At 38.6% G+C, this 120,863-nt stretch overlaps 6 protein-coding genes and 1 long non-coding RNA gene across 7 annotated transcripts in view; 1 reads left to right on the top strand and 6 right to left on the bottom strand.

The window, feature by feature from the left end:
- Positions 1–3,862: 3,862 nt before the first annotated feature.
- LOC121403081 (fibronectin type III domain-containing protein 7-like) lies at positions 3,863–7,574 on the bottom strand. The gene is made up of 4 exons (XM_041590619.1): positions 7,495–7,574; positions 5,723–6,010; positions 4,749–4,973; positions 3,863–4,076 (listed from the first exon to the last, which is right to left on the bottom strand). The coding sequence occupies exons 1-4, from the start codon at positions 7,505–7,507 to the stop codon at positions 4,051–4,053; spliced, it is 552 nt and encodes a 183-aa protein (XP_041446553.1). The 5' UTR covers positions 7,508–7,574; the 3' UTR covers positions 3,863–4,050.
- Positions 7,575–8,931: 1,357 nt separating this feature from the next.
- Positions 8,932–9,969, bottom strand: LOC121403082. The gene is made up of 3 exons (XR_005967038.1): positions 9,881–9,969; positions 9,190–9,444; positions 8,932–9,022 (listed from the first exon to the last, which is right to left on the bottom strand). It is a non-coding gene; the product is annotated as an uncharacterized LOC121403082 (long non-coding RNA).
- Positions 9,970–10,555: 586 nt separating this feature from the next.
- On the bottom strand, positions 10,556–17,616 carry LOC108714447 (fibronectin type III domain-containing protein 7-like). Its single transcript, XM_018258706.2, has 8 exons — positions 17,382–17,616; positions 16,996–17,256; positions 16,565–16,825; positions 14,249–14,509; positions 13,253–13,513; positions 12,324–12,584; positions 11,400–11,660; positions 10,556–10,824 (listed from the first exon to the last, which is right to left on the bottom strand). Exons 1-8 carry the CDS (start codon positions 17,614–17,616, stop codon positions 10,556–10,558), a joined length of 2,070 nt encoding a protein of 689 aa, XP_018114195.2.
- LOC108713550 (fibronectin type III domain-containing protein 7-like) lies at positions 17,501–37,466 on the bottom strand. Its single transcript, XM_041590618.1, has 12 exons — positions 37,209–37,466; positions 36,143–36,403; positions 35,239–35,499; positions 26,277–26,537; positions 25,925–26,185; positions 25,200–25,460; positions 22,549–22,809; positions 21,989–22,249; positions 20,759–21,019; positions 19,874–20,134; positions 18,983–19,245; positions 17,501–17,642 (listed from the first exon to the last, which is right to left on the bottom strand). Exons 1-12 carry the CDS (start codon positions 37,294–37,296, stop codon positions 17,619–17,621), a joined length of 2,724 nt encoding a protein of 907 aa, XP_041446552.1. The 5' UTR covers positions 37,297–37,466; the 3' UTR covers positions 17,501–17,618.
- Positions 37,467–50,672: 13,206 nt separating this feature from the next.
- LOC121403157 (fibronectin type III domain-containing protein 7-like) lies at positions 50,673–70,949 on the bottom strand. Its single transcript, XM_041591056.1, has 10 exons — positions 70,790–70,949; positions 68,781–69,050; positions 64,959–65,219; positions 64,383–64,643; positions 61,123–61,386; positions 59,540–59,800; positions 57,349–57,612; positions 56,788–57,039; positions 54,520–54,780; positions 50,673–50,941 (listed from the first exon to the last, which is right to left on the bottom strand). The coding sequence occupies exons 1-10, from the start codon at positions 70,947–70,949 to the stop codon at positions 50,673–50,675; spliced, it is 2,523 nt and encodes an 840-aa protein (XP_041446990.1).
- Positions 70,950–91,206: 20,257 nt separating this feature from the next.
- On the bottom strand, positions 91,207–110,964 carry fndc7.L (fibronectin type III domain containing 7 L homeolog). Its single transcript, XM_018258705.2, has 14 exons — positions 107,747–110,964; positions 104,683–104,698; positions 102,850–103,107; positions 102,390–102,644; positions 101,744–102,004; positions 101,260–101,517; positions 99,793–100,047; positions 97,222–97,479; positions 95,561–95,815; positions 94,936–95,190; positions 93,703–93,966; positions 93,303–93,332; positions 93,097–93,147; positions 91,207–91,680 (listed from the first exon to the last, which is right to left on the bottom strand). Exons 1-13 carry the CDS (start codon positions 107,807–107,809, stop codon positions 93,116–93,118), a joined length of 2,460 nt encoding a protein of 819 aa, XP_018114194.1. The 5' UTR covers positions 107,810–110,964; the 3' UTR covers positions 91,207–91,680; positions 93,097–93,115.
- Positions 110,965–111,167: 203 nt separating this feature from the next.
- The window catches only part of stxbp3.L (syntaxin binding protein 3 L homeolog), a 28,926-nt gene continuing 19,230 nt past the window's right edge, over positions 111,168–120,863 (top strand). The window contains 6 exon segments of the mRNA NM_001096618.1: positions 111,168–111,238; positions 115,454–115,503; positions 116,953–117,034; positions 118,421–118,497; positions 120,102–120,180; positions 120,342–120,442. Coding sequence (NP_001090087.1) covers positions 111,193–111,238; positions 115,454–115,503; positions 116,953–117,034; positions 118,421–118,497; positions 120,102–120,180; positions 120,342–120,442 — 435 coding nt within the window. The 5' untranslated portion in view covers positions 111,168–111,192.

Genomic DNA, 120,863 nt, shown 5'->3' with positions numbered 1-120,863 from the left:
TTTTTTAGAAGCGTATTAATCTATGGATGGAAGAGTTCACCATTTGATAAATATGCTTCTTCTAAAAATTCCATGGCAATAAATAGAAAGTATGTGTCTAAAACAACATGATCCAAAATCTTTATGTATGATATAAGAATATGGGGCCCATTTATCATGCCATGTAAAATAATTTCTTCCAAATAAAATGTAAAAAGCAGTGTAAATCAACTGGCATACACACAAAGCTGTGTCTTTCACTTTACGATGCCCAAATGCCATCTTTCTATTATTTGAATGGCTCACTAAAAAAATAAATGTTCCAATTTCTGGCAGAAGTCATTTTGGTAGAAGCCCATGTCCTTTTTCTCTGTAATAAAAAAAAAAAAAACAGTACATTGTACTTGATGCTAACTAAGCTGCATGAATCGATATTAGTGGGAAAACAATCCTATTTGATTTATTTAAAGGAGAAGGAAAGGCTAAAATTAAGTAAGCTTTATCAGAAAGGTCTATATAAATACACCAGTAATCCCTCAAATTAATGCTGCTCCGAGTCCTCAGTCAAAACAAACAGCATTTCTTTCCTTTTATTGTGTACACATGGGCTTCTGTATCAGACTTCCTGGTTTCAGGCAGGGCTTGAGCATGCTCAGTTTGCTCCTCTCTCCCTCCCTCCTCCCATCCCTGCTGTAATCTGAGCTCAGAGCTGTAAGTGAGCAGGGAGAGACTCAGGCAGGAAGTGATGTCACACCAAGCTTATATGGCAGCTTCTATTCTAGATAAACAGAGACAGTGTCTAGAGCTGTTTACTCAGGTATGGTAAAGCATTCTGTAGAATAAATATAGTGTTTTAGCTCACACTTTTGTGGCTAATCTGTTGGCAATAAACTGTCTTGGAGCTTTCCTTCTCCTTTAATGTTTAAATGACTTTTAGCAGAGTTAAGGTGCAAATCTAAATTATGGAAAGATCCCTTATCCAGAAAACCCCAGGTCCTAGGCATAGATCGGATACCAGTATTTTAAGTGGCTGCTTTTTACACTGGAATTTTATGCAGAGCCATCTGATCACCTAAAATCACTAAACAGCTGACTAATATGTTCTGCAGCAGTGCTTGGCATTCAGACAGCGGATGGTCGTGGTTTTGATTCCTGTGGGCGTTTTTTTCACTGCTTGTGGTACAGTTCTTATTGCGAAAATCTCAAATGTTTGTATGTGACGAAGATCTGGTAATGCTTCCTGGTATGTTTGCAAAAAATTGCAATAGAAATATTCAGAAATGTCAAGGCTTTGCTGTTGGTCAAGTTTGTTTCTTTAAAAATGCTGCAAAGGAGCTTTTTTTTTTTCCATGAGCAGTGGCTTAAAGGAGAAGGAAAGGTTAAAACTAAGTAAGCCTTATCAGAAAGGTCCATCTAAATATACCAGTAAACCCCCAAAGTAATGTTGCTCTGAGTCCTCTGTCTACTGTAATCTGAGCCCAGAGCAGGGAGAGACTCAGGCAGGAAGTGATGTCACACCACATTAATACTGCAGCTGCTATCCTAAACAAACAGTTTCTAGAGCTTTTTACTCAGGTATGGTAAAACATTCTACAGAATAAATATAACATTCTAGCTTGCACTATTGCAGCTAATCTATTGGCAATAAAATGCTTCTGTAGCTTTCCTTCTCCTTTATATTTGCTTCTAAATGAAACCACTGTTACAGTAACTTGGAAAAAGACTAGGGATGCACCGAATCCACTTTTGGATTTGGTCAAACCTCCAATCCTATGCAAAAGATTCGGCTGAATACCGAACCAAATCCTAATTTGCATATGCAAATTAGGGCAGGGAAGGGGAAAACATTTTTTTACTTCTTTTGTGACAAAAAGTTGCATGATTTCCCGCAAATCGGATTAGATTTGGCCAAATCCTGCTGAAAAAATCCCGAACCTGGATTTGGTGCATCCCTAGAAAAGACTAAAGAAAACATGATCTTGTGAAGATCAACCAGGTATATTCTGGAAGGCACAAGAGAAAGGAACAGTTGTAGTAACAAGGTTTCTATTATGTAGGTTACATGGGAGGATAAGGGAATGTGATCTTGACAGAACTGGGATCAGGTAAGGGACGGCTGGGAGATGTAACCTAATTCCTTTAGTATTTATGAACCTGTTGGCACTTCTGAATGATTTGCTTTCATTTTCTAATGATCTCTGGTCAAAACAACTTCAGCTGCCCTGGAGGAATGTGACATCTGTGTTAGTAAATCAGCCACACAAATTGGAATCTGATGCTGGTTTCTTTTTGTTTCAAATATCTGATTTGATTTTCACATATAACAATAGAAATCAATATGACAGCAAATATTATGCAGACTAAGAAGACCTGCTGCAATTATTACAACGGCATGTTCTTCTCAAAAATGTATAACATACAGACACAAATTAAAATGAACTTTCTTCGTGCTGGTGACACACATTCTCTTCCCACCAAACTCTAGGAAATGATGGATTTAGTGACTAAGTGATCTGTACTGGCATGAACTGGAATATTATTTGAATAGACCAGCTGACAAAAAGGACACAGCCTAAAGTATACAACACGCATATATAGTTTGCATCACCTAATGTTAATAAATCCTTAGTGTTATTTGTTCTGCTTGGCGGCAGCAGCAGAGCAACAGCGATGGTATTTCAGGCAGGCTAAAGCTTCTGCATGTAAACATCTTTAATATTGGCAAACAAGCAGATTTGATGGGCCAAATATGACTTAAAGGGGTTGTCCACCTTCCAAACACTTTTTTCAGTTCAGTTGTTTTCAGTTTGTTCCCCAAGACTTTTCAATTACTTTCCATTATTTATTTTTTACTGTACGGTGACACATAGAAAGTAGTTGGAGAAAGTTATTTCTGGTGATCTATCTGAAAACAACTAGTTGTTTATAAAGGTGAACAACCACGGTAACATCAAAAAGAAATTTGTGTTTTAAAGTAATTACAATATAATGGAGTGTTGCCCATTTACCGGATACCCTGGGCCAGTGCCCTATCGGCAGAAAACGGCACCACGGACACTTGCGTCTTCATGCGGCTGTACATGCGCAGTAGAGGGAAAAGCCAAATGTTGACAAAAACGTTGGCTATTTAACTCTGCTGTGCACAGTAGGCCTCTGGGGAAATTTGAAGAAAGAAGTAGGAAGAGGATCTCAGTTGTGATCGCTGAAAAGGACCCCTGGATCACCAGCTCGACTGTATCTGGTAAGTAATTTCAGTCGCTGGGTGGGGGGGAGCTATGAGTGTTGTGATTTTCATTCTCCTTTAATTAGAATCCTATAGCACGTCTGCTAATTACAGTTGGTTGGTACAGGTATGATTACCTTGTGGGTCAGGTCCATGTCTTCTGCCCACCATTGAATTCATCACTGCCATGTTTCAGGGACGATTTTGGTAAAGACATTGACCCAAAGTTTTATCCACTTAACCCCGCTGAGACTTGTGTTGATCTCTTAAGGTGGCCATACACGGGCAGATTAAAGCGGACTATATCGGTCCTTTAAACCAATTTGGCATCTTATCTGCCCAAAATAGGCCAAATTGCTGATTCTTTTCCGCCTACGCTCCAGGACCGTATGGGCTAGTTGATGCGGTCCTGCCGAACTTTCTGTCCAGGGCCAAGCGGTCGGAATCGGCCAGCCATTAGTGGGCATATCGGGTTAAGATCCGCTCGTTTGGCAACCTTGCCAAACGAGCGGATCTTAGTTTATGGCCTTCTTAACTCTAGATAGTATGTGGGTTCGGTTAGGGGCACTTGATCATTGTTATAGTGCCCATTAATTGTTTTAAGGATCGCTCCCTTGCACTGCTGGAAAGTGTATGTACATGTAAGTTCATCAAACAGTATTTATAGCAAATGGATTTATTTAATGACTAGTTTGAGGTATTGGAAAGAAATCCATATATAAAAATACATATTGGCTTTATCTGTAATCCAAGACAAGAACTGCAGCATCCTCTGTTGTCAGCCGACATTGCCAAATGATTGATGCCTACGAGCAGCCGATGTCCGTCTCGGTACAGTATAGCACCAGTTATGGAGTGCTGCTTCTATTATAGTCTGTAAGGGAAAATAAGAAAAACAAGTTATTTCTTCGTCAAATATTTTGTAATATGATGCTATGGCTTTTCTGTGCTAAAAGTATAAGGTTGATCATTTTTTTTTTTTAATTTTTCAAATTAAGGTCAGTGACCCACATTTGAAAGCTGGAAAGAGAAGGCAAATGTAAAAACTAAAAAAAAAATCATTAAAACCAATTGAAAAGGTGCTTAGAATTGTCAATTTTATAACATACTAAAAGCAGCATATCAACCAACAAGCCTGGATATATAAACAGCAGGTATAAATGTCTGATAAATAACAATTTTATACGTTATAGCTCTGTATATAGATGGTTGGCAGGTAAAGACTGGATTTCATATGATGGAACTGCTGTAGGGTGTAACAATTAATAATAGCTGAATGTGCTACAGGATGAATATATTGCGAGTAGAGATATTGCAGCTCTGCTGTTTTCTGGCAGTTGAGCATTTAGTGAGTATTTACCTTCAGTGATAGTATAATGGCACTGTGGAACACCTATCCTGTAATCTCATTGGTGTTCTCATGTGATGAAAATGGAATGAGTATCAGCCATTCACAGACAGTTTTTTTTTAATTTCAGTTGCTGCTTGGTGAAGTCAGCATATATAATTTATTCTCAATGTGCTTTTTGCCTTATCGTGCACTTACCAGAAAGGATGGATGGATTGCTCTCTCCCGACGGATTCACTGCAATAACCAGAAGGTCTGTTTCTGTGAAGGGAATGTCACAAGCCAAGCTGGTTGTTTCACAGAGTGTGGCATTAGCAGCTGCATTCAGTACTTTGTACTTCTCTGCATTCACTGACTCCAACCAGGAAATCCTCATTGTGGCACCAGATACCTCTGGCACATTCACTTGGGGAGAACATGGTGCTAAAAGAAACAAGGGGATCGATACAGAAGTCAAGCACTGCCATCATGTGAAAACAATTTGTCTGGGACCAGATGCAAACTAGAACAGAACCTGCATCTACCCTGCATTTATTTTATTGTGAACTTCATGTGACCAAATAGAACTGAGAGCTCAACCAACCACTCACGAGAGAGAGAATCAATTTGCCAGCTCATTAATCACTGGAATAGAAGGCTTTATTTATTTATTTATACATATACTAAGTGCACTACATTTAGCAGCAAGAATTGCAATAATTAGCTGTTCTTGGGGAGGCCAGGAGTAGTGGTGGAAAGGGGAAAGCTCAGCATGAAAGTCACAGTGAGATTTGGGGAGAGGCCTCTTCAAGCTCTCCATACCTGAAAGCCCAACTAGAAGGTCAGTTGGGGTGAAATTTGGCTTGAAAATATTTGCAGTCATACATATTCTTTGAACTGTATTCATTATGAATCAATTTTTTCTTCTATCAGTAACCGTGTTACTAAGAGGCACTTTGTCCTAAGGTTGGACCTCAAAGAGGGGCTTGAAAAAGTCAAACAATCACTACTATAGATGGGATATACTGTATTGAACACAGAAATTGGGATTGTGATAGGTCCACTTTTAAATACAGAATTTCATATTCAGGAAAGAACAATCACTCGATTTACCTTGTGTTTTTGATCATTTAAGAAAACAATTATATTCTAAATATTATATTATAATTCTACTCTATTATATGTGAACATACCTGTAAATCCTTGTACGGGAAGACTGGGGTAGCTCTCTCCAGCTCCGTTCCGTGCCACAACAGTAGCATTAAAAGATGAACTGCAGGGCACGGGAATATAAAATTCCATGTAGGGTGTCCAATAGGATTCAAGTGTAAACAAGGAGTCTGGGTTATTTTTAATTCCACCCTGAACAGTGGCCATATATTCAGTGCCACAGTGGCTACTTGCCCAGGACACTTTGACTTCCTGCGGCTTTACACTCGCATGGTAGATTGAAGTGGTAATGTTATCAGGTGGGCAGGGAACTGTGGGAATAAACACAGACCTGTGACCCATATTACATTTCCCATTATGTACATGTTTTTGTGTATAGTGTGTGTGTTGAACTAAAACCAACCAAACTTTCTCATGGGTGTCTAAGCAAATGGCTGTCTTCTGTTTGGCCTGCAAGAAAATTGAGCAGAATTCTAAGGAAAACTTGTATCACTGGATTTAAAAAAAAGTTCTATTAACTAGAAAATGTGGAAAATCCAATGTTTGTCCTGAGGAAGACTTCCTTGTGTGACTTCGAAATGATGGCCAATAAACAGAATATATTTTTCAACAACTTTCATTTTTTCTTGTTTATTGAGATGGTCCAAGTAAAATTTTTAATTAGCCCTCATAAATCACAGGGAGTTAATTTTAGCAATTGCTTCAGCACAGTTACCAGTAGCAACAAGTCAACAAATAGTGTTGATCAGCCTACTACAGGTATGGGATCCATTATCCAGAAAGCTCCAAATTATAGAATGCCCACCTCCCATAGACTCCATTTTAATCAAATTCACATTTTTCAAAATGATTTCCTTTTTCTCTGTAATAATTAAACTAATTTTACTTATTGGTGGTAAAACACTCCTTTGGGGTTTATTTATTGCTTAGCTGATTTTTTTGTAGAAAATCCAAATTACGGAAAGATCTCTAACCCGGAAAACACCAGGTCCTGAGCATTCTGGATAACAGGTCCCATACCTGTACAAGTTATTAAGGAATGATCTGACTAGTGATGGGCGAATTTGGGCCGTTTCACTTCGCCGAAAAATTAGCAAATTTCACGCGAGACGGCAAAAAATTTGTGAAACGGCGACGACATCTAATTTTTTAAGCTGTCGTCCATTTTTTATTTTTCGGGGCGGTTTCGTGAATTTATTTGCCGGCGGCGAATCGCGGGAATTCACCACGAATTCCCGCCTGGCGAATTAATTAATCGCCCATCACTAGATCTGACTGATGGCTGTGGGTAACTGCACTGCTACCAAAATCCCTATCTGAATCCCTACCATCCTAACTTGACACAAAGATAGAGGAGCTTCGTCATTGCCATAAGCAGACAATAATGTGTTTTGTTACAAAACCTAGCGTTATAAGAAGTAACCTGCTATAATGTAAAATGTAAAAAAAGTCATGGAATCTAATGCCTAAGTTATGTTTTGTGATAAAACTACACGTGTGTCTCCAAATGGCAGTGTCTGATATTATAAATCATGGATGGGGACGCCCCACATGTAGGTCGTATTTATGGATGTTATTTAGATAAATCAGCACTTTTTATATTTTGTGTCAAGATGGGGATTTGAGACAAAGAATAAAAGATATTCATACTGAGTGCCTGAATTTCCCCTCTTTTCCCTTGTGGTTCTAGTGTTTCACTTCATTCAAAGAGGCAGAGCACCACCATATATGTGGGTATGCATAGTATAACTTGTGGCAATTACGATTATACAAAACAAAATAGCTATAAAACTACCTGTATGTAGCATGACAGTGGGGCTGTGTCCGCTATTGCACTGGTCATTCAATGCTATCACAGTGGCGTTATAATTCTCCCCACATATTAGGTCTTTGATATCACAACTTTGATCTGTAGTGTTGCAGGTCATTATCCTTCCACTGCTGTCAGTTAAGCTTGATTCATAACTTTTTGCCCCAAGGGTGACACCCCAAGAAAGTGTGGCAGAATCCAAAGCGCAATTGAAATTCACGTCCAGAATCTGTGGAACACATGGGCCTGCAGCCGACAAATACAATGTTAAAAAGGATGGAGCAATAAATGCAGATATAAGACCTCTAAATATCAGATATTGAGGACTTTTTATGGATTTGATATTCAATATAGCAATTCTGAGTGGTAGTCATTTTGTATATTGTTTGGAGTAGTGATCCCCAACCAGTGGCTCATGAGCAACATGTTATGCACCAACCCCTTGCATGTTGCTCCCAGTGGCCTCAAAGCGGTGCTTATTTTTGAATTTAAGGCTTGGAGGCAAGTTTTGGTTGCATAAAACCAGTTGTAATACAAAACAGAGCCTCCTATAAGCTGCCAGTCCACATAGGGGCAACTAAATAGCCATTTAAAGCTCTTATCTGGCACCCATGGAACTTTTTTCGCACTTGTGTTGCTCCCCAAAACTTTTTTTTTATTTGAATGTGACTCATGTATAAAAAGTTTGGGAACCCCTGGTTTAGAGCCACAAATCTATGAATGTTCTCAGGGAACTGATAATGGTCTGACCCATGAGTGCACTGTTGCTCTCCAACCCCTTGGATGTTGCTCCCAGTGGCCTCAAAGCAGGCGCTTATTTTTGAATTCCAGGCTTGGAGACAAGTTTTGCTGCATAAAAACCAAGTGTGCTGCCAGACTCTCCTGTAGGCTGCCAGTTCACATAGGGGCTACCAAACAGCCAATCACAGCCCTTATTTGACATCCCCATGGACTTTCTTATGCTTGTGTTGCTCACCAGCTCTATTTACAATTTAAATATGGCTTACAAGTAAAAAAGGTTGGGGACCCCTGGTGTAGATCCAGTCGATTATCCTACTGTATATGAATGGAGGGGCAATTTGGAGTGTTTCGCAGCCTGCCTAGCTGGGAATTAAATGGACAGCAAAATGCCATGAATCATTCCATGTGCCAGTGCCCTAAAGCTTCATATTGAGTCAACTAGGTGTCCGGGATCAGGGGGGGGGTTAAGCCATAGGAAAATCTAATTTGTGACTTGAAGTGAGAATCTTACCAGTCTTCAACTGAGCAGGGACACTGGACTCATTAGAACACTGTTCATTAACTGCCGTGACAGTGACATTGTAAATATGGCCGCACTTCATGCCGCTGACATCACAAGCACTTAGTGTGGTGCTACAGGAATGCTCCTCTCCATTTGGGCCACTAATGTTTGAGATGTATCTTTGTGCTCCAGCAGCGGAGTCCCAGCTCACAGATGCAGTGCTGTTATCACAGTTTATTATGGCTGCCACAATCTCTGGCCTGCAGGGACCTATTAATACAGACTATGTGGTTATTTACATTCATGAAAAACAACAACAGTGTAATAAAAAAAGGAAGAAGTAATATGACGAACCTGCACTAGTCATATTAACACTGGCCACTAATCATTGGGTTTTATAAGGAAAAAAAAAGTTATTTGTATAGACATTAACTCACCACTATGGAACTTCAGGGCTAAGCTCTCAGTGCTGCACCGGTCATGTATAGCGGTGACTGTGACATTGTATGTTTGACCACATTCTGGCAGTTCAGCATTGCAGGTTAATTCTTCTGTACTGCATGAATGTTCCCCACTAGGCCCTACAACTGTCGCTGTGTAATTGAAAGCTCCCTCCGTTGGACCCCATGAGATATCTGCTGTATTCATTCCACATACCACTACAGCGGTCACGTTGGATGGAACACAAGGAGCTACAAATGAAAAGAAAGAAGGACTGTATAAATAAATGATCTGTAGATGAAATGATCTGGAGTTGAAAAGTAGAAAGGACAGGAACAGCGTTGGACTGGGATGCCAGGGGCCCACCAGAAAACGCTAGACCATGGACCCACTTTCCAAAAAATTATTGCTCCTCTCCTCACTCAACCTCTTTATTCTCCTAGTCTTTTTAATATCTACTTACTATATTCTTCCATTATTACACATTTTTTCCCATAAAGAAATAGGGAATGACCATGAAAAATGCCAAATGGTTAGAAGCAAGAGGGGCCACTGACACCTGGGCCCACTGGGAGTTTTCCTGGTATCCCGGTGGGCCAGTCCGACACTGGACAGGAATACAGTTCACGGCTCCTGTTCCTTCCCAAAGTTATCTGTTATTTAAAAAACGACACCCATTTAATTTACCTGTGTAAAATGGGACGGGTCTGGCTGTACTGTTGCACCTGGAATTGGATGCTGTGAGTGTTATGCTGTAGGGCTGTCCGCACTCCAAGCCATCGATGTTACAGGTTCTGTTTTGAGTGATGCACTCACTTGTCCACTCGTTCACTCCAGTCACCTCTGCATAATACATATCAGCTCCGGCAACTGCATCCCACCACAATGACTCCATTTTGGTCCCACACAGGGGATCTATCCTTATGCCAGTAGGAATACATGGAGCTGGAATATCAATTCAATATAATATTAATTGAACAAACATCCTTCAACCCTTTGCTTATCTATGAGATTATTACGATTAATGTCAGAAACTTTGTGGTTACCACAAAGGCAAAAATGACCCCCTTCTTTTCTCTTTATGAAAGTCTTCTATTTACTGTGCAATGCCACATTTTATTTATTATTCACATAATGAAATTATACCTCGTCCTCAGTGGTTTCCAGAATGAAATAATCAGTTACCCCAACTATGCAAAAAAACAGACTAACCAACTAAGACTAAGGCCTCGTATTTTTCTGTGGTCATGGAACTCCTTGGTGATATCCTTGTATTTTAGAATGGTCACAGTTTCTACTATATAATACATAAGATATATTATTAAATGGTACTCAGTGATGTAAGTAATATACCTTTATGTATTACCTACCAGTTTCTATGCTTATAGCCTTGCTTGTGGGCCCAGTGCACTGGCTCGTAGAAGCAGATACAGTAGCTGAGTATATCTGTCCACATGGCAAGTTTAGGAAAACACATTTCTTCTCTGTTGAATTGCAAGTCTGAGTAAGGCCATCATGTCCGGTCAGATAGCACTGGAAAGAATGTGCATTGTCCATCTGCTCCCAGGACAGAGATATAGAGTTTGCGACACAGCCCACCTCTGCTTGGAGACCATCAGGAGCACAGGGAGCTGGGAAGGAAACGCAGCATTTAAAACATAACAAACTTTAGAAACATTACAGATACAGAAGGAATTACACTTTACTATGATAAAATAAGCTCATAATACTCTTTTGCAATTGGTAGGAGTTGACTCAAGAATTGAATACCAAAGATACGACCACTTAGTTTCCATAATCTGCGTTTTTTTATTTGTAATACTCGTCATGTAAAAACTGGGGAATACATATTTTAAAGGGATTGTTCACGTTTTAATTAATTTTAAGTATGATGTCGAGAGTGATATTCTGAGACAATTTGCAATTGGTTTTCATTTTTTATTATTTGTGGTTTTTGAGTTCACGTTTTATCCAGCAGCTCTCCAGGTGCAGTGACCCCCATTTGAAAGCTTGAAGAAGTCAGAAGAAAAATGCAAATACTTGAAAACTATAGAAAATAAATAATGAAGACCAGCTGAACAGTTGCTTAGAATTGGACATTCTATAACATGCTAAAAGATAACTTAAAAGTGAACCACCCCTTTAAGGCAGTCTCTACTAACTACAAACAACAGGCAGCATTTTAGGTTGTACTTCAGCATCATACCTGTAATAAGCTGTACGACAGTGCTGCTCTCCCCAACACATTGTTCATTAAATGCTCTCACGCTGACATTGTATGTAGAACCACAGTGCAGAGCAGGGATCCTACATGTAGTTGACTCTGTGTCACAAGTGAAGTCTTTCCCATCTGGCCCTCTTGCCAGTGCTGTGTAATTCAGAGCCCCTGGGGTTTTGCTCCAAGTGAGAACTGCACTGCTGTCTTCACAGTCAGTTATGGCAGTGAAATTCTGAGGTACACATGGTCCTATGAAATATAAGTGGGCCAGTAAAGCAATATATAATATTCACTTACATGTGTCTAAAAAAGTTATTTTTTACACATTTACCAAATCGCATTCATAGAATGCAATACCTATATAAAATGTATATTTATATTCAATTTTGATCTCAGTTTAATTTACATTTACAGGGCACATCTGTGGGTTCCAGCATTGCCACTCCTTATGCCATAGCATTAATGCTACACAGCTTTACCCATGCATCTTATACTATGTCTGCTGTCACATAGATGAGATACATTGATGATGTGTTCCAAGTGTGAAGGGACGACATTGGGATACTTGAAAAATTTGTGTCTGATCTAAAATCAGCAAATCCACTGTTGATTTATAATAAGGAAATAACTGCATATTTGGATGTTAAAGTGAATAAGAACCCTTTTCAAATTAAGTGCTCATTTTTATTCAAAGAGTACTGATAAGAAATAATTTCCTACATTTTTGGAACTGATATCGGTACCATCAAAATGAAGTCCAAATTTATATAAAATCTCAATAATTATTTGTAAACCAGGTCAACCTCTAGACATTTTGGGGGCCTAAAAAATAATTTGCTGTGGAGCCCAATAATATCTAGTTATGTCGCGGATGGTAATTTTTCCCTAAAAGTTGAAATGCACTGCACTTACCTGTATATACTGCAATGGCTTCACTGGACTTACTGCTACACGAATGTCCCACTGCAAGAACAGTAGCGTTATATTCTAAGCCACAGGAAAGCTGGGTAATATTACATGATGTGCCGACTTCTTGACATTCATACTCTTCTCCATGTGGTCCAGTTACTAAGCCAATGTAATTAACAGCTCCCTCAGCTGCTGCCCAAGACATGATAGTTGTGTTTGTCTCGCAGCTGACCTTCGACTGGATGTGGCTGGGCACACAGGGCACTGCACAAAGCAACATAAAATGCACTCATATCAGCCAGGTGGCCAATGTTCATGTTTTAATATCTTCATTTACCAGTTGAAATAAAATGTTAACCTTACATGCAGTAAGTAAGTCACCCTTTATTTATCCCGTTATTAATATATAGAGCCTAAACCAGTAGCATGAGTAGAATCCCATATGCTCATTGAAGAACCCCCATCTGATCACCACTATTTTCTTCATTCTTCACTAGTTAGCCGACTATTTCATATAGGTACGATGCCTATCTAGATCACTGTCATGGCTTCCTACACCCTTCCACAACTTAAATGGTGCCTATGTGCAAAAAGCGCAACATATCAGGAACCTGTTAGCTAAAGCTTTAAAGTTAATTTTTTTTTCCCCATTCTGTGTAGCTGAAAATCTGCTTTTCGGTTTAAACGTGTCCTGAACTAGTCTGGGTACTCCAGTTTCTTTCCATGCTCCAAAAATATACAGGCAGGTTAATTGGCTCCTAATAAAAAAAATCACCATAGTGTGTGAATGTGATAGGGATCTTAGATTGTAAGCTTTACAGGGGCAGGGACTGATGTGAATGACAAATAATCTCTGTGCTGTGGAATATTATATAAATAAAGGATAATAATACTATAGTTAGCTAATGTGTCCATTAATATGTTTCTCTCACCTGAGAGTAATTCTGTTGGAAGACTGGGGATGCCTTGACACTCATAATTAAAAGCGCTCACTGTCACAGTGTATGCTTCTCCACACTGAAGGCTGCTGACTTCACATCCCAGCTTGGTGCTGTTGCATGTGAGCTCCACTGCTCTAGATGATGTCAATGTGGACAAATACCGCAGGGCTCCGGGAGTTTCATGCCAGGTAACACTAGCCACAGAGCTGCTGCAAATCATTTGTGCACTTACATTCTTAGGTTGGCACGGCACTAAAAACAAGCAAGTGATGCAGTTAAATGTATTTCTTGAATGGTTTCTCTTTAGGGGTATCTTTCTGCATCTCCCTTGCTAATAAATTGTTCCAGGTCTGACTCCTTTAATTTCTTCTCTACTTTGCTTCTCTCTGGCACTTATTCTCAGATGAGTATTGTCAGCAGTGTAGCCAATCTCACTTTTCTAGGGGAGCACATTGTCTGCACCCAAACTTCCCAGCACTGTGCTTGCCTCTGTGGCCATGGCCTTGGCTAAGAATTAACTTTATTTATTTATTGCCACAGTGCAAGCTGGGAAGTTTGCCTTATATCATGATGTAGCTAATCCCACACCTATGGTGCTCATTTTTAAAATTTTGAGGTTTTAGAATTATTTTGTTATACTTAAGTTTATTCTTCAAACAATTAGGTAACCATGTATTTGGCAGAATGAATGCCCAAGCAATAAAAAGAAGAACAAAGATATTACAGAACTTGTGTCTGCAACATATGAAGGTTTTAATGGAAGGTTAACTTCCTGTTTAAATCAATATTATAGGCTTATATGTTACAGATACTGTATAATGATGAAATTCAGATGCTTGGCTTTAGATGAGAAGCCAAGGTTTGGTAACTATAGTCACTAATGATATAATAATGATACAAACTGGTGATGTTACAATGAGACTGGTTGGATTCACTAACTATCATGAAGGGTCTATGTTAAATATTTCATTTAAGGTAAGTACTTACCTGTCTGAAAACTAATGTGCTGGCTGGAGACACTGCTGCATGTGTTTCCCACTGCAACAATAGTGGCATTGTACTCCGCACCGCAGGACAGCCATGGAAAAGTACACGCTCTGTTCAATGAATGGCAGATGAACTGTTGCCCCTGTGGCCCAGATATTGTTGCAGTATAGTTCACAGCTCCTGGCGTTGGAGCCCAAGACACATTTACTGCATTAGATTCACAGCTTATGTCAGCCAACCCTTGGGTGGGTACACAGGGCACTGCAAGGATCAAAGCAAATAGTAAATATTATCTTTAATGTTTCAGTCCCATTATAAATTATAGTTTTCATTTATAAAAATATAAAAAACTAATTGGAAAAGAGGAAAGTGGTTAATAAAAAAAAGCCTTAGAAATATGAAAACCAAACAAATGGTCTTAGAATTTCCTGGGACATCAACTGGCCAGAAATAAAAACCACAGTACCTGACTGAATGGTTTAATGTGCAACAGACTAAACTAAACTAAGCAAATAATAGAACCTCCATCTGAAATGACTAAACACAAGGACAGGGCCAGAACACATAAATAAATGGAAGCATCAAAGTGCTTGGGATAATTTAATGAAACAATATGCTTTAATAATGTGATCTGGCAGCATTGTTACTCAGCATATTATAGAGCAGGGGTGTCCAAAAGGTAGATCGGGATCGGGTAGACCTTTAGCTGGTAACCAGTAGATCTCAAGACACTGTCAACAGACAGCTTGTCTAAATCACCCTCCTATTTCATGCTTTTCATTCAGATATTTATTATGTTAAGCCTTTTTAAAGTAGAACTCAACCCCCCCACTAATAAAAATCCCTACCCACGTACCCAGTACCTTACATTGTCCCCCTCCCTGCTCTCCCCCTGCATAGGTGATAATGTCTAATAGTGCCCCAATCCTTGACTTGACTATAAGTTCAGAGTGCGGAGCTCTTTGGTGCCATCTTCTGGATCTTCGGATTTCTCTGGGAAGTGAACGATGTTTCGGTGCATGTGCAGTTGAAGCAGTCTTCAGGTTCGTAGCAACTGCGCATGCGCCAAAAGTGATGGAAATTGATAAAGGGAAGTAAGAGAACCCCAAGAAGAGCTAGAAGGTGGTGCCCATGAGCTCCGCTGCACTTACTCTGCACTAAAAGGCGAGTATAGCATTAGGGGCACTTACAGGTGTTATATATGCTATATGCTATGCGGGGGGAGAGCAAGGATGGGGGACTAAGTAGGGTACTGGGTTGGGGTTTTTATTTGTGTGGGGTTGAGTTTGCCTTTAAATATAGCAATATAAATTCTCTTATAAATCAATAAAATATTTAAGTAATATTTTCCATGGAACAGAATGCTAAACAGTGATATTATGGATGTAGATCATAATGGGACAACATCACTAAAAGTAGACCTTGCATTAGTAAACTATGGGCACTCCTGTTATAGAGCATTGCACTCTAAGGTCACAAGAGTCAAGGGTGCTTTGAAAGCTGCCTCCTAGATGGGATTATAAGTAATGAGACATTTTATGGGGATAACAGTGATCTCTTTTAAAATAAAGACAACTGGCTCTTGGGGGCTGATGCTTTATAATATATATAATACACATACACTAGATTTTTTTCATTTTATGAGAAGAATGCAGGTTTTCAAAGAAAGGGGACTAAGCCTTGGAATAAAGTTATTAAATCAAGAACAAAAACACTACAATTTCAATTGTAATAAGACTGAAGTATAATTCTTTCAACACTTAAGAGGAACAAACCATATTTTAATGATTCTACTTGTTAAATAGCTTTGCAGTTCAAGTGTGTGATTGATATTAATTATCCTTACACCAAAATGTGCCTGATAGGGGATTTTCATGCTGAAAATGCTTTTTTTTTCTTTTTGGCAGCAAATAAATAACAGAATTTGTCCATATAAAATAAAATATAAAACTAGACACTTTGACTATGACTGTAAATAGCAAGTGTGTGTAATTGAAACATGATTTACATGTAAATCGCAGTTTATTTAACAAAAATAACAAAAATTAAGGGCACATGCCTATAATAACAATAATAACAATACGAAGTCAGGGATTGGCCCCCAAACCTAACGTAATTCTTAGAAAAAGTCATAGAGTTTCTTCAGCCTAATTCCCTTGGCCCCAAAGACCACCATTTTTCATTTGCAACTCTGTTTTCCCCAGTACATGGAAGGCACACCGTTCAGTAAGTAGGACAGTAGTTGCCTTGCAGTGTCAGATGAAAAATAACATCATTCAGGCACCTAAGTGTGAATTCAAAGTACCTGTTGCTCACCTGATTCAAGTTCTATTGGAGAGCTGGATACACTCTGACATAATTCATTAAAAGCGGTTACAGTTACAGCGTAAATCTGTCCACACTGCAGGTTTTTCACCTGACAGCCAAGTTCAGTGCTGTTACACTTCAGTTTCTCTCCTCCAGATGCCTTTAATGTTGCTGAGTATCTCAGGGCTCCTGGGGCAATATCCCAACTCACAGAGGCAGCAAAAGAAGTGCAGTCTATTTTAGCAGTCACATTCTGCGGCTGACATGGAACTGTAATGATAAACACACATGCACAGTTTAATATCCATGCAATTAGTGGGTATGCAAACATATGGGAGAATTCATAAATATAGGCGCAACCCATTGTAAGATTCCACCAGAGAATGTAACAATAAAACTGTATACAAATATAGATAGCCCAAAGGCAGATGTTCTCTTACCAGTAATAACTGTAGTAGGGAGACTTTCTAGGCTTCTGCACTGATTGTTGATGCCTGAGACGGTTGCGGTGTATACCTGCCCACAATGGAAATCTGTAATATTGCAAGTCATGTCGTTGGTCTCACAGGTGAGTGTCTCCACATTTGGAGCAGTGACATTGGAGATATATCTTGCTGCTCCTAGTGTTCTGCCCCAAGACAATGATGCTGTGTTGGTATCACAACTGAACTGTGGGGGTTGCTGCTCAGGGACACAGGGAGCTGAAATATCAATTCATTAGCATTGATTATTATAAGTATATATTTATAAGAAGAATGATTTTTTTTCTGAAAAAAAAAACTTTGATTTAATGTGTGTGTGGGGAAGCATGTCTCATATACTGTACCTGTAGGAAAGGTCACTGTTGAGGTGACGTTGTTGTTGCAATTTACACCGAAGGTTTCCACAGTCATAGTGTATATCTGCCCACATTTTATCCCATCGATGATACAGCTTGTTTCTCTTGTGCTGCAGTTCACAATTTCTATGCCTTGTGTGCTGACAGTAGCTGTGTACCCTAATGCTCCAAGGGCTGCTTTCCAGGAGAGCTCTGCCTTGTCATCATTGCACTTATATTGCATATTTAGGTCTGTCGTTCTACATGGAACTGGGATAGAATGTATTGGTACATACAGAGGTTTTTATTAGGAAATGAGTAAATGTCTTGTATATGTAATCATGGTGGCATCAATTTAACAATTTTAAAGGGAACATAAGTTTTCTAATGTCTTGCTGCTTTTAAATGTTCATAACAACAGATATTCCTTCGGTTACAACTGGTCATCTAAAATAAAATCTAAACGTTATGCTATTAGAACTGTTTGTTAGGATTATTCATTTACGTATTAAATGCATTAAATACTAATAAAAATTTTATTTTGCCCTACACATGTGCCCACTGTCTAGGTAAGTTGCCATGAGTCAGGAAATGTAGGGGGGAGGAAGGGGAGCCCCAAAAATTTTTCGATCTTTTTCAGCCTATCACCCGTCATGTAGAAAACACGCCAGCGTTTTTTGGGACTTAGAAAAAATTTTGACTTTTTTTGAAACAATCCCTATCTACTCTATTGCGCTTCGCCAGGTCTGAGGTGGCGAAGGAAGTCTAGCGTAAAAGGTAGCGTTTGCTACACTGCGCAAGTTAGTGAATTTGCGTAGTTTCGTCGCTACCGAAGATTCGCCTGGCGTAAGGTTGCGAAGTAACACTAGCAAAACTACGCCAGCGATCGTTAGTGAATTTGCACAGTAGCGAAAATGGCCAACGCTAGCGAATTAACGCTAGCATTCGGCGCTTCGCGCTTTAGTGAATTTGCCCCAGAGACTGAAGCAGATTCATAGGTAATGTACTTGCATCAAATATTTTACAAGAGCCTAAATATCATCAAACTGCAGTTTGACGATATTTGAGTAGTTTGGTATTTTCTAGAGATGTTCTACTATTAAACCCATACACTTGGCTTTATTTTATCTTTATTTTTCTTTGCCTATTTAGCAAAACACAAAGCTATGATTAATTCAGTTGAGAGAGCAAGAAAAAAATACCCATTATTTATTGACTTCAAAAGTCACAGTTTTGATTTAATGACCCCCATTTATACATTTCTTGGGGAAACTTCCTCTGGACCAATACTCAGCCTAATGACTCTCCCCCCCCATTAAGTTGTGGTTCCAGAGCACCAGGTTCAACATCTTTCTTTTTGACTATAGATTCTTTTATTGTTGTATCATGAATTTGTTATAGATTAAAGATAGTTAACTTGTGGCTTATATCATAGTATTATGCTGAGCAGAACCCTAGATTCTGAAGCTGTTTTAAGTAAGGCCACACTAGTTTTACAGTAGGCCCATCTGCAGTGATTCACTATGTGGTTAGTAAAGGTTGTTGGTTTGTGTCTACCCTAATGTTTTTTTTTTTAAACAATGCCAGTCATAATACAGATATATACTTACCAGTATGAAATATAGCCACGGCACTTTCATCACTGCTACATGTGTGTGTCCCACAGCAACAACCAAAGAATTGTATTCCAAACCACAGGAAAGCTGTGGGAAACTGCATGATGTGTTGGCTGTTTGACAATGATACTTCTCTGTAAGTGGCCCAGTGACTGTTACAGTGTAATTCACAGCTCCTTTAGCTACAGCCCATTGCACAGTGGCTATGTTAGATTCACAGCTGACCTCAGGATGAACTTCACTGGGCACACAAGGGACTGTGTGTGTGAAAAGAAATATAATTGTTAGAAAATGATGCAGTAATATCACAAGGGATCAATCAATGTGTAAAGATATTGGAGGAACAAATCTCTGCAATTGTGAAAAACTCAGGCTTGTGTATATTGGATTTTAAGAGAAATATGAGGTGTCAAATGTGAATTCCTCGCTATCATTATTTTTGAACATTATAGGGCTCATTTACAATCGCCAACTGCCATATGAAAAGTGCAATTTTGGGGGCAAGTCATCATGTTTTTACGCACAATAAAATTTTCCCAAAATTCCAGCATAGCTGCGGCCGCTTGGGGAGTTGTGTCCATTGTGTTAAAACGTGTACAACTGCACTTGTGTTTTGGTGGGGATGTCGTCATTTCAGGGGTTTAATGTCAAAAGTATGTCTGTTCATGATTCTTAATAAACAAGTGCACCGTGTTTAATGTATTGTTCCTCTGCTCTGTTGGAACCCTGGACTTGAGGTGGAGTCAAGCTGCTTAGTTTAAGGGCCTTCCGGACCATTGCAGTAACTTTGTCCTATATGACTTTGACCTATCCAGAGACCTAGGCCTATAATTTCAGTAGCATTTCAAAAAAGTAAAACTTTTTGTGGATCTTTTGTCAACTCACCAGAATGCAAATCTACTGGAAAACTGGGTGTGCTTGCACAATAATCATTAAATGCCATCACTGTCACAGTGTACACCTGCCCACACTGCAAGCCATTGATCTCGCAGGTCAGATCAGTGCTATTACACATGAGCTCCGTCCCTTCTGATGTCCTCAATGTGGATGTATAGTGCAGAGCTCCAGGGGCTGAATCCCAGCTTATATGGGCCACAGACCTTGAGCAATCAATGTGTGCAGTAACATTTTGTGGCTGGCAGGGCACTAAAATCAATATAAAACATATATATTGATATTGTGGCTTAAGGAACATCCTAATGTTATACAACTTCTCTTGAAAAGGCAATTGTTGAAAATTATAGAACCTCTAGGCTGAGGTCAGATAGATAGATAGATAGATAGATAGTGATGATAGATAGAAAGATAGATAATAAGAGAGATTCAGAGACAAATACAGATTATAGTTCTGGTTTGTACTATTGGTATAACTGGTAAATAAAAACATATTCATTTTAACATTTCAATTTGTGTTTGTTTTTGGTTATAATGTAATCTAAAAATGTGCCATCAACTCAATGGATATAAAGGACTTCAGAAATTTTGCCCTTTTTTTCATCATCGTTTTTTCATCAATTAATTTGCATTAATTATTTCAGTCACTGCCCTTGCAGAGCTTGCAATCTTTCACCTAAACCACAGTCACAAACACTTTGTGAAAACCACAAAAACACAGGCAGAACATCTAAATTCAATATACACTTAGGTTATAAAAAACATATACAAACTGTATATACATATGATATGGTAATTTAATAAAAGTCTGTGATGTTGAAAACAATCACATTTCTTTATATGCTAGTGTATAAAGCCATACATAGATCAGCCTACCTGTTGTCAGATTAGCAGGTGCACTCAGTGGGCTGCTGCATTTAGCATTGATGGCTGAAACAGTTACTCTGTATATACGACCACACATTAGTCCATTAATACTGCACTCTTGGTTTTCTGTAGAACAGAAATGTGTCTTTTCCTCATGGGCAGTAACACTGCAGTTGTAGCTGTCTGCACCTAAGGATTTTGTCCAAGACAATGTTGCTACATTTGTCCCACATGTTATTTGGGGTGGATTTTGCACAGGGACACATGGAGCTGAAAAAAAAGCAATACATCGTAATTTGAAACCACAATTTCTACATGTTTTACCTTCATCTATCAGTTTCCTCACAGATTAGTTCTTTTTATTGGTTGACTGTGACGGTAACTATTGGTATAAAAACAATGTGACTGAATGTAATGCTACTAAAGCATGAGAACTCTGCTGTGCACCAAGATCATTATGGTAATATTGTCAGTATTTCCCCAGGGGTTCTACTGGTTGGAATATAATTGAAACGTTTAGGAAGGGGATATATAATCCTCTGTCGTCAGTGCTCTTTTTACTGTTGTTTTTAAGATTCATGCTTTGTGAGACATTCTGTGGTAATAAAGAGTATTTGGAGCTTCAAACCAAGATTGTTGAAAACAATTTCGGAAAAACTCATTTGTGTCTGTGCTTGGTGTCTCTGCTTATTTGGCAAGGTCACAAGCAAAGCCAATACGACCACCTATGTACTGGGCTATACTTGGCTGATCCAGTTGTTTGGCCCTTTGTTACCTATTGGAAAATAATGGAGGCCTTGACCTTACTGGATTTTCAAACCTGCCTGATAGATATCTGCCTGATTTTAGGCCAGATATCTGTTGGAGAGGGTCCATACATAGCAGATAAGTTGCTTATTTGGAATTACATGTATGACCAGCTTTAGTTTGGTAAAATAATATATATTTGGTTAAGGTACATTTGCTTTGTAATCATAATCATAATGTGCAGTGGCAAAAGTTGCCTTATTTCATTCAATCTAACTTTCACGACACTGAAATTGAATCACGCTTCTAGATTGTACTCTCATCTGCTTATGTGTTATAGGTGGATGTATGTTCAACAACTTTGGTCACAGCCAAATCAGCCACAAACAAATCTGAACATGCCTCAAATTCAGTGCAAGTAAATGGGGATGTTATTGATAATAATGATAATGATCTGTATCCATTATTTTTATTTATTAAAACAGCACTTGCCTGTCTTCAGTTCCACTGGAGAACTTGGCTGGCTGCTGGAGTTTTCATTGGCTGCTATTACAACAACAGAATATGTAGTCCCACATTTTAAGCCAATGAAGTCACAGGAAGTGCTTGTTGAATTGCAAGTATGAAAGTCTTCAGCTGTCCCATTTGCTATTGCTTTGTAATTCTCAGCCCCCGGGCTGCTGTCCCATGAAACGAGTCCAGTGTTAGAAACACAGTCAATCTCAGCAATCACATTTAATAGGGTACAAGGGCCTGAAAAATATTTAAAAAAATTGAAGGTAGTCTTAATTATGAATAAAAAAGTCACTTTATTTAATAAGTTGATTAAAGAGAGTCATGTTATATTCATTATTTCATTATAACACTCTAATAACATTCCAGTGTATTTTCTATAATGAATGCTGCCCAAGTTTTGCCAGAAGTATTTCCGCCGGGCGACTAATCTCCCCGAATCTGCCTGTATGCCCTGACCCTTAGACTGGCAAACTTCCATTATAAAGATAGAGCATCCACTTTTTTTTATCTCAGTTTGCATTTTTTTTTGTACTTACCACTTATAACCTTGACAGGATTACTCAAAGGCCCAACACATTGGCTATTAGCAGCAGATACGGTTGCAGATAATTCCAGTCCACAAGGTAGTCCAGTAATGTTACAGGTTGGCAGCGTGTTAGAGCAAGTTTTAATCCAATTATCTGGTCCAGTTAAATAAGATGTAAAACTCTGAGCACTGACCACTTCATCCCATGAAAGAGTTACAGTGTTTAAAGCAGAGTCTGTCACTGCAATAACATTTTCTGGGGCACATGGAGCTGAAAAGGTGCAGAATATTTAGATGTCGTTATACCACACACAATTGTAGGTGTTTACAAAGCAAGATATTCAATTGGCATAGAGTAAGATGCATCTTAAGCAGTATGGCAGAAATTACAAGCTTCTATAATTAACATGAATACTGTATTGAGCTATGTTGGTCATACATGAGCCACATCTATCTGGCAATTTGATTATTTTGACCTTATTGGCTCAAGATTGCCTTCTATGGAAAGTGAACAGACATGATCTATGGGGGTTTTTAATGTCCTGACCATGTGTGACAAAAGCAAACAAACTTTGCAAAATATAAACCTACTTGTATATTGTTTAGGGTTACAAAACACAAACATAGAAATGAAAACTGAAAATAATGTTGGAATACCATCAAAAAGTCCTATTAGGTACTAAAAGAAACACATAAACATACAGTTATATGAAAAAGTTTGAGAACCCCTCTTAATTCTTTGAAGTTTTGTTTATCATTGGCTGAGCTTTCAAAGTAGCAGCTTCCTTTTAATATATAACATGCCTTATGGAAACACTAGTATTTCAGCAGTGACATAAATTAACAGATTAACAGAAAATATGCAATATGCATCATAACAAAATTAGACAGGTGCATAAATCTGGGCACCCCAACAGAGATATTACATCAATACTTAGTTGAGCCTCCTTTTGCAAATGTAACAGCCTCTAGACGCCTCCTATAGCCTTTGATGAGTGTCTGGATTCTGGATGGCGGTATTTTTGACCATTCATCCATACAAAATCTCTCCAGTTCAGTTCAATTTGATGACTGCCAAGCTTGGACAGCCTGCTTTAAATCATCCCATAGATTTTTGATGATATTCAAGTTGGGGGACTGTGACGGCCATTCCAGAATATTGTACTTCTCCCTCTGCATAAATGTCTTTGCAGGTTTTTAAGTGTGTTTAGGGTCATTGTCTTGATGGATATCCAACCCCTGCGTAACTTCAACTTTGTGACTGATGCCTGAACATTATCCTGAAGAATCTGTTGATATTGGGTTGAATTTATCCGACCCTCGACTTTAACAAGGGCCCCAGTCCCTGAACTAGCCACACAGCCCCATAGCATGATGGAACCTCCACCAAATTTGACAGTAGGTAGCAGATGTTTTTCTTGGAATGCAGTGTTCTTCTTCCGCCATGCAAATCGCTTTTTGTTATGACCAAATAACTAAATTTGTGTCTCATCAGTCCAAAGCACTTTGGTCCAAAATTACTGTGACTTGTCTAAATGAGCTTTTGCATACAACAAGCGACTCTTATTCTGGCGTGAGTGAAGAAAGTGTTTCTTTCTCATCACCCTGTCATACAGATTGTAGAACGATGTACAGATACACCATCTGCAGCAAGATGTTCTTTGGTTAGTTTGTCTGTTAGGTTGTCTGTAACCATTCTCACAATACTCCGCGTACGCCACTGCTGTATTTTTCTTGGCCTGCCAGACCTGGGGTTTACAGCAACTGTGCCTGTGGCCTTCCATTTCCTTATTCCATATTTTAATGATTCTACTTGTTAAATAGCTTTGCAGTTCAAGTGTGTGATTGATATTATCCTTACACCAAAATGTGCCCGATTGGGGATTTTCATGCTGAAAATGCTTTTTTTTTTTTTTTAACAAGTCTTTTTGCCAGCAAATAAATAACAGAATTTGTCCATATAAAATAAAATATAAAACTAGACACTTTGACTATGACTGTAAATAGCAAGTGTGTGCAATTGAAGCATGTTTTACATGTAAATCGCAGTTTATTTAACAAAAATAACAAATATTAAAGACACGTGCCTATTGTCTGAAATTATAAAACTACTTATACTGAAGACATAAACCATAGTCAATATCATACACTCACCAGACCATATTAGTAAGGAAAGTGTTGATTCCTACACTTCTGTGCATTTCCCACTGAAGTCGATGAGAGTCGTGTGTTTCTATGCTAGTGGACCAAATGTTACATGTCACATTAACCTTTAGACTCTTCTCCTGTTTATCCTATTAATCTCTTGTTGGGGCAACACAGTAACAGTCATGATATAAGCCTTAGCCTGCTGGTAATGTTCCAATAACAAAATACAACGGAAGTGTGGCCAAAACATAAAGAGCGGATTCATAACAATAATAACAATACGAAGTCAGGGCTTGGCCTCCAAACCAAACGTAATTCTTAGAAAAAGTCATAGAGTTTCTTCAGCCTAATTCCCTTGGCCCCAAAGACCACCATTTTTAATTTGCAACTCTGTTTTCCCCAGTACATGGAAGGCACACAGTTCAGTAAGTAGGACAGTTGCCTTGCAGTGTCAGATGAAAAATAACATCATTCAGGCACCTAAGTGTGAATTCAAAAGTACCTGTTGCTCACCTGATTCAAGTTCTATTGGAGAGCTGGATACACTCTGACATAATTCATTAAAAGCGGTTACAGTTACAGCGTAAATCTGTCCACACTGCAGGTTTTTCACCTGACAGCCAAGTTCAGTGCTGTTACACATCAGTTTCTCTCCTCCAGATGCCTTTAATGTTGCTGAGTATCTCAGGGCTCCTGGGGCAATATCCCAACTCACAGAGGCAGCAAAAGAAGTGCAGTCTATTTTAGCAGTCACATTCTGCGGCTGACATGGAACTGTAATGATAAACACACATGCACAGTTTAATGTCCATGCAATTAGTGGGTATGCAAACATATGGGAGAATTCATAAATATAGGCACAACCCACTGTAAGATTCCACCAGAGAATGTAACAATAAAACTATAAATAAATATAGATAGCCCAAGGGCAGATGTTCTCTTACCAGTAACAATAAAGAAGAGGATGCGATGCTGTGTTGAAATGGTGTGCTACAAAGCACCTCCAAAATTTTTATTTGTGCGGAATGTGGCCCAATTTGGGCCACATTCCGCACAAATAAAAATTTTGGAGGTGCTTTGTAGCACACCATTTCAACACAGCATCGCATCCTCTTCTTTATTGCTAATTGGATACATCACGCAGGGTCACGTGACTGGAGGAGACGCCGAGCTGTTAAGTTATTACACATTGTATCCAAGTTCCGTGAGTGTATACAGTTTCCTTATTTTGCTCTTACCAGTAACGACTGTAGTAGGGAGACTTTGTAGGCTTCTGCACTGAGTGTTGATGCCTGAGACGGTTGCAGTGTATACCTGCCCACAATGAAAATCTGTAATATTGCAAGTCATGTCGTTGGTCTCACAGGTGAGTGTCTCCACATTTGGAGCAGTGACATTGGAGATATATCTTGCTGCTCCTAGTGTTCTGCCCCAAGACAATGATGCAGTGTTGGTATCACAACTGAACTGTGGGGGTTGCTGCTCAGGGACACAGGGAGCTGAAATATCAATTCATTAGCATTGATTATTAAAAGTATATGTTTATAAGAAGAATGATTTTTTTTTTGAAAAAAAAAAACTTTACTATACCTGTAGGAAAGGTCACTGTTGAGGTGACGTTGTTGTTGCAATTTACACCGAAGGTTTCCACAGTCATAGTGTATATCTGCCCACATTTTATCCCATCGATGATACAGCTTGTTTCTCTTGTGCTGCAGTTCACAATTTCTATGCCTTGTGTGCTGACAGTAGCTGTGTACCCTAATGCTCCAAGGGCTGCTTTCCAGGAGAGCTCCGCCTTGTCATCATTGCACTTATATTGCATATTTAGGTCTGTCGTTCTACATGGAACTGGGATAGAATGTAACAGTAGATACAGAGGTTGTTATTAGGAAATGAGTAAAATGTCTTGTATATGTAATCGTGGTGGCAGCAATTTAACAATTTTAAAGGGAACATAAAGTTTTCTAATGTCTTGCTGATTTGAAATGCTCATAACAACAGATGTTCCTTCGGTTACAAATGGTCATCTAAAATAAAATCTAAACGTTATGCTATTAGAACTGTTTGTTAGGATTATCCATTTACATATTAAATGCATTAAATACTGACCAGTCTGAATTGTTGCAGTGGCACTGGGATGGCTGCTACATGTAAATCCATTTGCAGAGACAGTGGCGTTGTACTCCAAACCACAGGAGAGGTTGGAAAAGCTACACATTGTGTTCACCTCTTGGCAGACATGTGTATCTCCAGCAGAACCAGTTACTACTGCAGTGTAATTCAGGGCTCCACGGGATGAATTCCAAATCACAGTTACTAAATTAGAATCACAGTTGACGGGGGTGTGGCTTAAACACCGTCTAAGATGGCAGCTTAACTTGGGAGCTCCGCTCCCCCTCAGCCCCTAAAGCAAGAAACGAGCAATAATAAGCAGCAAACGGACATACCGAGCACGGAACTCTCACCGTGGAAGGGTAGGGCAGCCATGGTGTGCCTCACGGGGTGAAACGGAACTCGGTGTAGCCATCCTCGGGGACTGGCCCAGGCCCCACGTGAATGCGCTGTGCCCGCGTGTGTGATCTTGGCGCTCCAGCCCTCCCGCCCTGCAGCCGAAATAGCATTACCGCCTGAGACGGGAGCTGCAGCCCCGAATGATACGGAACCGAAGTGCCAGATACAAATACCTCGCAGCGCACTACATGAACCCGTAGGTAAGCGGTCACGTGACCCCATCTTCCCTGCACCTAGAACTCACAGTGCGGTGCTGGTATGCACTAGGACAGGCCTCACGCGACGCTGACCCTTCCCATATAGGTGGTACCTGAACCCACAAGCCGCACAGTCCTGGGCAGTGGCGCTTTATTCAGCCTCACAGATCCCTTGGGGGATAAGAAGCCTATACAGCGCCGTTGCTCCACCTACATAGGCCTCACTGCAACGACTGTGGCGCAGCTCATAAGGCCTTGTCTGATACCATACAGCCTGAGTGCCTGGATTCGGGTTCAGCTTTCAACACATATTGATACCTCATAAATGCCTTACTGTACTTTCTGATGAGATTTCTGTCCTGCAGCTCCAATGAGCAGCTCTAGACCTTCATATTGCATACACAGTACTACTCCAATGCTCGCATTCCCAGCTGCAATTTCAGAGAGTGATGTGTGGCATAGATTGTTCAGTGACATTTGATACAAACTAGGCCTCCCAAGGAAAGAACTGACAAGGTTCTTTGGACTTTACCGCTCACGATACTGAACCACTTTGAAGGTACCCTTTGGAGCTACATCACCAGGGCGGGAACACGTGAGATAATTTCTCAGGAGATTTCTAACCATCTGACGACAAATAGACTCTTTCCCTAGTTGTTCCTGACTGTGCAGGGGATTGCCCTGCTATCTACTACACATACTTACAGAGGGGAATAGGCTGTACCCATCCTTCTATAGTCTGTTTTTGCACCATACTCTACAATGACGGAAGGCAAGGGCAGAGCGAGCTCTGCTGAACCAGGTGCGGACTTCTTTAAAAGCAGATCTGCGGCTAAAAAGCAGCTTACGGGTTCCCAAGGTGCAGATTCATCAGATCAGGAATCATCCAGTGCCCCTTGCACAAAAAAAGATATTCAAGACCTGAAACAGTTTCTGTGTGGGTTTAAAGAGGATATCCAAACGGAGCTTAGAAACTCCCTGGCAGAGATCACCGCTGAACTTTCCTCTGTGGATCAAAAGCTTCGGACAGTCACTCAAGACCAAGGAGATATCCAAGAGAGACTCAGCAATTCAGAAGCCCAGATTCAAGACTTGCAACTGCAGCTAAAAGAGCTTCAAGACTCACAAGAAGATCTCGAAAATCGTTCCAGACGGAACAATCTACGCATTCGAAGTGTTCCGGAAACCGTGCCACTGGAGTCTTTTCTGAAAAGGTATTTTAAACAACTGTTGCCGAACATGCAAGGGAGTGCCCACAGAGCACTCAGAGCGAGACCGAAGAACGATGCACCCCCTAGAGATATCATCATACGCTTCCACTACTTCCGTACAAAAGAAGCGATTCTGAATGCAGCTCGTGAAAACCCGATAGAAGTTGATGGCATCAAACCTCAAATCTACGCTGATCTTGCTCCATCTACTTTACAGAAGAGGAGAGAGCTGAAACCACTCACGGAGGCTTTGTGTTTAAAAGGCATCCCTTACAAGTGGGGTTTCCCCTTTAAACTCATTTACACCTGTAACAATGTTACTTATACTATGAGAGATCCAGCAGACCTCGCAGAGGCTCTTACACACCTGGAAGACCAACAAGGGGCGACTGCGGATGTGGAGCAATAGCTATCTTCCCCCGGATTAACATTAGATATAGAATCACAGTTGGGATGAACGACAGACTGATCTTGACTTTTACCCTGTGCAGCCCCTTCGATGCTCAGGATTGTCTATCCGGCTCTATACTTGGCCACAAGACCCTCAAGCAAGAATTTCAAGTGTTTAGGTATAATGCTGTCTGGGAGAGAATGAGGTAACAACCATTTATCCAGGGATGAGACCCAATCGCCAGATCAGATCCTCTAAATCCAGATGGCAGCCTACAGGTGCCTCATTTCAATGGATCGGGACTAATCCAACAGCTGAGATGGGCACGGACTTTTCTGACCTCCGATCCCTGTAGTACTCTTGGAACACAGATGGGAGGTACCAACTACAAGATCGGTCTGCGAGATTCTCAAGAAAGGGCTCTATCTGCTCTTTAATGACATTATCTGAGGAGAAATTGACTGTAATCCTTCCGCCCGGAGATAAAATCCAGGTGCCTGGCAAGATTTTCTGACCCCAGATGAGAGCTCTTCAGGTTTTTCATTTAAATCGTTTGTGTTCATTACTTGTTTAAATTTCTTTGTCTTACATAGTTTATTTGATGCATAGTTGAATGATTATGTGTTTGATTAGTTTGCATACATCAGGGGCTGGGGGGAGGGCATACCCAATTGATAACTCACTAGCCTCACTCCTACTTTGGGTAATCCCAGTGGATACAACCTACTTTGTACCCCGATAGTGGACCCCAGCAGGCCCGGACTGGCAATCTGTGGGTTCTGGCAAATGCCAGAGGGGCTGCTGTATGGTTCCATAGAAAGTTACCATATAGTGGGCTGGTAGGAGGCTGTGTGGGCTGGTAGGGGGCTGTTTGGGCCTCTGTGTACTTGGAATGGCAGGGCCTATTTTGACTCCCAGTCCAGGCCTGGACCCCAGATACCCTGGTATCCTGTTTGCCCAGGGCACCCTCCCCTCTCTAAGTTGAAACTTCCCCAGTTTTCCCCTTACCAACATACAATGGCAGAGGAGCCAACCAAGAACCATGGCGGAGTCCCTGAACAAAATCTCCCGTTCAACCTGAAAGTGATAACTCACAATGTTAGAGGGCTTAACTCCCCAAACAAAAGGAAGATGGCGCTGACTGATTATACTAAAATGAGAGCGGGCGTGGTCCTACTGCAAGAGACTCATTTTTCACGCACTTCATTTCCGAAATACATGAGTAAAGCATATCCGACTTGCTATTTATCCAGCGGAGACATGAAATCGAAAGGGGTGCCTATTCTTATCCACAGACACGTGAAATTCCAATTACAAAGAAAATTCATAGATCAGGAGGGTCGCTATGTTATAGTTACTGGCCTGCTACAAAACCAGATAGTCACGATAGCCTCAGTTTACGCGCCAAATACAAGAAAGGCGAAGTTTTTTTCGACATTTTTTGAGAAATTAGCGGATGCAAAAGAGGGCAGATTGATAGTTGGGGGAGACTTCAATACGATTTTGCATAACAATTTGGACAGAACCAGAGATACTCTGACGGCAAAACAACCCCTAGAACTCTCATCGGATACCAAACGTCTAACAAAACATCTGAGAAACTTGGCTATGGTGGACATATGGAGGGAAAGGCATCCCCTTGATAGAGACTATACCTACTTCTCCTCAGTACACAACTCGTATTCACGTATTGATTTCTTATTCACCAATTCGACACAGGTCGCTGCGGCGGGGAGAGCTGTCATACATGATATCACATGGTCGGACCATGGGATGGTAGAGGCTGTCTTCGATCGGTGGGATGCCATACGAGGTAGAGGTACCTGGAAACTAAATGATTCACTGCTTATAGATCAAGAGACTTGCGCAACCGTGAGAAAAACCCTGACGGATTACTTCGAAGAAAACGACCCCATGGACACCTCTTTAGCCGTTAGATGGGATGCCCACAAAGCAGTGGTGAGGGGGACTCTGATGACCATAGCCTCAAGGGCAAAAAAAGATTGACTCAAGAAGGTCTCTTCCATAACAGAGGAGTTACACAGCTTGTCAATACAGCACAAAGTAAATCCCACTCCAGCAACTCTACAAAGAATTAACATACTGAGATCGGAGCTGACGCAACTCCTGGCGGACAAGGCAGCATTTGCCTTAAACAGAACTAAACAGAAATACTTTGAATATGCCAATAAACCTCACACCATGCTGGCTCGCAAATTAAGAGACTACACTGCAACACATGCCATTCACGCCATGCGGGACTCAAAGGGTCATATTACGAGAGACACGCTCAAGATAGCAGAGTTGTTCTGCAAATTTTACGCAGAGCTGTATTCAGATGATAAAGCCCCCTTGGCAACGCAATCCAGGCAGTCCTCCTTTTTATCAGACTGGACCAAAACTTCCCTCTCACCTACGCATCAAGAACAACTACAGGCCCCCATTACACAAGAAGAAATTCAAGAAGCGATCAAAAACGCCAAATCGGGCAAATCTCCAGGCCCTGATGGTTACTCGGCCAGATATTATAAACAATTTGCGGACGTCCTGTCTCCTCAACTGGTCACGCTCTACCAATCTTTCCTAGACGGTTGTCCCCCTACACCTCACATGCAGGCAGCAACTATCTGTATGATCCACAAAGAGGGAAAAGACCCACTAAACTGCGAAAGTTATCACCCAATATCCTTGATAAATGTAGACATGAAACTGTTTGCAAAAATCCTGGCCGTCAGACTAGCCTCTCATCTACCCTTGCTAGTACACCCTGATCAAGTGGGATTTATCCCAGGCAGGCAAGCAGGAGACAATGTCAGGAAAGCTATTACCTTAACCTATCTAGCACAGAAACAATCAACCTCCACTATGATGCTGTCACTGGATGCTCAGAAGGCTTTCGATAGGCTGAACTGGAAATATATGATGTCAATATTAGAGGAGATACACTTGCCACTTCCCTTCCTGCGTGGTGTACAACAGCTCTACAATGCCCCGTCGGCCAGAGTCACGATGATGGGACATCTCTCGGAGGAGATCAGAATACGAGGGGGAACGAGACAAGGTTGCCCACTCTCCCCTCTCCTGTTTGCCCTCTCATTGGAGCCCCTAGCCAACGCCATCAGAAACCATTCGCAAATTACGGGCATCAGGGTCGGTGAGACGGATCATAAAATTAGTTTATATGCTGATGACATTCTTCTTACCTTAAGCTCACCACAAACCTCGTTACCACATCTGAACGTTCTGTTAGATCAATTTTGCCTCATCTCTGGGTTCAAGATTAATCACTCCAAATCGCAAGCAATCTCAATAAAAATGAATCATATGGAGAAGAAACTATTACAGCTCAATTTTGATTTTCATTGGCGAGAACGGGCAATCAAATATCTCGGGATACATCTGACTGCCGAATATGACCTCCTGTATTACAACAACTATGCTCCACTGCTGACCTCCTTGAAATCAAGCTTACAAACTTGGAGCAAATATGGACTTTCTTGGTTTGGCCGTATTTCAGCGGTAAAGATGACACTTCTCCCCAGGATATTATATCTATTTCGGGTTCTCCCAGTATACTTTTCGGAAACGGCAGCTAACTCACTGCAAAAGGCCATCACAAATTTTGTCTGGGATAATAAACGACCTAGAATACAACTGGACATAATGACAAAGCCAAAAAATCTAGGAGGTATAGGGGTGCCACACATATTCCGATACTATATGGCAGCGAGATCCATATCTGAAATAGTATCAATGCATAGAACTCCTATCATGCCGTCGTTGGAAATTGAAAACACGAGCCTGACCCCTATGACATTGGATCAGTTTATATGGATACCGGGTAAAGATAGGGACATCCCTACCCACCTTCCCCCCACAACGACACATTCATTACAAGTCTGGGATAAATATAGAGACAAACTACATTTATCTTCACGCAACTCGTTATTCTGCACATTCTTGAGAAATAAAAAATTCCTCCCAGGGTTAGAAACTAAGGATTTTCTCCCCTGGATAGATAACAAAGCACATCTTTGCTCAACTTTAGTAACAGGGCGAGAGATACGTACCTTTCCAGACCTTAAAGACAATCACCAAATTTCAAACAGCCAGTTTTTTAGATACTTACAGATACGTCATTTTGTACCACAAACCTTCTTCCAGAGCAACACACCGGCCCCCACTCGATTCGAACTTCTGTGCAACAACTCAGATCAGACTGTTCACTTGATATCAATAATATACGACAGGCTCGCGGAAGACAATACCACTTTAGTGCAACCGTATATGAATAAGTGGGAGGGTGATCTACAAGCGTCAATTGACAAGGAACAGTGGCAAACAATTTGGGATAAGGCTGGTAAAACGTCGGTGTGCACCATAGTACTGGAGAAGGCCTATAAATTGATATTCAGATGGTACTGCACTCCCTCGAAGCTGGCCCACCTCTCCAGTAACAGCCTTCCCTCACTATGTTTTGGAGGATGCGGTGAGCGGGGTACATTTTACCACATGTGGTGGACCTGCAAGATTGTTCGAGATTTTTGGGAAATGGTGGCTCACACTTTATCTGCCATTTTTAAACTTTCCATAAAACCTGACCCCTTATCATTCCTTTTGGGTCTACCTCTCACAGCACTGAAGACCTCAGACTCTAATAAGCTAGCGACACATGTACTCACAGCAGCGAAGACATTGAGAGCCGCCAAGTGGAAGAGCACCTATTTACCAAACCAACAGGCCCTTATTTCCAAAGTGCAATGGATAAGAAATATGGAATCCATTAGAGCATACTTGCAAGGTACAGAATACAAAAATGCATTGCTATGGCTCCCCTGGGCTGAATTTGAGACAACCCGATCAGACTCAAATTGATTCAATGGTTTGGCTCCTCTGCTCTCACCCTCTGACCTCCCTCCCTCACTCTCTCCCCCCTTTCTTCCCCGCACTATTATCTCTTTTGTTCACCTTTCTCTTCCCCTCTTGGACCTACACGAAGCATTGTTAGTGGCAGGGGCGATCCTGGCCCCTCCGCCACCTGAGGCAGCAGCAGTTGCTGCTGCCCCCCCTCCCCTGTAAATTCGCTCTTAAAATACCAGGAGCAGCATTTTTGTTGCCCCTGGTACCTAGTGGGGCGCTGCCGCCTGAGGCGACAGCCTCAACTCGCCTCATTGGCGAAGCACCCCTGGTTAGTGGATTGGCCAATACTTGCCTCATACTACAGGTTGAGCACATGAAGACGGCACTAATAAAGTCAAATATACGCTTCTATGTTCAATACAAAGGTTTATTGATAACACACAGTAATGTTTATAACAATGCCTGCAAATTTCACTGTGCCAATCTAAGATAATGTATCTGCACCACTTATACATGTGCTATTGTTATGTTTATAAGGATTTCTTTTTCTTCTATGAAAATAAAATTTTCAAATAAAAAAAGAAAAGAGACAGTACTTGAAAATAAACGTTGCCGTTGCACAAAAAAAAAAAAAAAAAAAAAAAAAGAATCACAGTTGACACCTGCTTGTACTGCACTTGTGACACAGGGCACTGTATAGAAAAGGAATTGTACATATTAAATCCTCTGCACCACACATTGACTGAAGCAGATTCATAGGTAATGTACTTGCATCAAATATTTTACAAGAGCCTAAATATCATCAAACTGCAGTTTGACGATATTTAAGCAGTTTGGTATTTCCTAAAGCGAGAGATGTTCTACTATTAAACCCATACACTTGGCTTTATTTTATCTTTATTTTTCTTTGACTATTTCGCAAAACACAAAGCTATGATTAATTCAGTTGAGAGAGCAAGAAAAAAATACCCATTATTTATTGACTTCAAAAGTCACAGATTTGATTTAATAACCCCCTTTTATACATTTCTTGGGGAACCTTCCTCTGGACTAATGCTCAGCCTAATGACTCTCCCCCCCGCATTAAGTTGTGGTTCCACAGCACCAGGTTCAACATCTTTCTTTTTGACTATAGATTATTTTATTGTTGTATCATGAATTTGTTATAGATTAAAGATAGTTAACTTGTGGCTTATATCATAGTATTATGCTGAGCAGAACTCTAGATTCTGAAGCTGTTTTAAGTAAGGCCACACTAGTTTTACAGTAGGCCCATGTGCAGTGATTCACTATGTGGTTAGTAAAGGTTGTTGGTTTGTGTCTACCCTAATGTTTTTTTTTTTAAAACAATGCCAGTCATAATACAGATATATACTTACCAGTATGAAATATAGCCACGGCACTTTCATCACTGCTACATGTGTGTCCCACAGCAACAACCAAAGCATTGTATTCCAAACCACAGGAAAGCTGTGGGAAACCGCATGATGTGTTGGCTGTTTGACAATGATACTTCTCTGTAAGTGGCCCAGTGACTGTTACAGTGTAATTCACAGCTCCTTTGGCTACAGCCCATTGCACAGTGGCTATGTTAGATTCACAGCTGACCTCAGGATGAACTTCACTGGGCACACAAGGGACTGTGTGTGTGAAAGGAAATATAATTGTTAAAAAACAATGCAGTAATATCACAAGGGATCAATCAATGTGTAAAGATATTGAAGGAACAAATCTCTGCAATTGTGAAAAACTCAGGCTTGTGTATATTGGATTTTAAGAGAAATATGAGGTGTCAAATGTGAATTCCTCGCTATCATTATTTTTGAACATTATAGGGCTCATTTACAATAGCCAACTGCAGTATGAAAAGTGCAATTTTCTGGGCAAGTCACCATGTTTTTACGCACAATTAAATTTTCCCATAATTCCAGCATAGTTGCGGCCGCTTGGGGAGTTGTGCTTGGCGCAGTTGTGTTCATTGTGTTAAAACGTGTACAACTGCACTTGTGTTTTGGTGGGGATGTCGTCAATTCAGGGGTTTAATGTCAAAAGTATGTCTGTTCATGATTCTTAATAAACAAGTGCACCGTGTTTAATGTATTGTTCCTCTGCTCTGTTGGAACCCTGGACTTGAGGTGGAGTCAAGCTGCTTAGTTTAAGGGCCTTCCGGACCATTGCAGTAACTTTGTCCTATATGACTTTGACCTATCCAGAGACCTAGGCCTATAATTTCAGTAGCATTTCAAAAAAGTAGAACTTTTTGTGGAACTTTTGTTAACTCACCAGAATGCAAATCTACTGGAAAACTGGGTGTGCTTGCACAATAATCATTAAATGCCATCACTGTCACAGTGTACACCTGCCCACACTGCAAGCCATTGATCTCGCAGGTCAGATCAGTGCTATTACACATGAGCTCCGTCCCTTCTGATGTCCTCAATGTGGATGTATAGTGCAGAGCTCCAGGGGCTGAATCCCAGCTTATATGGGCCACAGACCTTGAGCAATCAATGTGTGCAGTAACATTTTGTGGCTGGCAGGGCACTAAAATCAATATAAAACATATATATTCATATTGTAGCTTAAGGAACATCCTAATGTTATACAATTTCTCTTGAAAATTTTTGAAAATTATAGAACCTCTAGGAAGAGGTCAGATAGATAAATAGATAGATAGATAGATAGATAGATAGATAGATAGATAGATAGATAGATAGATGATAGACGGATAGACGGATAGACAGATAGACAGATAGACAGATAGACAGATAGACAGATAGACAGATAGACGGACGGACGGACGGACGGACGGACAGACAGACAGACAGACAGATAGATAGATAGATAGATATTTGATAGATAGATATAGTTCTGGTTTGTACTATTGGTATAACTGGTAAATAAAAACATATTCATTTTAACATTTCAATTTGTGTTTGTTTTTGGTTATAATGTAATCTAAAAATGTGTCATCAACTCAATGGATATAAGGACTTCAGAAAGTTTGCCCTTTTTTTCATCATCGTTATCATTATTATCATCCTTTGTACAGTACCAACATAACTACAGCACTGAACATAATAATTAATTTGCATTAATTATTTCAGTCACTGCCCTTGCAGAGCTTGCAATCTTTCACCTAAACCACAGTCACAAACACTTTGTGAAAACCACAAAAACACAGGCAGAACATCTAAATTCAATATACACTTAGGTTATAAAATAACATAGGGAGAACATACAAACTTTATATACATATGATATGGTAATTTAATAAAAGTCTGTGATGTTGAAAACAATCACATTTCTTTATATGCTAGTGTAGAAAGCCATACATAGATCAGCCTACCTGTTGTCAGATTAGCAGGTGCACTCAGTGGGCTGCTGCATTTAGCATTGATGGCTGAAACAGTTACTCTGTATATACGACCACACATTAGTCCATTAATACTGCACTCTTGGTTTTCTGTAGAACAGAAATGTGTCTTTTCCTCATGGGCAGTAACACTGCAGTTGTAGCTGTCTGCACCTAAGGATTTTGTCCAAGACAATGTTGCTACATTTGTCCCACATGTTATTTGGGGTGGATTTTGCACAGGGACACATGGAGCTGAAAAAAAAGCAATACATTGTAATTTAACGGAAACCACAATTTCTACATGTTTTACCTTCATCTATCAGTTTCCTCACAGATTAGTTCTTTTTATTGGTTGACTGTGACGGTAACTATTGGTATAAAAACAATGTGACTGGATGTAATGCTACTAAAGCATGAGAACTCTGCTGTGCACCAAGATCATTATGGTAATATTGTCAGTATTTCCCCAGGGGTTCTACTGGTTGGAATATAATTGAAACGTTTAGGAAGGGGATATATAATCCTCTGTCGTCAGTGCTCTTTTTACTGTTGTTTTTAAGATGTATGCTTTGTGAGACATTCTGTGGTAATAAAGAGTATTTGGAGCTTCAAACCAAGATTTTTGAAAACAATTTCTGAAAAACTAATTTGTGTCTGTGCTTGGTGTCTCTGCTTATTTGGCAAGGTCACAAGCAAAGCCAATACGACCACCTATGTACTGGGCTATACTTGGCTGATCCAGTTGTTTGGCCCTTTGTTACCTATTGGAAAATAATGGAGGCCTTGACCTTACAGGATTTGCAAACCTGCCTGATAGATATCTGCCTAATTTTAGGCCAGATATCTGTTGGAGAGGGTCCATACATAGCTGATAAGTTGCTTATTTGGAATTACATGTATGACCAGCTTTAGTTTGGTAATATAATATATATTTGGTTAAGGTACATTTTCTTTGTAATCATAATCATAATGTGCAGTGGCAAAAGTTGCCTTATTTCATTCAATCTAACTTTCACGACACTGAAATTGAATCACGCTTCTAGATTGTACTCTCATCTGCTTATGTGTTATAGGTGGATGTATGTTCAACAACTTTGGTCACAGCCAAATCAGCCACAACCAAATCTCAAATTCAGTGCAAGTAAATGGAGATGTTATTGATAGATTGGATTTTAGTACTTTAACAACAAAGGTCAGGTGAAAGTCGACAGAAAGACTGAGCAGTATTGAGCAATAATTGAACAAAGTAATAAAATTAGTATTTAAAGTTAAATGATTGTCAGAAAATAATGATAATGATCTGTATCCATTATTTTTATTTATTAAAACAGCACTTGCCTGTCTTCAGTTCCACTGGAGAACTTGGCTGGCTGCTGGAGTTTTTATTGGCTGCTATTACAACAACAGAATATGTAGTCCCACATTTTAAGCCAATGAAATCACAGGATGTGCTTGTTGAATTGCAAGTATGAAAGTCTTCAGCTGTCCCATTTGCTATTGCTTTGTAATTCTCAGCCCCCGGGCTGCTGTCCCATGAAACGAGTCCAGTGTTAGAAACACAGTCAATCTCAGCAATCACATTTAATAGGGTACAAGGGCCTGAAGAATATTAAAAAAATGAAAGGTAGTCTTAATTATGAATAAAAAAGTGACTTTATTTAATAACTTGATTAAAGAGAAATAGTCATGTTACATTCATTATTTCATTATAACACTCTACTAACATTCCAGTGTATTTTCTATAATGAATGCTGCCCAAGTTTTGCCAGAACTACTAGTGCCAACATTTCCCTACCAAGAAAATTGGCAGGTAAATAGTTGGAGCTGCAACTATTTGCATCTGCTGAATGCAGATCTTCATGCCTTTATCAATATGCTGCAGCAGGTGTTCAAAACTTTTTTGCATAGCAGTTTAAAAAAAAAAGCAGATAACTAGCAGATTCCAGTTACTTACCTCATACCTTGGTCAGTTCCTCAAAAAAAAAAAAATCACCAGCACTTTTTGCTATGCACAATGCCGCCATTTGATTTGGTCCTACCATATGATCCCTGCCCCAATTTTGAGCATAGGGCATATGTCCAGTAAAGAAATCTCAGAAAAACTCCTGTACTGTGCATGCACATGTCCAAGCACCACAGAGATGACCAGGGGGGCAGCATTCAGCAAACAGTACCTCGCTAATATGGGGAAGAAGAGCGCCAGCCTCAGTGTAGGAGGTAAGAGACTAAATTCACTGGGGTGCCTTTTAGCTTTCCTTCTCCTTTAAGATATGTAATAATAAATAAAATAAAAGTAAAATAATGCTGATGCCTCATGATCAATTTGATTTCTGGTTGCCAAGGTCCTATTTTATGAGATGTAAATTAATATTTATTTATTTTCTTTTTTATTATTCTGTTATTAATTTTTTAATGATATATGGAATGTGCACACATTCAAGCAATGATTTGTAAAAGCCAATGTGCAAGTAGACTTGTAAACACATATGCCTGCCTTACCTATACAGAGTACAAAGGTTAAATGTACAAAAACATGAATAAAATACTGGAATTTGTATCTTACCAGTTCGGAACTCATGAAGATCACTGTTGTTGCTGCAAAGAGGGCCGATGGCTGTTACAGACATGTTGTAGTGTTGACCACACCGGAGCCCTTGCATTGAACAGCTTGTGTTAGATGTGCTGCATACATGTTTTTCTCCATTAACTCCTGCTACTTGGGTAGTATAATTCAGAGCTCCAGGGGTCAGCCCCCATGATAAAATCACCTGATTAATGGAGACCTGGTCTACTAAATTAACTGGAGTGCAGGGTGCTAAAACACACACACAAAAAAACATTATTTAGTAACTCACCATCCCACAATCTGTTTGAAGAATGCTGATTAAAACTGATTATGGCTATGCACTTACATGATGGGAACTCAATTGCATGACTTGGTTGACTGCTACAAATGCCATTCTCAGCAAAGACAATAACAGAATACACTTCTCCACAGTGAAGCTTTGGCACTCGACAAGACAAATCCTCACTGCTGCAGTGATAACGCTGCCCCCCGGCTCCTAACACTGTCGACGTGTAATTTACTGATCCATTTGATTGATCCCAGAATATATCAACTGAGTTCTCTGTGCATTCAACAGATGTGTAAACATTGAGTGGCATGCAGGGCGCTGTGGATTAGAATGAAACATTAAGCTTAGTTGTAAATACTCATAGGGCACATTTAGGAATGGACCAATGATGAATTTTGGTGTATTTTTGTCAAGAATAATAATTCTCAGCTGCAGTTTACTAAAAGACAAATACAACAAGTTTTGGTGAATTAACTTCACATTGGCAAACATTCTCTTTGCACTGGCAAAAATCTACATCTTTTTGCCAAGCAAAATTTCTCCATTGAATGTTTGGCAATTTAATAAGAGCACAAGAATGAATTTTCACCAAGAGAAATTTCCCCACATTTAGGTTCAGGGCACACAGGCAGATTCGGGGAGAACTTCGCACAACTTCAGAAAACGAATCGCTCCGAGGGCCATCCCACCAGCAATTTACATTTTAGCCAGCGGGAGGGCAGTTCGGGGAGATTAGCTGCCCCGAAGAAGAGGAGATTTGTCACCGGGCGACTAATCTCCTCGACTCTGCCTGTATGCCCTGACCCTTAGACTGGCAAACTTCCATTATACAGATAGAGCATTCACTTTTTTTCATCTCATTTTGCATTTTTTTGTACTTACCACTTATAACCTTGACAGGATTACTCAAAGGCCCAACACATTGGCTATTAGCAGCAGATACGGTTGCAGATAATTCCAGTCCACAAGGTAGGCCAGTAATGTTACAGGCTGGCAGCGTGTTAGAGCAAGTTTTAATCCAATTATCTGGTCCAGTTAAATAAGATGTAAAACTCTGAGCACTGACCACTTCATCCCATGAAAGAGTTACAGTGTTTAAAGCACAGTCTGTCACTGCAATAACATTTTCTGGGGCACATGGAGCTGAAAAGGTGCAGAATATTTAGATGTCGTTATACCACACACAATTGTAGGTGTTTACAAAGCAAGATATTCAATTGGCATAGAGTAAGACGCATCTTAAGCAGTATGGCAGAAATTACAAGCTTCTATAATTAAAATGAATACTGTATTGAGCTATGTTGGTCATACATGAGCCACATCTATCTGGCAATTTGATTATTTTGACCTTATTGGCTCAAGATTGCCTTCTATGGAAAGTGAACAGACATGATCTATGGGGTTTTGTTAATGTCATGACCATGTGTGACAAAAGCAAACAAACTTTGCAAAATATAAACCTACTTGTATATTGTTTAGGGTTACAAAACACATACATAGAAATTATGTTGGAATACCATCAAAAAGTCATATTAGGTACTCAAAGAAACACATATACATACAGTTATATGAAAAAGTTTGGGAACCCCTCTTAATTCTTTGGAGTTTTGTTTATAATTGGCTGAGCTTTCAAAGTAGCAACTTCCTTTTAATATATAACATGCCTTATGGAAACAGTAGTATTTCAGCAGTGACATAAAGTTTATTGGATTAGCAGAAAATATGCATTATGCATCATAACAAAATTAGACAGGTGCATAAATTTGGGCACCCCAACAGAGATATTACATCAATACTTAGTTGAGCCTCCTTTTGCAAATGTAACAGCCCCTAGACGCCTCCTATAGCCTTTGATGAGTGTCTGGATTCTGGATGGCGGTATTTTTGACCATTCATCCATACAAAATCTCTCCAGTTCAGTTCAATTTGATGGCTACCAAGCTTGGACAGCCTGCTTTAAATCATCCCATAGATTTTCGATGATATTCAAGTTGGGGGACTGGGACCATTCCAGAATTTTGCAGATTTTGAAGTGTGTTTAGGGTCATTGTCTTGTTGGAATATCCAACCCCTGCTTAACTTAAACTTTGTGACTGATGCCTGAACATTACCCTGAAGAATTTGTTGATATTGGGTTGATTTCATCCGACCCTCCCAAGGGCCCAAGTCCCTGAACTAGCCACACAGCCCCACAGCATGATGGAATCTCCACCAAATTTGACAGTAGGTAGTAGGTGTTTTTTTTGTAATGCGGTGTTCTTCTTCCGCCATGCAAAGCGCTTTTTGTTATGACCAAATAACTAAATTTTTGCCTCATCAGTCCAAAGCACTTTGTTCCAAAATGACTGTGGCTTGTCTAAAGGAGCTTTTGCATACAACAAGCAACTCTTATTGTGGCGCGAGTGAAGAAAGGGCTTCTTTCTCATCACTCTGTCATACAGATTGTAGAATGATGTACAGATACACCATCTGCAGCAAGATGTTCTTGCAGGTCTTTGAAGGTGATCTTTGGGTTGTCTGTAACCATTCTCACAATAATCTGCATACGCCACTCCTGTATCTTTCTTGGCCTGCCAGACCTGGGGTTTACAGCAACTGTGCCTGTGGCCTTCCATTTCCTTATTACATTCCTTACAGTTGAAACTGACAGTTTAATCCTCTGATATAGCTTTTTATAGCCTTCCCCTAATCCATGATACTGAACAATCTTTGTTTTGTTGCTTTGAGGATCCCATGCTGTCACTCTTCAGAGGAGAGTCAAACAGAAGCACAACTTGCAATTGGCCACCTTAAATACCTTTTCTCATGATTGGACACACCTGCCTATGAAGTTCAAGGCTTAACAAGCCTTTTGGTGTTGCCAGTAATCAGTATTGAGAATTTACATGCATTCGAATTAGCAAAATTACATTACCCACATTTTTGCACAGCCAGTTTTTCACATTTGATTTTATTTCATACAACTGAATACTGCTTCACTAAAAATCTTTGTTCAGAAAACACCCCAGTACTTAGTTCCTGGGAAATGAAAGACATACCACTGCTGTCTTTTTTGTTGAAAGTGGAGTAAATTATTATGCAGGCTGAGAGGTGTTCCCACACTTTTTCATCTGACTTTATGTAGCCATGAAAATATTTAATGTAAAATGGTTAATTTGTGACAGATAAAAGTATTCTGCCAAATTAATTATCAGGTAGAAAGCAAAACACCAGTTTGTTTAAAGTGCCATAATACAGTATATGGGTCAAGATATCCAATGCATCTCTTATTCAAAAAGTGACCCTTACAAGAGTATATAATAACTATACCTGTGACAATATGAACAACTTCGCTGTTTTCACCTTTACATTGGGCATTGAAAGCTGTTACAGTAACATTATACGTGGAACCACAAGTTAGAGCAGAGATGTTGCAAGTTGTGGAGTCGGCTTGGCAAGTCTGATGCTCTCCATTTGGCCCTGTTACCACTGAGGTATAATTCCTAGCTCCAGGTGCTGTGCTCCAAGATAGAAGTGCACTGTTTGTAAGGGGGTTAAAGGGTTAACACCGAGTAATGCAAGGGTAGGAAGGGGTTAACACTGTCACCATGGAAACCCAACTTGATCCAAGGATTGAAGTCCACACTCTTGATGATAAAACAAACTTGAACTGTTTATTTGGACACACTTTCTTTCATCAGATGACTCTTCCACACATCAGGGCATACAGTTATACAATCCACGGCAATGATACACTTCTCCTTTACTGGCTAAGCCGACACTCCAAACACACAAAGGTTTTTCCCCCGAAACCTTCCGAAGGACATCCCTTTCCAGGGTTACTCACCACCTCCCTGCTTCAGCCGGGCTGACACCACGCCAGTGCACCACTGACCTTTCAGGGTAGGACTTTTCTTGTGACACCTTCCGGTCCTACCAGTCCGGCATACGACCTATGCCCCTCTGGCCTACTCCGGATAGGACTTTTCTTTTCCCCCTCCTTCAGGATGTCCTTTTTCCTATAACTTCCACTTGCACCCTCACTGGCTTAGCCTTGGCACATATGCCACTACCTCCTCGTTGGGGTCTTAACTACCCATGCTAAATAGTCCTGACTATCTGAAATACCTAGTATTTCACACTTGTGCCCTCTCTCTATCTAAATCCAAATGCATGTGAACAAACCTTTGGGTGTGTCTCCCCTTTAAATACCTTCTTCAATTAAACACTACCCTAACACTCACTGTGCATGTGCTATTCTCACTACTGTACATGTGCTTTCCCTCTGTTACCCAGCATGGAACCTTTATCATCCATTTACATGACAACACTGCCATCTTGTGGTACATTTTACACATTACAGTCTTCCAACACATTTAACACTTTCAAACACTTAAACATTACTTTAACATTTTTACAGCACTCACATTCACTTTAAACATACAATACACATTTTCATGCACACAAACCAATCACCTACTTACACTCGACACTTTTTAAATCAAGCACGTCCTCGTGCACACAACCAATCACACATGAAAATGAAAACAGACACAAAAGTTTGCATTTGCTTAAATAACTTTTTTAGTAACACAATTTGGAAACCTTATTACCTTCATAAGGTCGTTTAAAATTATGATTTGCATAAAACCGCCAAAAGGCACATATTAACTGTAAAGAAGTTCACGGTTGACCCCGACTGGGTAACCACTTCAACCTAAAGGGTATGATGCATCCTCCAACTGGATGCGGAACAAGTTCCAAACATAAAGTCTGAATGGATTACCCCGACTGGGCACTCCTCCTCCAGGAATTTAACAGTTCTGTTCAAAACAGTAAACGCACATAACAACAGTGCAAACAAACAGTCTTCACAGGTTCACCCCTCAGATCATACGGGTGAACCACATTTTGGTATGGGCAAAAGAAGTATAATACCCAGGGTGGGGCTTCTCCACTTTGCTCCCATCTTCCATGGACACATCGATACTGAGATGGCTCTCAGGGGCCCGCTTGGAAATACTTCTGACGTAGTGCCGTAAAACAGTGCGGCCTTGCCACCACGTGGGAACTGCATCATCAAATGCTGAGTTGGCCAACTTCCTCGTTGTACTATCAGGATGCACCAAACTGTGTTCGGTCAATTTCAAGGATGATAATATGTCCTGACGCACCCAACTATCCAGGTTGGCTTCCACCTCCATATACACGGCCTCTGGGGCATACGGCATATAGTATCCCCAGCGCTTGCTTACCTCCAAGTTAATCTTGCGCTGTACCTTGGAGATGGCCCGGAACTCCTTCTGGGCTGCTTTACCAGGGAGTACCCAAAAGGTTGACTCATCGTGTATCTTCATATAATGGGCCGACCGCTGAAACTTGTTGGGTACGTCCTCATTGGGTACTACCAGACTACTGGACGACACCGACTCTTCCTCCGCCTCGGTTTGCGGCTCCTCTCCCGACACAGGACCCTCAGGTAGGCTCACCTCCGGTATAGGTGTGGGCCCGGGTGTGGGCGGCGCCTCTGGATACTCGGCCTCCCAATCCTCCACCCATGGTGCCTTTTCGGATTCCTGGCTCTTTGGCTTTAACCAGGAATCCACCCTCTGGATGGCGTCGTGAATTTCCGGCGGGACAGTGATCTCATACCGCCCACCTCTAGCGGTACGGGTAGCGGCAGCACGATGTCCTCTGCTCACCGAATATTCGCTAGCGGGTACCACTTCCGTCTTAACGGGGTCCACAACTGCGGTGTCAGCCACAATGACACTGGACGGAGCCGGTTCCGTGGTTCCGACTGCAACCACCCGGTCCGCTTCCACGGGCTGCACTGGGGCCTCCATCTGGGGATCTTTAACCACTGCCTCTGGCTGCTGTAGTTCCCACCGGGTAAGCCTCCGGTCAATCTCCCGAACCGCCTCAGTCAACTGGGTCCGAATATACACTGGCCCGGTGAAGTAGTCTCTCACACACACGGGGCAGTGTCCCGTCGCTTGCACCCGGGTCCACTCCGCCTCTTCCCCGCAACTACCACACATGGGGACTAACTGCATGGTACCGCTGCAGGAAGCTTTCTGGGCAAATATGCCTGTCCAGACATACCGCCGCCCGGTGTCGACAAACTCTTGTTCGGCCATATTGTACGATATCTCGCACTCTCTCACTTGACGGCTGCACGAGTCTCTGTACCGCACCCAGTGGTTTGTGCGCATCAAAGATGGCCGTCGCTCCTTTCCTGTTTGAATGGCGCGAACTGGATCTCACTCCTCTGCCCACTTCCTGCCTGGCAAGTACCGTTACTTGATCTATGCTCTTCCGGTCACATCAATTGTAGCCAGCCAAATAAGGGAACAGCGCAATACACAGTCTCAAAACATACATCCAGGTCTTCACAGGGGTTTCCCAAAGCACATACTCTTCCTCACCCTGCTCGCAGCGCCAAATTATGTAAGGGGGTTAAAGGGTTAACACCGAGTAATGCAAGGGTAGGAAGGGGTTAACACTGTCACCATGGAAACCCAACTTGATCCAAGGATTGAAGTCCACACTCTTGATGATAAAACAAACTTGAACTGTTTATTTGGACACACTTTCTTTCATCAGATGACTCTTCCACACATCAGGGCATACAGTTATACAATCCACGGCAATGATACACTTCTCCTTTACTGGCTAAGCCGACACTCCAAACACACAAAGGTTTTTCCCCCGAAACCTTCCGAAGGACATCCCTTTCCAGGGTTACTCACCACCTCCCTGCTTCAGCCGGGCTGACACCACGCCAGTGCACCACTGACCTTTCAGGGTAGGACTTTTCTTGTGACACCTTCCGGTCCTACCAGTCCGGCATACGACCTATGCCCCTCTGGCCTACTCCGGATAGGACTTTTCTTTTCCCCCTCCTTCAGGATGTCCTTTTTCCTATAACTTCCACTTGCACCCTCACTGGCTTAGCCTTGGCACATATGCCACTACCTCCTCGTTGGGGTCTTAACTACCCATGCTAAATAGTCCTGACTATCTGAAATACCTAGTATTTCACACTTGTGCCCTCTCTCTATCTAAATCCAAATGCATGTGAACAAACCTTTGGGTGTGTCTCCCCTTTAAATACATTCTTCAATTAAACACTACCCTAACACTCACTGTGCATGTGCTATTCTCACTACTGTACATGTGCTTTCCCTCTGTTACCCAGCATGGAACCTTTATCATCCATTTACATGACAACACTGCCATCTTGTGGTACATTTTACACATTACAGTCTTCCAACACATTTAACACTTTCAAACACTTAAACATTACTTTAACATTTTTACAGCACTCACATTCACTTTAAACATACAATACACATTTTCATGCACACAAACCAATCACCTACTTACATGTTGTCCTGGCAGTTTATTGTTGGGGTGACATTCTTTGGAATGCAGGGGGCTGTAAAATAAAGGAATGGGAATTGCATTGGTTTGGAACACTAATATTAATTAATATAGAAAAATTACCCAGTATTTCCAGTTCTAATTAAGACATTGTAAATATATATAAGCAATACCATAATCTCCAAATATATTTACAATGATTACTGCTTATAAAATGAGTATTCAAATAAATGGAAATAAATTGATTTATATATTTAAAATATATAATAATTTTCCATATCGGCTGATGGAATTATATTTCATTCGACTTCTTTCCAGTTATAGGATTCTGCTATGTAAATTAGCAATTATCTATGGTTCTTATATAAACCACTAAACTGATACTACAGGTATTGGGCCTGTTATGCAGAATGCTCGTGATCTGGGGTTTTCTGGATAAAGGATCTTTCTGTAATTTGGATCTTCATACAAAAAGTCTACTAGAAAATCATGTAAACATTAAATAAACCCAATAGCCTGGTTTTGCTTCCATTAAGCATTGATTATATCTTAGTTGGGATCAAGTACAAGGTACTGTTTTAATATTACAGAAAAACGTGGTTTATTTGATTATAATGGAGTCTATGGGAGATGGCCTTTCCGCAAGCATTCTGGATAATTGGTTTCCAGGTAACCATATGCTTTTGGTAATTTTTTCATACTCTCAGTTTTCTTGAAGAAACAAATCATCAGGCTGCTGTGTTCTAATATAAAACCAAAGGAGTGATGTGCTGGCCGGCCCCATACCAGTGGACCCGCCGGTCGGGCAGGTTCGGGCTGACCTCGCACCCCCCTTTCCAACCTTACAAATGCAGGCTTTCGACTTCTGGGTGGAACTTTAATAAATGCGTGCCTGCTCACCCAGCCCCATTGTGACATCATGGGTGGGGAGGCGGGGGTCTATAAAAGGAACCCGGAAGTCGGGCAGATACAGGTAAAGGGAGGGCAAGTGGCGGGCGGGTACAGGTTGGGAAAAACGCGAGCCGCGCATCACTACAAAGGACTATTGATATGTGGACTTATGTTTGTCAAGACAGAGATAGAGGTAGAAGTAGTATTCTTTCACTCCTGTTACTAGCCATCATAGCTGGTAAAACACCAGACTGGTAGAGAAAGAAATGTGGGTATCACCAAAATACAAAATGTACACCTTGCTTTTACATAATCCCTTAGATTTATATTTAGAATAAATGCAGTTTTAGCGTTTCCTCAAGAGTGTCCCTATGAATATCCTTTAGTTACCCATCTTTAATATAATGTACCTGTTGGGAATTGGTTGGGTGAGATGGCTTTACTGCTGCATGTAATGCCGAAGGTTTCCACAGCCATTGTGTATCTCTGCCCGCACTTTATACCACTAACTACACAGCTTGTGCCTGTTGTGTTGCACTGCAGAGTCGTCCCATCCTGTGTACTGACAGAAGCTGTATACATTATTGCTCCAGGAGTTGATGCCCAACTGAGTTCTGTTGTGTCCTTATTGCACTCATACCACATATTTAATTCAGTAGCTGCACAGGGTACTGCAAAATAGTAATACGTGGACTTTTAGAATAATAATTTAAGATCATTGCTGTTTTTATTACTGAAAGCATATATTATTTAAATTATATGCTGAGCATGGAGCATAAATATTACACCTATTCTCAACCATTGTAGCGCAATGAATGTCAAGTTCCATACAGTTCTTTCCTCCGACTTAGTGCTCCCCGTTCATAGTTTATACTATAGAGCTACAATCTTACTTCTGGCCTCGCAATCCATAGCAACATATCAGTTGCATTTACTTGAAAACGAGGTTGATAGACCTGGGCAAATTTTGTGCTCTTTATGATATTATCTTTTAAAGGAGAACTAAACCCTAAATATGACTGAAAAAATGCCATACTTTAAATAATAACCTTATTGCACCATCCTAAAATTTCAGCTTGTCAATAGCAGCAATGATCCAGGACTTCAAACTTGTCACAGGGGGTTACCATCTTGGAAAGTGTCTGCGAGACTTACATACTCAGTGGGTTGAGAAGCTAAACTTAGGGGTTGTCGCAAATTATCAAGCAGAAAATTAGGTTTGCCTGTAATATAAGCTGATGCTACAGGGCTGATTAAATTCCGATGCTATTTGCACTGGTTTCTGTGCTGCCATGTAGTAATCACCTGTATTAATTACAAATCAACCCTATATTACAACATTTGTATTCTATGCGTACTGTATATTTTGAGTTGGTCCCTAAACTCAGTAAGTGACAGCACAGAGCATGTGCAGTGAATCAGCAGAAAAGAAGATGGGGAGCTACTGGGGCATCTTTGTAGACACCGATCCTTTCTGCTAAAGGGCTGTGGTTGCCTTGGGCTGGTACAGAAGCCCAAAACATAATGTGCAACATGTCTAGCTACTTCTCCAGTTAGGCTTTAGTTCTCCTTTAAATGCTCAGATAGAAGTCCATGAAAGTCATACATGAGAGGCATGTTTCATTACATATGTTTTCATAGGCCGCATTCACTTATTAAGGTGCAGTGAGTAAAGTGCATTATCAAGAGTAATTGCCATTTTTCCCACAATACACTGTTTCCCCAGAACTTCACCAAATGGATGTGTGAATCAAATATTTGAAATATTGTATCAAATATTTCAAAGTCTGTCTGGTGTCATTGCCAGTTTTCGGTGTGTGAGTGACAACTGCACCCAATTCTTCAAGCACAAGTGTGCTGCACCAGGGAACACTGGAACTATTGCCTGGTCAGGAGGTGGGGGTACCTCCAGGTTTTCCCTGCATCAATAGGCACAGTAGTGCTGAATTTGGAAAGGAAGGCAAGAAGGACTGATCAACTTTCAAGAATAACTGAGCATTATTAGGTAATATGTTTTGTTTTACTTTAGATTTTTTTTACTTACTCTAATAACAGCTTAGGTGTATTCTCCATTATCAAATCGATAATTATCATTCTTCTAGGACACCTAACTCTCTAAGCTGTATAAGTTTGTGTTATAGTCCTTCAATGGACCAATGTTATATTTTGCTTGTTTTTGTAAAACCCAAAAAAACTTTTAAAACAAAAAGAAGGTCTGAGTGGCGCCAAGTGCAACTACAGGGATATGTGAGGAGTGCATTTTGACACAAATACCTTTAATGAAAGTGGATTTGGGGAATATAGCAAGTTGTCCACTGCGCTTAAATGAATCCTCATATCTCTATCACTTACCAGATTGAAATGGCAAGGGTGATCTGGCTTCACTGTTGCATGTGTCTCCCACAGCAAAAATGGTAGCATTGTACTCCAAACCACAGGATAGTGCTGGGAAATTACACGAAAGATTTGCTGTTTGGCACAAATGCTCTTCATTCTGAGGACCAATCACCGTTGCTGAGTAACTGACAGCACCGTTAGTTGCGCCCCAAGACAGAGTTGCTGAATCAGACTCGCAGTTGACCTGTGTCTGCACATTACTAGGGACACACGGTACTGTGCAGATAAAAATAAATAATGATTATTACCATCAATGATGAAATAATGTTTGACACAATAATGATTTGATTTTCTTTGAGTGCGCTGCAAACAGTAGTTACCCTACATGATTTACATTTAAAGTGGTGTCTAGTTATTTGGGAGAACATACTTTATAAAAGGGACTTGTTAATAAGGGAAGTGAGTAGTCTTATTTTATATGGTCTCTGCATTTGGCAGTAACACCTGAGCTTTTCCTCCATATTTCTTTTTTTTTTTTCCCTCATCACATGAACAGGTCTGTATACTAACCCCATGGATTCCCTAGAACAGGGATCCCCAACCTTTACAACCCGTGAGCAACATTCAGAAGTAAAAGGAGTTGGGGAGCAACAGTATCATGAAAAATGTTGATGGAGTGTCAAATAAGGGCTGTGATTGGCCATTTAGTAGCCCCTGTGTGGATTGTCAACCTACATTGAGGCTCTGTTTGGCAGTACACCTGTTTTTAATGCAATAAAACTTGCCTCCAAGCCAGGAATATAAAAAAAACACCTGCTTTGAGGTCACTGGGAGCGACATCCAAGGGGTTGGACAGCAACATGTTGCTCACGACCTACTGTTTGGGGATCACTGCCCTAGAATATCACTAACTAAAAGTTGTGTTGAAGACCTTAATACTACATTGTGTATGAACACTATGGTAAATCATTTCAGATAATAGTAGATATTTTTTCATTTTGGCATGCGGTCATTCCTCTTAGACTGAAACTGTACCCATTGCAATGTTGTTTTGTTACAGCACATGTTTTCTTTTATTCTAATCACAATGATTCTACTTGTATACAATAATTCCAATCAGCCCCATTCAGCCTGTCCATCTCACCTGAGTGTAGCTGTGCCGGAGCACTAGGTGTGCTATCACACTGCAGATTCTGCAGTGTGATACTGTTACTAACTATGGCAGCTTCTTCTTACTATACATTTCAATATACATTTAGAGGGCCATTACAGAGTATGATTCTGGCAGAAATTCCTAGGCTACACCTATAAATGGCCCACCTAGAGCTTTTATATGTATGGAATTCACACCAAATGGGAAGCTTAGTAATTAGACAAACAACAAAGCATTATAAATAGGTATTTTTTAATTATACACCAAATACAGTACCTTATCCGGAAACCCATTATCCAGTAAGATCCCAATTTACGGAAAGGTCGTCTCCTACAGACTCAATTTTATGTAAATAACCCAAATTTTTAAAAATTAATTAATTTTCTCTGTAATAATAAAACAGTACTGTGTACTTGATCCAAACTAAGATATAATTAATCCTTATATGAAACAAAACCGGCCTATTCGGGTTTATTTAATATTAAAATGTTTTTCTAGTAAACAAAGTATGAAGATCCAAATTACTTAATTATGTGAAAACCCTAGGTCTGAATAACAGGTCCCATACCTGTATTACACTTTTTTAATGTAAAAATTCTTGAATTGATGTGAAATTGGTACATTTATGCAAATACATGAGTTATTTGTTACACAAGGTGGTCTAAATTGATAGAAACAATATTTGATCTTTTCATGGATGAAATAAAGTTACAGAGATAGTCCTTACCAGTTGTAAAGGAGTATGGAGGACTTGCAGGGCTACTGCACTGAGCATTCAAAGCTGTTACTGTCACATTATATTCTTGTCCACACTGCAGACTGCTGATAATACAACCTGTGTCTGATGTCTCACAGGAAAACAGTTGTCCCAGAGATGCAGTAACATTGGAAACATAATTATTTGCGCCTAGTGTTGTGGCCCAAGATAAAGAGACTTCATTATTACAGTTGAGTTGTGGAGGGTCTTGCACAGGAACACAGGGAGCTGGAAAAGTAAGAGACCATGTTATAGATTTCCTCCCCGTATTGGCAAAACTGTGTCAGACAGACCTGATTACTTTATTAACTACTGTATATTAACTATATGTATCCCCATCACAGCATATTACAGAACCCAACAGCCAGTTAATTAAAATATGAAACAGAATGGATATCATTTTGATGAAAATATCTTCTCACTGATTGCTTTTAAATACACCATAATTCTATTGTGTAAATTTACCTTTATTCACATAATTCCGGCCTATATTCCAGATGATTTAGACAAGACAATGTTAAGACAAAACATAAACCCAATCCTTAACCATAAAGCTGAACATAGTCAGATGATGAAGTCATTTGAAGAGAGTTACTCAGAGTGATTTTCTGTTTGTTAGGTATACAGAGTGGCCAGACCCCATACAATAGAGTTATTGATGGCAATGTTGTATAAAGCAACCAACATGGCATACGTAAATGGTAAAAATAATCTTTCCTTGCTAGAAAACCCAATTGGTCAACATTGGGCTATTTTATGTACTATTAACTTTAACCATGTAAAAGACTTTCATAATCGTATGTGCTGTATCTGCTAGTATGACCTATCATACAACTTACTCTCCTTAGCATGTAAGAAAGTATTTTGCTTTATATATATATATATATATCCCTTTTATAAAATGTATAATTAAACCATAGAATTCTTAATGAATCAGATGAAAATTGAGCATAGGACTGGCCAGATATGGGATGACTTTGACGTAGTTGGCCAGCTTAAATATATTGCAATATATGGACAAACAATCCCTGTTTTGTTTAAAGGGTAAGGCATTTTTTAGTAGCAGTATGCACAAAATGTCTCTGTCTTAAATATATTGATAATGGGTTGAGTGCAGAGGAATCTTGTATTTGTCTATATATATATATATATATATATATATATATATATATATATATATATATATATAATGTTCAAAGTGGACCAGCACACCAAATCTTCAATCAAAAAAAGGTTTATTTCAACATCACTCAAGTGTCCAACGTTTCGGCCCACATTAGGGCCTTTATCAAGGATGTGGGCCGAAACGTTGGACACTTGAGTGATGTTGAAATAAACCTTTTTTTGATTGAAGATTTGGTGTGCTGGTCCACTTTGAACATTGTATACTCTGATTGACCAAGCACCCACTTTCGACCAACAAGGAAGGAGTGCAGGTACTTTGTGAATATCTATATATATTGTAAAATATATGGATATTATAAGTTACCGAGGAGTTTCATGACCATATACAGGTCATGGAACTTCGAGGTAACTTCTAATATCCTCATATTTTGCATCTGGGGTACTTTATTTATTATAATACACAAGTTTAAGTGAGTCATGTGACAGAAATTACATCAGAACTCACTGTTTATAACTGATGACATCAGAACTCACAGTTTATAAGGTTTTAATTTACAAGATATTCATGGCTTTTGTGTATTATATATATATATATAGTTCATAGAATGGACGGCACTCCGCTTCTGAACATCTGGTATAGTTTCAGGAAGAACCAGAAACACAGGGTTATTTATAATAACGAAAAATGTGTATTTGATAAGGCATTCATAGCCATACCAAAACTATATATATTCATGAAGATTTGTGACTACATGGTTCTGAGAGTAAATACAACAACAGCAGTGCTGAAATTGATAACAAATAAACCTGCAAACTTACCAGTTACAATTAGAAAAGGAATGCTGGGCCCACTCAGGGACTTTTCATTGGCTGCTTCTACAGTCACCTGATAGGAGTGGCCACACTCTAGGCCAACAATGACACAGGAAGTGCTTGTTGAGTTGCAAAAATATGTTTGTCCATTTGTTCCTTCTGCCTTAGTGGTGTAATTATTAGCACCAAGGCTACTGTTCCATGATATGGTTGCAACATTATTTGCACAATCCAAGTTTGTAACAACATTCTGAGGGACACAAGGAGCTGCAAAAAGTCCAAAGTATATTTTAGATTTAAGTCTAGAAAAATATTAGGCTCTGACACAATAGTGATTTCATTAAGGTGCCATATAAAATGCTAAAAATCATTGTGGAAAACTTCTTGTTTGGAAAGCAATCCCAATACCTACAAAGGTTTAGCTACATTTTTAGGGCAAGTTTGCTTCCTATCGTTTGCAAGCGGAAGTGACCTACAGCCGGTACTGTGAAGCTTCAGACTTGACTTGAGAATAACCATGAACATATTTTTGGGTGGGAAGACAATTTAAGGTCTTAAGGTGGCCATACACGGGCCGATAAAAGCTGCCGACAGACCAAGTCGGCAGCTTATTGGCCCGTGTATGGGGGCCCCCGACGGGCTTCCCCGATCGAGATCTGGCCGAAAGTCGGCCAGATCTCGATCGGATGGGGTTAAAAATCCCGTCGGATCGCGGCCGCATCTGTTCGTTGATGCGGTCCCGCGATCCGACCGCCCGTTTGGCGAACGCTAGGATCCGATCGTTGGGCCCTAGGGCCCACGATCGGATCAGCCCGATATTGCCCACCTCAAGGTGGGCATATCGGAGGGAGATCCGCTCGTTTGGCGACATCGCCAAACGAGCGGATCTATCCGTGTATGGCCACCTTTAGGCTACTCATAGAATTTCTTACAAAATGTCTCATGAATAGAGGTAGGGCAGGCAATTAATTTAAATTTCCATTCTGAGCTTCTAGATGTCACTGCATACTAGTTATGTGTGGGCTGACCCGAAGCCAGTGGTTCAGGCTGACTTCCGCAAAAAGTTTGCGGGCAGCAAGCAGGCTAAACTTTAGGCTGTATCCACCCAGCTCACAACCTTCTAGTGCCCTATTTCAGCCTGGACACACTTCCTTTTATATACTCGCACCAGCATGACCGCCCCCTTCTGTGACATCACATTAGGGCGGTGGCAGGTATATAAAAAGGATCATGCATCAGGTTAGGGTCAGGTGCAGTTCGAGTTTTTCTCGACCCGCACATCACTACTGCCCACCTCTCATTCACCCTCCCTTCTGACTGTCTAATTTTGTAGTAAGTGCATGGGCATGTTCAATAAGTTCCCTATTCTGTCACATAAACAAGATTTTGTGATGATACAATCAGCTGCCTGCTGTGATTGTATAATTCCAACACTGAAGGAAACACGATTTGAAAAACAGAATAGAATTATTTGGTATAATTTCTTAAGGTGACAGGTCTCCTTTAATATACTGTGAACAAGTGATCAAAGGAAAAGGTGAAAAGGCAAAAACTTTTGCCTTTAATTTCACCCAAGAAGGAGATGTAAGCAGGCCCGGACTGGCAATCTGTGGGTTCTGGCAAATGCCAGAGGGGCTGCTATAAGGTGTGATAGAAAATCAGTATTTAGTGGACTGGTGGGGCTGTTTTGGGCCTCTGTGTGGGCTGAGTGGGCCTCTGTGTACCTGAAATGCCAGGGCCTAATTTAATTCTCAGTCTGGACCTGGATGTAAACTATAGAGAAGGGGAGTGGGCATCGGGAGGAGGGGGGCCCCTGGTGTTTGGAAGTGGGGTCCTTGTTGTTGCAGCCATGCTGGGCCCCCAATACCCCATTTTGATGCTGGATGTAAAGATTAATAAACAATTCATTCACAATCTACAAACATACTTATATAAATAGAGGTTGCCCAAACAAATCAAATAAAATATGAGGCCTATGGACAACTTATTACACCACGACCCTAGCTCAAGAAACTAAAACTGGACCAGCTATAGATTAATGAAAAAAACTAATCTCTTGGTTTATGATTACTAATGACTTATAATAGAAGTGTATGGGGAAATTTGGGGGTGAATAAAAAAGTTCTTGTTTTGTGCTGATAATACCAATAAATAAAAGTTTATAAAAACATGTATTTCTATATTCCTTCTGAAGTTTCCATTAAAAATGTAGTAAGAACAACACATACAATTTGAGGAGTATAGCAGAATTGTCTGTAAAATGGTTAGCCTTACCTGTTTGAAACCGATGAGTATCACTCACATTGCTGCACTGCTGACCAAAAGCTGTCACTAACATACTATACTGGTGGCCACAAAGGAGATCAGTCATTGAACACGATGTATTTAAAGTGTGGCAAATATGCTTCTCTAAACCACCACCTGCTACCTCTGTTGTGTAATTCAAAGCTCCAGGCACACTATTCCAGGTAAGAACCACAAAATCAGGGGCAACAGTATCAGTTAGTAGTTTAGGAGAACATGGTACTGGAAACAGAAAAAAAGATATATTAATACTACTACTAATAATAAACTACTCTTTTTTTAGAAAGAAACAGAGCAGAGAGGTTTCCCTTTGATGAATAATATGTTGCTAATGCTCACCCTGGAAAATATTTACTAAACTGAAGAAGCTCTAGAATGCACCACACAGATATAAGCAAAAGTTTCAACTTATGCCTTTTTTATTTGATACAGTAGATATACATAAAAAGATGATAAATGTCACCTAGATGAATAGATACAATGTAGATGCATAGATAGATGGATAGGTAGATCGGGCTGTATAGGGTGTACCTGGATCTGTATATATTTTGCTTGAAATACTCTGACAGTTGTCGCTCACAGCTGTGACTGTGACTTCATAAATTGTTCCACACTCAATGGCTTCAGTAACACAGACTTCTGATGTTGACTGGCAGGCACGGTGTTGTCCATCAGCACTCTGCATCAGAACTAAATACATTTCTATACCGAAAGCTTGGTTTTTAGACCAGGTCATCTGCATGCTGTTGTTATAGCAGATACTATTGGCTTGTATCTCTGTAGGTTTACAAGGGGCTGAAAGCAGATCACAAATTGTATTTTTTACACCATTACTGAAGTTGTACATACAATATGGATCATTTTGCCAAAGATAATCAATAATATTAATATCAGAGACTAACATAGAGACTTGAAAAGAGACTGCACTGGAGCCATCAATCATTATTTACTCTTCCTTTAGAAGAAGACATCCTACAATGCCTATCCCTGCCAATATGTATGAATTTGATTAAATGTCTATTTCACTATATGTTGCAGTGATATACTGGCAGCCTCCAATGATCCAAAACAGTGGCATACTGTATATGAAGGAAACAAGCTTGCACAACAAAGATCATTAAAGTTAATTGTCTAATCTCAGTATCAGAGTCTGTTCCTCCATTTTTCATTAATTACACAATATTTTAATTGCATTTGTCTTCCAAGCTATTTTTCTCCAAGCTATTACAGAAAAATAGAGATCCTCCACTCAAAAAAATGTTTGTTTTGCATAATGAAAGAAATTTAATGCGAAGAAACTTTCCAATAAATTGCTTAAAATTACTTTTTGTAAATGTAGTTGCAATTTTAAAATAGTATTTGAAGTGAATTTGTGGGAATTTTTAAAAAAATTCGAAATTTGAAGTATTTTTTTGGATGCATCGAATAGGATACTATGACTTTGAATTTACTTCGACTTCCATTCGAAGGAAAATCGTTTCAATATTCGACCATTCGATAATCGAAGTACTGTCTCTTTAAAAAAACTTCGACTTCAATAGTTCGCCAAATTAAACCTGCCGAAGTGCTATGTTAGCCTATAGGGACCTTCTAATGCATTTTTCTACGTTTTTTTGTAGTCGAAGTAAAATCGTTCAATCGATCGCTGAAATCGTTCGATTCGAACGATTTAATAGTTTGATCGAACTATTTTACTTCGACCCCAAATGGTCAAATTCGGTAAAAAAAACTTCGACTTCGATATTCGAACTCGAAGTATAGCCATGGTCGAATTTCAAATTATATTTCACTTCTAAAATTCGACCTTTGATAAATCTGCCCCTAAAAGTATTCTGTTCCTCCAGGTCTGTCATTTGTTACCAACATTGTTCCAGGTGTCAGAGTTCAGAGTGCAAAGGAGTGTTGGACATAGACAGCTTTTAATGGCAATTACATTTACAAATAACTTGAAAATTGAGAATTTTGAGAATTTTTAATGACTATATTTAGATTTTTTTTATTTTTTTATACTGCCATATTTGGTAAAATACAGGCATGCCTTTTTAATCCCATATATACTGTTAAAAAAAAGCCTTATTGTGTTTGAGTACAGTTATTGAACCACATTGTAGATAGTAGCAGAGCAGAGGTATTTGAAGCAGTGTTGGCAATGTCTTCTGCCTGATTCCAAGTACTTGGAGCAAATTGGAGGCTTACTGATGCTTTGCAGTAACAGTTTGCCATGACCTTACTTCCACACACCGCTTCCAACCCTCTGCATCTTTTTATCAAAATCACCAATGTCTATATTCTCTAAGAGTAATTATGCTAGTTCCAGGCTGGCATACTATTAATATGGAACCATCCCTACATTAAATAATAAGTTGACAGATCCAAATTGCCAGATTCACAATTCTGAACTTATCTAATTGTTTGTGTTTTGTATTTTTTTTTTTAAAAAACTGACATGACTCTTAATCCCATTGCATATATTTTCCATATAATCAATATGGTGCACAGAACAATGTATTATTTTCTGATAATCCATTAAATAATGTCCTTTTTTTTTTTTTGCATTTTTTTTACAGTTGGTTCAACCTACTGGTCATTCAGTCATATCTTTGTTAAACCATGTAGTTAAGTAAACATTTCATAGCATAAAAGTAATTATAAACTAAAAAAAGAATGTACCACATTGCTCTGTACTGTGGGGAGAAGCAAGGCAGCGATGCAGGAAACATACCTGTATAAGACGGAGCAGTCCATTTAGACACAGATGTACACTGACCATTATCTGCCTTCACAGATACAGAAAAATTCTGTCCACAACTGAGATCATGAAATTCACAATAACTTCCCTGGGTGGTGCAGCTGTTAAAACCAATGCCCTTTTCTTCTATGGTTGCAGTGTATGTTGTATTGACAGAGTCATCTGACCATTTAACCAGGACCGTGTTCTGAATGCAGTCAAGTTCAGAAGAAACACTGTTTGGAATACAGGGGACTAAGGGGCACAAATAAATGTTTGTCATCAGTATTTCTGAATTCCATCAATACTGCTCAACAATGTATTCTCATGTTGTATTCATTTACCCTCTAAATATACACTACCCCTGACAGTATTTTAGTGTACAGTAGTTGATGTTTCCACCTGTACTCCATAAGCTTTTATAAACCATTTCACTGTCTATAAAGGTTTACATTCTTCCAAATCATGTATGTAGTAGAGGTTAAAGCTTCTTAGACAAGATACCAGTAACTTCATTGTTTCCATTATAGGTCAATGACAATATGGTTACAATTCATTATTTGGTTTTAGAGAGAAATAACAGATTATTTCTTGACACAAGTGTCTCATTGTATTGCTCCAAGCTATAAAAACTATTGCTTTCACAATCAGTGTATTTTACTAAATGCACTTTACTAGAATACAAAGTGCCAGAAAAAACAGTAGTTCTGTTTTATATTTCAACATTTGGCTTGGGACCCAAAAGGCTAATTAAACACTAGCTCAGAAAATTACAGCATTTATAAAGTATTGCCTGAGGAAGGGTTGTGTGTGTAGTGTGAGTTATTCCTGCCCAGAGCTTATTCATGGGGTTAGAATATACTGTATGTCTTATGTTAAAAAATCATTGAAGAACTTCTGATGTCATTCATTGCTCAACAACAATTGTGCTACAGTTCAACCTTTTCTGACCCTACCTCTAACTATTGCAAGAGCTTATCTAAGAAAACGGAGCTGGATTTAGGCTAGACGGCCAAGAATAGGTTACAATTCTTTTTCAGGTGTCTAGAATAATGCACCCACCACAATCAGAACAAATATGGGTGAAATAGCAAGTTCCAATTTGTACACAAGATGTGTATGTAGTAGAAGAGAAAGCATGCAGGCAGGACACACAAGTATACACATGCACCCTTTCATTCTGTGCGACACAGGTTTTTAAACAATAAGACCTTATATAGGCATTACATGGACAGGCAACCATGATTATAAAGGTTGGAATTAGGTATAAGGATATTGTTGTTCCAGCACATGCTGTGCCTTGACCTTGTGCCTCTACATTATGAACTTAAAGGTGAAGCAATCTGCAAATTTGCTCATGGTGACACTATAGATTAGCTCAAGTATTTGAATGAACCTTGTGTATGGAATTCAGCATACATTTTAGCACTGCATCTAGTGACCTTAAATAATCCCAACTTTCAGTACTTGCTTTATCTTCAATTATCTTTGGCACAAACAGAATGGTTAACTGGGAGGCAACCATTTCTTCCTAAAAGTTATTTATGCAGGATTGGTATAAGAAGCAAACATTTTACCTGAGTAGATCTCCACTTCTTGGCTGTGAGCACTATCACAATGGAAGTTGCTAGCTTTCACAGACACCTTGAACATATGGCCACAAGGTAAATCCGTCAGGGTGCAGAGCAGATCAGAGGATTGACAGGAATATTCTGAGTTGTCAATGGCACTGATAGCACGAGCAGTATATAGAATGGCCCCTTCACTGTACGTCCACTGAACTGAAGTGGAACTGCTATTACAGTCAGTTTCAGTTGTAATAATTTCTGGTCTACATGGGGCTGAAATGGAAAGTATAAAATGTAAATTGAAGTTACAGTTTGTATTTACTTTTTATGGGTTCCTTCCAAAAAATGAATCTCTATTTATATTATCTACACTGAATGTTTCATACACATTAGGTCCCAGGGCTTTAGAGTTTTTATTGTAATATACACTTGAATCTACAGAAGCCACTGTTTGGTTACAAAATCTTCCTTATCCCCTCCCAGATGTGTCCCCAAGTTTTGGAAGATTTAGACCACATCTGATATACACTCTTTACATGTCTGGGCTACAAATTAATTCTATTTTGCTGATTTAATGGAGTTGCTTTAAGACAAGGTCTGTTGGGTACAGTATTTATCTGTTCTAAAGTCACAGTTAAAAGGGTGGTTCACCTTTATGTTAACTTAAAGTATGTTATAGAATGGCAAAGCTGTCACCAGGGCAGCCATCAGGGGGGGACAGGGGGGAGAGTTGTAGGGGGCCCCGAGGGTAAGGGGGGCCCTGGCCATGCCACACTTACTTAATTATCCGGGGCCCCCATCTTTCCGAGAGCTGCTGACTTCAGGAAGGCATAGACGTTTAAGTGGCCCTGGCCACCAATTTTCTTATAATGTGGGGGGGACCTGGCCACCAATTTTTTTTTCTCATGTGGGGTCCTAGCCACCAATAATTTTTAATGGGGGGGCCCTGGCCACAAATGTTTTTTTATGGGGGGCCCTGACCACCATTATCTTTTTATTTTTTATTAACATGTGGGAACCCTAGCCTCCAATATTTTTTTTGTTTTTTTACTGTGTGGTGGGGGGCGGACCTGTGGGGTGGGGAGGGCGGACCTGTAGGTGGGGCTTGCGGTGGGCGCAGCCCAGGGGGCAAGTGTTGTCGTATGGGGCCCTGTGATTTCTGATGGCGGTCCTGGCTGTCACCCTTGGGGGCTAACCTACCATAATATTACTGGTTGCTGCAGTCAATTAGGCCCTAGAAGCCAGGAAGAGAAGATCTGAATAGCAGTGAGTGTTGACTCTCACCCAGTTTTTTTAAATGGGTGGTTCACCTTTAAGTTAAGTTTTAGTATGTTATAGAATGGCCAAGTCTGAGCAATTTTGCTATTGCCTTTAAATTTTTTTTTATAGTTTTTGAATTATTTTATCTTTTTCTTCTGACCCTTTCCAGCTTTCATTTAGGGGTCACTGACCCCATTTAAAAAAAATAAATGATCTGTAAGGCTACACATGTATTGTTATTGCTACTTTTAATTTCAATTATATTTATCCAGGACAGCTCCTATTTATATCCCAGTCTCTTGTTGCTAGGGTAATTTGGACCCTTAAAATGCAAACTGGAAAGCTGCTGAATAAAAAGCAAAATAACTCAAAAACCACAATAATAAAAAATGGAAACCAATTGCAAATTTTGAGGGTAGTTTTCAGTCACAACTCATGTTTTCAGGTTACAAAAAAAGCCCTAAAATTTTCAGGGTTTTATAAAAAAAAAACTTTACATTTTCAGGTTTTCATAAAAAAAAAACCGAATATTTTAAGATTTATCATACCCTGAAGCTGGAAATATATTGAATCTGAAAATAGCCCAGCTAAAACCTGTCAAGGTCATGCAGGAGTTAATGGCAGAGGTCCCTTGAATCATTGGAGATGTTAAAGGAAAACTATACCCTTAAAATGAATACTTGAGCAACAGTTTATATCAAAAAAAGTGGCATATTAAAGAATCTTATTAAACTATAATATATATATTTAGGTAAATATTGTCCTTTTATATATTTTCCCATGACCCAACATTTTGTGATGGTCTGTGTGCTGCCTCAGAGATCACCTGACCAGAAATACTACAACTCTAAGAGGCAGATTTATCAAGGGTCGAAGGGAATTCGAGGGAATTTTCGAAGTAAAAAAATTTGAAATTCGAAGTAATTTTTTGGATACTTCGACTATCGAATAGGCTACTACGACTTCAACTTCGAATTCGCTTTGAAGTAAAATAGTTTGAATATTCGACCATTCGATAATCTAAGTACTGTCTCTTTAAAAAAAACTTTGATTTCATTACTTCGCCAAATTAAACCTGCCGAAGTGCTATGTTAGCCTATTGGGACCTTCTAGAGCATTTTTCGAAGTTTTTTTGAAGTCGAAGAAAAATCACTCAATCGATGGATGAAATATTTCGAATCGTTCGATCCAAAGGATTTCATCGATCGATATAATGATTTTACGACCGCAAATGGCCAAATTCGATGTATAAAAACATCGACTTCGATATTCAAAGTCAAAGTATTCCAATTCAATGGTCGAATTTCGAAGCTTTTTCTACTTCGAAATTCGACCCTTGATAAATCTGCCCCTTACTGTAACAGGAATAAGTATGGAAGCAAAAGACAGAACTCTGTCTGTTAATTGGCTCATGTGACCACATGTATAGTTTGTTTGGTATGTTTGTGCGCACCGTGAATCATACAATCCCAGGGGGCTGTCCTTATTTTTTAAAATGGCAATTTTCTATTTAGGATTACCCAATGGCACATACTACTAAAAAAAGTATATTATTATGAAAATGGTTTATTTAAATGAAGCAGGGTTTTACATATGAGCTGTTTTATGTAATATCTTTTTATAGAGATCTACATTGAGGGGTATAGTTTTCCTTTTAAAGCTTTTATGATGTTTGGGTTTTTTTCGTTGTGTTTCGCTAGAAAACTCGATTAATTTGAGCAATTAAAATTTTTATTTTCATCGAAAAACTAGATTAATTCAATATTTTGGGTTTTTCGCCCTGAATTCACTGATTCAAGTTTTTTCCATTCCAGTTTTTTCTTAAATTAGAAAACATTCAACTTGTGAGTTCATCCTCACAAACCTCTAAAACCCAACTTTCGATAAATAACCCCCTTAAAGTTAAATTAAAGGCAAATATATCTTTCCCTCAGTGAGTTCCTGTTATATATTCTTCCTTTGCAGAAACCAATGAATTTTAGGAAGCCAGTGTAGGGGAGAATACTGACCTGTCACAATTTCATCAGTGGCACTGCTCCAGCTAGAACAGTCATTACCATAGGCAGTGACAGTGACTGACAGACTGTCTCCACATCGTACCCCTGTGATTTGGCAGCTGGTGCTTACAGAAGAGCAGTTGTAGGTAAGCCCACTGCTTCCCAGAGCACGTGCTGTGTAGGTGTTAGCTCCATTTGACTTGCCCCATGACACGTCTAGGACACTGCTATTGCAGTTGGGAACCGCAGCCACATTACCAGGGTCACAAGGAGCTGGAAGATAAAAAAGGGAAATAAATTTGACTCTTGCTGTACAAAATTGTCTGTTTATCGATGATCGATAGGGAAAGCATTTGTATATTTACAGAAGTATCCTGCACACTGGGATGTAAGCCCTTATTTATTTTCCATATGTCCAAACACAACCAATGCTAATTCGGTGCATTTTACTTGATTATCTCTCAAAATACAAAGTTCAAGATGTATGTAGCTAAATGCATACAAATCCCTTGTGGAAGTGCATTATATACAAGATAAAAAACCGACAATGCTCATCAAGGATGTCAATAATATCACTACTGCACTCGCCTGTTCTTGCTTTGATCCCATGGCTCCTGGTGCTATTTACTTTTGCACTGGTTGCCATCACACTTATTTCATACTCTGTCCCACACATAAGGTCCATAAAGAAGCAGTTTGGTACAACATTTCTGCACTCAAGCATTAGGTGATCTGGAGTTAAGGCATAGGCAGTGTACTGAATGGCATCGTTGGCTGGACTCCATTTCAACTCAATGGTGTTTACCTGGCAGTCACCCGTCACTGTGATATTTTCTGGAGCACAAGGGGCTGCAAAACAGGAGGATAGTTACCATGCACCAACATATTATTAAAATGGAACAAGAGATATATCAAAACACCGATTGTTTTCAAAGCCAGTGTAGGGAAATGAGCTCATTAAATTGGGCTTATGTAAGAAAAAGTACATAAACACATCTTCAGTGTTTACTCAGCAAGTCCAGTTGTTTTAGAATTACTTATATTAGATATACCATGACCTGGATGAATAAAAATCTTCATAGTCACTATCTGAACTTCCAAAAATAGATATAGATGTATTTTGTTTTTTTTTGCTTCCTTTGACATTTTTAATAATAAGTGGTCACTTCCAGCAACATCACTAATAAAATACATACATGTGACCTTTATATACCCGCCATATTTAAATTGACATAAATGTTTATATGTTAGCAACATTTCGCAAGTAAGAAAGAAACACTAGAGAGAATTCGCTCTGACGAATTATTGATGAATTATTGACAATTATTGCTGGCGAAAGTATGCCATTGAGCATTTGCCGAGACAAAGTTGATAAATATGCGTGTTTGTCTCAAGGTACCGTCTGGCATAGTTGCGCGAAGTCTGGCAAAGTTTCCCAAATTGAAAATTTGCACCTAAGTAAATATGTACTTACGTTTCAATGATTCACATAAGAATGTTCTTGGGATATTAAGGGGATGCTGGAGAGGCACTTGGGGAAGTTTGTGTAAGATTTTGGTGAACTCAGAACAAGTGTCATGGATGTAAATGTGAGTTATTGGCCCTTTCTCTAATGCACAATATCATCCTTGAGAATGGGGCAAAGAGTTTCCTGCTTCTACTGCTCACTTGTCCCTTTATTGCAAACAATCTGTTTGTATAATATTTTTTTATGAATATTCCACATTTTCCTTGTTGGAAAAAATGCCTTGGCAGCAGGCCTTGCTGCCAACACACACACCTTTTTTTCAAGCCCCTGTAAAACACTATAAATCAGTACAGACCCCTTATATCATCTGAAAATCCCAACCAGTGGCACCATCATTTAATCATTTAATTTATCAACAGCAGTGAACACTGATATCAGAGATAAAAAGGCCATTAGGGTTTGTTGTTATTCAGGGCCAGAGCTAGGGGTAGGCAAAAGAGGCCCATGCCTAGTGAGCATCAGCTGTATAATACAATACCTGTTTCCATTGTGCTTTCCTTGCTGCTGTTGCTGTAGCAGGTCCCAGTCTGTGCCACGACACTCACCACATATTTTTGTTCACAGTGGAGATCCTGAATTTCACAGCTGGTGGTGGAAGTATTACAAAAGGCAACATGGCCCCTTGCTGATGTGGCTGTGGCCACATATATTGAAGCTGCAGTACTGGGCACCCAGGATATTAGAGCAGATTGCATGTAACTGGAATACTGTATGGTGATGCCTTGGGGGGAATCCAGGTCTGATAAAAGGCAAAGACATGGAACTGAGCTACATGGAAAATGATAATTATTCTGTATTTACAAAGCACCAAAAAATTCTGCAGTGCAGTTTCTCATTCACATACGTTCTTCCTCTGGTGGAACTTAAAATCAAAGCTCCCTATTATAAAGACTCTAAAACACGTGCCTGTGCCCAGGACCGCCATCAGAAATCACAGGGCCCCATACAACAAAATTTCCTGGGCCCCCTGGGCTGCGCCCACCGCAAGCCCCACCTACAGGTCCGCCCCCCACCACACAGTAAAAAAAACAAAAAAAATATGTTAATAAAAAATAAAAAGATATTGGTGGTCAGGGCCCCCCATAAAAAACCATTTGTGGCCAGGGCCCCCCATTAAAAAATATTGGTGGCTAGGACCCCACATGAGAAAAAAATTGGTGGCCAAAATTGGCGGCAAGGGCCCCCACCCCCGCATTATAAGAAAATTGGTGGCCAGAGCCCCTTAAACGTCCATACCTTCCCAAAGCCAGCAGCTCTCAGAAAGATGGGGGGCCGGCTAATCAAGTAAGTGTGGCGTGGTAGGGCCCCCCTTACCCTCGGGCCCCCTACAACTCTCCCCCCTGTCCCCCCCTGATGGCTGCCCTGCCTGTGCCAATATAGAAACCTAGGTCCCAGCACTATGAGAATAATGTCTACCATTATTGTGACTCAGTCTCTTAGTATTTCTCCCCAGCGTATAGTCCTCCAGAATATATTAGCTCTTTATAAATTAACTGAAGTGTCATATTAATTCCAGCATATTAAGCTTCCTTGCCAACTACCATCTCTGACTCAATATATAACACCCCCATAGTTTTTTCAGATTAAGGGATGAGTTACGATTGCCCCACATTTCCCTTGTTAGCCCCAATTTTAACTTTATATCTGACAGTACCAGAGCCATCATATCAACACATAGGGGTGAATATTCTTAAAGGACAACTGTCACTGAATTAAGTTTAATTATTTTTTTCTTATAGTTACTGAAATTAATTTTTTTGTGCTTCCTCAACTCAACAATTTTTCTGCTACAAAAATTCACCCTCGCAGTTTTTCATTAGTGCATAGGAAACTGAAGGAATCAACTGTTCCATATGATACCTGTCAGTGACTCCCAGCACAATGTGTTGGCTGCAGCTGGGAGAAAAATAAAAAGCACAGAAATATTGTTCATCTCACAATTCAGATAAATGAGAAATGGGGCACACAGGTGTGGTTTATATAACGTCAAATGTATTAAACCCCCCAACGCCCTGGAGAACCTGATATATAAGAAACCCTATGAAAAAAATAAAGACTTGGTTGGCTAGCTTATTTATCAAAAAAAGTAAAAATAATTCTCCCATAGTTCAAAGCACCGCTATGCATTTGTCTTTAGAAGCATTTATTAAAGGGAAACTAGAGAAAACTGTATTGTCATCTTTTGATAAATATCTTAAATCCTATGCAAGTAACCTTTTCCCAAAAGGATCTTAGCTTGTTTCATAAACTCTACTCTCAAGTTCTTAGTATGTCTTGTAGTGTCAGTATTGAAGTACCTTGAGGAGATTTAGGACGTGAACTATGTATTATGTAGCATTAATAATTTCTTTAATTCTGACTTTTAAGGCTTATTTTCACTAAACAGCAGACTCCAGTACATACTGTTTTGGGCATGTGTCTGCAAAAAGGACACAGGAGAATGAGAGAGAGTTTAGAGATCAGCATGCTTTTTGCATGACACCTCTTTCACAGTAATAGGTGCACCAGAAGAATTTGTGCTTGACGCTTGCACCTGATTTAGTAAGTAAGCCCCTGAGTCTGTTCCTAAGGGGATTTTCAAAAATATTTTCAGTTAATAGAAAAGGGGGTTATTTGTAAAATGTTATTCTCCAACAGTAAACAGTAAACACGGTGACCATTATAGGTGCACTGTAACAGGACAGGACACCAGGAGACTAAATAACTTATGCAGTGTCACATGGAGTTGCCAATGAAATTTTGACCAAGGTCTCCATTTCCAGTTCTACATCTTTACATTTCATTGTTAATTAATTGACCCATTCCCATTCACTTTTAAATTCTAACCTTATTGGTTGAATTGTTGCTTCAACCACTTACAATAAAGTCCCCAAATTACTTACTTCCATACTTGTATGGCACTTCAGTTTTCCCTCCAACGACATAAAACCAATTGAATGAGGCAACATTAAGTATATATTTTGTACAGGGCAGCAGATTATTCAATGTGATAGTTAAAGTTGTTGTTTTCATGATGTAAATAAGATTGTTGGGAGGGCCGTCCGCATAAAGGAAAATTCCATACATTAATGCATTTTCAACTCGTGCCCATGTTAGCGTGACAGAGGAGCTTGAAACTGTTGTCACCGAGATACTTCCAGGTGCTTGTGTTACTTAAGAGAAAAAAAAATATAATCATGACACATTTTTTAATCAGTGCTATAAATTCTAATATGCAGATATTTTTCAAAATCCTTTTATAATCAAATCCTTTTATAATCAAAATTCTGATAGGATATGGTTGCTATCAGAATTCTGTTTCATGTTCACGATTTACAGTAGCTATTAAATTCATCCACAACAGTGAAAGAGAGCTGAAAAGGGCATTAGGGGTTGCTGTTGCACAGGTAAGCAAAAAAAGCATGTGCCTAGGGTGCATTGGTGGTGCCACTAGACAATTACTTTTTCTGTCTGCCTACCTCTACTTCTGGTCCTTTCAACCAATGGATTAGCTGATTGCTTGCCATAGCGTTAATATACATGAAGCAAGCTTTGCATCCAAGGATTAAATCCCCATAGAAGGTTCAAACATTTTTATGCATGAGTCACAATAGTTTCTAGCTTTACTTCCTTCTTTTAGCTCTAATAATTTCTACCATCATTTACTCTTTAGCATTTCATATGCAAATGATACTGACACAAATCACAGCATTAGATTATTGACATAAAATCCCCTTGGTTGTGTGGCTTCTTATTTATTATTTGAAGCCCTCTGTATCCTCCTCTATAAACTGACTGCACCACCTGGAGGGATCCAATGCTATAATTATTGAAGAAGAGACAACATAACATTAAGGGCAGATTTGATCTTCCTCAAGATGAGGAGCATTTGTTCCATGAGGTGAGGTTAAAAAGTATCTGTAGTATTTCCTTGGGGACAAGCAAAAAATCTACCCAAGGGGAAAGTAACCTACGTACACATGGAATAAATTTATTTTGAATCTTTTTAACAGCAAAATCCTCTTATTTAGCATTAAAGTGCTTTCAAAGTCCTGGCCCTGACTTTGACCTTGATACTCTTATCGATATATGATTATATTGTGTTTGAGGTATGTGCTTACATCTAAGATGTCATTTACAAATGGCAGGGAAGGGTGCATGATGCAAAACCAGCTGCAAGCTGTCGTGATTTTTGCACTTTGTATCTTACTCCACTGCAAGCAGCCATAGGTATAGGTCTTTCCACTGCATTCTGGAGTTCAAGAACCTGCACCTTCCTGCTGAATACAGTGCTGGCTGCACTCAGGAGTTGAGGGAGGAACATAGAAGGCCCTTTACCCAGTGGACACACGATGCTAAGAAGACCTGTCTTTACCAGGACTGCCTTGCCTTGGCCCTGACAACATTGTGCTCTATGTAAACTGGTGCCAGTTGCAGTGGGGAACATTGCCCTTGATGCAATAACTGGTTTAATGAGCAATAAGAACACAATTTAGCATTTGTTAGTGCTGTAGCACTTGTGTCTGGGACTTGTGTAAATGAACCCTCTATTATAGTTTCTCCTAAACCCCAGTTTCCAGGATCTGCTCACAAGGGAGGGAATGGTGCTTATTAAAGAACCCTACTTTAGTCAACAGTTTATGGATTTCAAGAAGAATTCCGGTGCAGCTGGGCTTGGGGCTACGGAACAAGAAGCATAAGAAAATTTCATAAAAATCAAGCATGCCTTTCTTTTTCTAATGGAAGGATGTCTATAACAAGAACTTCCAAGTGCACACTGAATAGAAAAAGAAAAGCAACAGCCTTTCAATAAATTTCCATTGAATGCAAAATCAAAATACTGATAAAGAATGAGTTGTATCATTTTATAACACGTTTACAACATTTTATAACTTGTGTTATATTAACATACATGTATAAACACTGACACGCCTGCTGGCAGCACTGAAGCCTGCAGAATTCACAGCATACAGTGTGAGGTTGTAAACTGATGAAGGCTGGAGTCCATCCACAGTGCCATTTAATGTTCCTGTGAAAGTCTTATTTCTGATATCTAATCCAATCGACACCATTAGGAAGTAATAGTCCACCCCCACCTGAGGGCTCCAGGTTAGGCTGATTTCAGAGCTGGAGATCCCATTTGTACTGATAATCACCGGTGTTGCTGGCACTGCACCAGAAATATAATAAAACTGTCATTAATTACAGAAAACAATTGGTTAATCTCTTCAAGCTGCAATTAAGAACTCCAAATATAAGTTTAAATTACGATAACATTTCCTTTCACCTTTAACACAGAATTAACAATAATTCTGCCAACAAATTTAATATATAGTTATGGGACCAGTCATCCAGAATGCTCGGAACCTGGGGTTTTCCAGATATGAGGTCTTTCCGCAATTTGGAGCTTTATGCCTTATGTCTGCTAAAATGATTTAAAAATTAAGGGTCATGGCACACAGGCAGATTCAGCGCGATTAGTCGCCCGGTGACAAATCTCCTCTTCTTTGGGGCGACTAATCTCCCTGAACTGCCTCCCCTGCCTTCCCCTATGTTAGCCGACGGGAAGGCAGGGGAAGCAGTTCAGGGAGATAAGTCGCCCCGAAGAAGAGGAGATTTGTCGCCGGGCGACTAATCTCCGTGAATCTGCCTGTGTGCCCTGACCCTAAATAAACCAAATAGGATTGTTTTTCTACCCAATAAGGATTAATTATATCTTAGTTGGGATCAAGTACAAGGTACTGTTTTGTTATTACAGAGAAAAAGTTAATATGTTCTAAAATTTTGAATTATTTGATTAAAACTGAGTCTAGGGACAACTTTCCCTTAATTCAAGGGTTTCTGAATAACGAGTTTCTGGATAACCGATCCTATGGCTTTCTGTAAGAAGAAGAAAAAAAACAATATTTACACTCCAACTGATAAATAATAGGTCTAATTTACAAAAACATTTTCTTTCACCTTAAACACAGAATTTGCAATAATTCTGCCAACAAATTTAATATACAGGTATGGGATCTGTCATCCAGAATGCTCGGGAACTGGTGTTTTTCCGGATATGAGGTCTTTCTGTAATTTGTAATAAGTTTGAAAAATGATTTAAACATTAAATAAACCAAATAGTATTGTTTATCTGCCCAATAAGGATTAATTATATCTTACCAATATCTGTAGTCTGGAACAAAGGACCAAATCGCAGGATAACTGCAAATGTGCTAAATTTTATTTTAATCCACACACAACATGTTTCGGGCGCAACTGCCCTTTTTGCAGTTGCGCCCGAAACATGTTGTGTGTGGATTAAAATAAAATTTAGCACATTTGCAGTTATCCTGCGATTTGGTCCTTTGTTCCAGACTACAGATATTGGATTGATATTTTAGGTGCTTGGACGGAGCACCATAGGAACAGTAATAGGATCCACTGCAATCCTCCGTGTGTATCAATCACATTATTGAGATTAATTATATCTTAGTTGGGATCAAGTACAAGGTACTGTTTTGTTATTACAGAGAAAAAGTAAATATGTTAGAAAATTTTGAATTATTTGAGTAAAAAAGAGTCTATGGTAGACAACCTTCCCTAATTCAGAGCTTTCTGGATAACGGGTTGCTGGATAACCAATCCTATACCTGTACTAAACTGGTTTTCTGACTTGATACAGTATTTAGATGAAGAAGAAAAAAAACAATATTTACACATTTCTAAAATCAATCTGTAAAAGTAGGCCCTAAACAATATAACATAATAAACATAACTGTATAGTAATGGAACTGTATAGTAAATGAAATAAAAAGGACAGGATTAGAAAGTTCAACCCATCACTCATTTAATACCTATTAGAACCTAGCTGGTCAAGGGGAAGTCCAAAAAATCAATACAAAGGTGTTTCTTCCGAAGGGCAAAAACATATAGCTTACTGGGATTTGGATAAACATATGCGGAGGTATTTTGCATGTCAGCATACTTACCTGTCTGTGTTTGTGCAGAAGTTGTTGAAAGTACAGCCACATTACTAGTTAATGACTTCAGAGTTATATTGTAAAGTGTTCCTGCACGAAGACCTTGAACTAACTTGGACCGGGTTTGAGTGGTGGCAAGGGAACTGACAAGGGCAATGGATGCATTGTTTACCACCCGGAGCTCCAGCTTGAAGTAGGAGACGGAGCTGGAAGATGAGGTCCATGTTATCACAAGTTGAGCTGAGGTTGGACTTGTCACATTTGTGATTTTAAGATCTGGTAATAAAAGAAGAGATCAACCTTATGCTAGCAAATAAGATTTGGTTAACATCATATGAAAACATAAGTTTTCTTATTATTATTATAATATGTTGAGGATTTTGGGATGCTACTTGTAAAACAACAAGTCAAACTGAAAACAGTAAATACACGGACACTGAAAAATAAACTTACCTGAGGCACCAGATGAAAACTGAAAGAGAAAACCATTAAGAAGTTAGTTTGTATAATACTATATAAGGAGGTATTTTCCTAATTATTATGACCTTAGAAACTGCACATGGTGAATACAAAAAGTAATGTTTTCAGAGGTTCCCACACTGTGGCGGTGGACTTCTTAGGGAGGTTAAAAACAAGTCAGAAAGAGCTTCAGGTAGAATGTAGTAAAATACTAGTCTAGCCTGAAGGTGAATTAGGATGAGGTTTGTGGTTAACATTAGTGGCGGAACTACCAGGGGAGCAGGGGGTGCGAGCGGTCCAGGGCCTGCACCCCCTCAGGGCCCCCCAGCAGCTAGCGTGCCACTGAAATGCGGGCCGAAAATCACGTATGGAGGGGGCGGGGGGCCCGGCTGCGCGTCCCGCACCAGGGCCCGCCCCCCCCTCTAGTTACGTTACTGGTTAACATTTATATACAACATACAATAAACATGTTCATATATCTGTAATCATTATTGGGTAAATTTTGACCCTGAACTTGGCCAAAGAAATTTGTAAACATGTACAACCTATATGATGCCACTGGAATGAAATCATAAAGCTGGATATCAGACTTTTGCATAGGGTTAATAATGTTCCAAATTTCATTTTTAATGGCTTGGCCAGTAAAATACCAGATACATTGTGATCCAATTTGTTTTCTAGCATCATAGATGAAAAACAAATGAGATTTCTTACATTATTTTTTAGTATATTTGAGCACTTTGAGCATAGAGGTGAATCTTTCCTTTATACAACCTGAGGCAGTGTAGTGTGTCGCCCCACTCACCCTCTAAGCTTACCTTTCCTGTTTCCCTACTGTAGCAGTTCTCTACTGGCTAATGCAAAGCTGGCCGTTAAATGTACCATGAGTTCAGCCTGAAGAGGTTTTTCCCTTGCCTTATGCTTTATTTAAGATAGTGTTTTTATTGGGTTGGATTGTATGCCAGATATGTAGAAAATATTAGAACAAAAGGAGAGAGAGACAGAATCTTCATGTATTCAACTTGTAAAACAGATAAGGAGAGCTTGGGATTTAAACTTTAATTACAGCATGGAAATAATTATCTGAATTTGTAATCCTTGCATGAAATTGGCATCAGAAATAATGATCTAGATCAGTGATCCCCAACCACTAGCTTGTGAACAACATATTGCTCTCCAACTCCTTGGATGTTGCTCCCAGTGGCCTCAAAGCAGCTGTTTATTTTTTAATTCCAGGCTTATAGGCAAGTTTTGGTTGCATAAAAACCAGGTGCACTGCTGTAAAGAGCCTCAATGTAGGTTGACAATCCACATACTGGCTACCAAATTGTAAATTACAGCACATATATGGCACCCCAAGAACATTTTTCATGCTTGTGTTGCTCCCCAACTCCTTTTACTTCTGAATGTTGCTCATGGGTTCAAAAGGTTAGGGATCCCTGATCTAGATAGATATTAGTGTTACGCTCTGTTGGCTGCACTTGGTAACAGAATGGTGCATTTTATCGCCCAAGTTAATAATTTTGGCCTCAGAAAGATTGTTAGACAGATATATAAAGATAGATAGATAGATAGATGGATGGATAGATAGATACTAGATAGATAGATACATAGACAGATACATGGATAGATGCTAGATAGATAGATATATGATAAATAGTTAGATGATAAGATAGATAGACCAATATTATTCAAACTTTCAGACAATATGAACCAACCCTTGATACAGACTCTACAACCTTGTACTGCATAACAAAACATTTTGTACATGTTAATAAGCTACCATTAATTTGCAACTACACTTGTCTTTTGTGCTCCCCTATCTTGTATCAGTCAAAATGAGGGTCTACAGCTTTATTGAAACACTATTAGATGCTATTGGCAGTTGCAGTCCATCCACAGCTGAAAAGCTTAGCAAATGATCAGTAATTCACATGAATGATTTTGTAAGAGAGACATGTTTAAGCTAGGGAGAGTTTTTTTTTCTATAGGTTCCAACATCACAGGAGCCCCTTGCAGAAGAGTGCTGAGAAAAGCACAACATATATATTGTGTAACATCGGTTACATATGATTAAAACATTGATCAGTGATGTCCAGCCTGCGGCCCTCCAGCCACTTTGGAATTACAACATTCCAGCTCTCTGTAATTCTGGGAGTTGTAGTTCAGAAAAAGTTGGAGGTTGGAGAACCAGTATATCACATATTTGCTCATATTGGAACAAAACCCTTTCGGCAGTGCCTAGTAGCCCCATGATCTCTAAGGACAGCCAGGATTCAGTTGTGAATTTGGCTGGATCACAGCACTTTTTGCAGTATTCAGAATACTCCAAATCCCAAATGCTGGGCCAAACTGAATCCCAATTCTAAAATCATGTAACTGTAAAGCTCTATACAACTGAATGTGGCAGTTTTTTGTTAACAATAGATACGTCTTAACTTTTCCCAAAACTGAATATGCAAATTATGGATCTTTTGTGACACATTGGGCATTACAGCCAAATCCAAAAATGATAGATTTGGTGCCTCCCTAGAAATTTTACATCAATGTCATATTGCACTGTTTCTCTCCAATAAAATCTGCAGCATCTCAGATGTAACATTGGCCAGGCTATTTCTTTATTTTCCGTTTAAAGACTGGGTTATCTTTAAATGCATTTTTTGGCATGATGTAGACTGCAGTCTTCTAAGATAATTTGCAACTAAGCATTCATGTTTTATTCTTTCTTGGGTTTTTTTAAATTATATTTTATAATTTTCAGGCTAGGATTTTATCAGTCTGGTTGCTAGTGCGTAATTAAGGTAGAAAGTATGAAAGCAGTATGAAAGTATAATCAATAGGTGAAGGCCAGCAAAGCACAATAAACAATAGAAAATAAAAATAAAAGGGACCCCTCCTGGTTGATCTGTATTTTTTGTGGTTGCGAGATGAAATATAAGCAGAATACACATACAAAATGAATATGCAGACCAACTGAAAAGGGGCTGAGAGTAGGAGCAGGGCAGATTTATTAAGGATCAAGATGTGTTTTCCAAGAAAATTTTTCAAGGTTTTTTTTTTTTGGTCAAAAATCTATTTTTCCGGTTAAATTTAAAAAACTCAAATTTATCAAGTTTTTTTTTTTAATTCATATTTTTCAAGATGTATTATACCCCAGCCCTGGAAATAGCTTGCATCCAAAAATAGACCACCTAAAACCTGTCGAGGTCATGAGAAGTCAATGGCATAGGTCCCTTGAACAATTTGAAGATGTTAATAGCCTTCTTGATGCTCAAGTTTTTTTCGGAGGGTTTTTCCCAAAAACTCGATCAGTTCTACCGATTCAAATTTTTCTCTACGAAAACTCAATCAATTCAAGTTTTTGGGTGGTTAACCCCAAACTCGCTGATTCAAGTTTTTTCCATTCAAGTTTTTTTCTTAAATTAGAAACCATTCGAATAGTGAGTTCAATCAAGTTCATTCAAGATATAAAAACCTCTAAAATTCAACCTTTGATAAATAAACTTCCTAAGTATGTTAAAATAAAAGTGACATCCTCCTTAAATTTAGTCAAACTCAAATTTGCGATTGTGTAATTTTATAAAAAGCAATATTGATTCCTATACATAAAATCAACATGTACGATTTTCATTTCATAAACAAAGTAAATATGTTAGATAATTCAATGGAAATTATACTAAATAACTAGTGCTACCTTTGCTAACCCTTATTGAACCCTGCAAACCCCTTAGCTAATAACTTGTGACCACAAATCCATTAACTTACAAATACCTGAATGAGGGTTAAAATAAGGAAGGCACTCGTCAAAATCTGCACACTGAGCATGTTTTGGATCCTTGCATGAATTTCTGTTCTCCCAGAGCTGTCCACAAGCACAAGCATGCTGGTGATTACTGATATATCTTCATACCACAAGGTTATGAAGAGCTATAATTCATGATGGTGAGACTGGACCAATCCTAGTAATCAGAACACTGAATAGAAGTTTAGAGGAAAGTGGCACACCTTCTATTGAGAAAAACCTTTCACTTGTTGTCAATAGGGAGAACATGTTTCTGGGTGATAAAAGCAGAATATCATGTTAAATTTCATATGCAGAGAAAACAATAGGAAGGAGCATTAGGAAAGCTATACTGCAAATGTATAGGAGAAGAATGTCACTCGCCCCTAGGTGCAATTTTTGCTAGAAGTATTTTAACACAGCATTTCCTCAAATATTTATATTTGTCCATGTTTATACACCTTGCACATCTTCCAGGCACAAACCTTAGTACCTCCTATATGAGTTTTTTAGGTTTGGTGTATATGCATGCTTTCTATTTTCTACTGTACATCACTGGGGAATATGTTTGTACTTTATTTCTTAATAACAATATACAGTATACAAATCACATCACTGATTTTTCATTTTCTTCCACTTTCTAAGGTTTTCAAAATGCATGTTCTAGATCATGTTCCTCTTTGTCATTCAGGAACCTCCCTTATGCAAAACAAAGTAACAAATGTAAAACAATTCAACTGTCAATGTGCTGTAGTTGCATGAGAATGAAGGAAAGTAAGTTTGGGGACCTGTATATCAAGCAATCCTTGTGGCACCGCTTGTTAGTGTGCATGTCTGTGACCTCCAATAAACAGGGATACTAAAACATTACCAATATTTTCAGATTTAAAAATTCTATTCTGCCCTGGAACAATTTGGGCGTTAGTGCTGGGTAAGCACTAACACCCCATTAAATTGAATGTGTTTGTTACTTAAAACAAGAAAACACATTTTGATGAATTGACACAAGTATTAGTTTTGATTAATATGTCAACTCTTTAATACACTTTCCAGACCCAAATTCAGTACATAATAAAGCTGCCTCTATATTTACAAAAAAATAACATACCTTGTCCTCTGCAATTTGGTCAAAAGTTAGGTACCCGCCTGTTAGATATTGTTTACATCAGCTGGGATCTTGGAACCATATGCCATTTAGTCATTTTACTTTTGATCACTATCATTACTTCAATAAAAATGACTGTATTATATGGAGATGAGAACTATTCATCTTACAATCAAATCCTTCTGTGTGTGTCTGGGTGAAGAGATATCTACCATGTTGTTTAACGTTAATATGATATTATTTCCCAAAATTCCAGTGTAAATGCACAATTCCACAAAGAAGTCCATAACGCTACATGAATGCAATTTACATGTGCAGTTGCTAATTTGTGTCTTTATTGGCAAATCAAGAACAAATGGTGTCCATGTATTGTTTGCTAATGTTGGTGTAAATTGTCTTTGGAGCAGTGATAGCTCCAAAGATGTTGGCATGTGATACATCAGTTGTGAGTGCAACCTGCAATTAGGTACCATTGTGAATAGTATTTGGACAGATGCAATGCTTTGCACCTTGCACCTTGAATTCTTTACTAGTGCATAATCTTAGCACCTAACTGGCATGTAGACAGTACAGCCAAACAAAGGGCGTTTATTAGAAATGGTTGATACTATGTCACATTTTGCCAGCAAAACAAAAAACAATGCTATAACATTTTAGCTGTTGCTCTAAAACTTCTGCAGCAAATTTGCAGGCCTACATAGTAATGACTAATGGTGCACCAAATTCAGTTTGGGATTTGGCCAAATCCAGGCATTTTTGCATATTTTGCAGAAATTGGATTTGACTTAAAGGAACAGTTCAGTGTAAATGGGGTAAATAATAATATAGTTAGTTAGTCAACAGTGTAATGTATAAAAGCTGTAGTGACTGGATGTCTAATATAATAGCCAGAACACTACTTTCTGCATTTCAGCTCTATAACTCTGAGTTAGTCAGCGACTTGAAGGGGGGTCATGTGGGACAGAACTGTTCATGAGCATTCAGCTCAGATGCAAAAGCAATAGTTATGGCCCATGTGGCCCCCCTCAAGTCACCGATTGGTTACTACCTGGTAACCAATCAGTGGAAACCAAGAGAGCTGCAACATAGGAAGTAGTATTCTGGCTATTATGTTACACATCCAGTCACTTCAGCCTTTATACATTACATTTTTGGCTAACTAACTATATTAGAAATATTTTTTTATTTTGCACAGCCTATCGATTTACACAGTTTTTATTTTTACACTGAACAATTCATTTAATCCAAGTGCCTGGTCCTACCAAATCTGAACCCTAAATTTATACATTGATTATACAAATTAGGGGTTCGGTTTGAGGGGATTCCTAAAGTGTTGATTTGGTGCTTCAACGAACAGGATATGCCTGCAAGCCCAACGCTCTGTGAGAAATGGCTTCTTTGTCCTTATGTGTAACAAGAGCACAATTTTGTTCACAGCCAGTGACCTTTCTCAAGGGAAACAGTCTGACTGAAACATTGGTCTACTAGGTAAAAAATCCTTCCAAAGGACAAATAAATCTTTGCTTTTTCACAGCAATATTAAAAATTAAACATTGGGGTAATGTAATAAAAGGTCCAAAAGGACCCAAAGCAAGCAATCAGTTGTTCTTTATTTTCACAAAGATGACTAATAAATGTTACCTGCTGATTGGTTGCTATGGGTTGCTAGGCAAGTAGATAAGATAAGATTCTTTATTTGTCACATGCACAGTTATACAGGTACAACATGCAATGAAATGCATCCTGATCCACTTTTTTAGAATATGAGAAAATAAAAAAAAAAGAAAATGGTGCAGTAACAGTACACAGTATCAAAGTGCACAGTATGCGGATTGTATAGTACTGTATTGTGGTGACGTAGTGTGTCACGTAGGTCTAGTAGGTGCAAGTGAGAAAAAAAGGGGGGTGGGAGATTATGGGTAAGGTGGCAGTTCTGGCCAGGATACTGCAAATCTCAATGTAGGAGAAACAAGGTGCCCCAGAATATAAAATAAATAGCTCACCAAATTATAGATGTGGTCAGCGTGCATGAGCCCCAGACCCCCAGCTTTAGGAAGTGGAAAACCAGAGTATACGAAAAAAGAGCAGGGCTGTCCAGCACTCAAATGGATCCACAACACCAAAATATTTAAGTTTAATAATATACCTTTATTAGCCAAAGTTAAAAAAAATACTTGCATCTCCATCTGCCCTATGCCTTTTGTACCCACAAGGGCACTTAATCAGAAGGGCAGACGGAGATGCAAATATTTTTTTAACTTTGGCTAATAGGTATATTTTTAAACTAAAATATTTTGGTCCTGTGGATCAGTTTGAGTGCTGGACAGCCCTGCTCTTCTTTTGTATACTCAGGATACTACAAAACCTTTTCTCTGATTTAAGTACAGTAGGTGAAACACTCCATTACTGAGATGTCACGGGTCCTTAAAGGGATACTGTCATGGGAAAAAACATTTTTTTCAAAATGAATCCGTTAATAGTGCTGCTCCAGCAGAATTCTGCACTGAAATCCATTTCTCAAAAGAGCAAACAGATTTTTTTATATTCAATATTGAAATCTGACATGGGGCTAGACATTTTGTCAATTTCCCAGCTGCCCCTGGTCATGTGACTTGTGCCTGCACTTTGGGAGAGAAATGCTTTCTGGCAGGCTGCTGTTTTTCCTTCTCAATGTAACTGAATGTGTCTCAGTGGGACATGGGTTTTTACTATTGAGTGTTGTTCTTAGATCTACCAGGCGGCTGTTATCTTGTGTTAGGGAGCTGTTATCTGGTTACCTCCCATTGTTCTTTTGTTTGGCTGCTGGGGGGGGGAAAGGGAGGGGGTGATATCACTCCAACTTGCAGTACAGCAGTAAAGAGTGATTGAAGTTGATCAGAGCACAAGTCACATGACTTGGGGCAGCTGGGAAATTGACAATATGTCTAGCCCCATGTCAGAATTCAAAATTGAATATAAAAAATCTGTTTGCTCTTTTGAGAAATGGATTTCAGTGCAGAATTCTGCTGGAGCAGCTCTATTAACTGATTCATTTTGAAAAATTTTTTTTTCCCATGACAGTATCCCTTTAAGAATCATGAGGGCTTTGGTCCTGCATCTCTTGGTGTAAATATTCAGCAAAGATGGAAGAGCTGACATGCAGCAGGGTTCCGCTACATGTATCACTCTCTGAAGGGCTTTGCGGTCCTGAACACAGCTGTTTCCAAACCAGAATGTAATGTTCTGTGTTAGCCTCCGCCATTCTGTCCATGCGAAACACAGAGAATGAGTTTGACGGTTTTACTGTTTGATCCGGGACTATCCGCCACTACCTTTTATAGTAGCCCCAAATGGTATTACAGGTCTAGGTTATATCCTTTGGGGCTACTACTGTATAAAAGGGCTAGCCGGGTTGGCTGATTTATTAGCCTTTGACATTTTTTTCTTTTGCAATTATGTTTATTGGTATTTTAAACAGACAATAAGAGCAAAAACAGCAAAGCAATAGCTCACAATCAAGTTTGTCAGTTTACATAATAAAATAAAACAATCCAATACAAATAAAACATCAAATATCAACGTTAAACAAAAATTCATTGAGAAAAATAAACTTATATAAAATAAGATCTTCCTCTCTAATGACCAAACAAACAAAACATTTTTTTTTATATTTAATTTATTTATTCAGTTTTTTTTTGTTAAAACAAAGAATAAAGTACATAACAGAACAGTACAGCAATAAATGTTTTCGCATTGCATAGTCATCTTTGACTCATTAAATACATTTATCTGTATACATAAACACAGAAAGAAAGAAAGAAAGAAAGAAAGAAAGAAAGAAAGAAAGGAAAAAAAAATAAAATAATAATAAGGAAATTAGTACTGTCACCCCCTTCTTAATTTCCTTCATTCTCTAAGAAATCACACCATTGTTCCCATAATTTGTAGTGTTTACTAATTTTACCTCTTTTTTTTGCTATTATTTCTTCTATACCTCTTATTTCTTCAATTTCCTTAAACCATGTTATTTTATTTATTGGTGTTTTTGTTTTCCATTTATGTGGTATCATATTCCTTGCCACAGCTATCATTAATTTGATTACTGGGTCTGTAATAATTTTCTTGTTTTTATAGTCATAAAACAGTACAATTTGTGTTATGTCTGTATCTGATATAAAGGTTCCCATTTTCTCTATTACAGATAGAACATATTCCCAGAACGGCCTGATCACTTCACATTCAAACCATAGGTGGGTATATGTTCCTTTCTCTTTTTCACATCTCCAACATACCTCGGACATTCCATACATATTATGAAGTTTAGTTGGTGTGTAGTACCATCTGGATATTAACTTATAACTAAATTCTTGCAGTTTTGTATCCTTTGAAATCTCTATATTAGCTTTACAGATACAGTTCCACTCTTGATCTGATAAAGATATTTTTAATTCCTCTTCCCATTTTTAAAAAAAACACGGTTTACTTAAGGATCCTTTAATTAACTCCTTATAGGTCCTCGAAAGACTATGTTGTATTTTATCTCCTCTATCTATAAGTTTCTCAAACCAGGTTAGGGGTCTCATATTATCCTCCAATCTTAAAGGACAAGGAAAGGCAAAAAAATAAAACCCCATTTTTACTTTTTTTAATGAAAAAGAAACCTATCTCCAATATACTTTAATTAAAAAATGTGTACCGTTTTTATAAGAAACCTGACTGTATGCAGTGAAATTCTCCCTTCATTTACTGCTGTGGATAGGAATTGTCAGACGGTCCCTAACTGCTGAGCAGGGAAACAATCATACTTATGAACAGCAGGGGGAGCCCCCGCCTTACTTCCCAGCCATGCAGAACTCAAGCAGCTTTGTTTATGACGATCCCTAAGCAGCCCAGACCACACTGAGCATGTGCACAGTCTTAAGTCTTGCAAAGATGCTTAACAAAGTTACAAGATGGTGACCCCCTTTAGCCAACTTTGAAAGCATAAATTATGTGTTTGATTAGGCTTGTGGTGCAGTAAATTGATGTTTATGTTTAGTATACAAAATACAGCATTTCTAGCCTTATTCTATTTTAGACTTTACATGCCCTTTAAGGAGCAGATGAAATGTCTTATCTGATTTAATACCCAATCAGATCTAGGGTGATATCCATATTGTAATTATCCCATCTTTTTCTATGAAATCTTTTATTCTCATTATTTTACCTTCCTTTTCTTCCCATTTTTTCAATAGTCTATCTTCTTGCCCTGGAATGAAGATGGGATTATCACATATTGGACTCATAATCGATGGGTACGTAATTATATTTAATTTTCTATTTTTCCTTCCCCATATCTTTAGAGTTGGCGCGATTGTTAGCTCTTCTTTATCTATTTTTACATCTTGTGTTGTATTTAATCCAAAAACAGCTCCTAGTAATATGCCCTTATCTCCTCTTTCAGCATTAAACCATGGTGATGTCTCATCTTCTAAAGCCCAGTTCAATACCCTTGATATATGTACTGCTTCATAATATGTATGGAGACATGGGAAACTCACTCCTCCTTCTTTTTTTTTCCCAATCAGATTCACATAGGACACCCTTGGTGGTTTATCTTTCCAAACAAATCTCATCATAATATTTTTCATTCTAGAAAAGAATCCCTTTGGTATATCCTGGAATATATACAATATCTGTGGGAGGATCATCATTTTGACAATATTCATTCTACCAAACCATGATATATTAATATTTTTACATCTATCCAGTTCTCTTTCTACTGTTTGGAATAATGGTACATAATTTCTAGTATATAGCTGGTTTACTTGAGATGTAATCTGGATTCCCAAAACATTTAATTTCCTTATTTGACCATTTTAACATTAATTTTTTTTCAATTGTTCTACCTCTTCCTTTTTCAGATTTAAATTTAATATTTCCGATTTTTATAATTAATTTTAAAGTTTGAGAATGTTCTATATCACAAACAAAACATTTAACAAGTTGATGGACAGCATTATCACATCATCAATTAATATTGGAACTACAATGGCTTTAACATTTTTTGATAGTGTAGATCAGGTGTCTGTGGAACTGTATTCATAACTGGGTTTACACTAATGATTTTTTAAAAGGCCTGTCACAGAGCAGATCTCATGCAATTTAAAAACAATCTGGGCTTTCCCAGAACATATCTTTCATTATTAAGAACATTAGACAACAATTCCATACAAGAAAGTACCTCTATGCAAGCACGTATATTGTTAGAAAATCCTTTCGCCAAGCACCTGAGACAAAGTTTACGTTTCATTTAATTTTGTTAAGCACTTATACACCTTGATATGCCTTTTGCATTAAAGAATATAATTATCCTGTTGAACGCTCCAACTGTGAGCAGTAGGGTATCAGGATACAAATGGGGATTTCTGACATTTCTAGCATTCTGTGAGAAAACACCCGAGGTACAGCAGGACAATAAAGTTAAGTATCAGTTTGGTGGCATTGTCTCCTTTCAAAGAGCTTTTAAATTAACCTACTACTCCCAAACAAGGCATCCTGTAATACATAATATTTGGTTTTTGTATAACTAAAATGTGATCTCTCTGAGTTGCATAAATTATGGCGACCCATTAGCAGTATTATTTCCTGATCTTTGTACGAGAGGTTTATGTTTTTAAACCATTTCTTTAACAACTAGAGCAAAATACATTAACCCTTTCCTGATGTTTCTCTTTGATCCTAGCATGCATAGTATTCCCAGTAAATAAGCTATAAGGAATTGATCAAAGCCGGCACAATGGTACTTTCATGCTGCAGCTGCAAGGTGTCATTTGATACCTGCTTGCAGACTGGCACAACAGTCATATTTTTGCACTTTGCACCCTGCCCTGTAGGCTAAATGAATTGCTGTTCAGCAGCACTGTATTTATGAAGCTAACTAGCACCTACAGGTGCAGTCTTAGACAGGGTACTGTACTTATCCCCTGCCCTATTGTAGGGATTAAGGACAGCATTGCCCTGAACCTGCAATCACAGCTCTATGCACCTCATGCTAGTTTTTCAGTCTGGTACAGCATGGATTACTGCCCTTTGGTTAAAAAAAACAAGTTAAAAATACAAGGCAGCAACCAAATTTTGCATTTTTAGTAGAAATGATCGGCTTGTTTTAGGATAAATATTAATGACAGAATCCTAAAGAGCAGTTTGACTTAATAGGGCCCTACAAACCTGGGAGATGATAAAGTGCTCACTAAGCATGCACTGCCAGGGGCCAGTAAAATAGAAGTAGAGATGGTGGAATTGAGGTGAAAGAGGGGTGATAGGTTTGTTACAGAATCAAGAAGAGGGGTTCACACCAACAGATTTACCATTTTGAGTCAAGGTGTTGGGTAGGACAGCTCTGAGCTAGCATGTATAAAAGCCAATTGATTTTGCAGCATCTTGAGGGCAGCCACTCTAGTACAGGAGAGGATAATATTAGCAAGGCCAATTACTAGTTTATCCAGAGAAAGGAAAAAAACTCATCTACAGCTTCTACAATTTGCCCCAGAGCAGGAAAAAAAATCCTTCTTGTCTTCAAGATGGTAATTGGAGCAGTCCCTGGATAAACTTGGTACTAAGGGGCAGATTTATCAAAATGTAAGATAAGAGCTCGCCACAATGCTTGAATCAATTGAATCTCATCTGCCACTTGGCAGATTGCTAGTTTGACCTGCATAGTTTGTCATCTGCAAATAATATATTGTTTACAATGCCCGCCTCTTAATGCAATAAATAAATAGCAGACCCAACACAAATCCGGTGGCACACCACTAAGAACACTATTCCTAATGAAGAATGCACCGTTGACCCCCGCTCCCTGTACAAGATCCTATGGCCAGTTTTTTTGTCCATGCAAAACAGCATTACTAAGACCAAAGTACATTTATGTGGCACTGTATAAAAAGCATTTGCAAAATCTGAGCAGATAATACCTACTGCAACCGCACTTGCACATCATAATATCTCAGAGTTAAGTAAGTTAAGTACATTAGATGCCCTTGGCTTCAGATTTTCTTTCTTGAAGACTTACGTAAACCCCCTCTAACTTTGTAATTGGTACCAATGTGTATCACAACCACTGGGTCTTGCAGCACCTTCCGATAAGCTCTTACTCCCTCAGTTTTCTGAGGTTCTCTGAGGGTCAACAGTCTCTGTACATGACTTCCTAAAGATGTCTTCAGCAACATCATTACTAAAAATGGCAAATCTGCTGCTGTGGACTAGCCATAGATCAGCCAGTCTGCCCTTCTATACCTTTCTACCCTTTTAACTGTGACAAACTTGCCTCCCTGCTTAACAACTTTTAACAACTGCTTAAAACTTATTTAGCTTTTATCAACATGTGTATAGCCACCTTAAAGAAACTGTTCAGTGTAAAAATTAATCTGGATAAAGGAAAATCCTTTTCCTGGTAGGCCCGAACTGTCAGTGCAGACATATGGGCAATGTCCAGGTTCACCTCTGGAGGCAGGACAGAGGAATTGGTCCCTTGGCCCCTCCCTCAGGTTATATTGGCTGGCTCCACCTCTGTTTCCCCAGTTCTGTTGCAAAGCTCGGTGAAGCGATTAGGAGACAGCAAGTAAGAAGGAAGGTCAAGAGACAACAGTATGGAGCATAGTAAACAGAGAGAAAGATATAGAGTCCTTTCACCCATACTAAAATCAGCCTGCATGGCACTTACTGCACCGACAGTTCGGATTTTCCGGTATAAAAATCCCTTTTTCTCAAGTCGACCCTCCTGTCAGTCCAGATGTATGGGGACGTCAAAAAGCTGTCCCTTAAAAACTGGATGGGTAAGCTGGTTCTTAAAATGTTCTTTGGTAAGTTATGCAACTGCAGCTTGTAAAACTTTGCGGCCAAACACGGCCGTCAAGGAGGCAAAAACATGTAACTGATAAAACTTGATAAAAGTGTTGGGTAAAGACCATGTGGCTGCTCTACAGATTTGTTCCAGTGTAGCTACGTTCTGAAGGGCCCAGGAAGCACTTTGTGCTCTTGCAGAGTGAGCTGTAACTTGGAAAGGCTTTTGTTGATTGTTAAGTGTATTCTTGATTAATTGTTTCTACCAGCCATCTTGCAATAGTCTGTTTGGACACCGCTAAGCCTTTGTGTGATGGAGCATAGTAGACTAGTAGTGCATCCGAACGCCTAACGGCTGCTGTTCTCTTTTTTTAAATCTTGATTGCTCTGACCACATCGAGGGTGTGTAGTTGCCTTTCCTTGTCATTAGCAGGATTTGGACAGAAGGAAGGAATTACGATTTCCTGGTTGATGTGGAATTTTGTCACTTCTTTCGACAAGAATCCGGGAATTGTGCATAGAACTACCTCATCACTGTGAATTATGAGCCATGGATCTTTATGTGACAGTGCTGCTATTTTGGATATCATCTTAGTCGAAGTAATGCGAATAAGGAAGGTGACTTTAGGGTTAGCCATTTTCGGTCACAGGAGTGAAGGGGTTCAAAGGGTGTTTTTTTAACCTGGTGGAGAGAAATTCGGTCACCATTTGTACTGTGCTGTGTTCCCAGCTTAGTTTTCTGGAAGAGCACCACTGGATGAATGTTCGGCACACTTTATGATAGGCTTTAGACGTGGATGTCTTTCTCACCTGTAGTAGTATATCTATCACTGTTGCAGGAAACCCTCTCTGTGCCCACAATTTGGTCTCAAGTGCCAGGCCGTCAAATGGAGCATGGGCAGGTTGGGGTGTCGAGCTGGTCCCCTAAGTAGCAAATCTAGTCGTAGGGGAAGTCTCCATGGTTTGGATCTGGACATGCTCACAAATTTTGTGTACCAGTGTCTGTTGGGCCAATCTGGGGCGATGAGTATCGTTAACACGCCTTCCTGTTTGATTTTGACAATAATCCTGGGTAGTATTAGTAGCAGGAGAAAAGCATAGACTCTCTTGAAGTTCAAAGGAATCACCAGGGCATCTATGAACGCTGCTTTTGGGTCCCTGGTTCTGAAGCAGTAGCATGGAACTTTGACATCGTGGCTTGATGCTAATATGTCTATTTCTGGTGTCCCCCATCTGGAAGTCAGTTGAGCAAAGATCTCGCTATGAAGGCCCCATTCGCCTTGGGCGATTGTTTGCCGGCTGAGGAAATCCGCCTCCCAGTTCAGCACTCCGGGGATATAAACTGCTGAAATTGTGGGTGGTTGGCTGACCATTTCCTGTGCCCAGTGCTTTGACGTTTTAGCTAAGCCTGCTACTGCTGCTGCTGGTCGTAAAATTGTTGTTGAGTGATTACCTGCTCTTTTTAGTGTTGACTGTAATCCCTAGGGTCTTTGAAAGACGCTTCTTCAGTTGGTAATGTGGTCTGTCTAGCTAGTCTAGCAATGGCAAAGTCTACTTTGGGTGGTTTATCCCATAGCTTACGCTGTTCCCCAGGAATTGGGTAAGTATCATAAAAGCATTTTGTTAAGATAAGGCGATGGTCTGGATGTAGCCATTCTGTGTTGACTGTTTATGTGATGGAATTAAACATGGGGAATACCCTTGTACATTTTTGTTGAACTCCATGTACTGCAAAGACAAAATGGTGGCGCTTATTAATGTTTGTGCTCATATTGTATCGTATGCGGACCTGTACAACACGTCAAGTTGATTTTGGTGCCCATTTCCAAAATGGCACTGTTAAGCTGCCTGTTGCTGCCAGTTAAATAACCATGTGGCCAGGATCTGGGGTATGATGAGCGCCTACCTCTGTGTGCTCTAACTGCCCTCAGCACTGTAACAGCAGTTTTATAGCGTCGATTGTCCAATATAATGGCAGTACCGTATGCCGATTCGGATCTAAATACTCTATGTCTTGGGAGTGCAGGTAGTTCCGCATACCTTACCCCAGACACTTAGCAAATCCCTATTGCAGATGGGCATGTAGGTAGTACTGCATTACCCTGCCCTCCATGTAGCAGATATAAACGAATACTGCTTGTTCAGGTTACCATAATCCTGTGTGATGTTCCACTTACTGCTATAAGCCAGCAAGGAGGGAACAGATAATACTGTTGGGAGACAGCTCTGCATGTCTCCATCCCTATTAGTAGGAATAATAGTACCTAGAAAAGAAGAAGAAAAAATAAATAAATAAAATAAACAGGAGAGGTTTCTGTCCTTCACCTCCGAAGGCAGGTGGAGCCAGCCTATATAACCTGAGAGAGGGACCAAGAGACCAATTCTTCTGTCCTGCCTCCAGAGGTGAACTGCACTGACAGGAGGGCCGACTAGAGAAAAATAGATAGGCTGTTCAAAATAAGAAATGTTTTCAATATAATTAGTTAGCCAAAAATATAATTCAATGAAGGTCTTACTTAATAGCCAAAACGCCAACTTCCTCCTTTGCAGCTTTCTAACCTGTTACCAGTCAATAACCACTGGGTGAGCTTATGTTAATTCCAGTGTAAATTAAGAGGTTGTAGTGGTAATAAGAGCAATAAGGATGCAGCTATATGACATGACATGAAATGACCCCACTCCTTTAATGAAAAGGCTCAAACAAAAAGGCTGCAAATTTGAGCAGAGTAGGTATGATTAATTTGGTCTCTGAAGGCTAATGTAAATTTTTATGACATACTGGGAAATTGAAATAAAGTGTACTGGGAAAACATCCAAAATCTCATTGCCATTGCCTGAAGTGGGAAGTCTGATATTGAATTAAAAGGTTCATTCTTCTCATTCAAAGGTATCATCTGTGATGATGTTGGCCACATTAAAGGAAGTGTGTGTGCGTGTGTGTGTGTGTGCCAATGCATTCATGTTACTGTAGGTGCAAATCAATGAGTATAGTGTGTGGCAGGGATCCCCAACCTTTTGAACCTGTGAGCAACATTCAGAAGTAAAAGGAGTTGGGGAGCAACACTAGCATGAAAAATCAAATAAGTGGTGTGATTGGCCATTTAGTAGGATTGTCACCCTACATTGAGGTTCTGTTTGACAGTACATCTGGTTTTTATACAACCAAAACTTGCCTCCAAGCTAGGAACTCAAAAATTAGTACCTGCTTTGAGGCCACTGGGAGCAACATCCAAGGGGCTGGAGAGCAACATGTTGCTCACGAGCTACTGGTTGGGGACCACTGGTGTGTGGCAACTAGTAGCAACTCAGCTACAAGAGATGTGACATGGAGTAGTTGTCAGTATTATGATTATTTCCAGGTACTGTATATATTGGTATACAATTATGTTGGCACACTCCACAAACAGAGTCTGTTACTTGGGTGCCAAGTGAAAAGTATGTAAGGCAAAACATAAAAACTGGCACACTCAGGGTTTGCATATCAGTTTTATTCAATGTTTAGGTCCTAAACCTGGACTATTGTCAGAATTAGAAAACAAACAGGTATATATTGATGTAAAATAAAATCCCAACGTGTCATGTCTATTTAATGCTTTTACTGCTATCATGACTAGTAATGCTAGTGTTTTATTTCCTGAGTTTTTATGTTAAAATATAGATTTACATTTTTTACATAGCACAACCTCCCACCACGGTCAAATAAAAAGCCTTATGCCTTGGAAGCCCAGAAAGCTTGTGTGTTCAACTGGTTACCAGATGTATTAAAGATGAATGTTTTTCACAATCATATTTTATACCCAACTATGTTTACCATGGCTTAATTTCAACATTGAACAGAATAAAAAAGGATCATAATCTGTAATGCCCAGGCGTAACTGGAATGTTTGTGTGATGTGCATAGGTGGGGTTGTTGAGCGGTTATAGGTGAGCTTTGTTTATGTGGGCACCAGCTATTCTTGTCTGCAAAGCGATATATTTTATTTAGTGAACTAGATAGAATATTTTATGCTTTATTAATTCAACATTTTCAAAATATTACACATCAGCATTATAACAGATTCTACATTTCAAATCAATGAGCTCCCAAGGTCTTTTTAAGTTTTAATTATCAGGCGTGTCCATGTAATCGATTCTCTAAGTATGAGTCATGGGAGTATGGTGTGGAAAATCCCAGTCTTCCCCAGAAAATGAGGCAGCAAGAGAAAAGACAATAAACGGAGTGTTATGCAAATGTGTTTATTTCATTAAATCTATAAATAAAGCAACAGAAAATGTTAGGTCGTCAGTTTGGTTTATAGGAAACAAAATTAGTTTCATTATTTTGAGAGAAAGAAGAATTTGTATTGGAGTTTAGACATGTAATGCCCAAACACAACGTTCATAAAAGAAAGATAACTTCATTTAAACAACCTGAGGAGTGCTGAGGTTTTTCAGTTAATATTACCTAGAGTGTTCTTTCTATGCCATATTAGAAGCCTGCGAGCTCCAGAGAGACATAAATGTATTATTTAACTAAGGTAGTAAACATACAATCTCTGCACCATGACTGCACTTCACTAATGGGAATCTATTAAATGTTGTTTCCTATAAACCAAAACCCATTTTAAGTTTTACAGTTTTATATCTCCAGAGATTAAAATGCTGGCTTGTTTCAGTTCGGTCAGTTATTCCATCTTCATTTCACATAACAAGCTCTGTAAATGAGATGAAAATGAGATAAAAGAAACTAGATTTCTTTTCTTTCTAGAATGGCAATTACAATAATACAGTGATAATTTACTGGAATACTTCTAGGTTCTTTAATGAAGCTGATCACACAAAGTATTTCTCACTAACATTGGAATACAAAGAGCCCTTCTTTAAACTGCAACAAGAAATTGTGTGTAAATGTGTCAAATTACAAAATGCTTGTGTGCGAACTCTGTATTGTTTAAAGGCACAATGGCCCTTTATTTTGTACAGCGTATTATTTTTTTCTTCCCCATGGCATAGGGAGGAACAAACCGGGAGGTCATGAAAGTATTCAAGGTAGCTCCATAATACAGGATCAGGCATCACCTATTAATGTGCAAAGCTAAGAGTGGAAGTCATGGTGATCTCTTTATATAATATATATACACTATATACTGTGTATATATATATATAAAATGTCCAGACAGTACCTGCACTCTTTCCGTTATTATATCTGTGGGTGCTACGGTCTGAGAAATATGTAGCCTTCAAAATGGACGCAACCCTTTCTGAGTGTTATCAGTCTGTCACAAACAGTGATTGCCATAGACAGTTTTTTTTAGTGGGAATCGTTAAAAGACGGTTAAGAGCATTTTGACAACCGCATACTCTAATACTGAGAGAGCCATGGCAATCCAAATACCACATGTCATTGCCCTAATAAGAGAATGAACTAGTGAATGAATAATGAGGTCCCCTAAGAGCATAAGATAAAAAAAGTAGCAAGAAAGGATTGTAGCAGAGTACTGGTATTTCCTATATATACAACGATTTGGTAAGTGAGTAACCCATGAAGTTGATATATGTTCAATATACTGGTAATTTACTCTGTTGTATCAGAGTGGGATGACAGTTGCTGTAATATAGATCCAAGAGAGACTACAGGTATTGGACCTGTTATCCAGAATGCCCCGGGACCTGGTGTTTTCCAGATAATGGACCTTTCTTTAACTTGGATCTTAATACCTTAAGTCTACTAAAAAATAATTTAAAGGCGGAATAAACCTAATAGGCTGGTTTTGCTTCCAATAAGGATTAATTATATCTTAATGTGGATCAAGTACAAGCTACTGTTTTATTATTACAGAGAAAAAGGAAATCATTTTTAAAACTATGGATTATTTCGAGTCTGTGGGAGAAGGCCTTTCTGTAATTCAGAGCTTTCTGGCTAATGGGTTTCCGGATAACGGATTCCGTACCTGTACAGTTATTAATGGATATTAAAAGCCACAATTTAAGTTTGCTATGATCGCTGTGTTTCAAAAAATGGCATTATGAACTTCTGACACTGAGTTTTGGTTCTACTCTTTAGTTACCCTTATAATGAAGAATACTTCATGCAATACATAGTTTGTAAAAGTCCTTGTAACATAATTTACCTGTTGCTTGAAGGTAGCCCTAGCTGATACTTCTCTTGCCTCGGTAGATTACTGAAGAAAAGATAATAAAATAAGCATGGTAAGAGTGGAATATCAGGGTTTTTTTGCCGTCTATAGTGCTTTCTTGCCCTCTATTTTTTTACATGGCAATACTATCATTATTAAAAACTATTTGTGAGGCGATAAGATAAAATGAATATTCTTACCCGTTCCAAGGGAATTTCCTGAACATGCCACTGATAAAATGAAAATATCACTGAGTTAGGTCTGTGTTCTAGTAATCTTTTATGCACAATGCTTCACATTTTAAATGCTGTTATTTCATGTGCAAAATATCTTTTGCCATTTGTGCAGTAATATCATACTATCAATAATGGTTTATATGGGTAGTTGTAATATAGGGCCAGGAATGATGTGAATTACGAACAATCTCTGTAATATTTGTATATAAATAATTTACATTATTCGGATTGTTTCACTGGTGCACACAACACACAATAAATAATATTGTATTTTGGTTTAGCACTACAGTTTACCTGCCCACTATTATAAAGAAGACATTTATATTTAATGCAGACTTACTTGCTTACAAAGAACAGTTCTTACCAGAATACATTTTCTTAGGACAAAATAAGGTCTGGGATTCTCCTGCTGTGATTGGAGAAACAACTACAGTGTACACGTCTCCGCATGGAATCTCAGTTACATCACAGTAACTAAGATTGGAGCTTGGAGTGCATGTGAAATTCCCTTTAGACCCATGCAAGCTGGCACTATAGTTGCCTGGTCCAGACGATGCTCGCCAAGATACACGAATCCCATTGTTGGATGAGCTGTATAACAATTTAACACCAAATGGGCAACATTCGCCTATGGAATAAAAATAATATGGTAACATTAACTGGATACAATTTGCTGATTTCACAAGCAATTGGATAAGAAGTTAAATAGACATTCGGCGGCACATTTATCAAGGGTCTAATTTTGAATTCATTTTAAATATCCCATAAACTCGAAATTTGACCAACCGAAATTTATTAATTAAATAGAATTTTCTCAGCTCAGCCGAATTTAATCGACCCGAAACCTCTAATCGAATTTGATTTGAATTAATGAAAATCGAATCGAATAAAAAACAACTTGATTCAAGTTACTCGAATGTCATAAAGGCTGCAAACATCACCAAATTGATCCATGGACCTCTCCCATTGACTTATACAGCAATTTGGCAGGTTTAAGGTGGTGAACAGTCAAATCCGAGTTCTTTAAGGGCCAGCGTATGAAAAATCTCAAAATTCAAATTAAAACTCGAACCGAGTTTGGATAATTCACAATTTCAATTTGAGAGTTTTGATCAAAAAAAAAGTGAAAATTCGAATTCAAATTTTCACTTCAACCCTTAATAAACCTGACCCTCACTGTACAGTTCTTGGCCCAACAAAGGAAACATAAAACAACAACTTCTCCATGCTTTCTGAGGGTTAATCTTCATTTCTCATCATTAGCTATATGTAATTTACGAGCGGGAGTCTTTTTGTTTATAGCTCAAGAGAGGAGGGATAGCTACTCTACTAACTTGTGGAGGTAAAAATAATAATAAGGCTAGTTGCGCTTGCTCCCAAACAAGGTTTGGTATGAGCAGACCTAAAACTCCATAGAAGAATTAGAGATGTAAAAGATACATGAATGTACTGCTGGCACCCAATTTGCATACTGAATCATTACAGCTTGATTCGACATTGCCATCTGTAGCTGTAAGTAGAGGAGGACCACTCTGAAAAGTGTTTTTAAAGAAGTTGGGTTACGGGGGTGTTCTGCACAGTTCAAAGTGATACGTACTTGAAGAATAGCCATGATAGTTGCATACAGATGTGAGGCCAGTTTCACTGATAGCCTCTATTGATACAGAGTAGCTTGTTCCACAAGTGATACATCCAAGCAGGCAGTGGTTTTGAAGAGTGTGGCACTTTGCCTCTCCTTTAGGGGACACCAGAACTGAATTATATGTTTTCGCTCCCTTGGACAGAGACCAGCTGATGTTTGTCACAGACTGCGTGACCTGGAGTACGCTGAGATTAGCAGGGCAACATGGAGCTAGGATGAAGCAAGTGGTTTTCTGTTAGTATGTATTAGTGGATTAATCTAATCTAGAAATGTATTAGCTGGACTAAAAATCTAAGATAGCTAAACCTATTTCAGTACCCACATTTCCTGGACATGTCACCCAATTAACTAAATTAATTCTGTCTCCTAGCAATAATGACTTTTTATTTGATTTTAGAAAATAAAAGCCCCTGCCCACCTTCAGAGGCATTTCACTTTTCAGAGCAAATGTACCTGCTCTCCTACTTGGGTCATATGATTTTCAAAAGTCAAGCTCTTTTATGTGCATTTATTTTCTTAGTTCCTGTTTTCTGAGTTCCTGTTAGACTATGCATACACACTAATAAGAAGACAGGATTACCTGTTTCCAAAGGCATGCTGTAGCTTGGCAAGCTTGTTCCTTCAATGGACTCTGCCACCACACTGACCATGTAAAGTGAGCCACAGGGAAGGTCCCCCAGTGAGCAGTAGGTGTTGGCGCTTGTGCAGTCCCAAAATCCATCCTCTCCTTTGGCAGTCACCGTGTATAAGGCATCATTGTTATTGGCATTCCAGTACACAGTGAAAGTTGTTTCATTTATATTGGTGATGTTTGTAATTTCTGGACTACATGGAGCTAAATAAAGACACTGTATTAGATAAATGGACAGTCAAGTTGAAATATATAATATAATTTGTTCATATGCAAAGGTGTTCTTGCTGTGTGATTGCAGCGGTTGTGGCCTTATAACATTAAATAATCCTGCTGGGGATGATATAAATCCAGTATCTAGCTGCCAGAGTATTCATATTAAATGCAGGTGATTAACGTGTAAGTGCTACATAAATAAAAATAATAACACTGTCATATTGCATACTTGTGAGACTCAAGTCCTATTTATTGTAATTGCTGTGTAATATTTAGTTGGCATCCAAAGTGTAAAAGAACAGATACAATGAAAGTTAGATCTAGGGTTACCCCTAGGTATAATGTTTTGAACACAAGGTGTGGGCCAGAGAATTTCAGCAGATATCTATTAAACAATGATTCAGCTTTGAAGAATGCAGAAAGGATAGGTTTAGTTCTTTAGTAGCACATTTAAATTGAACTTTCATCTAGCTGGCAATGGACGTCAATATCAAATGCAGGTGATTTACTTACATATATAAATAAAGGATAATCATAATATAGTATGTATCCATATTGTATACTTGTGAGATACAATAAGTTTATATAGTTAATTATTGTGAAATATTTTGTTGCCATAAATGAAAGTCAGAGCTAGTAGGGTTACCACTATGTATAATGTTTTGCACACAGGGATTTTCAGCAGATATTAACTAACAGTTCCATTTTCAAGAATGCAGAATGAATAGGTTCAGTTCTCTTTTGAGTAATGTTTACTTTCCACAGGAAGTAGATGTTAAGATTAAATGCAACACCCTCCCCACAATAGGGACCTGCACATTGCTCTGCAAAAACAGAGACTGAACAATAACTACATAATGTCAAATACAAGAGTCCTCTGCACTCAACCCATTATCAATATATTTAAGACAGCAACATTTTGTGCATACTGCTACTAAAAAATGCCTTACCCTTTAAACAAAACAGGGATTGTTTGTCCATATATTGCAATATATTTAAGCTGGCCAACTACGTCAAAGTCATCCCATATCTGGCCAGTCCTATGCTCAATTTTATCTGATTCATTAAGAATTCTATTGCTTCATTATACATTTTACAAAGGGACTTGGTTTTACCTGCAACTTAACTTGCTGCTTTCAAAGTAAACCTCCATACTTGGCTGCCCTTTTATTAGACACCAGTGGGATCACCTGACTATAGTTGGAAAGGGTGGGAGCTACAACATGGAGCTGGTCACTGCTCCTGTATAAACTATAATAACTACATAATGTTGTGTTCTGTAGCTTGGTGCTTCTGACTTATACATCCCCATTCCCTTTATGCCATAGGTAAGTCTAGCAATTTTAAAGGGAGTGACAGTGACAAATGCTGTGAACCACACAATGAGCACATACCTGTCTTCATATACTTTGAGGCACATGACGTGTTGCTGCCCCTGTATTCACTGAGGGAATACACAGTGACATTAAACAGCGTGTTGCACTGCAGTCCAGAAAGTGTACAAAGAGTAGCTGTGTCATTACAAAGTATCACATTATTCCCATCATCTGCTTTGGTCTCGTAGAGTTCAGCACCACGGACAGGGGACCACACAATCTCTAACGTATCACTGGATTTATATTCCGCACTGAAATCACTTGGGCAACACGGAGCTGTGAAAAGGAAACACAAATTGTCACATACAGCTTTCAGAATGAAGATGTTTCAAAACCCATCGTAATGCGGTACAACAGCAAACAATATATCAGGAGTTTTAAAAAGCATAAAAAACTTGTAATCTTTGTTCGATTTTTTTTTTCTATCTGCACTTCTAGTTGTACATATACGATTCAACACAGATATGAAAATATCTGCATTGTATTACAAATATGAGCTAAGTTTAAACATGTGTATAAAATAATCTGCAGCAGTGTTAAACAGATGAGTTTAATGCTTAAAGCTCATATAAAATTTCATGCACAAGTATTTAGCACCTTGAAGTTTCCAACTAGGCTTCATCTACATACTCTTCCAGAGGTGCATGGAAAAAATCCCACTTAAAGAGATGCTGGGAGTCATTTATTTATAAGTACTAAAAATCAAGCAATCTGCAATATTTTTTGCAATTTGAGTCTTGACCTGCAATTCTGTGAACACATATTCCTGCATTATTCCACCCCACCCCCCATGAATTCAGCACTGCCTGTGTTCAGCAGCACTGTATTCATGAGTAGCAGATAGGAACAAAGGAATGCTCCCTTACTTGTGGATCAGTCATTCGTGAAAATTAGGAAGTGTTGGGGGGTGCAGGCTAGAGTCCTGCACTAGTTTGGGTACCCGCCGAAAACCCACAAAGTTGTGGGTAGAAAATACCTGATTCCCTGACTGTGTGGGTAGTCCTTGGGTAACTCGTCTGGGTACCCGACAAATGTGGGGGGCTGGTTCTTCCCACCCTCCCTGGTGCTGCAAGGATTTTTTTTACCTGTCCGTATGAATGGGCAGCAGAGTGATGTCATGTCTGGTCTGATATGATGTCACTTCCAGTTTCACGGGTTCCGGGTCGGATGTTAAGTTTGACTTATAGGGTCCAAGTCAGGTAGTGACTCTGGGTAGGGGGACGTGTTGGGTGGTGGGTGTGTTTCAGGTTAGGAGTCAGCAGGTTTGGGTTGGGCATGGGTCCTTCCAATTGGACCCGTGCAGGACTCTAGTGCAGGCCATAATGGAGCTGTGTACTAACTGCAGGCCCCCTGGCAGGCTGCAATTACAGAAATGTCTTGCACCCACCGGCACTGCACTCTGAAACTAGTGTTAAATTTCCAATCCATCTCTAGGTGCAGAACCAAGCAAGACCCTGTTTTGCTTGTGATGTGAGTTAATAATGTACCAAATTCATCTGTTTCTAGAAACAAGTAACTATGCACATCATTTTATTTTTGCTTTAAAAAAAGTTACATGAGGAGCAGAAATGAATATTTAGCAAAAGAGAAAGTATTAAATGCTAGAAAACTGTGACATAAAGGTAACAACAAATGGCTAAAAGTGAGCTATGTTCGTTGTATACAAACCTATGAAATAAGATACTTGGGTGGCTTCTTTTTGTATTAATGATAATTATCTGGAAACATTCTTGTGGATGTGAAATAGATATGACATAAAAGACTCTTTATCCTATGTGTAATGAGATAGCTTAAATGTTAAGATGCTGGAGAAGCTTGTTACAGGGGGGGATTTCATGAGTAAAAAAAAACAAAAACAGAGAAAGGAGAACAATAATATTTCTATAAATGAAACCAAGTGCAAATCAAGAATCTGAAGCTTGTAGTTCGTGCAAAACTTATACTTAAATGGGTAGGTGTAAATTTAACTTTTAAGGTGACATTCATTACCCTGTCTTTGGGCAGATGGCAAGGACAGGGCTCCAAAGTAATGTTTTGGCATTTTCCAACTTTAGCATTAATGAACTAATGACTCATTAATATCTCACTGGGTGTCATTTACTTTATATGAGCAAACTTAACACATCAAGAATTAGCTTTGATCAGGTTTGTACAGGTAGAATCCAGGAAGATATTATCTCATTCACTGCTCTAGGCTCTTAACTGGGGAAGCATTGTGCAATGCTAGTAAATAACCCTTACTGATTTTTTTATAAATCCTTTTCCCTGAAAATGAGAGACATCTAAATTATGGCCAGAGTACAGCAATACTGAGGACTGTTGTGGATTAATGTTGTTCTTTGTCCTCAAAAAGAGGTGTGTGTATCTCAATGTCCACTTCTCTAAAACTACTAACCTGACACCTGCAATGTTTTTTGAATTTGCACTTAGTAAAATGAAACACCTTTTTATCCCATAAACCAATCATAAAAGACAGCTTGGATATGTCCAATGGGTTTTGGAAAAGAAATGTTTTCATTGAGACACATACATTCAGAGACATATTTGGAATACAAGTAAAATTCAATTCAACAGTCATTTTGCATTCACCTGTAGTGTAGGTGAAAACCTCCCCGGGGGGACTTTGCCCTGCCTTGTTGTATGCAAAAACACTCATGGAATAGATGAATCCACAGTCCGCTGGAAAGTAGCAGTGAGTCTGGGATGTGTTACAATGAACCTCCAGTCCATCATCACTTTTCACAAACACCACATAATATTCAGAGAGGTTCTCAGTGGTCCACGAAACTGACAAGTTCCCCGCCTCCTCTATTGCAACTGTTATCGCGCTGGGGGCACATGGAACTGAAAATGTTGAAGAAATAAAGTGACCCAGCTGCAAAATTCTCAGATAAATAATATGCGCACCGTTCTGCTGTTATACCATAAGAATTTGTCGAAATGTAAATAAAAGCAGTTAACTAAAATAAATTTCACCATAAAAATCTACATAGATTTGTTATTATTTCTTAATTTGGTTGTTACATTCTGTATCTTAAAGGGGTTGTTCACCTTCCAAATACTTTTTCAGTTCAGTTGTTTTCAGATTGTTCCCATTTATTTCTAACCGTTTTCCCAAAATTTTAGTTTAAAGTAAATGTTCGTGTCTCTAGTGTTTCAGTCTGTCAGCTCAGTAATCCAGGAGCATTCGGAACTGTTACAATTTACCACATTAGTTGATACAATTAGTTGATATACTTCTCAGCAGTATCTGTGGAATATTAGTAGAATATTAGTAACTATTGTATCAATTCTAACAGCTGCCTTTAATTAAACTTAAGGATTCTGCTCAGCAAACCAAATATATCAACAAATGTATCAACTATATGTATCAATTTAGAACAGTTAAAGCGTCAGCGATCCCCCCCTCCCAGAGATGATTTACATACAGAATTTGTCTTAAGCTGGCCATAGACGCAAAGCTCCGATCGCATGAATCGAGGATTCGTACTATTTTCGGACCCCGTGTGGAGAGTCCCGACATTTTTCGTCTGGCGGAGATTGGTCGTTTGGTCGATCGAACAGGTTAAAAGATTTCTGTCGGCTGCCAATAATTTCTCTGCATGTATTGCCGGTCGTTACGATTTTCAGTGGGAGACTGTCACTAGCTTTGTCGGACATAACTTTCGTACGATTGCTGTCAGGGGCAGAACATCAGCTGATCTGTTCTTTTACTACTTTATTTGATCTGAATGGTTAGTGGCAGGTCGGGAGATGGGGAAGTCTGATCGTTTGAGGATTCGAACGATTGGATCTTTGCATCTATGGCCATGTTTAGGCTTATTAAATACCTTTCTGCAGAAATACTTTTCAAATATTACATTTTCCCCTTATTCCTACAGACCTAAAGAAATTTCTTGCATTTTTAGCATTCCACTGGTACCTAACCTTAGCAAACTGATAACAGCAGACTTTTCTGGATAATACAGCAACTGATTAATGTAGCACTGAAATCTATATATACCTGTAAAAGGCCTAACACACTATTGTTTTTGTTTGCACGCATGCATCTCATACCTGATTTCAGGTTCCAAGATTTAGAAGATAGGCTGGACCCTGCTTCATTTATTGCTTCTACATACACTGCATATTCAAGTCCACACTCCAATGAGTAGACTGTGCAGGAGGCTGAAACAGTTGAGCAATTCATGCTGGTATTTCCAGTAAAAAGATGAACTGTGTAGTTGGTTGTGGCATCTGCTCCAATTACAGAAAATATAGCATCTGACCCTCCATTGCTAAATGTCATCTGCACATCAGAAGGTGCTGCAGGGCCTAGAGAGGCAAACAAGGTATATTTTAATTATTCATGCAAACATTACAGTACAATAGAATAATGCTTAATGTACATTACATATACTATTCTTAAATGGATAAGCCAATATCTGACAGAACAGGTGGTTTCTAGTTAGTAGGAAAACAGACACTCTGTTGACCAGCATGTTATATGTGTTGGATTAAATCACAGAGATCTGGGATTACAAATCAGACAGTTACATACGTGTGAGATGGATGAATGTGATGTCATCTCCAGGAATCCCCTGGTCATCCCAGGCATTGAGTTTAATAGTATAGACTGTGCCTGGATCTAGAGAGGTGAAGTTAATAGATGTGCTAGTTGTGTTTTCATTCCACCTATTGCCCAGACCATCAGATCTCATAAGGGATACAGAGTATAGTACAGCAGCAGAAACTGGTTGCCAGCTCACAATAATGGCATCACTAGCTGGAGAGTCCACAGTGACAGAAACAGAGCCAAGCACTGTCAAAAACAATAAATGACATTCAGTATAAACATAATGGTACAGTATATGATCTTTTCTTTTATGAATCAATGCATGTTTTGTTTGTATTTTGTTTTTGTCATTTCAGATTCTGGAATTTTTATTATTTTAATTGCTTTTTTAAAGCAGAAAACATACAAAAAGTTCACGATTTATTCAAAAAGATTATTTTTAAAAAATAAAATGTGACATTACACAAGTCTCCTATTATGTATGTTATTCATCAAATAGGGAAAACATGTCTTGATGTTAGAGGAATGTTTATTGCATCTTCTTTAAAACAAGTTTGATAATAGCCATTACTTGAAATTGGAAATGGGGGAAATATATGCAAAGAGTAATAAAGAGGCCTGAACATAGTACCTGTTTTTGCCATCTTGGGAAGAGACGGCTGACTCTTGCCAGCAGAATTTATGGAACGTACACGTATTGTGTAGGTTGTGGCACCCTGCAAGCCAGTAACAGTTCCTGGAGAACTTGAGACAATTGTCTGAAAAAAGGATTCACCATCCTGAGCTGTCACTTGATAGCTTGTGGCCCCTGGCACATCAGTCCACTCCACAGTAATGCTGCCACTTAGCTTGGAATAAGTCTGGTCAATGCTGGGAACCTCAGGAGCTGAACATGAAATAGTAGAAAGTAAATGTCCTATTGTCAACAGTGAAAACAATTGCTGATAAAAATATTTGGATGAATACACAGTTACTATGGCCCTTATTACAAGGGGCTAAGGGTGGATACAGGATACCAATATTTTCTGCCAAGGTACATTATAATCAACAGAAATGTATAAAAACATTTTTATTCTGTATATGCTTCTTACCTGTAAAATGAGATGTTTGAGCCTGAGCAAGAACAGCGCCATATTCGTTCATGGCTTCAACAGTAACCTGATAATTGGTATTTGGGAGAAGTGTGTTTACACTTCCAATTATGGTAGTTGCATCAAACACTGAAAATGCTGGCTCGCCTGTTAATATGTCTGGGGATGCTGAGATTTTGTAAGACATGGCACCAGGAACCTTGGACCACTGAACATAGAAACTTCTTGATGTGACTTCAAATATAGATATAGAAAAATCTGAAAAAAGGAGTGTTGAAAGAAGTGATCAAAAAAACTATGTTTCAAGGGATTTTTAATCATAAAATCTACTATTAGAAAATATTAGAAATATTGTGAAAATGGTAAGCATACAAAATGACTTATTCACTAAAATGTCGTGGCAATAATTTACTAATTTCTACAGTGGATATTTTGGAAACCCAGACAGGATAAAATACAGACGATAAGAGTGAAAAAGTGTCATTAAAGGGGTTGTTCACCTTTAAATGAACTTTAATATGATGTAGAGAGTGAGACAATTTGCAATTGATGTTCGTTGTTTGTGGTTTTTGCATGATTTAACTTTTTATTCAGCAGCTCTCCAGTTTGCAATTTCAGCAATCTGATTGCTAGGGTCCAAATTAACCTAGCAAACCATTTATTGCTTTGAATAAGAGACTGGAATATGAATAGGAGAGGGCCTGAATAGAAAGATGAGTAGTAAAAGGTGCAATAACAATACATTTTTAGCCTTACAGAGCATATGGTTTTTTAGATGGGGTCAGTGACCCCCATTTGAAAGCTATAAAGAGTCAGAAGAAGAAGGCAAATAATTTAAAAACAATGAAAAAGAAAATTAAATTGAAAAGTTGCTTAGAATTAGCTATTCTATAACATACTAAAAGTTAACTTCAAGATGAACCACCCTTTAAGATGAAAAAGTTTAGAAGAGTGAAAAAAGTAATTATAGGAATCACTTTTGTAGTTTTCTGTAGATGAGTGAGGAAGAAAAAAGGCCTATGGGACAGCGGTGGCATAGTAAGAATGATTCTTGTAATGACGGCCAAATGAACCTTTACATTTTCTGGTAACTATAACATGTACAAGTCTGTTTTTGGATAATATCCATCACAAAATATTTTGCCATGCTGATGAACAAATACTGAGACATATATATACATATATATTTTGTAGTATTGTAGATTTACAAATAAAAAGTTAAGAAAAAAAACACAATGTGCTAAATAATGAATTAATAAAGGGAATCTGTCACGCAGATCTATGTTCAAAGTTCATCAAAATTCATATTGATGCTGGGCAAGCTGTGTAGTACTTCATGTAATGGGGAACGGTTATAATGCACTGAAACAGAGGATAATGATTCCTATGTACTGAAATACAATCCCCACATGTTAAAGTTGAAAGAATAAGAAGTTTAAGAACATTGTCCAGTATGGGTGTGCTGTGACGAAAAAAAAGTGCTAGTGCTAGAACTACAGCGTATATTTATTTTACTTTTGTGTTTAACCCTAGCTTCTATAAAGATGTTGATGGCTGTCATTTTAGCTACTATTGTCCATCAGGAAAACTGGCATAAGTTTCCCTGTTGATTCCCACAACTCTTTTATATAACAAGAAGGCAAAAGAAGGCATGGCCTTGCAGTTCTGGTTGCGACGTTGCGTGATATGGAGCCACTGGGGGGCCTGGTCAGTAGAACAGGGCCATCATAGTGATAGCACGAATAATTCTTCATCTGTACAGAGAGGTGTCATAAAATTAAACCAGCAAAAACATATCCTCATGCAAAGCAAAGTAAGAAAAAAACCATTTACCTGAACACGATGCCATCTGAAAAAAAATGATAAAAAGTACATTTAGTTTTCATATGTTACAATTGGGAAAAGGCACCCTGTAAAAAAATAGGGGGATATAATGATATTAATAATGATTCTCTTTTACCGTTATTAGGTGCAATACTAAGGGGGTTATTTATCAAAGGTTGAATTTTAGAGTTTTTTTTATACCTTGAATTTAAGAAATAACTTGAATGGAAAAAACTCAATTCAGCGAGTTCGGGGTTAACAATCCGAAAACTCTAATTAATCGAATTCTTGAATCGCTCAAATGAATCGAGTTTTCTCCGGAAAAAACTTGAATCACTCAAATTGCTCAAGTTTTCAGGCAAAACCCTCCGAAAAACATCATAAAGGCTGTTAAAATCTTCAAATGGTTCAAGGAACCTCTGCCATTGACTTCTACATGACCTTGACAGATTTTAGAAGGCGTATCTTCCTTTTCAAGCTATTTCTAGGGTTGGGATCAAATAAATCTAAAAAAATTTGATTTTTTTTTTAATAACGTGAAAAATTAGAGGGTTTTTTTGAACCCAAAAAAAATTTTTTTGACCAGAAAAATCACCTTGAAAACTCTAATTTTCATGCAAAACACAACTTGATCCTTTATAAATCTGCCCCTAAATATATGCAAACTTACATATCTGATAATGCCATACATGATGGGGGTTTTTGATTATATTTGCCAGCATTTGTCACTGCACCTGTTGCAGATTGCATGGAATTATTGCATGGAATTAACTATACATAGCATTTTTCTCTATTACTAAATGAGGCCCTGTTTATTTTCAAATTAATAGTTTTTTTTTAATTTAAATAAAAATTTAATACATGATCACTTATATGGTATCAAAACAACCAGTACCTCAATGAAGTAGATTTATATAACTATTGCCCAGCCCCTTTGGGAGATGTCATGTTTAAATATTACTGCTTTTAAAGGATGGTATTCATAGCTTTGATAATAAGAGGCAGATTTATCAAAAATCTAGTTTTTCTCAAACCAAAAAACACAAATACAGAGTATATTCTGAAACCTCAAATAGTTTGGATTTATTAAAGATAAAAAATGCAGAAAGTTGCCTTGAAAACCATGGAAAGTAAAAAGGTTTCTTTAGAAGTTAATGGGAATAGTCTCAACCACAATTTTATTTACTGTATTTATTTTTCAACATTCAAATTTTTCAGCATCATTGAAGATGAAGATTCTCTGGTGTACAAACACAAGTATGCGGTTCAAGCTAGTGTATATCATGTAGGTGGAGTTTTTTCTCAACCTTCAACTTCAATAAACTTGGTTCAACATCTCATTTTTGTCTAGCTGAGTAGACTGGGATTTGTGAAGTTCATATCAGCAAAAATAATCACATTTTATCTCCCTTAATTAAAACTTTTTGTTGCTTATTTTAATGCTTTTTTAAGTTTCACACACACACACTGGTCCTTATTGACATAGTGCTGTTCCTTAATGTAGAATATTGTGATATTTACATTCGCTAATTATTATTCATCCACAAAAATCTGAATCAGATACCTTATGTTATACATGGTTGGGAACATTTACATATAGAAACTGACACTAATCCATTGATATGGCAGAATGTCTAACTGCTCTTCTAATATTTCGGGTGCATAGATTGCTTCTGAATCTTTTCATTCATACAAGAGAGAGTCTTTTCAACTGCTGACAGACTAGAGAAGACAGATTTGGCTCATGCTTGATTAATGACCTTTCCACCTTCCGACTGCAAATTCCAATGCAGAGAGAACTGATCTGATGACTTCTCATTTTGCCCTATGCTTTCAAAAACAGATTGTGAATGAAATCGTGCAATTATCTGTTACAATTTCAACATTGAATTTGTCATATAAAAAGCATAAAATTAGTTTTTAGATTGACAGAACAAATATCTGCAAAAAACTAAAGATCCCAACTTTGCAAAGAGAAAAATCATACAAGAGTTGGGTTGTTTGCAAAGTGCCACACTATGGGGCAGATTAATTTGAGGTCGAGGGGAATTTGCAAATGAAAAATATACGAATTTTGAGCTATTTTTTGTATACTTCGACTAGGGAATAGTCCTAATTCAATTTGAAGAAAAAAAACGAAAATTCGAATATCGAAATTTATTATGTACTGTCTTCGACCATTCGCCATCTAAAACCTGCCCTACCGAATTGCTGTTTTAGCCTATGGGGGACCTCCTAGAACCTATTTGGAGTCAATTGGTGGACTTTGAAAATCAAAGGTTTTTTTTGGAAAAAGCTTAAAATCAAATTCGATCAAATGTGCTATTCCTTCGATTCATACGATTCGAATTTACCTGAATACAGACCTATTCGATCGAAAACGGACCTATTCGACCAAAAGAAAAAACTTTGGCTGGTCTTTTAGAATTTCAAAGTTTTTTCAATTCAAAATTCGACCCTTCATAAAAATGCCCCTTATGAGTTTATTTTTTATGATTATGGTCTTGGGCAATTACATGGCTAACTTGTATTTTATCCTTGTTGTTTAATCATTTCGGTGGATTTGTGTAAACAGTATGTTAGCATGTTCTGCATGCAGAGTGAGCATAAAAAAACAGTGGTAGTGATGGGGTCACTGTTATACAGTATGCACATAAAGTGGGTAGTATAATAAAAATCGGAACTCTGTCACCAGGTTTATTAGCCCACATCAACCAAATATTTTTGTTCAAACAGGTAACCAGTAACCGATACATACTGACTGTTTATCTTTAGGATTCTAGGCAAGGTGCATACTTTGTGACTTTTATTATATGCCCATTAGTTCACACACAAATATACATAATCTTGCCGTAGCCATAACTATCACTAGTCAACTTAAACTACAGTACCCATATATGAAATATTATTTGGTAGGCTAAAATGTATTACATATGTATACATTGAAGTGAATGATTGTTTTGCACGGATATTATTTGGAAGACTATGCATATTCAATACATATTTTTTTCTACAGTGCCAATAAACAAGTGCTTACAGTTTAGAGTAAGTAATAGAAAATATATTTACTTACTGGTAGTAGTGAGGAAAGAAGGAATAAGAGAATGATGGAGCGATTTGGTGGTTCTGCTCCCATTTTCTATGTAGAACAATGCTGCACCTTACTAGACGTCTGTTCACAAGAAGGATTATGCAGAATGCCCACAAGAGTGATAGGGAAGAATAAAGGTCTGTGTAAGAACCCTCCCTGCAGCCTTTTCATTGAACGAGGGTGGAGGCTGCATTGGTATATTGTGAGAAATACAGTATCACGCTGGGACTTATTAACACCTTCACTTCGGAAAGATAATCCGTGTAACTCAATGTATTATAATATAAAAATAAATTAACTGAAATTGTTTAATGTTTTGTGTAATGCCTTTGTATGGTTAATCATGTCTCATATTACAAGGTATGAGTTGTGTGTGTATGTTGACCTTCAGTGTAACACTGATAATTTCTCAACCTTTTATCATTCTTGCTCGCAAAAGGTATTAAAATGTAATTAGCAACTATAGGACAAAGTGTTTGAGAAATATTTACTTTACCATATACTATATACCACTTTTTGAGAATTTATCATGGCACAGGTAATTTGTTGTAAACTTTATTACCTGGGTCCACTAATATATATTTTCAGACTTGCAACAATTTAATTTCAAGTTACAGAGAATGGGTTTCACCATCTGGGGTGATCATGGGACTGCTGTGGCCTGTCTTGGTGGAGACAGAGAGAGAGCATCTCTAGTGCAAAGAAATCAAATGCACTCTTTGAACTATATGAGACAAAAGTCTGGTTAAAAAAATGTAAATGTATCTTAAATATCCCAGGGGTGTCACCTTGCCCCAATGCAAAAAACAATTCTGTTCACCACCAGTGTAGATGGTTATTCACAGCGATGAAAAGTGAGGTTGTGGAATGCACTGCCTTATGATGTTGTGATGGCTGATTCTGTTAATGCTTTTAAGAGTGGCTTGGATGATTTCTTGGAAAAGCATAATATCCAAGGATATTGTTATACTAAAATCTATAGTTGGTATAGGTATGAGTATATGCAGGTGTGTGTAATGGATGCTGGGTTTGTTTGGAGGGGTTGAACTTGATGCTCCTTTTTCAACCTGATTTAACTATGTAACCAATTTTCACTGATAATTTTTGACATTTCATATATGTGAAAATTGTATATGTGACAATCTAGTGGACGGCTTAAATCTAGACATGGGACTATAGACTGTCCACACTTTAACAAAGGAAGGTGTACCAAATAGAAAGTTTGGTTGGAACAGACTTGTTTCAAATCCATAGGGTTTCAAGCAATGTTCCCCCCTAAGATGTGCGCTTGTGCAAGTGCACACAGATTTTGAGGTACCAGTAAGCTCACACAAGAAATTCCAGTGTGTACAAAGAATTGTGAAAACACATTTTGTATTTATTCTGACGGGAGCCCACAGATGCACCAAGAGGCAGAGCTGTGCCAGTCTCCCAGCCATAATAATGTAACGCAATAATATAAATTGCGTGTGGGAAAACATACGTGTCACTTTGTTTTCTTACAAGGAAACCTTGGGTGACTTTTGGAAAACAAAAATAGCACATCTTACAGTAATATCTTGTCTCACAGTAATATAGCCATGCACCAAGAGGTAAGGAGGCATCCGATCTCCTGGGCCTTAATAATTTGTTTTTCTGAAGTTAAAGTTGGGTGACTTTGGGAGAATAAAAATAACACAATATCGCTTTGCATCATAGTAGTCAAGGAGGCAGCCGTTCTGGTCTCCCAGGCCATATAAATGTAAACACAATAATATAGATTGTTAGTGGTAAAACATACACATCACCATGTGATCTGACGAGGGTCCGCACCCCCTCAGTTAGCACACCCTAGGATTCACAATAGGCCCAGGCATTCCAAGTACACAGAGGCCCAAGCAGCCCCCACCAGCCCAATAAATATTGACTGTCTATGGCAACTTCCAGCAGTCCCTCTGGCATTTGCCAGAACCCACTGATTGCCAGTCCGGACCTGTGCAGCCGCAGTGAAAATTGCGTACGGAGAGGGGTCCGCCCACCCGTACCCACCCCCTGCTAGTTACGTTACTGTACATAACTTTGTTTTTCCAAAGTCACCCTAAGTTTCCTCATGAGGAAACTTCGGGCAACTTCAGAAAAACAAAGCAACACGTATGGTTTCCCACCTGCAATTCACATTATTGCTGTCAGGAAAGCATTTCCGGGAGATTAGTTGCTGTAGAGCCAATTTATCATGATCCACTAATCTCCCTGCATGGTGTGCCAGCATCTGCTTCAATTAAAACCTTTTAAAAATGAAAAAAATTGAATTTTCCATTTTTATTTAACCGTCAATATATGAATGAATATATAAATAAATGAATGTAAAGCTGTTTAACTTGCTAGCACTATATAAATAAAGATGACCAGTCAAATAAATGATTATCACATATTAGTGATCTTTTGACCCTCTCTATTTAGGGTAATAATAAGGCACAGCCTCATAAAATGTTCATCACAAACAAACTAAAAGGATGTGACATTCTGTAAATCACATCTCTTCACCTGAATTTAAACTATCTATTCGCCTGAGTAAAATGAGTCAAGACGGCTCAGTTATCACACAGACACAGTCTGAAACTTCCAAAGGCTCTACAGGTACCCCTGGCCTTTACGACTAACAGCGACACAACAATAAAGTGTGACGCCCGCAGGGTTGCCAGGTCTAATATTCAAAACCAGCCAAAGTCAGCTACAAAACCAGCCCAAAAATAGCCAAGAGGCACTTTAAAAGTAGCCCAAAAATAGCACAATATGTGCAATGAACAAAAGTCTAAAAAATAAATGAAATACTTGCTATATATTTCTCTTTTTTCCCCTATGAATATCATTGGGATCGACCCTCATTTTTACTGGCCAGGTGGCAACCCTAGGTACAGAGCCTAAAATCTGGTAACTACACAAGTCAGTCCCATTGCATGCTGGGTATTGTAGTCTTACATTAAACAGGAGAGTCTGCAAATTAAGCAAAAACTTCATTACCCAACATGCACTGGGAGACGCAGGCTTTTCACATTAGGGCAAGAAAAGCTTTGGCTGGTTTGCGAAGTACAAAGCAGCCAAAAGCCCAAATCTGTACCTTGGCTAGTTTGTACTTTCAAACCCCGCCAGGGCTTTAAATTAGTAGCCCAATTTGGCTGGAAACCCGCAACCGTGTGTGGCGGAAAAGCCTGAGCCTGTCTCTACTTGTCACCGGACTGCAGCTTCCCTCCCCCTGATTTCCCTTCAGACTACGGAAGCCATAACAGAGCACCAAAGAAATATGTTGTCACCAATAAAGTTTTCTCTGCTAAAAGCACAAAAAAAAAACCTTCGGCCGCCAATGCCTTTCACGGGGCGTGGTCTAAAGACCCGGGGGCGGGCCTAGGAACGGGACTGCTTTCCGAGACCCCAGATCCGTGGGAGGAAACATGGCGGCAGGCACGGATTTTGGACTGAAGAGCACAGTGTGGCAGAGTGAGTGAAACGTCAGGGGGTGTAGGGTTATGTCACACAATGACACGTCACTAAATGCCCTCTAGCTGTATGCAAGGGGTCGGGTTACGGGTTTTACAAGAATCATGGGCATTTCAGACTTTAGCAAGTTTCCCTGGCCAATGTATCTCCATTCTATCATGACTTGTTTATTGTTGCATACAACTTCTGTGCACCAGTCAAGCACATCTGCTTTAATACCATGTATTTGTCATTTCGTTTTTAAATGTTTATTATCTGTAGCTCAACTGTTTCTTTGCACTCATCTCTATATTATATATGCGTGTGTATATATTCTATCTATCATCTGTCTGTCTCTATCTGCCCTCTATATTATATATGTGTATATATATTCTATCTATCATCTGTCTGATCTCTATATTATATATGTGTATATATATTCTATCTATCATCTGTCTGATCTCTATATTATATATGTGTATATATATTCTATCTATCATCTGTCTGATCTCTATATTATATATGTGTATATATATTCTATCTATCATCTGTCTGATCTCTATATTATATATGTGTATATATATTCTATCTATCATCTGTCTGATCTCTATATTATATATGTGTATATATATATTCTATCTATCATCTGTCTGATCTCTATATTATATATGTGTATATATATATTCTATCTATCATCTGTCTCTGACCTCTATATTATATATGTGTATATATATATATATATTCTATCATCTGTCTCTATCTATTATATATGTGTATATATATATCTATCATCTGTCTCTATCTGACCTCTATATTATGTGTGTATATATATATATATATATATATATATATATATATATATATATATATATATATATATATATTCTATCTCTCAACTATCTGACCTCTATATGTGTATACATATTATATCACCTTCTATCTCCCAGTATTTGGGGTAACTGCATGTCAATGAGCAGTCAGTGCTCATCCCTTGCTATTATTATGCCTTTGGAAATAACATGAAGCAGAACGGGCAACAATTGCTGATTCGCAGTTGGTTGCAACTTTTATACAAATATAAATAGTAATTGTTTCCTCTTGTTCCTCATCTCCTCTACCGCTGGATTATTTTTTAATCCTGTGACTTCAGTTCTGTAAATAGTAGCCAAGGAAATGTTCCAAAATTTCAATATTTGAAAAAAGAGTGTACTGTCTTGGCCTGTAGATCTGTTAGACATCTGTAGCGGAAAAGTTATTTGTAGGTTTCAGATTACAATTAAGATATGTTAAGTATTGGAATCCTAACTTGCAACTGGAATGTTTTTATCAAGGGCAGAATCTAATGTACAGTGTACTTGTTTATATAGTGTAATGTACAGCGGAACTTCAGTAGCTGTGGCAATATGAGCATCAAAAGCATCAGATGAAATCTATTATAGGTACTGGATGTAGGTAAATGTATACATTTTGCTTTAAAACATGTAGGCTACTTGTGTGGTTAATGTAACGTAGCAGTACCTCTGGATGATAAACTTTGTCTGTGGCAAGCAGGGACAGTAAGTAAAAGTTAATGCCAGTACAATATCGGTCTGTGTTAAAAGCAGTGTAGATTAGAGCATTTACACATTTACTCTGCTGCACGCAGTGTGGATAGAAGTCCAGAGGGTAGCTAATGTAATAAAAGGCATGAAAAACCTCAATTATAAACACAGGCTGCACTGTTAAGGCTTTTACATTGAAAAAGAAGCACCTAAAGGGGCAGTATAACCCTTGTACCATATAGGTACTTTTTGCCTATTGTTTATTCAAAAAAATCTATAGTTTTTGTTATTTCTTGAGCTAAACAGGGAGGCTGAAACAACTCCATGTTTGGTCCTTGCAGTGTAGTGATGTGCAGGTTGATCCAAGTATCCATTAGCACTATAAGGTTGAAATATTTAATAAGTTGGAAGCAGGAAGAAATGGGACAGGAAGTAAAAGCTTCCATATAAAAGTTCTCTGTAGCACTGTGTTCTTTCTAAACATGCTGTGGTTTGTCTGTCCTTCATTTATTTCTCAATAATATAAATTCTTTGTGGTGTTTGTGTCAGGGTGTACCGGTCTGTGCACAGTAACCAGAACCTCTGCACCTTCATGGGCACTCCACACTGATGCCACAGTGCCACTTTGGTGCCAAATTTAGAGTACAGTATACGTTTCTGCCTCACCACTTGGTATTTACTAGATTGTATGCACACTATTCTGATCATTTTTCTAGTTTTTCACTCGTGGCTTGTGGGGTTGTTCACCTTTACATTAACTCATAGCATGATGTAGAGATTGATATTTAATTTTTTTTTATTATTTGTGGTTATTCCTGTTTTTGGCTTTTTATTCAGCTGCTTTCCCGTTTGGATTTCAGCAATCTAGGAATCAGATTAACCAAGTAACCATGCATTGGTTTGAATAAGAGACTGGAATATGAATAAGAATATGAATAGTGGAATTAGCCATTCTATAACATATTAAAAATTAATGTACAAGTAAACCACCCCTTTAATCCTGAACTCCACCTGCCTTATTTTATGCTGAAGATCTTCTGGCACCATATGGTTGAACTTTGCCTGTTCTTCACTCCCTAGTGCTCAGCCCCCTAATGTTTTTCTACCTATCCTGTCAGCTTGTTAGACACATCCGTAACTAATGATCAATGGTGGGCTTGGTAAGAAAAAAAAATTATCAAAAACAGTAAGAAATTAAGATTTGGTGCTGGAGAGAACTTCAGACCCCCCGTACAGGATTGGAAATTAACAAGGTTCCTCTGCACAAAATGAAAATGAAAAGTGTGGTATTAAAAAAAGTTATTTTTTTTACTTATCAGTTACATCAGTAGCTGACAGGAGTGTTTCTCCCTTTCTTGGGATGAAGAATTTGGTGACGTGTCTGGGGTTTAGTGGTCTGGAACTAATAACAAAATATGTTACATAATTTTAGCGCTTGGGCAATTGAGTGGTTAGATGTTTTCAGAAATAACAGTAAATTGAGCATCCACCCAAACAAACATACAAGCACTATGTTTGAATGTTTAACACTTTCACGATGGGAGTAGAGATTGACCTCAAAGGGCAATGAAAACCTTCAAAGGGTGAATGCACACAGAGCTACGAGTAGCAACTACTTGTAACAACTACAAAACTAGACAATGCTGATAATTAACTGGTAATTGTTTCTACATGTGTTTTAGCAGAGGGAATGCTCAGCATTGTCTATAGCAGGGTATTTTCTGGCATTTTGTAACAGTGACAAGTAGCTGCTTCTAGTAGCTCTGTGTGTCTTCACCCTAAAGTGCCATAGAGAGGTGCTTTATATCGGGCCTGTGGGACTGTTTGGGACTTTGTGTAGTTAAATAGGTTGTTTACCTTCTAGTTAACTTTCAGTATGATGCAGAGAATGTATTTGCAATTTGTTTTAATTATTTATTATTTGTGGTTTTGAGTTATTTAGCTTTTTATTTACCAGCTGTCCAGTTTGCAATTTTAGCAATCGGATTGCTAGGGTTCAAATTACCCTAGCAGCCGTGCACTAATTTGAATAAGAGACTGGGATATGAATAGGAGAGGGCCTGAATAGAAAGTTGAGTAATAAAAAGTAACAATAACAATAGTGAAACCTGGAAAGAGTCAGAAGGCAAATAACTAAAAATTATAACATAAATAATGAAGACCAAATGAAAAGTCGCTTAAATTGGCCATTGTATAACATACTAAACCCACTTTTAAAATGCCAAGGACTTTTATTGTCCAGACATCACAGTGGGGGAATTGATTTAAAAACCTATGGCTTATATAACTACAGCAAACACATGGTTATACATACTGTACACTACTAGCTTACACATTTGTATTTATGCTACAAAATGCTAAATTGTAAAGTGATGTTTTTCTTGTAATTCTTCTTTCTGAGCTGAACATTCTGGGCCTCATTTACTTAATAGTTTTCTAGCATTGAAATTAAAGGCATAAACTTTAGGCTGTTACAATAAGTTCAGTATGAAAAATATGGCATTTTTAACCATATACATTTTTAGGGTTTAGTTCTCCTTTAACCAATGCTGCCATCGGTTATTATGAAATAGTATAAGACATGTCCCTAGGAATTTTGCAAAGTACAGCATCATATTCGATGTTTTCAGTGCGTTTATATTTCAGTCTTCGAAGTTTGTTTTTATATTGACTATATTTTTGTTTTGTTTTACAGAAATAAAAGCCGAAGTCTTGGATGACTGCAGGAACAAGGATGAATGGAAGGTAATTTGAACACAATGTGGATTACTTTGGCCTCTTTTCTAATCAGTACATTAATATTGTAGTAGTTGCTGTGTTACTACTCAACAGACACAGTGACAATGTATAACACAGTATGTGATGATTTCTGTCAGTAATTGTTGGGATTCCCAGGAAACCCCTATGTATACAAAAACAGCATAGGCACTCATAGGTCACCACAAAATGTGTTATAAAATGAAAAAAAAAATCTTTATTAAGAAAATATCTTCACCACTTGGACCACTTGAGTTATCATTTTCAACTTTAGGTGTTCCACCTATATTTATTGATTTCATTCATCACCCAACCCAGAAATGAGAGGTAGCTCTAACTACCCCTGAAAAATGCTGTAATACACAGTCCCATATATGGCAAGCTTGTTTCTTATATTAAGCACTTACTTCCTTATAGAACACACTGTTCTCATTTTTATGTAGCATTTCCCACTGATACAATAGGCCTTTATTGTCCATTGATAGTTAGCAGTAAAACCAGCTGAAAAACATCACTTTCATGAAAACTAAAATGTTTATGAAAGAATACATGATTTAAAAAGTACTGGCAGTTTCACTTTAAAACTTGCAGATGTTGCTACAGCACAACAAACTGCTTTGTTATATTTATTCATTATTTATTATATACCGTTTGTAAAATGAAACCACTCATTCTCAAAGCCACTGGTTAAACAAGGAGCAGCTATCATCTTACTATGATAGGGCTGGCGGTAGAGTCCTGCGCTGAACCAATTTGTTAAACCCGACCCGCAACATGCTTGGTCCCGCTACCCGTCCCGCAAGTATCTTATCCGCAACTCGATCCGCGACCTGCTGACCATCAAGAAACAGGAAGTGCTGTCATTGTAAACCGGAAGTGACCTCATTAGAAGTAGGCGTGATCCGAAAAAAAGGAGTAAAACAGGGAGTGCTGTCATTGTAAATCGGAATTGACGTCATTAGAAGTAGGTGTGATCAGAAAAAAAAGAGTAAAACTCGCTATTGAGAAGCCCGCAAACCAGAAGAACCTGCCGACCCGCGTCTATACCTGCTCCCGAAACTTCATCCTGCAACCCGCAGGATACTGCAGGTTTTTGCGGGTACCCGACCCGCTGCAGGACTCTAGCTGGCGGTTGCAGAGTGCTCAATGGTGGCAGAAACCATGCTCTTTTCCCAGTGGCTGCTGTACTGCTCAGTAGACAGGATTGTGTAGGCATTGTATAGAACAGAAAGGCATGAATAGCTCTGTAAAAGCAAAACAAATAAATAAAAATTCTCAGTAAATCTCGAACATTTCAGTTTTGAAAATTGGAATTCATGAGGTTTAGAAATTTCTTAAAAATTCTAGCAGTAAAACTCAAATTTTAATCTCCATTGACCTGCCCTTTATTGTTCCTTTTACAATTCCAAAGAAATATGTGATCTGTTTTATTTCTAGATACTGCTATTAGATCATTTCACAACCAAATTGCTGACATCATGCTGCAAGATGACGGACTTGTTGCAACAGGGTATAACGGGTATGTTTTCCCTGGTTTTAGAAACCTTTCAACCCATAATTAGGATATTCTGCCGTGTTCCATTTAACTTCAGTTTACTATGGAGTATACATTATGTACACTTAAAGGGGTGGTTCACCTTCAAACTAATGTTTAGTATGATGTAGAGAGTGATATTCTGAGACAATTTGCAGTTAGTTTTAATTTTTCATTATTTGTAACTTTTGAGTTATTTAACTTTTTATTCAGCAGCTCAGCTCTTCAGTGTGCAATTTCAGCAGTTTGGTTACTAGGATCCAAATTAGAATATGAATAGGAGATGGCCTGAATAGAAAGATGTGTAATAAAAAGTATCAATAACAACAATGGGCAGATTTATCCAGGGTCGAATTGAAAATTCGAATTTCAAATTTTCACGTTTTTTTATGGCCAAAACTGTCAAATTCGACTAGAGAATTGTCGAGTTTTTTAAAAAATCGAATTCGATTTTCGAGATTTATCATACTCTGGCCCTTTAAGAACTCAAATTCAACTATTCTCCACCTGAAACCTGCTGAATGACTGTTTTAGTCAGTACGAAACACCCTGGGATGAAGTTGGAGTTTAGAAAATTTAATTTTTATTTTTAATAAATTTTGATTGGTCGAATTTCGAGTTCATGAATTCAGAATTCAACCCTTGATAAATCTGCCCCAAAATGTGTAGCCTTACAGAGCATTTGTTTTTAGATGGAGTCAGTGACCCCCATTTGAAAGCTAAAAAGAGTCAGAAGAAAAAGGCAAATAATTAATATAAACTATAAAAAGAAATAATGAAGACCAGTTGACAAGTTGCATAGAATTGACCATTCTATAACATACTAAAAGTTAACTTAAAGGTGAACTGCCTAATACTAGTGTTAAAGGGATACTGTCATGGGAAAACAGACATGTACAGACACACACACACACACAATTACGTAGGAGATTTCATACAGTGAAAGAATGAACCTGTCTGTATGTTTTTCTGCCCTTCAGAAGCAAGATCCATCATATGCTCAGGAAATATCTCGAAAACATCAAGGAGAAACCCAGCCATTTCCCCTGTACAATTATTTATTCAGTCACAGGGCACAGACAATTATGCTTTTTTTTTTTTTTTTTTTAAATGAAAGTTACAATCCATTACAATCATTTGCAATTAAAGTTATATTGCTGACTGATTTAGAATGGAATTCATTCTACAAAACTATGAATATAAATACAGTATAAAATTACTCCATTTTCATTATTAAATATGGCACATCAGTTCTGGGTTATCCATTTCCCCACAGTAGGAGTATGTTATTTTATACTACGCTCTGACATATATCTTTCCAGTTTTATTAAAAATAAGATGTTTTTTTTTTTTTTCAAATGCTTTTTCTAGTGGTGGAGGACATTTTTAAAATACGGCAACCAGTTGAACACATGAAAGCCATTTACTTTATATCTCCTACTGAAAAGGTTTGTATGAGTAAATATCCGTTTTATACTTTTCTGTAGATGGAAAGAATGTTTTTCTGTGTTTGACTCTTGCATTTTCATGTGACTAACATGTCCAACAGAGCTATTAGCAGCATAGTGATCACCTGGGTTCTTTGCTAAATGTTTTACAATTAGTGCTAGTATGCATTGACACAAGCATAAGCAATGGCTTTAACTTGGATAATATATTATTATTTGCAGCTGACAATTTCATTTTCTAGCCAATACATCTGGGGAAGACACAAGCAGCATGAAGCTAGGCTTCATTTTATTGTTTTTAAATTATTTGCTTTCTTCTCTGCATCTTTTCAGCCAGTCAAGGACCCCGGTAGCAAAAAAAAAATAAAATCCTTTTTTCATTTTTCCACAGTTATCTTCTATTTAGGCATTCTCTAATCTCTATCCTTCATTCTAACAACCAAACAGCTTCCTAGTTAGGACATTTAAGTTACAGTTCCAGATTGGAGAGCTGCAAAATAAATGGTTAAACTATTTTAAAAAAACACAAAAAATGAGTAACAGTTGCAAAATGCTTTAGGGTAGGACTACACGGACGTTTTTGGTGCGATCCGTTGCGCTGCGACAAAACGCCAGCAACAGGTGTGTCGCGTCGGATCAACGCTGTGACTTCATCCAACATTTCTATCTCTTACCTTATTTTGTCGCCGGCGTTTTGTCCCAGCACGTCCGATCATGCCGAAAACGTCCGTGTAGTCCTACCCTTACATGTGCCTTGGGCCTTCATGCAATTAAAGAGGATGTTCACCTTCTGGCTTATGTCTGGATTTTAAAGGGTTGGTTCACCTTTCAGTTAACTTTCAATATTTTATAGAATGGCCAGTTCTAAGCAACTTTTCAATTGGTTTTTGTTTATTTTTTATAGTTTTTTAAATTATTTGCCTTTTTCTTCTGATTCTTTCCAGCTTTCAAATGGGGGTCACTGACGCCATCTAAAAACAAATGCTCTGTAAATTTACAAATGTATTGTTATTGCTGCTTTTTTATTACTCATTTCTCTATTCAGGTCCTCTCCTATTCATATTCCAGTCTCCAATTAAATCAGTGCCCAGTTGCTAGGATAATTTGGACCCTAGCACACAGATAAAAAGCTAATTCACTCAAAATTAGGGGTGAGAAGGGGAAACAATTTCTACTTCCTTGTTTTGTGACAAAAAGTCACGCAATTTCCCTCCCCGTCCCTAATTTACATATGCAAATTAGGATTCGGTTCGGCAGGGCAGAAGGATTCAGCCAAATCTTTCTGAAAAAGGCAGAGGGCTGGCCGAATCCTGAACCGAATCCTGGATTCGGTGCATCCCTAACTATAATATAATAGTAAGGTAACTAATTAGTGCCTAGTACCCACATTTGCATGAAAAGGTGCAAGAAAGGAAAATTGTAAGCCCACCCCCCCCCCCTTTTTTTGACCTGGGTTTATTCAGTTGGGTTAATGTAGAAAATTGCATAAACACTATCTGAACTTCCAGAAATAAAAAAAAGTTTATAAGTAGTATGTCTGAGGAATAGAAATAAGGACTTACTTTAAACAGTACACAGACATTTTCTTTTTCTATCTTTTTCAGTCTGTAGATTGTTTGGTGAATGACTTCAACAGTAAATTTACCAGCAAATACAAAGCTGCTTATGTCTATTTCAGTGATGGTGAGTGGACCCTCTCTGGCTTAATAATGAAATAATTTAAGGTGACTTTTTTGATGCCTTTCCCTTCTCTATGAAACTTCCCTTTTGTCTGTACTTAGCTGGTGATTCTTTAAATAATCTGAACAAATCAGAGCCTGTTTCATTAGCATTCTGTTTTACAGTTTGTCCTGACAACCTTTTCAGCAAGCTGAAGTCCTGTCATCCCAAGGCAATAAAAAAGTGTAAGGAGATCAGCATATCATTTTTCCCCAAGGAGTCACAGGTAAATTCCTTAATTTAATGCAATACTCTCTCCAGACTGAAATGCACTAAAATAAAGGGTTTTTAATGAGCGTATCAACAAAATGCTTAAAAGATGTAAAAGTAAACAATTTTCCTGATTATGTATTAAGTATTTTTCTTTACTTTGATAGAATAATTGTATAGTAATATAAAATAATTTTTCAATGTAGCACCTGGTTTTCATGCTTATTACCATATGGCTGGTGATTTACAACATGGTCTAAGGGGCTCCAAATGGCAAAAACGCGAAAAATCTTAGTTTTTTTGACACTGAAATCGAATTTCAAGTGAAAAAAACTCACGTTTTTCGGGATTTAGTATACCCCGAGGATGGAAAAAGTCAAAATCCTGCATCTCAGACCTGCCGAGGTTGTATATAAGTCAATGGGAGAAGTCCCGAA

Source organism: Xenopus laevis, chromosome 4L (genome assembly GCF_017654675.1).
Source record: "Xenopus laevis strain J_2021 chromosome 4L, Xenopus_laevis_v10.1, whole genome shotgun sequence".
Taxonomy (NCBI): Eukaryota; Metazoa; Chordata; class Amphibia; order Anura; family Pipidae; genus Xenopus; species Xenopus laevis.
The sequence above is the reverse complement of the archived record's forward strand: the minus strand, read 5'-3'. Positions and strand labels throughout refer to the sequence as shown.

Bases quoted from the DNA above. Each gene is read 5' to 3' on its own strand.
- LOC108714447 (XM_018258706.2), bottom strand. From the start codon at position 17,616: ATGCAATATAAGTGCAATGATGACAAGGCAGAGCTCTCCTGGAAAGCA. The intron at 13,514-14,248 runs GTAAGTACTTAC...GCTTGTTTTTAG, and splicing joins GCACATTAGTTTTCAGACAG to TGCCGTGCCAACCTAAGAAT. The intron at 11,661-12,323 runs GTAAGTGCAGTG...TATATTTCATAG, and splicing joins AGCCATTGCAGTATATACAG to GACCATGTGTACCTCAGAAT.
- LOC121403081 (XM_041590619.1), bottom strand. The intron at 4,974-5,722 runs GTATGTTCACAT...TGTTTCTTTTAG, and splicing joins TCCCGTACAAGGATTTACAG to CACCATGTTCTCCCCAAGTG. The intron at 4,077-4,748 runs GTAAGTGCACGA...TTTCCCTTACAG, and splicing joins CAATCCATCCATCCTTTCTG to ACTATAATAGAAGCAGCACT.
- LOC121403157 (XM_041591056.1), bottom strand. From the start codon at position 70,949: ATGGTGTCGATTGGATTAGATATCAGAAATAAGACTTTCACAGGAACA. The intron at 64,644-64,958 runs GCGAGTGCAGTA...TTTATCTTCCAG, and splicing joins TGGGATCAAAGCAAGAACAG to CTCCTTGTGACCCTGGTAAT. The intron at 54,781-56,787 runs GTAAGGCTAACC...GACTTTTTGCAG, and splicing joins TACTCATCGGTTTCAAACAG to CTCCTTGTGTCCCTCAGAAT.
- LOC108713550 (XM_041590618.1), bottom strand. From the start codon at position 37,296: ATGTGTGGTCGTATATACAGAGTAACTGTTTCAGCCATCAATGCTAAA. The intron at 36,404-37,208 runs GTAGGCTGATCT...TATTGATTTTAG, and splicing joins ACCTGCTAATCTGACAACAG to TGCCCTGCCAGCCACAAAAT. The intron at 25,461-25,924 runs GTAAGAGCAAAA...TTATCATTACAG, and splicing joins CCCTACTACAGTCGTTACTG to TTCCATGTCAGCCGCAGAAT.
- fndc7.L (XM_018258705.2), bottom strand. From the start codon at position 107,809: ATGGGAGCAGAACCACCAAATCGCTCCATCATTCTCTTATTCCTTCTT. The intron at 102,645-102,849 runs GTAAGAAGCATA...TTTCATGTTCAG, and splicing joins TCAAACATCTCATTTTACAG to CTCCTGAGGTTCCCAGCATT. The intron at 93,333-93,702 runs GTAAGAACTGTT...TCATTTTATCAG, and splicing joins TCCTAAGAAAATGTATTCTG to TGGCATGTTCAGGAAATTCC.